General features: G+C 38.0%; 1 protein-coding gene, 1 long non-coding RNA gene and 1 pseudogene across 2 annotated transcripts; 1 reads left to right on the top strand and 2 right to left on the bottom strand.

Moving 5' to 3' along the window:
• Positions 1 to 51,361: 51,361 nt before the first annotated feature.
• Positions 51,362 to 116,061, bottom strand: LOC141553543 (uncharacterized). The gene is made up of 5 exons (XR_012485510.1): positions 115,992 to 116,061; positions 64,800 to 65,060; positions 57,343 to 57,572; positions 54,993 to 55,240; positions 51,362 to 52,274 (listed from the first exon to the last, which is right to left on the bottom strand). It is a non-coding gene; the product is annotated as an uncharacterized LOC141553543 (long non-coding RNA).
• Positions 116,062 to 116,968: 907 nt separating this feature from the next.
• On the bottom strand, positions 116,969 to 119,913 carry POU4F3 (POU class 4 homeobox 3). Its single transcript, XM_074291723.1, has 2 exons — positions 119,547 to 119,913; positions 116,969 to 119,255 (listed from the first exon to the last, which is right to left on the bottom strand). Exons 1-2 carry the CDS (start codon positions 119,664 to 119,666, stop codon positions 118,362 to 118,364), a joined length of 1,014 nt encoding a protein of 337 aa, XP_074147824.1. The 5' UTR covers positions 119,667 to 119,913; the 3' UTR covers positions 116,969 to 118,361.
• Positions 119,914 to 123,648: 3,735 nt separating this feature from the next.
• LOC141552869 (protein Abitram pseudogene) overlaps positions 123,649 to 125,000 on the top strand; it is a 30,322-nt pseudogene continuing 28,970 nt past the window's right edge.

Below are 125,000 nucleotides of genomic sequence, written 5' to 3'. Positions count from 1 at the left end.
TCTTAATAAAAAATACTTTATTGCTAACAATACAAACCATCATCTGAACCTTCAGAATTGAAATCTTTTTTATTGGGGGAAGGTCTTGTCTTGATGTTAATGGTACTATCAGGGTAGAAGTTGCTGACGGTTGGAGAGGTTGTGCAATTTCTTAAGACAATGATGAAATTTGCCTTATTAGTTGACTCTCCCTTTCACTTGAACGCTTAGAGGCCATTGTAGGATTATTAAATGGCCTAATTGCTTTATTTTATCTTTAATTTAGAGAATAAAACAAGTATTTCCATAACATCATACAATAAAAAAGATAATTATACATGAAACTTCAGATTATGTACAATTTGCTATTCCTTTTAAAAATACAACAAAATAATCGTGTAAATTCCTTTTTCTTCTTTTTTCCTACCCTCTCTTCCCCTCCCCCATCCCTAAAGATGGTTCCAATAATCACAGATAGGTATGCATGTCTGTGGGTATGTATGAAAAATTATTCTATCCCTACTTCTAGTTATCAGTTCTTTCTCTGCATGCAGATAACATTTTTCTTCACATGTCCTTTATAGTTATTTTCAGCATTTATAACAGACAAAATCACTTATTCACTCAATCTTTCTTAAAGCTTTTACTATATACAGTGTTTTCCCGGTTCTGCTCATATTGCTCTCCATTATTTCACATAAGTCTTTCCATGTTTTTCTAAGATCATTTCTCTTTTTTGGGGGGGAGGCAATTAGGGTTGCATGACTTGCCCAGGGTCACACAAGTGTTACGTGTTCCCCTGGGTCATCATTTCTATACTACAGTGGTACTCTACCATCATCATATACCACAGCTCCTGCAGCCATTAATTGGCCAAATTTCAAGATTGTTGAGTCTCAGAGAATAAGGAAGCCAGAAAAGAAGAGAAATGGTGAATGGCCTGTGTGTGTGGAGCAGTCAGTTAAGTTCCTCTTCTTATAGTTTGTGACATCCCAAAACAATTACAAGGGTAACATCAAAGATCACTGATCACATATCACTATGACCGGTACCAGAATAATGAAAAAGCGTAAAATATTGCAAAAACCACCAAAATGTTGGGAAAATGGCGCCAACAGACTTTTTGTGGCCACAAACCTTCAGTTTATTAAAAAAAAAAAAAAAAAAAAAAAAAAAAAAATACACTCTCTGTGCAGCACGATAAAGTAAAATGAAATAAAATAAAGTGTACCTACACTCTATGCAGCCCGCGGGGTACAGTGACCTCACAATTCCTGGAAGCTTTGCAGCACATTAGCTTCTATGGCTGCCACATTGTACTGAATGATCCATTAAACCCTGGTCTTTCTCAGACAGCCGACACTGCCTTACCATGCTTCTGCCATGGGGTGATTGTGAGGCTGGTTTTTTTCATCTCAATCAACAAGTTTGCATTTTTCTATATTAAAATTCATTACTAGGTTCAGCCCAGTGTTCTAGTTTGTTTAGATCTTTCTGGAGGTTCATTCCATCATCCAACACGGTTATTTTCCCCAACTCTGTGTCAGTCCCTTTCTTCTGGGCTTTTGTTTGTTCGTTTTTAAACATATAAGAAGCTGCCAGAGGTAGCAGGATATAATGGGATAGTTTAAAAGAAGGCTCACTTTACTCAGGAGGTAGTATTCTTTAATGCCTAAATTTAGAACTGGTGCCTATTTACTTTAAACTTTTGAGCCACGGTCATGAGTATCCCATTTTTGGAAAGGAAGGCTATCATTTGGACATATTAATTCTTCTATTTGATTAACATTTTAATTACATATATTATAATCAAGATTGATTTTCTATGATAATAGGGCACAGACAAAGCATAGAATAGTTTGTCTTCAGATATTTAAATTTTGATTTTTATACAAGATGTCCCAAAAGTCTTACTGAAATTCTAGGTGGTAGTTCTAAGTTTCTTAGAGCTTCACTAAGATTTTTGGGATACACTATATTTCTAGCATTAACTTTTTTTTTTTTTTTTTTTACTAACTAGCTAATTAGAAGTAAAGTTAATTTGAGTTTCCATCTTTCTTCAAAACCTAATTATAGACCATCAATCAATCCATCAACCATAAATACATATTATGCATTTACTATATGCTAAGTATGTGCTGGACACTGGTAATACATATACAAAGAATAAAACAATCTTTACACTCAAGGAGGTTCCTGGGTAAACAAAATGAGGGGATACAAATAAACATTAGGAATGGTAAATATGAAATAGATTGGGAGAGTATATGAAGGAGAAGTTCCTGAAAAGGACATAGCACCCCAAAAGAGTTAGCTAGCCTTGAGAAGTAAGGTTGGAAAGGATAATGGAGTTAGCTATCCTTCAATCTCCTTTTCCCAAAGCTCCACCTTCTGGAGTTCTGGGACATTTCTCGGGGTGCTAGGCTTACGGATTTACTGGTCCTTATCCATACCTGGATTCAAACTCAAGACATAATATTAAAGTTCCCTAAAATGTTAGCTCCAAGAGCCCAATCCCATATTAGAGGCTTTAGATCTAAAAAGAAAAAAAGCTTACAAATCATTGTGTCCAAAACGATCTCAGGGTTAATGTGGTGGAAGGCAGCAAATAATGAGACCATGATGCACTTAATAAATGTTAGATAATTTGCTGAATGAATTTTGAAATAACCATTTTCAGAGAATTTGCAGTTAACCAGAAATCTTTGCATTATTAAGCAGTGGGACCTTGATATAGTATCTCATCTAAGCGATCTTTTAGCATTATAGAAATGATTTTGTTTTTAAAACAACCAACACCAGACTTGAAAAATAAAAATTAATATTCACTTATCAACACAGTGTAAACAAAGGTTATTTCTTCCAGCAGGCAGGGGCCCAGGGAAGGGCTGAGCAGAGCAGGGTTTTTTTCCACCTCCCCCAATAATCAGAGAAGTGGGGAAAGGGCTTAAGCCAGGCTAGGCGCAGCCACACCCAGTGAGAGAAGGGTGGACTACACCCTCATTTATTATTACGCTGACTGATCTAAAATAAAACTATGATTCAGTTTTCAATCCTAAATTTCAAATTACACCTGTATTTTCTTTCTTGTATGGGAATTCCATACCAAGTTCATTTCCTAAGATTTATGACCTTGCTAGCTGCTAGAAAAAATGGGCTGAGATCCAAGAATAAAATCCATCTAGGTAAAGTCTTCACTGTATCAAATAAGTCAAAAAAATAATTTATTCCAGTACTACAATCTCAGAAAGAATTCCTTGAACCCAATTGACATCTAATGAGAAAATTCACCTAATGATTTTTTGGGTTTTGTTTTGTTTTGTTTTTTTGGCTAAAGAAAGAATACAATTCTAAAATTCAGAACATAAATGATAATTAAATAATTTTAAGTGAACACTTCACAAAACAAGGCACATGTCCATCAAAGCTGACAGAATTTTCCAACTAGGACATGCAAACACGTGACCCAGTTTTTGCTTAAAATCTAATCAAATAGGGGCAGCTAGGGGGTGCAGTGGATAGAGCACCAGCCCTGAATTCAGGAGGACCTGAGTTCAAATTTGGCCTCAGACACTTCCTAGCAAGTCACTTAGCCCCCAGCCTCAGGGGAAAAAAAAAAAAAATCTAATCAAATACAGATTTAAATTTGCACATGAGTTTCTAAGATCTTATACCAGAATAAACAAGTTCACAATTTTAGCATGGGCTAGTAAATAGTAATTATCTCATACAATTCCAGAATCAGAATTCCTATTCAAACACACACAGTCTCAAAACTCAAGGTGGCAAAAACTGCCCTTTCAAGTCCATCTATCCAATTCAACCCTTCTACAGATAGAGTTGAAGGGAAAGAAAGTGCAGGATGGCTGAGCCAATAAGCCATACCCTTTTACCCGAAAACAGACATAGACACATACAAACACACACATAGACAAGAGAGGGAACATGCAGAATTCCCATTTGGAGAGCAAGAGCTGTGAGGAATCTAGGACCATGGAGAAGAGGGTCAAAGAAATTTGGATCCAAGTGTCCGGCTGGGAGTTTGTGGCTTAGTGATTAGCCTACCTTCCATGCCAAAAATGTTGAGGAATTATATTAAAGATGTTGGGGTACCAGCATAAACTCCAGGAGAATCCAGGTTAGCCAGGACAGATTCCACAGACCTTGCTAGGGGAGAGACACATGGAAAATCCCACAAAGGGGTTTTTTTCTTTCCGCAGCTTTTCTACAAGCCTTTTAGGCTTTTTAGTGACAAAACAAATCTCCGTTCTATAACTCCAGAAATAATCATTACTTATATAAGTATATAACATATATTTATTACATTTAGTATTTACTAAGTTTCACAGCAAATGAATTTCCTTTGAATCGATTAAAAAGAAACTAGTCAATTAGTGCCAAACAACTTAAGGATTAATCTCAAAAACCTTAGAATTTGCTAAAATCTTTTAAGAGTTCTATAACTTTAATTATTTCTTTAGACCCAAAGTGGCCAGTTCTAAGTTCACAAAAATATTTTAGTTTTTTCTTTTTGATGTGACAATTAAAAACTTTCCCTCTCTTGGAACTAGTCCTTCTGGCCTAGGAGGCCTCCAGGGATGAGGGAAGGGCTCAAAAACTGAGAGTTCCCATCTCCCAGAAAAAGTCATCCATGGATCTTACTCTCTTTGGGCAGAAAGAGATAGCTAAAAGCTCTTTGCAAAAGTCCAGTTATAATTTCAGAGACTTCAGGTCCAAAAAAGGGACCTCCCAGGTCAGAGAGAGTCTCTTAACTTAACCTCTTAACTCTTCACCTTTCTCAGGCTCAATGAGGAGAATTCTCCTTAGGAGAAGTTGAAAGGGACACACCCTTCTATATAATACATACATATACCTTCTATATACACCTTTTTATATACTTCTATATAAAATCCTGAGAGGACTTCAGGACTCAGAAAGTTGGGGATTGTGTGGGATTGTATCATTCTCAAAAATAATCAGAAACTTCAGAATTAGAAAAAGCAAAAAAGGGGGTTATTATAATCTGGGGAGAAAGGGTATCTTTCATCTGACAAGGTGTTAGCAAAGTGCAAAGCTTTGCAAAAGTAAATGTTGGAAATTATCCATACATATGTTTTGAAAATAAAAAGCTTTTTTTTAAAAAAGAACTAGACATAAAATAAAATAATAATAATAATCATTGACTGACAGATTGTTAGAACAATAGTACTGAAAGGTCAAGGGACCTCAGAATCACTGATTCTAAAGTCAGAAGAACATTTCCCCCAGATCCCTGCTTTTGTCTCCTCCAAGGCTTAATGGGTAGAATAGTGGTATTATATACAGTGAAAAGAGTGCTCCAATGGCCTAGGGTGTAAGCCCCATGTTAAAAGGCATTACACATTGGGTAGAGAGCATGAGATCCAAAGTGGAGATAATAAGTAATCTTAAATGAGTTTTATCTTCTTTAGCCGAAGTCTCTCAGCCTTTTCAGTCTTAGGAGGTAAGGCTTTTACCCAACTGGTAAAGGTAACAACAAAAAACAAAAGCAGTTCGGAGCCCCTGAGAGGGGCATGTGTAAAATCTATCTGCCAGTTCTTCTCTGGGTCTGTATCCCTCCTCTGGATGGGCTTCAGGAGGTGGGGGAGGTTAAAAGCCCTTTCAGGATTTACTTGGGCACAAACTGGGCAGGCTTGACAGACCATTTAATTGTTTCTCCCAGCTTGTGATCAGAGAAAATAGGCTTCACATGGCATTTTTCCCAAAATGAGTAGCTTGGTGTGGGCCAAAAAAAAAGTTTCCACTGACTGGCTTTAGGATTAGAACTTGGTCACTTCCAGTTGATCAATGATGGACAGAAACCACTACACCCAGAGAAGGAACACTGGGAAGTGAATGTACATTGTTAGCACTACTGTCTATCTACCCAGGTTACTTATACCTTCGGAATCTAATATTTAATGTGCAACAAGAAAATGGTATTTACACACATATATTGTATCTAGGTTATACTGTAACACATGTAAAATGTATGGGATTGCCTGTCATCTAGGGGAGGGAGTAGAGGGAGGGAAGGGATAATTTGGAAAAATGAGTACAAGGGATAATGTTATAAAAAATTACTCATGCATATATACTGTCAAAAAAATGTATAATTAAAAAATTAAAAAAAAAAAAAGGATTAAAAGTTGGCCTGAAGGTGTTTGAAACCATACAGAAGGAGAAAGCGTGTACCCCCTTTCTTTATCAAGGGTTTGTTACGGGCAGCTATATGAGAAGCTAAGAGTTGGGGAATGGTCAGGAGCAAACAAGCAGCAGCACAGGCCCCTGAATCTGAAGCTTATTCCCTTGGCCTAAAGTGGGCTCATGGCTTCTACTGACCATTTGCTCTGTTTATAGAAATTTGCTATGAGGAAAAAGCAGGTCCTTTAGGCTTCAGCCTGAGAGCACACACATAACAAGATAAAGCATCTTTAGATCTATTTGACAGCTGATCATGCAATAATAATTCCACTTCATAGCCAGACTCAGGAATAATTGGGTGGGAAACAAAGAAACAGAACTGAGAAACTGAGTCAGAAGGATCTGACCACGAACAGAGACTAAGTTATCCTCCCAACTCTTGCCCAGATAAAATGTTTACCTGTAATGCCCTGTCGTCTCTCAAGTGTAATCCTTCTCTGGAAGGGTTTTTTTTCTGTAAATCCTTTTCTCTGTGAGCAGGTTTCTCGGGAGGATTCTGGAGCCTCCAGCCAGAGCAAAGGTAGAATCTTGAATCTTCTTCTTCCTGAATCCTGGCTCCTTTTATCCTCCAAGAGAAAGGGCTTGTCTGTATTCCAAAGGTGTAAACTCCTTTAAAGGTGTAAACTCCTTTCAGAAGACTCCTTTAAAGGTGTGAACTAAAGATTGAATTCTGAGCTAGAGAATTGTTAAGTACTATGCTAAATTAGACAACTGAGTTAGCACCTACTAATCCTAACATTTACCTATGACAGTTCAAGAAGGCATTCCTCTGAGAAACTTATGCCTTAATGATCAGGTAACCAGATTCAGAATTCAAAAGAATTATCAATCACAGTCCCAAATGATTTTATCTCTAATTGCAAATTCTACTAATCACAGCTTACGACTAGATATATTATTTTTAAAAGTTTACCAGGGCTTACACACATATTTTTTTTTTAATTTTGTTTAATACATTTTATATGTTTAAACTTATCCTGGTGCAAAGGATCAATCAATAAATTAGCTTATAGATTCTTAGTAAACACATTCCTTATTTAGGAACTATACATTCTAAACAGACTCATTTCTCAGGACTGATGACCTAATACCCTGATGGTTTAAAAAAACAACTGGAAAATGTACAAGCTGAGTAACAGAGACCCCAGGAAAGGGCTGAGTTTCTGTTGTCTACCCTAACTATTCTTAGTGTTTTTATGGGCTACGCTGTTTGATACCTTTCCCCACTCTGTAAAGGAGGAAAAAAATGTTGCATTCCTCATATTTGGAGGTGAACTAATAAAGCTTCCATGTCATCCTTTCACAGTAGTTACTAATTTTAAGTTTAACATGATGACAGTAACTCCAAATAACTTAGTTAACAGTTTTAGAATTTTCCTAATAGCCAAATAGTCTTAAATGTAATTTCCTCCTAATTTTCTAGTAAAGGTGAAAATACCTAATTACCTAGCACTATACAATTACCAAGCCCAATAAAACGGGATTGACAAAGCTAAATACACTTTCCACCTTCTTTTAGTTGCCAGGACCCTCGGAAATCTGACTCTTTGATAACTCAAAAGCAAACTGTTTGTTGCCAGGTTTTTCCAAGTAGCAGTGAACTGCTTAAATCTGTCCCCAAGACACTAATACATTGCTGGTGGAGTTGCGAAAGAATCCAGACATTCTGGAGAGCAATCTGGAATTATGCCCAAAAAGTTATCAAACTGTGCATACCCTTTGACCCAGCAGCGCTACTACTGGGCTTATATCCCAAAGAAATACTAAAGAGTGGAAAGGGACCTGTATGTGCCAAAATGTTTGTGGCAGCTCTTTTTGTTGTAGCTAGAAACTGGAAGATGAATGGATGTCCATCAGTTGGAGAATGGTTGGATAAATTATGGTATATGAAGGTTATGGAGTATTATTGCTCTGTAAGAAATGACCAGCAGGAGGAATACAGAGAGGCCTGGAGAGACTTAAATCAACTGTTGCTGAGTGAAATGAGCAGAACCAGAAGATCACTATACACTGCAACAACAATACTGTATGAGGATGTATTCTGATGGAAGTGGAAATCTTCAACATAAAGAAGATCCAACTCACTTCCAGTTGATCAATGATGGACAGAGGTAGCTACACCCAGAGAAGAAACACTGGGAGGGGAATGTAAATTGTTAGCACTAATATCTGTCTGCCCAGGTTGCATGTACCTTCGGAATCTAATGCTTATTGTGCAACAAGAAAATGGGATTCACACACATGTATTGTATCTAGGTTATATTGTAACACATGTAAAATGTATGGGATTGCCTGTCATCGGGGGGAGGGAATAGAGGGAAGGGGGGATAATTTGGAAAAATGAATACAAGGGATAATATTATAAAATATATATATATAATAAAAAATTATTAATTAAAAAAATTAATAATAAATAAATAAATCTGTCCCCAAGTAGTTGCAGCTTTAGAAGTGTTCAGGGAGGATGTCCATTCCCTTAAATAAATTTTCCTTTTGTTTTAGGGATAAACCAAGACAATTCTTAAAATTGAAATGCAACAGATTTTGAAACTGACAACTTTAGTTTATGAGATTCCCTAAATTCTAACTAAATGTTCTAAACAAACTGAATTGCCATTTGGTTATTTTCCAATTCACACAAACCATTTCACTTTTTGAGCCAGGAAAGGATTAAGGTGCCTTTTTTTTTTTTTTAATTGACTGGTCCCTCAGAAGTCTGACTTCTATATACCCAAAAGCAGACTCCTTATTGCCAGAGTTTTAAAAGTAATAACAAACTGCTTTTCTGTTTTCCTAAAGTTCCCAAACTTTTAAATTTTCTGTTAATAGTCAGTACACATAAATTATGACTTACCTATCTCCTTAATGGACTTTGATTAGAACTCCTTTAAAACTGATTTGAGAGAGAGAAAAGAGAGAGAGAGACAGAGAGAGAGAGAGAGAGACAGAGACAGAGACAGAGACAGAGACAGAGAAGAGAGAGACAGAGACAGAGAGACAGAGACAGAGAGAGGCAGAGAGAGAGAAGAGAGACAGAGACAGAGAGACAGAGACAGAGAGAGACAGAGAGACAGAGAGAGAGAGAGAGAGACAGAGAGAGAGACAGAGAGACAGAGAGAGAGAAGAGAAAGAGAGAGGCAGAAAGAGAGGGAGAGAGAGAGAGAGAGAGAGAGAGAGAGAGAGAGAGAGAGAGAGAGAGAGAGAGAGAGAGAGAGAGAGAGGGAGAGGGAGAGAGGGAGAGAGAGAGAGAAATAGAGAGAGACTCAACACTGACATTATATTTTGGTCACATCCAAAAACCAAGTTACCAAATATGAATCAATTATATCCAATAGAGCAGTTAATATTCATATAGCATGTTTTATGCTAAGCACTATTACAATCATGGGATCACATTAAAGAACTCTACCAGAATTAATAATAATTTCTTCATCCTAAAAAAATGTTAATTCAATTTCTAATGGAGGAATTCCTATTAAATATAAATAACAGGTACAATATCAATATTGTTAAAATTCCTCCAAGCACAAACATTCCCAATTGCCACCAAAACATTCCTAATTGCAAAGTCAATTTTAGAGGTTATCAATTATCCTTAACAATCCATTCTTGAGGTTAAGCCAAAGGTGTTCTTTAAACCTGGTGTTCTCAACTCTGGACTGGAGTCTCACTCATCTCTAATGTCTAGCAAGGTTCTTTCACTCTGCTTCTTCCAGGACTTGGTAAACACCCACTCTCCTACAAATTTCAAACTCCAAAAGTGTTGTCTGGATCAGCAATCCTTGCTTCCTAAGGGATGAGGCCGCGGCCAGTATACTTTTTCTTAAAAACGTATCCTTTATCTGAAAGGAGGGGACCTCTCCTTCCCCCTGGGTAAGGCATTCCATATAACATTTCAAAGGGTGATCCCATCTATCTCTAGACATATACCTTTCAGACACAATTTGCTCTGTAATTACACACATCCCCATACTCCAAACCTTCCTGCTTCTACCTTTTTGTTAAGGGGAGAAAGCAAGACAAACCTTTAAGATTAATATTCTAAATAGCTTTGAACATAATTTCACAAAATTTATACCACATATCCAACTTGATGGACAAAATGTTTAAGCATAGCTCATACAATTTTTACAAATTGTCCAATATACAATTTAACAAGCAATATAGTAAATATATTTCATCTAATTAGGAGATACAAACGTGACCTCTTTAGTTTCCAGAGAAGCAAAATTTTTAACAAGATCAAATCAAATACAGATTTAAATTTCTAGTAATAATATTTCAATATCAATGTACAAATTTCCAAAATCTTATATCAGAATAAACAAGTTCACAATTTTAGCATATACTAGTTAATAGTAATTATCTCATACAATTTCAGAATCAGCATTCCAATTAAACACACACAGCCCTGAATGAAGTAAACTGTGAAAGCTATCTTGAAAGAGGGAGACCGTGTTTTAAAGACTGAGTGAAGATCAGCTGTGACCCAGGGCCTGCCTGGATCTTTCTCTAGAGATTACATGGTTTACAAGGAGTGAGATCATATAGTCCTTTTCTTTGTGAGATGTAAGTTGGGACCACCTTGGCATTGAAACTCCCATATAAGGAAATTTAATAATCCTAAAGATGTGGTTGGGTTAGAAGATTTTCATCATTTATGACTTAGAATGTGAGTTCATTTGGCCTGGCTAATCAGGGCCAAGATCTAGCCTATAAGGGAGGGTTAGCCCAGGCCCCTATATAATTCTTGTCTGTTAACTGGGCCTTGACTCTCCTTGCCTGACTGCTTGTTGGAAGGGAGACCTCCTTTCTCACAACATCGTAATAAAGTTCCTTTCTGCTTTTACCTTAAGAAATCTTGATTTATTTGAGCCCATGGTCTTTGTCCCACATAGCCCCAAAATTAAAAACTCCAGAATCTGCTAAAATGTTTCTGTGAATTGGAAACTACATGGATGCCCATCAATTGGAGAATGGCTAAGTAAATTGTAGTATATGAATGTTATGGAATATCATTGTTCTGTAAGAAATGATCAGCAGAATGATTTCAGAGAGGCCTGGAGAGACTTACATCAACTGATGCTGAGTGAAATGAGCAGGATTCAACAACAATATTATATGATGATCAATTCTGATGGACGTAGCTCTCTTCAACAATGAGATGATCCAAATCAGTTCAATAATGAAAAGAGCCATCTACACCCAGAGAGAGAACCATGGGAACAGAGTGTGGAACACAACATAGCATTGTCACTCTCTCTGTTGTTTGCTTAACTTTTGTTTTCTTTTCCAGTTTTTTTTCTTCCTTCTTGATCCAATTTTTCTTGTGCAGCAGTATAACTGTATAAATATGTATACATATGTTGGATTTAACATATATTTTAACAAATTTTTTTAAAATAAATAAAATGTTTCTGTGGACCTAGAATAATTTTTGCAGATCCAAATTAACCAGTTCTAAGTCCACAGAAATGCCTTTTTTTTTTTTTTTCTTTTTGGTGTGGCAGTTAAAAACATTCCCCTTTTCAAAACTAGTCCTTCCTTTCTCTAGCTAAAAACTATTTGCACAAATCCACTTATGTACAAAGCAAGCACTTTTAAAGTCCCAAATAGCCAGATCTTTTCCTTTGTAATTCCACTGATTGAGAGAAACACAGAAAACAAACACAGGCTCACAACACACACACACACACACACACACACACACACACACACAACCCCACAAAAACACACAAACACAAACTGCTTTGCTAAATCAATTAACATCCTATTCTTGGCCCCACTTAGGAGTGGAACTCAGAAGCTGAAGTCTTAGGAACTGCCTGGTTTATAGGGAAGACTCTTTTGAATTTATACCCAATCCTTAGAGGATGGACTTTTTAATCCTTATACATTTTGGTACTTCATCCCAATTCTTCCTAAAGAGCTATCTTCCCTGGACACTATATAGGTTTAGAGCCAGTTACTTTCCTTTCCTAAGATTCACAGTATCTTGTCCTCTTTTGATGGAGGACTTACCCGATCTTACCAAAGGAAAAAGAGAGAATCCTTATGGACTAGAACCATCTAGGATTTTCTCCAATTATCCAGATGGCTCACCAATTATTTGGCAGAGGAGAATTAAAGTTTCTCCTCTTCACCAGTTCTTGCCATCCAAAGGGAAATGGGATCATTTCCTAAATTCTTCCAATCCCAATCCTAGTCATCCTGATAGTCCACCAGTTTTGGGGAAAGTCTCTCAGTTCTTGCCTTTATCTGGACTATGCTGCACAACTTTCCTGACTGATTTCAAACTTTTCTCAGCTGGTTTGTCTCCTGGGCTGAATTAGTCTTTTATCTATTTCTGTTTTTGCTTTTTTTCTGAATGTATCTCTTTGAAAATTTTACCAGATCAAAGGGGAGTTTCTAAGCCAAATCCAAAGACCAGCAGAGAACTCTCCAGAGGGCACCTGCCCAAGGATTCTGTTCAGGAGAGATCCCTCAAGAACAGGAAAATATCCCAGACAAGCCCCCAAACTGTGTGGGATAGTATAGTCCACAAAGGCAATCAGAGACTGTCAGAGGAAGAAAAAGCAAAAAGGGGCTTATTATGATCTCAGGAGAAAGGGCATCTTCCAACTGACAAGTTGTTTATCAGCAAAGAAGTGCAAAAATAAATACAAGATTAAATAGGTCCCTTGAATGCAAAAGCCCCTGAAGACACCATCCCCCAGCCTGACCTTTTCTCCTTTTGTTTGTCCAGGCTTACATTCTAACCATGGAAATATAACCCAGAAACAAAAGAATACAAGTCAATAACAATAAATTCCTCCAAAGAGATCCAAAGCCATCATCACCTTTAAAAGAAGTACTTTGGAGGAGCTGTGGGAAAACTGGGACACTGATGCATTGTTGGTGGAGTTGTGAAAGAATCCAACCATTCTGGAGAGCAATCTGGAAGTATGCCCAAAAAGTTATCAAAATGTGTGTACTCTTTGACCCAGCCATAGTACTACTGGGCTTATATCCCAAGGAAATACTAAAGAAGGGAAAGGGACCAGTATGTGCCAAAATGTTTGTGGCAGCCCTTTTTGTAGTGGCTAGAAACTGGAAGATGAATGGATGTCCATCAGTTGAAGAATGGTTGGGTAAATTATGGTATATGAATGTTATGGAATATTATTGCTCTGTAAGAAATGACCAACAGGAGGAATACAGAGGTTTGGAGAGACTTACATCAACTGATGCTGAGTGAAATGAGCAGAACTAGGAGATCATTATACACTTCAACAAGAATACTGTATGAGGATGTATTCTGATGGAAGTGGATTAGAAGAGCTAATCCAATTCCAATTGATCAATGATGGACAGAATCAGCTACATCCAGAAAAGGAACACTGGGAAATGAGTGTAAACTGTTAGAATTTTTTGTTTTTCTCCCCAGGTTATTTTTACCTTCCAAATCCAATTCTTCCTTTGCTGCAACAACAACAAAATTCGGTTCGTACATATATATTGTACCTAAGATATACTATCACATATTTAATATGTATGGGAATGCCTGCCATCTAGGAGAGGGGGTGGAGGGAATGTGTGGTACGGAAATGGTGAGGGGTCACCATTTAATAAAAAAGCTGGACAGAGCTCTAGAGAAAAGCAAAGTTTATTGTACATTCTTGGGAGAAGGGCGTCCCACCCTTTGAGCAGACAATCAAAGAGAGGAAGCGCCTCCTGTGGGCAGGACAGCCCCTTTAATCCCTAACGCAAAACACCCCCTCCCACCACTGACCCTCATCCTCATTGGCTGAGAGTCTTACATTCTAAACGTGAGATCTGCCCATGAAATTGAACTTGACCAGTAAGTACATAGTTGCCCATATTTGGCTGAAATAGGGAGGAGATATCATGAGGGGAACGCAATTATGCCCTTGACTCGATAGATGTTCACAGTCCTTCAGGCCTACTCAAACTCTGAAGTAGATGAAGCCTTACTCGATTTTCACAACTGTCTAGAAAGATCTCACCTCATCTCATTCAGTCCCACCTCTTATTTTGTACACTGAGATCTCTTCAAATTTTTGTAACAATTTCACATTCCCTATGAATTCCTCACTTCCTTCTGGTTTCTGTTGGCCTTGGGCCACCGGCTCCACCCTTGCCCTTTTAACAGCATCCATCTAACAGACCCTTCAGCTTTCTCTTCCAACCTGATCATTCCAGATAATGATTTTGGACAATTCTGGTTATTAATCTGATCAAACAAGGGATGCAGATAGGGAATAATATAACACCACTAAGGGCTATAAGGCCAAGCCAAAGGAGCTGCTTCCACCAGCTTCCCAAACCAGGACCATCTAGAAGTATTGAACAGTGAGGTCCAAGTCTGTACAGGAACATGAGCAAGTTTCCTAATGTTCTTAGGGATTTCTCTTAGTAGATCTCCATGTCATTTGGCCTTGGTCCAATATAACAAATCCCTGTCCAATTAAGAGGTAGGTGAGGATAGACAGTTAAACCACAGATCCAATAATGACCCTTTAGAGCAGGTTGTTCCCTTGAAAATATGTAAAAGGGTCTCTCATCCCTAAGGGGGCCTCCCCCCCACAAAGATGACATAATGACATTTCCATAAACCTTGCTCCTTCCTCCAACTACAATTGGCAACTGGCCCCTGATCTATTAGCTTAAAGGTACTCCAAAATGTGGGATACAGAGTCCCATGTTTCCGGGTGTCCCCAGAGTGACATTGTACCAACCCCATTGATAACTGTACCCAATGTATATGTTCCCTTTGGGATCGGTTACTAAGGACCCAGGCTGGGCTTAGGGGGACAGGTAACCATGGCCATTGTTTGATTGTTGGGATCCAACACAGATCCAACAATTTGATAAATTAAAAGTTCTCCCTATATTCTGCATGAGTAGGAGGAACTAGTTCTCATCTCTGGAAAGTAAAAGTCTGGATAATGTTATAAAAAAATTACCTATGCATATGTACTGTCAAAATGTTATAATTATAAAATTAATTAAAAAAATTTTTTAAATTAAAAATAAAAATAAAATTAGTACTTAAATGCTAATTAAGATGTGGTGGGAAATAGGAGGGAACAAACACCTGCAACCTTTTAGCTATAGCTCTTTGTTATTGTAAAGTCTGAAGTCACAATGAAGGCTATTTTCCCATGAGAGTATCTTCATTCAGCTAATTCCTGACAGGGACACAGGAAGTCTCTATCTAGAAAGAAACTGAGGTTGGCTCCAGGCTACCGAGAGAGTGTTTTGGGGAGCCTATCATATATCAGAGAGAATGTACATAACCACAAGCTGCAGGGGTCTTTTATCAAGGCAGCGATCTAATGAGGGCAGTTTTGGACCTCGAATTTCTCCTCCAGGGAAAGAAGCTTAACTTAGGAAAAATTCAGGTTAGTATGAATTGTGAAGACAAGACAAACCAGCAGAAAAGCAAGCACAGAGACAGGAAAAATACATAGAAAATTATGCTTTTTAAATCTTATATAGACAATTATTACACTAGTTGTCTCTGCAATAATGGAGACATAAACACTTCTAAAAACTCAAAATCCTGCCCTTAAGCTTAGAGAACTGGGGATATGCACTATTTTCAGGTTCATTACTTAATATCCAGTGAGCAAAGCGTTTCCCAGCTGTGTTACCCCCACTTTGAGGAGAAGGAAAAAATATTGGGGTTTGCATATCTTATCTTTTATCAAGAAGGCCAAGAGTTTTGAGCACCAAATTATGTGGCTCAAGGACTAAAATGATATGTGTGATGTAGACACCAGATGATGGTAGGCATCAAAAATTGGGGTTTGATCATGTGAAGAATTCATAATGGCCATTCTCTTTGTCAACAAGTAGATTTATTTAGGGAAGAGGTTACAGACACTAGTTATAGACACTAGGAATTGTAAATATGAAATAGGGTTGGAAAAACATATGAAAGACAAGTTTCTGAAAGCGACATAGTATCCCAAAAGAGTTAGAGAGATGAGAAAGAGAAGTAAGGTGGGAAGCATAATGGAGGTGGGAGAGATGTAGGACATGGCACAGGGGAAGGGGAAGGGAAAAGACATGAGGCAGAGTGCCTGCTGTGGCAGACTGACCCAAAGGAAAGCAGCTGCCATGACATGGCCCATAAGTGGATTTTATAGGGAAAATTTAACCTCAGGGTCATGACTGGGATTTCTGACAGAGCATGGCAAGGTGAGACTGCTCAAGACCTCAACAGAGGATGGGACCCAGGAGTTTGATATAACTTGGATTTTAGACTAGATGACCTCCCCAGAGAGTGGGATCATGAACTAAACTGATCTCTTGCCTAAGGGATCAATTCTCTAGTTTCTCTCTCTGTTTAAAACAACATTCAAGACCTTATCACAAGTACATCAATATGACAATTACTCTGGACTCCAGGGTATTAATAATGAAATATAGCTCCCGCCTCTTGATAAAGAAGTGCAGAATGAGACATAGACCATCAGTCCTGGTACATATATCAGTATCCTTTGTTTAACTCTACTTTGTGACAAGAGAAGGTTCTATTGGGGAGAAAGGATTGTTAAAAACTAACAATGATGTAAAAAAAAAAATACTTACAAAGCTTTTTTTTTACATTTATTATTTTTTTTTTTACAAAAATTTTATGCATGGGTAATTTTTCAGCATTGACAATTGCAAAACCTTTTGCCCCAACTTTTCCCCTCCTTCCCCCCACCCCTTTCACCTGATGGCAGGTTGACCAATACACGTTAAATATGTTAAAGTATAAGTTAAATATAATATATGTATACATGTTCAAACAATTATTTTGCTAAAAGAAAAGAATTGGACTTTGAAATAGTGTACAATTAACCTGTGAAGGAAATTTAAAATGTAGGCAGACAAAAATAAGAGGGATTGGGAATTCTATATAGTGGTTCATAGTCATTTCCCAGAGTTCTTTCGATGGATGTAGTTGGTTCAGTTCATTACTGCTCTATTGGAACTGATTTGGTTCATCTCATTGTTGAAGACGTCGATGTCCATCAGAATTGATCATCATATAGTATTTAATGATCTCCTGGTTCTCCTCATTTCACTCAGCATCAGTTCATGTAAGTCTCTTCAGGACTCTCTGAAATCATCCTCCTGATCATTTCTTACAGAATAATAATATTCCATAACATTCATATACCACAATTTATTCAGCCATTCTCCAGTTGATGGGCATCCACTCAATTTCCAGTTTCTGGCCACTACAAAGAGGGCTGCCACAAACATTCTTGCACATACAGGTCCCTTTCCCTTTAACATCTCTTTGGAAAATAAGCCCAATAGTAATGCTGCTGTATCAAAGGGTATGCACAGTTTCATAACTCTTTGAGCATAGTTCCAAATTGCTCTCCAGAATGGCTGGATGTATTCACAATTCCATGAATAAAATATCAGTGACCCAATTTTCCCACATCCCCTCCAACATTCTGCATTATCTTTCCCTGTCATTCTAGCCAATCTGACAGGTGTGTAGTGGTATCTCAGAGTTGTCTTAATTTGCATTTCTCTGATTAATAATGACTTGGAGCATCTTTTCATATGGCTAGAAATAGTTTCAACTTCATCATCTGAAAATTGTCTGTTCATATCCTTTGACTATTTATCAATTGGAGAATGGCTTGATTTCTTATAAATTAGAGTCAATTCTCTATATATTTTGGAAATGAGGCCTTTATCAGAACCTTTGACTGTAAAAATGTTTTCCCAGTTTATTGCTTCCCTTCTAATCTTGTCTGCATTAGTTTTGTTTGTACAAAAACTTTTCAATTTGATATAATCAATTTTTAAAATTTTGTGATCAATAATGACCTCTAGTTCTTCTTTGATCATAAATTCCTTCCTCTTCCACTGGTCTGAGAGGTAAATTATACTATGCTTTTCTAATTTATTTATAATCTCATTCTTTATGCCTAGCTCATGAACCCATTTTGACTTGACCTTGATCAGTTGTTAAGTGTGGGTCAATGCCTAGTTTCTGCCATACTAATTTCCAATTTTCCCAGCAATTTTTGTCAGTGAGTTCTTATCCCAAAAGCTGGGGTCACAAAGCATTATTTTTAAAGAAATGTAGATTACCTTGTGATTTTTTGGTAAATGCTTCCATAAAGTCACAACTAAAATCTTTTTTTTTTTTTTTTTTTTTCTAGAAGCCTTCTCTAATTCCTCTTAATTCTGGTCCTTGTCTTCTTATTTATCATATATATATATATATACATATATATATGTGTGTGTGTATATATATATATATGTGTATGTATGTATGTAGTTTACTTAGTATATATTAGTTTGTATATTGCCTCCTTCATAAGATTATAAACTCCTTGAGGGCAGGAACTATCTCTTTTTGTTTCCCTATCCCTTAGTGAAGTGCCAGCACAACTAAATGCTAGTTGATTGATTGATTAAAATAAGAAGTAGCATAATGGAAAGAAAGCTAGTTTTGTTTTGAAGGATTTTAATTCCATAGGGCCAATCCATCACTTTCTGTCTTGGAGCCTCAGAATTTAATCTTTTTTTTTTTTTTAAAGATGATTTCTAAAATCCCTTCCATTTTTAAGCCTAAGCTTCTTAAGTGTCCCCAAGCACATGGCTGCACAAGATCCATGATCATGGTTGAATAGCACAGAGTGATTTTCAGTCCTGTATATAAATACAGAATTTACCACCCTGGGAAGGCACAGAGATTGAGCAACAGAATTCATTGTCAGAGGTAGAACCAATCAGGGCTAGCCCAAGATTTTTTGACGCAGTAGAAAGCTTATTTTCTCCTATAAACTGAAGATCCCATGTCTCTCCGTTCCCAGGTTGTCATAGGATAACTGAGTAAAAGCTGGAAAAGATGTAATCTGTGATGTGGGGATAGGCACCAAGTTGGGGTTAGATCAAGTGAGGAATTCACAATGGCCAATCTCTTTGGCAAAAAAAAGATTATTTAGAAAGGAGATTACAGACAAATGAAGAAATACAATAGACTCCAAGAATGGTGATTAAGAAAGAGTTGGGAGAGCATAGAAATGGGTTTTCCTGAAAGGAACATAGCACCCCAAAAGAGTTAGCTAATTATAAGGAGGAGAAGTGGGGTTGGGAAGCATAGTGGAGTTAGGAGAGATACCTTGGGGGAAGAGAAAGAGGAAAGACATCAGACAAAGTGCCTGACCAGCTAGTCCAAAGGAAGGCAAGCAGGTTTTTTAGGGAAGTAGATTTTATAAGGAAAAGTTAACCTCAGGGACATGACTAAGATATCTGATAGGGCATGGCAAGGTAAGACTGCTGGAAACTTTTACATAGTGGGGGAGGGGGGCCCTTAGGAGTTTGATATAACTTAGATTTCAGACTGGATGACCTACCCAGAAGGTGGAGCTAAATTCATCTCTATTTGCCTCAAGGGATCAATTCTTTCGTTTGTTTTGGTCTAAAACACCATTCCAGATCTCATCAGAAAGGCCTTTAAACCTTTAATCATCCAGATTAAATAGTGGCCCAGAGAATGCAAGTAAGTAGCCCAAGATCGCACAGCCAGTAAATGTCTAAAGCAGGATTTGAACTCAAATCTTTTTGATTCCAAGGCAATATCCTCTCTACTGAATTCACTGGTTTGTTTGACTGTATCTCTTTGTTACCAGAAAAGGTTTGGAAAGTGGAGGAAGTAAGGAGAAAAAGAAACAGAGAGAGACAGATAGACAGACAGAGACAGGGAGATACAGAGGCAGAGAGACAAAGAAAGATAACGACAGGGACAGAGATATAGAGAGAAAGAGATAGAAACAGAGAGATACAAAAACAGAGAAAGAAATAGAGGGGGAGAAAGAGAGAGCGGGAGGAAAGAGAGGCAGTGAGATGAATATAAATATAGATTAAAAATAGCATTTGTAAAACATTGGGGAAAAAAAAGGAATAAAAATATTTTGGATCTAGTCTGAAATCTGCCACTAACTAATCTAGAGACCTAGAACTACTTATTAATATCACAGGTTCTCAAATTCTTCATCTTTAGAATAAGAGTGATGAAATTGCTTATCTCTAAAGACCTTCTAAGTATATAATGGAGGTTTGACTCTATTCTCTCTATTTTTACATTTTTTTTATTCTTTATTTATTTTATTATTATTTTTTATTTTATTTATTTTTATTATTTTATTTATTATTGTTTATTTATTAATATTTTGAGAACTCTATTCTCAAAGCAGGAATAATGTACTCTTGTCTGCTATCAGCCCACATAGAAGAAGTTGAAGAGCTTTCCTCCAGAAAACCATGATGATTTGCAGTGGAAGGATCCTGCTCCCAATTTGAAGCATGCACAGGTATTCTGTAACTAATAGTTACTAAGCTGCTAATAAAATGGTAAAAAGATGGACCATTGACTGGCTACTGAACTGGAACCAAAGTACATTGAAAAGGCCAAAGTAAGCCTCAAGTTTTCCTCTCTCCTTTTTTGACTGTGTTAAAATGAGGATTCACAGACTTCTTTAAGCCCTCAGAGGGGAAAGAAATTTGAAGCTTTTTTCTCACAACCAGCTCTACCATCATTTTAACCTCTTATTGAGGGAACTTTGGAGACAGCTAAGACCCTGTGAGCTTTGAAAGGCCAGAATGGTGAGTCACCAGAGGGCTAGGAGCTAGAGTCCATGCAAGATTTTTTGGCCAGCCCAGATGGTGAGGAGCAAAGTCCCAAAAAACCTGTTTGACCCAGAATAGATCAAAGTCAGACAAAAAGAAGCTACAGTGATTCATCTGTTGGCTATTATGAGTGCAGGAGTGAATTTAGAGAGCTGAATGCTGCACAGAAAGTGCTTTAAGTGTTAGTCAGCTCTCTCCAGAGATTGCATCACTTGAGATCTTCAAGCCCTGGTTAGATGATCATTTGTTAGATGAGGACATGGGGAGATGGGGGAGACTTTCATTCAAATCTGATTCATGATGAAGTTGACTTTTAAGGTTCTTTATAACTCTGAAATTCAATAATTGTTAAGAAAGAGATCAAATTAAAGGGTTCAAGAAAAATTTGAGGTAACTGGGAATATCAAAAGAAGATCATACCTGAATTCAGTGCCATGCAGAGGGACTTCATAAATCTTTGATGTATTGAGTTGAACTGAATTGTGCCAAACTTTAAAAAAAAAATGAAAAGAAAAGAAAAGAAACTTTTTTTTTTTTTTTTAAGTGAAGGAAGGAATACATTCTAGGCATGAGAAAAGGAAGGGGGTGTGCTGAGAGCAAGAAATAATTAGTAGTACAGCTGGGCTGAAATAAGCTCCCTGAGGACAGAGACCATTTTTGTTTTTGTTTTTATATTATCAATACTTTAGCACAACTAGTTTCATTAATAAATTCTTGCTAAATTGAAACAATTTATATTTTCAATCTATATTCCTTCCAGGAAAATGAATTATATAAGCTCTATGCAATTGTGAATGATAGAGTGAAGCTGGGAAGGGAAGTCTAATATAGTGGATAGAGAGCTGTCTTAGAGTCAGAAAGACTTACTTAGGTCTAAGACTGGACTCTGACTTATTCTGTTTGTGTGATGCTTAGGGTAAGTGGGACAACTCCTTTTCTGAATTCAGGGAATTGTATTTGTTCACTCTTCCCTTTTCTACTTGGAAAGTCCCTAATCTTTCTTTCAATTAAAAATCATATTACCTAAAGTTGTATTATTTTAATTAATTGGCCGTATATAATTAATTGATTTTAATGTATAAAAGTCTGTCTCCTATATTCATATTCAGACCAAATCTGAGAAGATCTGGTCATGGTTTGCTAGGCAATTGCCATGAATTGCTTAATAAATTGATATATTCAGAATATCATATCTTTGTTTCCTCAGTCATTTCATCTTGCACCTACCACAGATCCACACTCTCCACTTTTATGACTAACCATGTGTGATAACTATGCCTTTTCAGTTCCTTGGAAAATTTGGAGATAGAATACTGTGCAATTTGGGCAGTTTCCCCATTATATATATATTTATATTCCTTTGTTTTCTAAACATACATATTACGTTTTCCTTCAAAAAACAAAAAAAGCTTTTTTGCAGATCTTTATGCAATTAAGTGTTTTTCCCCATGTTTGGGGCAGTTTCCCCATTTGTTTGTCCCATTGTTGGGCAACAATCTTAAGATGTTTGATAATCCCGTTATTAATACCAGCCATCTTCCAGTACTATCATTGATGGGGAAAATAAGCCATCATAGTTGAAGCAGCAAATAAACCTTAGGGAGATATCCAAGGCAGCATAATCTGGTCAGATTAAAAACTATCTTGACCACCACCTTCTGATTCTGGAGAAGCAATTCTGAGTCCCATAATCCTAGGAATAGCAGGACCTCTCAGAAAAATGGCTCTGCACAGAACAAAATAGTCAATAACTACAGCAATCTAGTGTTTGGCAAATCCAAAGACCCAGATTTTGGGATAAGAACTTACTATTTGACAAAAATTACTGGAAACCTACTATGGCAGAAACTAGGCATTGACTCATACCTAATACTATACACCAAGATAAGGCCAAAATGGGTTCATGATTTAAACATAAAGAGTGATATTATAAACAAATTAGAACAACAGAGGATAGTTTATCTCTCAGATCAGTGAAGAAGGAAGGAATTTGTGACCAAAGAACTAGAATTCATAAATGAATAATTTTGATTATATTAAGATAAAAAGTTTTTGTACAAACAAAACTAATGCAAACAAGATTAGAAGGGAAACAATAGATTGGGAAAACGTTTTTAAATTTAAAGTTTATGATTAAGGCCTCATTTCTAAAATATATAGAGAATTGACTCAAATTTATAAGAATTCAAGGCATTCTCCAAATAATAAATAAATGGTCAAAAGATATGAAGAAACAATTTTCAGATGAATAAAATAAGACCATTTCTAGCCATACAAAAAGATGCTCTAATTCACTATTGATCAGGGAAATGAAAATTGAGATAACTCTGAGATACCACTCAGATTGGCTAACATGACAGGAAAAGATAATGAAGAATGTTGGAGGGGATGTGGGAAAACTGGGCACTAATACATTGTTAGTGGAATTGTGAATGGATTCAGCCATTCTGAAGAGCAAATTGGAACTATGCTCAAAAAATTATCAAAGTGTGCATACCCTTTGTTCCAGCAATGGAACTAGGCCTACTGAGCCAAAGAGATCTTAAAGGAAAGAAAGGAACCCACATGTGCAAAAATGTTTGTGGCAGATCTTTTCATAGTAACAACAAACTGGAAACTGAGTGGATGTCAGTTGGAGAATAGTTGAATAAGTTATGAGACATGAATGCTACGGAATATTATTGTTCTATAAGAAATGATCAGCAGGATGATTTTAGAGAGGCCTGGGGAGACTTACATAAACTAATGCTAAGTGAAATGAGCAGAACCAGGAGAGCATTGTACATGGCAACAACAATATTATACAACAATCAATTCTGATGGATGTGACTGTTCTCAACAATGAGATGATTAAGACCAGTTTGAATAATCTTGTGATGAAGAGAGCCATCTACACCCAGAGAGAGGATTATGGAAACTGAGTATGGATCACAACATAATATTTTCACTCTTTATGCTGTTGTTCACTTGCATTTTGATTTCTTATTCCTTTTCTTTTCTTTTTGATCTGTTTTTTTGTGCAAGATAATTGTATAAATATGTATGCATATATTGGATTTAACATATATTTTAACATGTATAAAATATATTGGATTACTTTCCATCTAGGGGAAGGGATGTGGGGAGGAGAAATTTTGAAACACAAGGCTATGCAAAGATCAATGTTGAAAAATTATCAGTGCATATGTTTTGAAAATAAAAAGCTTTAATAAAAAATATATTAGTAGAAGAATTTTTTTTTTTTTAATGGCTTTCCTTCTGCCTGTTTCTCACAGTCAAAACAGGGAGGGGAGTGGAGGGAAGGGAGGAAATTGAGCGTTGTGAAAAAGAGACCTGCTACCTCTCCCTTAAACAAATTAGCCACCCCCCATAACCAGGTAAGCACAGGAACCCAGCAGAACACTATGGATTAGCTATAAAGGCATAATGAAAGGGGGAAAAAAATTAACTTTTTGTGGAAATGGGACCTGTTGGTTGTCTTGGCAGATGCTACAGATGGTGAAGACTAAAAATTTTTCTCCCTGATGACTGAGACACCATCAAATGGTTCAATACTAGAAACTGATATGGTTTGACCAATGAAAATAAAAGTAAAGTTGTTTTTATCATTTTCTGTGTCATTATATCATTAAATCTTTCCATTGAATTTGCAGTTGAAACTTTCTAGTAGAATTTCTTCCTGTCATAATGTGAGTTCTTTGAAAGCAAGGACTATCTTGTTTTCTTAATTTGTATGCCCAGTGTTTAGTAGCACAGTGTTTTGCATACAGAAAGAAATAAATGCTTTATAAAATTTTTTTCATTCATTCATTCATTCCTGCGTGTTTGTATAGTGCCTGATATACAGTAGGAATTTAATAAATGCTTGTTGAGTAAATGAATGAATGATTTGAAACCAGTATATCAGTTTTTATATGCGGAAAAACCAAGAGCTTCTCTTTGTCATTCTTCTTCTTGTCACTAGAGGATCCCCTTGTTACACCAAATCCCTACTTAAGCTGCAAGATAGAGAAGCCCCAGCATTTCTTCTGGCCAAGCGCCTTAGAACTCAAAAGGTACTGTGGCTTTACTTAAAAGCCTGAACCTCACTTGGAATAAATTTCAAGGTTGGGCATTTCTGAAATAAAGCTCATGGTAGAAATCCTGCTTCAGCCAAATCTAAATTATCAGTGGTAATAAGGGTTTTGGGGAGGGAGGAGGGAGTGAGGTTTGGATCACAAGGATAATTGAAATCCACAAATAACTCAAACCTCATTATAGCCCACAATCTCTTCCCCAACCAAACCTTTTAACAAAGAGTCAAGAAGGCTGATTGTTTTTCCCAATTCCACCTCCATTCCCACCATCTTCCCCCTTCTCTGGAGCTATTAACAAGCAAGAAAATGATCAAATGGCAAAACAATCACAAGGAACAGGTGACACAAAAGTATGGACAATCTAAAAATTTACTTATAATCCCCAAAATAACTCAGTTATCAGATGCTTTTTTAAAAAAATTCTCATAAGCAGCAGCTACTGTTAAATAACAAATTACATATTGTAATGAGTACAATATGTAGAGAAAGTCAATCACAGCAAGGAATGTCATCCAGGGAATATAAGATTTTCAAATAAGATTATTTAGAAATAACTGATTACTTGAATCCTACAATCCCACTGCAAAATGTGAATGTATGAAGAAAGTCTCTAGCACTTTGGCTAGCTGTTCTATAACACATTGGAAAGAGATAAACCAGAATCACAAGAGAAGAGCCAACATGAACAGAATGGGATTCTTTCTGGTAGAGGGACTACCCAGATCACAGTATGATGAGAGTTTGGAGCTCCTGAAATACTGAAATGTGGTTGGCAAGTGAAACAATGGAGTGGAGTAGAGAGCTCTAAATTTAGGACACTGGAGAGTAGGAGATTAGGAGATTGTCCCTTCCTAGCTTTATAGATATAATCAAATAATTTCATTCAGTTTCCTAGTTTGCACTAGCTATATCAAAGAATTGCTATAAGGAAAATACACTCTAGAAACCTTAAAGTATGAGATGCTTATTAAGTAATTTGCTGAAAGTTACAGCTGGTTTTGGACCAAACTACACTTTGAACTCAGCTTTCCTTAGTGCTACTTTTGCTAAATTGCTACCTGCACTGGTAAAAGGATTGACAGAAGCAGAATCAAAGTATTTAAGTATTTAGTTAAAGAAACTCTCAAACCACAATTTGAAAGTTACTGTATTTCTTAAGAAGGGGAAAGGGACCTGTATGTGTTAGGATTACTAGGTGAGAACTCAGGTTGTCTGGACAGTGACAAGGTGAGAATTCAGGTTGTCTGGACAATTACAAGGTGAGAACTCAGGTTGACTTGACAGTTCTCTGGCTCAGACCTTTGGCTTGGGCCTTTAAAGGGAATTTACACCTTAGGAATTCTAAGAGGAGCAAGCTCATTGGTTAGAGTACTTCTTCCCAGAAGCCCTTGCATTATCCCACGCCCATTCTCTGGGAGGATAAAAGAGGACACCACTCCAGAGATAGGAGAAGTCTCTACACTATATCAGACTTGACGGGGCTCTCTGCAGGAAGGGAAGTCACTTCTCTGGACCAGAGTTAACAGCAACTGCCTGGAGACAATGGTTCTCTACAGGAAGAAGAATCTGTCTGAGAGATTTGAGTTGACACAGCAGATCTCCTTCCAGAGAGCGATCGGCAGCGTCTGGAGACAACAGCACATTACATGTAGGTGCCAAAATGTTTGTGGCAGCTCTTTTTGTTGTAGCTAGAAACTGGAAGATGAATGGATGTCCATCAATTGGAGAATGGTTGGGTAAATTATGGTATATGAAGGTTATGGAATATTATTGTTCTGTAAGAAATGACCAACAGGAGGAATACAGAGAGGCCTGGAGAGAGTTACATCAACTGATGCTGAGTGAAATGAGCAGAACCAGAAGATCACTGTACACTTCAACAATGATACTGCATGAGGATGTATTCTGATTGAAGTGGATATCTTCAACATAGAGAAGAGCTAATCCAATTCCAATTGATCAATGATGGACAGAATCAGCTACACCCAGAGAAGGAACACTGGGAAGTGAATGTAAACTGTTAGCACTACTGTCTATCTACCCAGGTTACTTATACCTTCGGAATCAAATACTTAATGTGCAACAAGAAAATGGGATTTACACACATATATTGTATCTAGGTTATATTGTAACACATGTAAAATGTATGGGATTACCTGCCATCTAGGGGAGGGAATAGAAGGAGGGAGGGGATAATTTGGAAAAATGAATACAAGGGATAATATTATTTAAAAAAATTACTCATGCATATATACTGTGAAAAAATTATAAATAAATTTTAAAAAAAGTTACTGTATTTCTAAGTATACAAAAATTGTACATATCAGAAACACACAACACAAATGGAAGATAATATCAGAGGGAAGACAGGGGTGAGGGCAGAGGAAAGGATGGGAAAGAACTCTTACAGAAGGTGGGATCTGGAAGGCAGGTAAGTCAAAAGGTAGAGATGAGAAAGGAGAAAATTCCAAGCATGGAGAATAACCAGAGAAAATGCCCAGAGTTGTTAGGTGGAGCGACAAATAGCAAGAAAGTCAGAGTAGCTAGATCGTGGAGTATATGGAGGAGAAAAAAATGATAAGGAAATTGAAGTTGAGCAAGTGGCAAGAACTTAGATGAGTTGTGCTTTAGATGTGTTGAGTTTGTTATGTGATTGATCATTCCGTCTGAGATGAACAAAAGAATAATGTATCTACTTGTAGGAAGTTTATATTCTAATGGAAGTGACAAGTACATATAAAAATGTAGAGAGCAAATACACATTTATACAAAGCACTAAATACAAATTAGTAGTTGGGAGATCAGAAAAGGCTTTATATGGTTACTTCCTCAGAGGCACATATTGAGATGTTTAATTTTTGGACATATCTAATGGGGGAATTTGGGTTTTTTGTTTGAACCTTATATTTGTTATAAGAGTTTTGTTTTCACTTTTTATTTTCCTATGAGTGTAGATGGGAAGGAAAGAAAAGTGATTTTGTTAAGTAAAAAAAAAAAAAAAGTTTAAGAAAAGAAGGTTTCATGATGAAGATGATGTTTGAGTTTTCTTAAAGGAAGAGAGGGACTACAAAACAAATTTAAGAAAAGAGCATGTTCCAATATGTTTAACCTATATCTAATTACTTGCTATCTGAGGGGAGGGAGGGGGGGAAAATTTAGAATACCAGGTTTTGCAAGGGTAAATATTGAAAACGATCTTTGTATATATTTTGAAAATAAAAAGCTATTATCAAATTTTTTTTTAAAAGAGCATATTCCAAGCATGTGAGATATGTAAAGATACAGAGACAGGACATGGAGTATTTTGTTTGAAAAACAGAGTTTGTGGGGCAGCTAGGTGGCGCAGTGGATAGAGCGCTAGCCTGAAGTCAGGAGGACCTGAGTTCAAATTTACTCTCAGACACTTAACTAAGTGACCATGGGCAAGTCACTTAATCCCAATTGCCTGAGCAAAAGAAAAAAAAGAAAAGAAAAACAGAGATTATGAGGGCGGATAAATGGTTCAGTGGATAGAACACAGCTCCTGGAGTTCAAATCCCACTTCAGACACTTTCTAGTTCTGGGACCCTGGACAAGTCACTTAATCCAAATCACCTTCAAAAGAGAAAAGGAAAACAAAAATATGGCTAATCTGCCTGGATCACAGAGTGTGAAAGAGGAGAATAAAGCCTAATGAGCCTAGAGAATAGATGGAAATCAGATTTCACTTTAAAAGCTGTTCAGAGGATTTTTCATTTTATCCTATAGGCAATAGGCTATCCACTTCACCACCTAGCTGCCCCCCTCTCATAGACTTTTTTCCCCTCTGAGGCAATTGCGGTTAAGTGACTAGCCCAGGGTCACACAGCCAGGAAGTGTTAAGTGTCTAAGGTCAAATTTGAACCCAGGTCCTCCGGACTTCAGGGCTGGTGCTCTATGCACTGCACCACTTCATCTCATAGTTTCTTTTTTTAAGTTTGTGTGTGTTTTAATAGCTTTTTATTTACAAGATATATGCATGGCTAATTTTTCAGGACTGACCCTTGCAAAAACTTCTGTTCCAACTTTTCCCCTCTTTCCCCCCCACCTCCTCCCCTAGATGACAGGCAGTCCCATACATGTTAAATATGCTAAAGCATATGTTAAATACAATATATGTGTATATATTTATATAGTTATCTTGCTGCACAAAAAAAAAAAAAAAAGAAAAAGAAAAAATCAGATTTAGAAAGAAGGTAAAAATAACCTGGGAAGAAAAACAAAAATGCAAGCAGACAATAACAGAAAGCATCTCATAGATTTTCGTGAAAACTTCACCTGGTCTCTCAAACACAACTCTTCCAGACTTCCAGGTCCGGCACGTACTGTTTCCTCCATGTCTGGAACAAAGTTGGAATGCTACAATTACCCAAACTTTACATATGCATCGCTAGTCTCTGTTATTAGCATGGAAAGCCCACAATGGGGATGCTGGTCCAATGAGACAAACTGAGTGAAGACTTCTCCTAAGAATATGACCTAGGCCCTAATTGTGACTTGAGACTTTGCAATAACAAGTAGAGAGAGCTATGGCTAAAAGCTGCTTGCAGCTGTTTGATTATTTTAGATGAACATTTCCCTCTGCTTCCTCCCCTCCCCCCCCCCCTTTCATTAGCATTTAATTACTTAATTTGGTAAAGTGTGTTCTGGGTCGATATTTAGTCCCTGGGTAAATTAGAACTTATCAGCCAATGAGAGAAAAGGTCAGGAAAGAGGTGGGGGCTTCTATTAGGGTCTACATAATCTTGTGTTTTGAAGTTTGCACTTTGCACGCCTCTACTAATACTTTGTCTGTTGGGAGTTGCCCTTTCTTAACAAATTGTAATAAGAGTCTCTGATTTTAATTTGGGTAAAAGTCCTTGTCACACACTGGCTACCATTACTTTTTAGATTTTACTTTTTTATAACTTTGTTTCAATTTATTTCTTATAATTCTTATAATATTTCTTATAATATTTATTAAATTCTATGCTTCCTTTGCTGCTTTCCTTTTAAAGAAAGAAAAATGAGATTTCTGAGTAACCTTTTTTATTTCTTAATCCCTAACTGCTGCTTCAAAAGACTACAGTGGCCCCAAAAATGCTATGGAACACCACGATGTCAGAAAAATAAAAATTATACATAACTCAAAAAGCAGTGAGAAAATACATGGTAGGTAAAAGAAGCATAGATTTTGAGTTGTAAAGATCCTTAAAAATAATCTAATCCAGTTTACTGGTATTATAAATGAGGAAACAGAGACCCAGTAAAAGTATCAGAATTGGTCCTACTAATGATTAAATTTTCAATATGAGGAAGGTCAGTTTTTAAACACTTACCAGCAAGTCCTTGGGTAAAGGACTTTGCTCAATGTCACACAGATAGCAAGCAGAATTGGGATTTGAACTCAGATTGTCTTTAGAGTCCTTTAGTTATATCATAGTACCTCTGGCTACAGTTTAAACCTTTTAAAACCCATTGTGAAGGACATCTGTTACCTAAAGGGAGGTGGTTTAATCCAGTAGAGGATGAGAAATAACAGATGGGTAGTTGAAGTGACACTGATATACCAAAACAAGGAAGAGTTCCAACAAGTTGGGTAAAACTTGTAAGGAGAATTTGTGGAAAAGTTTACATCACAGATTTCCCTAATTTACAGATCAATCATTTTTCCTATGTGGCCACTACCTCTCCTCATTTAGGCCCAACATTCCTTAATAGTTGATGAGAATGGGGGAGGGAGGAGATGGAATTCATCACCTGGTGGATGGGAGGAGAGCATGGAGAGGGAAATGTGTAAAAGAACTATGCAGGAGAGTGACTGGGTTAGTCAGATCTGCATTACAACGTACTTGGGTTCCCAGAAGTGACAAATTAAATTTGTGAATAGGGAATAATACCTTCTAAGCATTAATGTTCCAGTTTGGAAAATGCTTGAACTATTCTCTACTACTAGCAGCTCCTCTAATCCCCAAAGCCCTCAGGCAACAGGCTTTGGGAGGTGGGGCATGAAGATCTGGGTGTGGTTTTTAGGCAAGTCATTATCTGATTTTGAGTGTTTCACTGGCTTGGATAATTTTTTTTTTGTTCACTGTTTTTCTAGGTTGCTGAATTGAGAGTCAATAGATTTAATAACTAATCCCATTTTTGTTATTGAATGAGAAAAGAGGGAGAATATGATGAAGAGCGAAACCATTGAGTTTTAGAAATCTAACCTTATTGGACTAAAAGAGGAATATATATGGAAGATAATCATATGCTACTTTATGATGATGAATATGTAAAATACTGGACTTAGAATAAAAAGATCTATATTCAAATCCCATCCTCTGTATGTTCATACACAAATCAGATCTTCACCCTTTTTCACTTGTAAAATGAGATTAATAGTACTTCAACTCCCTACCTCTCAAAGTTGTTGAGGAAAAAACATTTTGTAAACATTAAAGCATCTAAACATTTATTTTTGTTCATCTTGTTTTCACCTTTTTTTTGATGGAATTCATGTAGAAACAAACCTGAGATACATTGCTTGTAGAATTTGAATTTATCAATAAATCTATGCTCCTTAAACATATTAATCTATAATTTCTTGTTGCTATGACTTAGGACTGAATTGTCATCACAAACACCTCCATTTCCATAAATACATCCTCATGACTTAACCATTTAAAATAAGCTTTTTTGTGGACATATTGTTAAGGGAATACACGTGGCTGTCACTGGTGACTCCACTGTTGGATCTTCAATATTTCATAAGTTCCAACTAGAAGTGAAACTCTGACTAATTCTGGAAAGCAATTCGGAACTATGCTCAAAAAGTTATCAAACTATGCATACACTTTGACCCAACAGTGTTAGTACTGGGCTTATATCCCAAAGAGATTTTTAAAGAAGGGAAAGGGACCTGTATGTGCAAGAATGTTTGTGACAGCCCTTTTTGTAGTGGCCAGAAACAGGAAAATGAACAGATGCCCATCAATTGGAGAATGGCTGAATAAATTGTGATATATGAATGTTATGGAATATTATTGTTCTGTAAGAAATGACCAACTGGATGATTTCAGAAAGGCCTGGAAAGACTTACATGAACTGATGCTGAGTGAAATGAGCAGAACCAGGAGATCATTGTACATGGCAAAACCAGGATTATACAATGATCAATTCTGATGGGCATCCATTCATTTTCCAGTTTCTGACCACTACAAAAAGGGCTGCCACAAACATTTTTGCACATACAGGTCCCTTTCCCTTCTTTAAAATCTCTTTGGGATAAAAGCCCAATAGTAGCACTGCTGGATCAAAGGGTATACACAGTTTGATGACGTTTTGAGCATAGCTCCAAATTGCTCTCCAGAATGGTTGGATTCATTCATAATTCCATCAACAATGTATCAGTGTCTCAATTCTCTCAAACATTCGTCATTATCTTTTCCTGTCATTTTAGCCAATCTGAGAGGTGACAATACAAAATTTTTACTCTCTTTGTTGTTTGATTGCATTTTGCTTTCTTTCTCATTTTTTTCCTTTTTGATCTGATTTTTCTTGTTCGTCAAGATAATTGTATAAATCATATACATATATTGGATTTAACATATATTTTATGTTTAACATATATTGGATTACTTTCCATCTAGGGGAGGGGGTCGGAAGAAAGAGAAAATTTGCAACACAATGTTTTGCAAGGGTCAATGTTGAAAAATTATCCATGTATGTTTTTGGGGGGGGGGGGAAAGGACTCTGTCCAAATGTAGCAGCTCCAGTGATATATATCTATTGTCCACCCTTTACTGTTGATTGATGAAGTGATGTCTTCTTGTTCCAAAAGTATTTCTATAACTTTTAATGTATTGTGTACACTGAAATTGTCAGTCCTCTTTTTCCTTTTTGACAAAGTATTAATAATTCCATGATTAATTTAAAGTAATAAGTCTTGTGATTTATTTATATGGTATGGGATTGTTAAAGGATACTATCCAAATCTTTCATGATCCATTTTTCAGCTCTGAAAACTATCATCCTGATATTGTATAGATCTTTTAAATGTGTCCCCACACTGAGCATTGTTAGTCTCTTATTCTTATTCTTATTCTCTTTGATAGCTTTATACTCAGGGTATCTTGCTTGGAGGATATAAGGTTATTTGTGATTATCATCTTCTTCTATTTGTTTATTTTAACTTTGGAGTTCAAGTTTTAAGCTTAAAAACTTATAAATGTTATGGAGCTTTAAAGTAGCTTGTTAGAAAAAAAATCACCAAATTTATACTGTTACTTTTTGCATCCCTAGGATTTTTTGGCACATCCTTCTTATTCCTCAATCAATACATTTGAGTTTTTTGCAAGTTATAGATTTTTTTTTTTCCTTTTTAAGTGACAGAAGCTATATCTATGAGAAGGAGTTATAATCACTCTACTGTTCCCTTTCTCAGGTAGATCATGAAGCTAATTTAGAGTTGGCCTTCTCTTGATCAAATCCAGGTTTTCATAGCAACAGCTCCCAGACAATACTATGCTATCTCCATTTATCTCATCTTTATCCTCTTTCCACCAGAAAACCGGCCTCTGTCCTTGAGTTTTGAATAAGACAGCCATAGCCTCATTTTCCTCAGAAGCAGGGAACTTCCCAGACATCTACAAGCTAGACCAGCCAGACCAGCCAGACCAATATAAGAACATCTTTTTTGTTTTCCTTTCCAGCTTCCTCTTATTTATTGTCTTTCCTTATAAGAATGTAAGAAAGCTCCTTGAAGGCAAGATCTATCTTTCTTGTTTGTGTATGTATCTTCAGCTCTTATGATAGTTCCTGGAAATAAATGCTCCATTAATCTATCTTATCTGTCAATCTGTCTGTCTGTTTATTAGCAGTTCTTAAATAGGAATGGGTAAATTTGGTTTTTTTTAAACATATTGATAACTTTATTTCGATATAATTGGTTTCCTTTGTAAACCTTTGTAATCCTTTTGCATTTTTTATGAATTTTATTTTGAGAATAAACATTATTTATATATTGATTTCACCTGCCAGACAAAGGAGTTTATGATATAAAGAAGGTTAAGAACATATGATCTAGAACCAGCCTGCAACTCCATGCCACATTAACTATTTTTGAGACTTGTAAAGACAATGGCAACATGCTAATGTTAATCTAAACAATTATATCATCAAAGCCCAATTAATCCACTCTACTGTTGTGGATTTCCAGAATTCTTTCCAGACTTTTGAAGTTACCATAGTCTTGGGACACATGAATGCCTAGTTGTACATGATAGATTATGTTTGGAATGATGGATCTTATTAATAACAATAGCCTCAATTATTTTGCTCTTTATACCACTAGTCCTTTTTGACATACCTTTTTGCTTCTCAGTGTTTTTAAGCATTTATAGATTATTCTAGTGATACAGACTGTAAATTCTTTGTATAAAATAATTAAACACAAATTTGACCCATATCTAGGAATCTGGCAGTAAATATTTAACAAACAGCTCTCCAGAAAAGAAAAAAAGTCCATAACATACTTTTAACTTTAATTTGTATCATTAACAATTTCTCCAAAACTTTCAATAAAATAATAAATCAATACTGATTTGCTAGTTTCCAAGGTATAAATGTTAACACTGAAAATTGAGCAATTGTTTTTGTGAACTAATTTAAGCTGATTCCAGCACACTCTTTCTTGTATCTGAAGGAGTCATTAGTATTATCGTATTTTGGCAATAGATTAGTGATACTTTTGGTTAAGAAAGCTATAATCCAGGCTTATATCTGAGAAGTTATTATTAATCATTATCATTATCATCATCATCATCATCCTCTTCCCCAATGGGAATGTAAATTTCTTGTAGGTAGGAATTGTGGTTTATACAAGTCTACATCTTTCATAGCATTAGTGGTACCACATATATCTTAGATGATCAATAGATGTTCATCGAATGGTTGAAATATTAAAATATAAAAATAGTTGTAAAATTATGCTTAAATTTCATGTTTAGAAAAGCATATCATTTCTTTTGCAATACTCAATTTCCCAAAAGACAAATTTTATTAAGTACATAGAAACCTGTCTACTCCGATGATTCATTTAATATCTAATAAAACTCATGGTCTTTATTTCATAATGAGCATATAATTAAGGAAATGTCTGAAATAGAGAAAAAATATTGAACTAGTAGGTAAATGAAAGATGTACTGCATTGTTTTTCATTGACTCATAGACGAATCTGGGAATTTCTGTGTGACACAAAGTCATACTAGGTAAAAGAATGAAGGAGCTATTATTAAGCATTTATGATGTGCCAAGCACCATGATAAACTCTGGAAGTACAAATACAAAAGTAAGACAAGCTCTGCCTTCAAGCTATTTTACTTTAATCAAGTAGATAACATATATGGTGGATAGGGAAAGGAGCTTTGGTCCCAAGGATAATGAATTGATCTATAGATCAGTCATCTAACTAATGACTTCACAAAATTAATGGTACTATCAATGAAATTACAAGACCCAGAGCAAAAGGGAGCCAGATAAGTTTGCATGTATTCAGTCCTTAGTGTAGGTTCAGTCTGAAGTCAAGAATTTCTAAAACTATATAAACTGAATAGATTGTCACAACTTCCCTGGGCCTTTGTTTCCTCAAACACAAAATGAAGAGGTGGGTCAAAGCCTTTAAGATTCCTTTTATAATTTATTATCATTTAACAGCCTATTACAGTTGTCTAAATGGGAAAGGGAGGAGCTATGTTGTGGAAAGGAGGGAATACATTTGAGAGAGATTGTGGAACTAGAATCAAAAGAATGGAATAACTGAATACATGTGGAAAATGAGAAAGAGAGAAAAAATTTAAATATTTTTCTGGAGTAATAAGTTCGGATAACTGGGTCAATAATAGTACCATAAAAATAGCCTGAGGAGTTTGAAGAAGGGACAATTTTTAGGAGATAATGAGGAGTTCCGCTTTCCTGGCCAATGTGTGACCAGGAGTAGAAGCACAACTATAGTAAGAATATGTGAGGGGAGTCTTTTTGCTTCTGATTACAAAGAGCTTTTTATATAGTGTGCTTCATTTGTTTCTCACAACAACTGTGATAGATAGATAGTATAAATATTATTATCCTCATTGTGCAGATGAGAAAACTGACTCTTAGGGGGCTTAAGGTACTTTGCCCAAAGTCACATAGAAATAAAGTGGCAAAGCCGTGATCCCAAGTCCATTGCTCTTTCTAGGATACCATTTGCTCCAGTGTATACATAATATGCTTGAAACAGCTGAACATATGGCTGTACCAGTGAATTGTTGGACAGATGGAGAATGGGATAAGGCTTGAGGCAAAGAAAAGTGGCTGTTTCCCCACCCCAACCCACCCCAGCCTTTCAGGTATGTAGATTAGTTCACAGGTGTGTCAGGGACTGAAAAGAATTGGGAAACTAGTATATTGTTTATAGTTCTGAACTGAAAGCTGCCTCAGGGAAGCTTCCATAAGTACTCTATTCTAGATACACTTTTTGGTGCTTAGTATATATATTAATCTATCTATCTAATTTCACAATAATAATGACCAATTCTATTTGGAAGATTTCAGGCAGACAATTTTGCCTTGAAGTTACCACTTCTAATCTGTTTTTAAAAAAATTTTATACTTATCTTTTTTGATGTTTTCTTGCCTTTTTCATCAAAGGCTTTCAACATAAATGGCCTTTGCTAGTTAGTTATTTTCTTTCATTGTTTCTTTGACTTGGGGTAGGGGTGAGGGGTGATTGTTGTTTTGGCCAGAGCTGAAATACAATTTGAAAAAGGTCAGTGAAGTTTACAGGTCTTGCAGTTTCCTCAAGTGACAAAGTACCTTTTCTCTGACTTCAGGGCTAAGTCACATCACCGAACATTGCCATCTGGCTTATTGACAATAATTTAGTTTATAACTCTCACAAAATATGTCAGGTTTTATTGACCCTATCTAGAAAATGCTAGTTGAAGTGATCATTTATTTCATTACCTTTGGAGAAAGCTTCAGGTGTAGGAATCTCTTCAGGTACAACCTGGGTTTGATTTAATTACTAAATTCTAGGGAGTTACTTAATCAATAAGTATGAAAAACAAGATTTGAGTTGGTTCTTCCTGATTCAAGTTTTGTTCTCTATCCATACTATACTTCCTGCTGTCTCTGGGTCCAAGTTCAATTATTGTGCAATTGTGTCCAACTCTTTGTGACCTTGAAGTGGCTTGTGGTCCCTTTAAGAAACTGTAGTTCTTATTGATCTGTGATCCCTTTCAGAATCTCAACCATTTCTGGGGAACGCATATCCTCCCCAGATAAGTTATCTTTCCAGGATGCAAGGGTCTTTGATTCAATTAGAAATCCTGGTCAAAAAGCACCCCTTTGAAGTGTTGTTAATTCCAATAGGAGATCTGGGCTGTTCCAAGCTCCCACTGGATCTGACTTACTTGGGCTGTTCCAAGCCCCCACTGGATCTGACTTACTTGGGCTGTCCCAGTCCCTTGGGTCTGACCTGTTCGGGCTGTCCCAGCCCCCACCAAGAAACCCAATATAATAGCTTCCATCAACTTTGCAGATGGACCTTGGTAGTTCCCTTTGCTGTCAGGACTTTCCATAGATCTGCCATTATAGAAGTCAGTCTCTGGGTAAATTGATTTCTATCTAACAATAAACTTTCATTTTTCAACTAATATTTCGGGAATGAGTGAATTCTTTCCCTCCTAAAACCTGCGGCCCATTTAAAGGGGATTCTTAACAACTCACTTTTTGCCACTAATTTAGACCACTCAAACAGCATCAACCTCATTAGGCATTTCCTTAGAAAACACTACAGTGGTTTGCCCTTTCCTTTCCCAGCTCATCTGACAGATGAGAAAACTAATAGAGTTAAGTGACTTGCCCAGGATCACATAGCCTTTAAATATCTAAGGCCAGAGCTAAACTCAGAAAGTTGAGTCTTCCTGACATCAAGCCTGGTGTTCTATCTGTTGGGGTGTGGGAGTTGAACCCAAAAAATATATTGGGGCTTCAGGGTGGTATTGTGAAGTATCTCAAAAGAATTTGCAGACTTAGACCCTCTCCAAATCAAGAGGCAAAGATTTTATTATAGTATTGGCAGCAGGCAAGTTCCAAAAGGAAGTTTTAGTGACTTACTAGTGGGGCTAAATTCCCTTGTAGAACTCAACATTGGCAAGGGGGAAGATGCCATAACAAAGAGAAAGGTGCTATGAGAGGATTCAAGTATTAGGTAGGAATTGGATGACTTTTAAAGGACCTTTCAATTCCAAGAAACTTATGACAGTCTATAAACACTAATCAGTTAAAAAAAAATTTAAACAATTGTATTCATTCAATGCCTGTTCTTAGTAAGAAGTTTCTTTTGTTTGTTTTAAAGGTATATATAGTCTTTGGGTTATACTTTAATCAAGAAGCATTTATTGAATGACTATTTTGCATGAGGCTCTGTGAAGTATACAAAGATGAACAAGACACAATCTCCCCTTTAAAAAGTATATCGGTAGTCAAGGGGAAACATGGACATGACAGGATAGCTATGAATACTTGTGTGGTTTGGAAAAACCTGTCTCAGATATTAGTAGCTATTGACCACGAGCAACATATGAACACATAATCTCTCAGTTTTCTCGTCAATAAAATGGGAATAAAAATGCTTACCTTGACTAACTCAGCAAGTTGTTTTAAGATAAATAGTTCATAAGTCTTAAAATATGATATACATGGGAACTATTACTTTTAAACCTTACAGGGCAATATAAATATGAATGGTTGTTATATTCCAAATGAGTGAATGGTAATGTTGTTTTTTTTCTATTATAGCTTTTTATTTACCAGATATATGCATGGGTAATTTTACAGCATTGACAATTGTTCCAATTTTTCCCCTCCTTCCCCCCACCCTGTCCCCCAGATGGCAGGTTGACCAATACATATTCAATAAGGTAAAGTAGAAATTAAATACAATATATGTATACATGACAAACAGTTGTTTTGCTGTACAAAAAGAATCGGACTTTGAAATAGTGTACAATTAGCCTGTGAAGGAAATCAAAAATGCAGGTGGACAAAAATAGGGGTATTGGGAATTCTATATAGTGGTTCATAGTCATCTCCCAGAGTTCTTTCTCTGGGTGTAGCTGTTTCAGTTCATTACTGCTCTATTGGAACTGATTGGGTTCATCTCATTGTTGAAGAGGGCCACGTCCATCAGAATTGTTGTTGAAGTGTCTAATAATCTCCTCGTTCTGCTCATTTCACTCAGCATCAGTTCATGTAAATCTCTCTAGGACTTTCTAAAATCATCCTGTTGGTCATTTCTTACAGAACAATAATATTCCATAACATTCATATACCACAATTTATCCAACCATTTTTCAATTGATGGGCATCCACTCAGTTTCCAGTTTCTGGCCACTACAAAGAGGGCTGCCACAAACAGTGAATGGTAATGTTGCTAAAGAACTTTCAAAGAGCTAGAGCCCAAAAGGCTTGGATCCCAGTTGATTGTTTTCATTCTAGTACCTGTTTCCATGCTAACTAGTAAAAGCTTGAGGGAATAGTACTTGTTATTTTCTCAAATTCAACATCTGGTCTCATTTTCTTTGCTCTGTGGCATTTTAAAAATATGATGCAAATATTTCAGAGAAGATAATGCTCCAAGAATTAGGAAGAGGTCGAAATTTGTTAAGTAGGCTGCTTTCTTACATAGCATCTCCTCAAAGGCTATTTTTCAAATCTCATTTATATAGACTGGGTTCTTAGAAGGTAGTTGAATACTATCCTCAATGTTCTTGGGATAATTCTGAAGGGTCACCACAGTCTCTAGCATTATGGGTCATGATTCCCCAGCAGGACCCTTCCCATCAATTATCAGTTAGACATACTTAGTTTTTAGAAAGGCCATTTGCTGAGCAGGTATAACAAAGATAGTTGTTATAGATACAACGTACCTGAGGCAGAGTGAGCTCCAATTTAGAGTAAAATATTAGAAAGGTACATATATTGGAAATCCATGTGCAAAAGGGGTAACTTAACAACTCCTTTTCTTCCTTCATGAAATATTCATTAAGTTACCTTTTAGTACTTCTTTTCTACAGAATTCTGAGGGCCAATGTCTTTATAGAGAACTAAAGACAACTTTAGTTAAAAAGATATCCTCTTCCATCAGAATACATCCTCATAACAGTATCATTGTTGAAGTGTATAACGATCCCCTAGTTCTGCTCATTTCACTCAGCATTAATTGATGTAAATCTCTCCAGGTCTCTCTGTATTCCTCCTGTTGGTCATTTCTTACAGGAAAATGCCTTTTCTTAAAAAAACTTTTGTTTGACCTTAGCATGTCTATTTATACCTTGAGTGAATGTGTTGACTCCTAACATAGCTGTTTCCTATTTAGTGAATCCAATGAAGTAGCTGCATGTTTTTGTTTTTGTTTTGTTTGAACTCAGGTCTTCCTGACTTCAGGGCTGGTGCTCTATCCACTTTGATACCTAGCTGCCCAGCTGCATGTATTCTAATTCATACTTTTTATAGTGTGAATTTATTATATTTATTATAATGTTAGAAACTATGATAAGTCATTCCAGCTCAATGGAAATATATGATGAAAATTTTAATAATGGAACCACTTTACAAGATTCATTATTCACACTAGTCTGGACCTACCTATAGTCAAGTTTCTCAGGTAGCATGAGCAATGGGGAGAGGGAAGAAGTAGAGAGAGACCTTCTATCATCCTCCAGAAGTAGTTTGTCTTTAGAAGCCTGGAAACCTTACCTCCCGAATTTGGAGTCACTCTCGGAGTGACTCTGAATTAGTCTGCTCTTTTTGTCTTTATCAAAGATTCAAAACCCCTTTGATCTTTTCAAATTGATTAAGGACTTATTCTCACCCATCTTACTTTTGATTGATTCAGTGGAGTTTTAGATAACTTCTGTAACTAATTGGAATTTCAGATTCTTAGCAATTAAAGTATAGCATTTTTAAGCAAGAAGAAAAAATATTGTTTAGTACTGTTGGTAAGCAACTAATCCAATCCAGTCTAATAAATATTAATAAAGCATCTCCTATGTGCCAGGCATTGTGCTAAATATTGAAAATACAATTAATAAAGACAGTCTCTGTCCTTAAGACACTTACAATCTAAAGGAAGAGATGGCACAAAAAATAAGTCAGGAAAAGGAGTAGGTGAGACATAGGGGGTCTCTTGTTTCATGGAGTTGAAACCAGATACAGAATAGAGTAAGTTGAATCCACTGAATGAACAAAGCCTTAATGGGTAGAGTATTTTGCTGTCTCCTAGTGGAAAGGAGTCACAATATTCCCTGATTCCTCAGAAAGAAGAAAGGTCACAGTGACAGAGTTTTTCATATTCATTTACATTTTACATATAAGGAAGGCCAAGAGAGGAGAAATGACTTAGAAAATAAAGAATCAAAGAATATTAAAGCTAGTTAGGAAAATTGAGATTATTCAAGTCAGTGCAGGCTCTTTGTCTTTTACCATTTTATTCTGTCATCATCATAAGCCTCTTCATTAATTTTCATCATTAAACTCCAATTCTTAGGAAATTACTATTTGATAAAACATTTCTTCTCATGACAACTTATCTCTGTGTGCCAACACTTTGTTCATTCAATCTCCTGAGGAGGTGGAATTAGAGTACCTCAAAGCTCCTCTCCAACTTTACATCTGTGATTGACTTTGCATTAACAATATGTAGTATAATGCTTAGGCACACTTGATACTTAGCAAATGCTCTTTGATTGATTTTCAGTACTGGATATTTGATGATAAAAATGAATTTAGACTACTATGATTATTCATTATAAATAATCACAATCTCTTCAAGAAGTTCATAGTCATTTTTCAATTGTTTCCAGCTCTTCATGATACCATCTGGTATTTTCTTAGCAAAAATATTGGAATGGTTTGCTACTTCCTTCTTCTACTTATTTTTCAGATGAGCAAATAGGATTAAGTGATTGGTCCAGCATCACACAGCCAGTAGAGATTTGAACTCGGGTCTTTTTTATTCTAGGCCTGGTGCTCTAGCTACTATATTAACTAGCTATCCAAGAGCGGAGATTCTTATTTTTTGTCTCTGAAACTTTGAGACAGGAAAACCTAGGAAAGAACTAAGAAAAGAACCACTGTGACTACACCCCCAGATTCTTCTCTTTAGTCATTGGCATAATCTGAGTGTAGACTTGGAGATTTGAGGACCAAAGTTCAAATCCCCATTCTGGAATTTATTCTCTGTGCGATCAGTTACCTCATCCATAAAACAAGGAGTAGTAACCTACTTGACAATTTGTTAAAAAGATTTGATGAACAATGAGATGATTCAAACCAGTTCCAATTGTTCAGTGATGAAGAGAATCAGCTACCCCCAGAGAGAGAACTATGGGAAATGAACTATGTGGATCACAACATAGCATTTTCACTCTTTTTGTTGTTTGCTTGCATTTTATTTTGCTTCTCTTTTTTTCTTGTGCAGCATGATAATTGTATAAATATGTATGCATATATTAGATTTAACATATATATATTTTAAACATATATTTCTTTTTTTAAAACATATATTAGACATATATATTTAAAACATATATTTATATTAAAACATATATAAAACATATAGATTTGCCATCTAGGGTAATGTACGTGTGGAGGGATTGGAACACAGGGTTTTGCATGCAAGAATTGTCCATGCATATGTTTTGAAAAATAAAAAGCTTTAATTAAAAAAAAAAAAAATTAGGTCTGGAAGTGACCTCAGAAATCATCTAGGCCAACCTTTTATTTTAGGAAATTGAGACCCAGAGAGTGTCTTGCCTAAAGACACACAATAGCAGAAGCACCTATGGTTCAAATTCAATAAACATTTATTAGGTGACTAAAAAAAAAAAGATTTTATGAAATTATGGATGTCAAGTACTTTTCTAGCTTTAAAGGACAACTTAAATACCTGTTATTCTTAGCATTGCACAGAGGAAGATTACTAAATGTTTCAGGAACTATATTAGAACAAAAAGGATAAAGTGAGGCAGAGAAAACCCAAAGAACATCTCCTGTTAGGATTACTAGGTGAGAACTCAGGTTGTCTGGACAGTGACAAGGGAGACAACTCAATTTCCAAAGATACAATTCATATATACAATGTAATCCAATTGGCTTTAAACAATGTTATTCTAAAGGAAGAGATGAAGGAGCAAAATGGGGAGGTGTCAACTAAACTAGGTGAAAAGGATGAATCAGATAACAATGAAGTTAAGTACAATTCTGAGCAACAGCAACAGGAGCACCTCCCATCTCCTCTCTCAATTAACCCTTCAGAGGTGGAGCAAGGAGAAGGGGAAGAGGCAGAAACACAAACAGAATTGTCTGTGAAGCAGTCTAAGCCTATGACAAGATTAGAAAAAGCATTGGTTAAAGCTAAGAGAGAAGGACAGGATATAAGTGATTTTATACATGCATATCCTATGATTGAAGATATTGACTCTGTAGGTCAAAAAAGGAGAAAATATGCACCTTTAGATTTGAATAAAATTAAAGATTTGAAAAAAGGTTGTACCCTTTATGGGGCTACATCAGCTTATGTTAAAATGTTACTAGATGGTTTGTCTTATGAAGTCCTAACCCCAAATGATTGGAAATCCATAGCAAGGACATGCCTGGAACCTGGAGAAAATTTGCTATGGCTTGCGGAATTTCATGAATTATGTAAAATTCAAGTCAGATGCAATTTGGAAATAGGAGTTAACACACAATTCACTTTTGAGCACTTAGCTGGTGAAGGTCAGTATGGAGAGAATTCGGAACAGATTAATTATACCATGACAATATATGAGAAAATTGCTAAGGCTGCAATAAAAGCTTGGGGTGTCCTCCCTGGACAGAAAGATCGCGGAGAGGCTTTCACTAAAATACAGCAAGGTCCCAATGAACCTTTTGCAGATTTTGTGGGACGTTTGCAAACTGCTGTCAAAAGAACTATTGGAGAAAATGCAGCTACAGAAATAATGACCAGACATCTGGCAAAGGAAAATGCCAATGAGATTTGCAAAAGAATTATATGGGGATTAGACAAAGATGCTCCTTTAGAGGAGATCATAAGACGCTGTGCTACAGTGGGAACAAATGCTTTTTACACCCGGACAATGATGAATGTGGAAAGACAGGGTCCCTCCTGGCAAGGGACTTCTAGAGAAACTCGGCGATGTTTTCAATGTGGAAAAATTGGGCATCTAAGAGCTCAGTGTATATATGGAGATACAGTGAAAAGACAGGGTGAGAGAAGACCTAAAACCCCATGTCCAAAATGCAACAGAGGACTCCATTGGGCATCAGAGTGTAGAATAATTCAGGGAAACGAGATGAGAGGCCCAGGTCCAGGGCCCCACGCAAAAAAGACGTGGGGCATGATGGCAGCTGATGTTACACCCAAAGAACCTTTAGAAGGCCAGGACTCTTATTTAATCAATCAGCAGAGAAGCAATCACATGGCAGAAAGGGATTACCTGATAAATCAGCCAAAAGGCAATCAGATTGCAAAAATGGATTACACTTGGGGAGAATACAGGCCTTTTAAACAAACAGGGCTGTGTCCAGTGCAAACAACTCCAATGTAATTCCCAGATGGTGAGAAGAGATTTAGAAAGTGGTAAATAGAAGAAAATTAGATAGGTTAACTGCCTGGGAGAGAGGGTTTGCTTGTATTTTAACAGACAGAAGAAAACAGATGAAGAAGGAAATAGATGGGTGGCAACAAGCACCTGGAGAGAGACAGAAAAAGAGAAAAACCTCAAAACAAAGGAGAAAATCTAAGAAACATCTCACACTGAAAGAGCATGACTAATAAAAAGACTGTTAAAGAACTTTAAAGCCAGCAGGAATCATTGGACTTCCTAACACAAGATGAGACTAATGGACAATGGACTTATGGACATTTATAAATTTTCAATTTATGATTATTTGATCATGTTATTTGTTATATACTTCTAGCATGTATTATGTTACTACCTTACTATGTGCTTATGTAATCTATGTAATTATGTGTAATGCCTCCCATATTGATGGATTTATGTTTCTTTTGATTTAGAAAGGGGGAGATGTTAGGATTACTAGGTGAGAACTCAGGTTGTCTGGACAGTGACAAGGTGAGAATTCAGGTTGTCTGGACAATTACAAGGTGAGAACTCAGGTTGACTTGACAGTTCTCTGGCTCAGACCTGTAAAGGGAGTTTACACCTTAGGAATCCTAGAAGGAGCAAGCTCATTGGTTGAAGTGGTTCTTCCCAGAAGCCCTTGCATTATCCCACGCCCATTCTCTGGGAGGATAAAAGAGGCAACATTGGGCCTGGAGAGCAGATTGGACTGGGGAAGGACAAGGGCTGGAGGACAGCACTCCAGGAAGAGGAGAAGTCTCTGCATTACATCAGGCTTGACGGGGCTCTCTGCAGGAAGGGAAGTCACTTCTCTGGACAAGAGTTAACGGCAACTGCCTGGAGACAACGGTTCGTTACAGGAAGAAGAATCTGTCTGAGAGATTTGAGTAGACACAGCAGATCTTTTCCCAGAGAGCGATCTGGCAGCTTCTGGAGACGACAGCGCGCTATAATCTCCAAGGCAATAAATCATATGAGAGTTTGGGCCTGAATTCTGAGATTCAGGGATCAAAATCACTACCCAAGCTCAGGACTCACAAAGTATTCATAGCTAATCAACAGAGAGATAAAGAGGAGGAGTTTTTGTTTTTTTTTTTTTCCTTCAAATTGCCACAGAGAAAAGAGCATGTGCTTAAGAGAAAGGGTTAAAACATGCCTCTCTGAGCATTCTTGGCAGTCATTGATAGATAACAGGTCTAAAAGTCAAATTCACAGATTGCTATCTGAAAAAACAAAAATCAAACTCCTTTGAAGTGCTTATGAATCAGATTTTTTTTGTTTGTTTTGTTTTTTGACTTACTCTATTTTTATGAGTAAGAGTTGCACTGTTGCTTCTGGGCAGAAGTAGAGCTGATGTGAGTGTGTTGACTGGCCACTGCATCAAATATTCATCAAGTCACAGATGGGAATCTACAGAGTTTGCAGAGTGGTCTAGTGTATCCCCTGTGTTATGTGGGAAACATTTTAGAGTAGAGTAGCAAGATGCAGGCACATCAAGGTATATCTCTGTGCCTATTGACTTCAATTGCTGACCCATTTAAAACAGGTTAAATGGGGGCCTATTTTAAACAAGCTGCCTGCTTTCACATGCGTGAAGTGAGCTGGTAGAAGATGTGGATTCTTTTGTTTCAATGAAGAGTAGGGGTTTTTGTTGTTGTAGTTTGCTTCTTTAGTTTGTTTTTTGGCAATTTAACATCCTTTCTAGTTGCAATTTCTCTCTATTGTTAACAGCCATTATTTTACGGAGGAAATCTTCTGTCTTTATTTGGTGACTGGAGAGAAAGAGGGATCTCTAGTGCTGACAACTGGTTACTAGCATTTATAACTGGTAAACAATTATAACAGTGTCATATCAGTATCTTTCCTCTAACAATAGGCAGAGCTTCTATTTCCTGCGGATATAGGATACCACATCAGCACAAACCTGGTGCTTTGTGCTTTACAAACAAAGCTTTGTGCTTTAACTGAACTAACTCCACAGAAAAGAAGGCTGAATAATGCACATGTGTGTGATTTTTTGGTTTCTTCATTCAATGTTCCAATATTCTGATGTTATTCTAAAGGAATCCCATTCCCTAGACCATTCTTAAACTGTGGTTCACAACTCCACATGGACTCTTGTAATTGAATGTCAGGGTTACAAAATTAGGATTTATTATCAGGAAATGTTTGATTTGTACCTATTTTATATACCTGTATATCTTAGCTCATATAAAAATTTCTCAGGCCAAAACAGGTGACAAGTATAAAAGTTTAAGAAGCCCTAGGCTAGAGTACTGGGTTTGAAGTCAAAAAGCCTGGTTCTACCACTTACAACTGGTTTAACATTAGTCAAATCACTATACTTCCCTGAGCTATTCAGTTCCCTTGTATATAAAATGAGGGGATTGGACCAGATGATCTTTAAAGTCTTCCTTCATCAAAAAAAGTAATTATATTGATGATAATCACTTAAAAGTACTAAAAGTATCATATCTCAAACCCCACAGGTAAACCTAACAGAATCATATTGGACAACCACTGAGAATGAGGGAACATCCCTTTCTCTTCCTTCACCCCACCCAGCTTTTGGCCTTATCTTTATCTGGCATCAAAACCACTCCCAGGCCCCGGACTCACTAGGCATTCACAGCTGATCAATAGAGAGACAAAGAGGAGGGAATTTTTTCCCCCTTCAAATTGCTTAAAAAGCTGTAAGCACAGAGAAAAGAGGATGAGTTTGAGAAAGCTCTAAGACTTCCTTTCTTTTAGATCTATGGAATACTAATTATTTTATATGAGGAGCATAGAACATTCTAGTCTAAGCCTTTCTTTTTTTACAGATGAAGAAACTGAGACTCAAAAATAAAAAATAACTTGTCCAGGATCCTTCCTACAACTAGTAAAAAAAAAAAAAAAAACCTCACTAAATTCAGAATTGCTGTCTCCAAGACTCTTTCCACTGTATCAGGCCACCTTTTATTTGTACCTGGACCTTCTTGCCATCCTCAGCTCAGGATTGAGAATTCTTTTAATGTCAACTTTTAATTCTCTTTTCCTTTCTCTACTTATGTGCATGACCACATTAACCATATTCTTAAAGTGGTGCTGTTGATTAATTCATAATTGTACCTCATTTTAAATGTAAACATACCAATGATAAATTAGGGAATAATCCTTTGCTTGACCAAATGAATCTTTCATATATCTGGAGGTCTTTAAGAAAAAGATGAATTGGGGGCATCTCAATCGGGAATGAATAGTCACTGCTTTGGACACTCAACACTTGCTAACTGTGTGACCCTGGACAAGTCACTTAAGTTTAATTGTCTCACCAATAAATAAATAAAAAAGATAGGCAACCATTTGTCAGGGATATTATAGAAGGGATTCCTGTTCAAATAAATTTTCTTTTTCTTTTTTTTCCCTGAGGCTGGGGTTAAGTGACTTGCCCAGGGTCACACAGCTAGGAAGTGTTAAGTGTCTGAGACCAGATTTGAACTCGGTTCCTCCTGAATTCGGGGCTGGTGCTCTATCCACTGCGCCACCTAGCTACCCCCAAATAAATTTTCTTTAGATGACTTCTGAAGAATCCTTAAGCTCTGAGATTCTAACACTTTGGTTGTAATGGTGAGAATCAGCTAGAATTGAAGTGAAGTGAGAACTGGAGTCAAATCCTTGCCCAACTGCTTATTGATTATGTGACTACAGACGTTTGTCATTTAATTCTCTAAACCTCAGTTTCCTCATCTGTAAAATGGGATAATAATACAGGGACCATCTGTCTACCCCACATGGTTGATATGAGGTAAAGTGCTTTGCATGTTTTAAAGGGCTCTGTAAGCATGAGTTATAATTATTACCAAGTGACTTGCTGAAGGAAGGTCACACAACTAGTAATTGGCACTATATAAATGTGTTATTATAATTACAAGAAGATTTGCCCCAGGGTTCTTTTAAATTTTAATGATATTCAATTTACAAAAAAATGTGATTTACAGACAACTTTTCAAGAATAAGTTTACTATTTTAACGGTGAGACCACCTGGATATGCCCTTACCCTCCTTCCTCATTTTTAACCTTGACCCCATGATTCCACCTGGTGCCCTTTCCCAGGAGGTACTAAAGTAGCATTAAGTGAAGGGGAAATTCCCTCTAGACTTAGCCATCAAGTCTGCCTGAAGTAGTCAAGGGCTCCCTCACTGACACAGGGTCAGTGAATTGTGCCCCATGATTAAAGCAAGGAGCTTGGGGCCTATGTGAATTGCACGAAGCAGGATGCAGGCACCGGAGGCCAACTGAGCCTCAGGCACACTGCACTGCCTTGGCAGCTTTCCTTTTTAAGTTTCATGTTGGCTTGTCAACCTCATCATTCTAAACCAGTTAAACAAACAATTTTTAAGACTGGCACTCTATCTGGATGCTGGTACTTTAGTCAGGGAACTACTGGATTTTCCTCTTAAATTATACTTTAATAAATTTTCCCAGAAGAAAGAGGACACATGTATCTTTATGTGATGTATGCATGGGTGACATGAGATATCACTCTCTTAGTCATGAAAAGTCAGGTATATTAATATCTTGGTCAGTGACTAACTCAACTTACTCTTTTTTTTTTTAATGGCTTTTAACTTATAAAACATATGCTTAGGTAATTTTTCAACACTGACCCTTGCAAAACCTTCTGTTCCAATTTTTCGCTTCCTTTCCCCCACCCCCTTCCCTAGGTGTCAGGTAGTCCAATACATGTTATGTTAAATACAATATATGCATACACATTTATACAGTTATCTTTATGAACAAGAGAAATCAGATCTGGAAAGAAGGTAAAAAAAAACCTGAGAAGGAAAATACAAATGCAAGCAAACAATAACAGAAAGAATGGAAATGCTATGTTGTGGTCCATACTCATTTCCCATAGTTCTCTCTGGGTGTAGCTGATTCTCTTCTTTACTGAACAAATGGAACTGGTTTGGATCCTCTCATTGTTGAAGAGAGCCACATCCATCAGAATACATCCTCATACAGTATCGTTGTTGCTGCGTATAATGATCTACTTCTGCTCATTTCACTCAGCATCTTCATGTAAGTCTCTCCAAGCCTCTCTGTATTCATCCTGCTGGTCATTTCTTACAGAGCAATAATATTCCATAACCTTCATATACCATAATTTACCCAACCATTCTCCAATTGATGGACATCCATTCATCTTCCAGTTTCTGGCCACTATGAAAAGAGCTGCCACAAACATTTTGGCACATACAGGTCCCTTTCCCTTCTTTAGTATTTCCTTGGGCTATAAGCCCAGTAGTAGCACTGCTGGGTCAAAGGGTATGCACAGTTTGATAACCTTTTGAGCATAGTTCAAAACTGCTCTCCAGAATGGCCGGATTCTTTCACAACTCCACCAACAATGCATCAGTGTCCCAGTTTTCCCACATCCTCTCCAACATTCATCATTATCTTTTCCTCTCATCTTAGCCAATCTGACAGGTGTGTAGTGGTATCTCAGCAACTCAACTTAATCTTATTAGGTATGTTAGAGAGGGAGCCTTCAATCAGGTAAGATCAGATTAGAATGGCCTTTGAGGTCAATTATTAAGCAGTTCAATTATAGGTTCAAAGCAGAAGAAACAAGTATTAAAAAGGCAAAATCTCTACTTTCCAGGGGACTTTTCAGTGATTCTATAAAAAGTGTACATTCCTACATTATTTTTATATCTCCAGAAAGAAACGTAGGCTTTTCCAGTTCTTTTGAAGATTAATCTACTTGACAATATAAATACAAAAACATCTAATAAATTCAAATCTCACATCTAGAATTGCCACTTGCAAAAGTTAGACAATGGCCCTGTTTATATCCATGAGTGATTTGGGAGCCAAATATTGAATGCTATTAATGATTTGTATGTATGTGTATATATATATATATATATATATGTATATATATGTATATATATATACACACACATATATATATGTATATATGTAATATATTATATACATATACATATTAGATTTTATAGCATGCTGACCTAAAATGGAGAGTCAATCAGATTAGTCCATTTCTGAGTTAAGGCAGTTGACCCTTGCTTCAGCAACCTCTTCTTACCATATTCATGACAAGTTTAATGTAGACATTATTGGTTTATCTAGAGATGTTGAACTCATGGTAGGAACTCACAGATCTCAGGAGTGCAGCCAGATTAAACATTTATTAAGTATTTATTAAATTAAATTAAGTATTTATTAAGTTTGCTAGGTTCTGTGGTAAGGACTGGGATTCAAAGAAAAGACAATTCCTATTCTCAAGGAGCTCACATTTTAATGCTAGAGATAACATGAAAAAATGGCATTCAAACTATATATGGGATAAATTAGATATAATCGACAAAGGGAAATTATGTTGAAAAGAATATAAAAATGAGGAAATCAGATTTTGACCTGGAAGGAAATATAGAGCTCATTGGGACTTCAGTTTGTAAGTGGAAGAATTATAAGACACCATCTGGTCTAACTTCTCTCTCTCACCGCCTCTCATTTTATGATGAAAACTGAGGCCCAGAAAAGTGAAATGACCTGCTTCAGCTCACACAAGCAATAAAAGGCAGAATTAGGATTTGAATTCAGATCCTCAGATTACAAATCAGAACTCTTCCTAATGTACCCACCCATCCTTCCCACTGTAAATTATCTTCTAACCCAACCCTCTCATTATGTAGAAGAGGAACCTGAAGGCCAGAGAAGAAAAATGAGACTTTCCCAATGTTGCCCAAGCATTGAACAGCAGGTGTGGAATTTAAATTCACATTTTATTTTACTCCAAATACAGAGCTTATTATGCTATAAATCTTTTCTATGGGAGTAGAGAGCATAGAGATCCCTTTAAACATCCATTAATAGCTTCTCAGACTTTGATTTCACTAAATCACTCACATCCTGTCCCTCAGCTTCTTTTAATTCTCCTTTTTTTGCCAACAAGACTGATAACATGGCCATGCAACAGCTCAACAGAGGTCCCACCAGGCCCATGAATCATCCTAACATTGTATCCTTTCCCCTGGGCTTCGAGCATCCCCTGCCATCTGGTACACATACACACACACACACTCTTTTCTAGTGGGTGGTAGGTGCTTCAGAAATGACCAGAAGTGGTCATATTTCTACTAATGTAAGCTGGGCCCAAAGTTCCATATTGTCTAAAGAAATGTTGGGAGAATTTTAAAATATAACTTTCAACCAGTTCAGCTAATAAAATAAGAATTAAAATGCCTTTCTGCTGAGTGGCAAAGGAAGAGGGAGATACAAAAAAGCATATCAGTCAGTCCTGTCTTTTCTTGGTCTTCAGTCAGAGCTGCCTCATCAGCTTCCAAAGCATTTTGCTTTTTCACGGCAGGAGATTAAAATGCTTTTTTTCCAGACATGATAGCTTAGGTCCTCCCCAAACAGTAGGGAGCTGTCTGTCTTCCACTGAAATCTTTCATCTTCGTTTACATGTCTTTCTTTCAAGCTTAATCAATTTATGGTGTTCAGAGGTGGTACATCATGGCATCTGTATGGATGAATGGGTGGGAGGGGTGGCAAAGGTTGGCAAGAAGAAAATGATGAAAGCAGGACTCCTCATGACATCTCACTTGTGTGCCAGAAAAATTGCCAAATTATCTGTCAAGAATAGACTTTTCCTCCTGCAATAAGTAGACATATTTAGAGTAGAGATACTGATTAACAAAGAACTTTTATAAACCCTTAGACTGAACTAGGAATCAGGAGAACTGGATTCTAGATCTGGCTCTGCCAACTTTGTAGTGCTGGATAAACTGACTCTCTTCCTGCCCTCAATTACCTCATCTGTAAAATAGGGGGAGGGATAGATTAAGATTGCTGATGAAAACTGGTTAAACAGGACCCTGACCCAGATGGAAGAAGAGCCCCAGGCAAATAGAAACAGCCAAATGAATGATAAATCCATAGCTTCTGACACCGACTAAATTCTGCCATGTTTGAGCCATCTCACTATGCCATTCAGTTAAATTCTGGTTCCCCATTCATGACCTTGGAGTCTGCCCCTGGGTCCAGGAACTCTGATAGCAATTTTTTTTTTTTTTTTTTATCTCATTGTTCTTAGAATCAGGTCAGAAAAGCTTTTCTTATCCATCTCCCTGCTTTCTGGGCTTTCTCCTCCACTCTCTTAGTTCCTTTATATGTATTCCTTCCCCCATTACAATGCAAGTTCTTTGAGGGCAGGAACTGTCTTTCTTATTGCTTATATTTGTATCTCCAGTACTTAGCACAATAATTGACCCATAGTATTTAATAAATGTTTATACTATCTGTCCATCTATTATCTATCTATATCTCTGTGTTTATTAATCTTTACCTAATCTACCTTTGAGCCTATAGTCTCCTCACTTTAGAATAGTATGTTTATTAAAGGCTTCAGCCTCCTTGTCTACTTCAAGATGAAACTACATAGGTAGAAATGGACTCCAACATGAAAAGGCCTTACCCCTGAGTGAGATGCCATGATTAACACTGACTTCTAGATCAAAAGTTCACAAGTTGGGCTCCCTGAAGTTCTTTAAAATATATATATGTGTGTGTGTGTGTGTGTGTGTGTGTGTGTGTGTGTGTGTGTGTGTGTGTATGTGTGTGTGTATGTGTGTGTGTGTGTATATATATATGTATGTGTGTGTGTGTGTGTATATAGATAGATAGATATAGATATAATGATAGATATAATGTGTGTGTGTGATAATGTATCTCAATATAATTGATTTCCTTTGTAATCCTTTGCATTTTATTATTTTATGTCTTTAAAAACATTATTCTGAGAACTTCCATTCTAGACAAAGAACCTGGAATGAAACTGTAAGATATAAAGTGCTGGATGATTAGCTATCACGTATTCCAAATCTTGAAGCCTCAAAAGAAAGCAAGGCCCTGTAAAAGGAATATACAGGATATATTTATTACAGGTGTTTACATATTGTTTCCCTCAGGAAATATAAACTTCTTGAGGACAGGGATTATTAATCTTTTTCTTTGTATCCTACCATAGTGAATTACACATAGTAAGTCCTTAATAATGCTTGATGATTGAATTTTATTGAAATAATCTGTAGTTAGATTAAAGTCATAGAATTTTAGAGTTAGAAGGGACCTTAGAGTTCATTTAGTTTGACCCATATCTGAAAAAAAATCCCTATTATGGCCTCCTTGGCAAGAGATCCCTTAGCCTCTGTTTAAAGACTTCTAATCAGAGGAGATACCTATCACCTGTTGAGGCAGGCAATTCTATTTTGGATTAATTCTAATTGTTAAAAAGATTTTTTTGACTTTAAGTCTAACTTTTCCCCATTGCAACTTCTACTCTTGTTGCTCCTGGTTCTTCCTGCTGGGGTTAAACACAACATGTTTCTATTCCTTGAAATCCAGAAATCCAGAATTATAAACACTTCTGGTACGGAGGATAATGGAGAATTAGCCAAACTAGGGACAGCCACATTTCTAAGAGATCTGTTTCCTCTTCTGGAAGCCTAGAGACTATCAAGTCCCAGATTTCAATATCCTCCCTGATTATATTCTTAATTGTCCTTTCACCGATCCCAGGTATTTTATAAAAGACCTCAAACCTTCCCTACTGCTTTGAACATAAGCTGAATAGCTTGTCTTTCTTTTTGTGAAAGCATCCCCAAGTCCAAAAACTACTGCCAGGAACTAGGACAGACTAGGACACAAGGTCAGATAGCACAAGAAATAAAGAATTTTTTTTCTTCCAGCATTCTTACTCTTAAACTTATCTTTAACATAAATTTAACTCTTAGAACATACAAGACACTTGTCTTTGCTCTCAATTGATAAAGAGATTTTCTTTAGAATATACATTTTCTACATCCAAAGTATTTTGTGAGTTCAGACAGTAATATCCAATATTTCAGCCAATATATATTCATTGAACATCTGTTAGGTGCCCACATCTGTAAGCATGCAGAGGGAGTTATAAAAGGGAAGTGCAATACTTGCTACCCTGCCCCTCCTACCAAAGTCAAGTTTATAATCACATCACCCAATCCCCCTGGGATTTCCAGTATCCTTAAATGAGATTTGGATGAAACTAGGCTCACAGCAAATGGTTCTAGTCCCTGATGATGGTGCTCAATCAGGTATAGATAGAGTCTTGACTTTTGTCTTGTCCCTAGACTTTAATGATTGGAAGAAAGCATGAGATTAACTTTGTGCAATTTTGTCTCCACTTAATTTCTCAGGATGTCATTGGTCCTTTTCAAAAAGAAGTACAAGCAATAGTGAGTGGAGTTCTCGGCACCCTAGCTCCATTTAACCACCAACGGTCAAATTAGCTTTTACAAAGAAATGTCTACTTAGACATATGCAAACATACTCACCAGTATTTGGAGCTTAATCCTCTCCTCCCTTCACCATCTCAGGTTTCAGAGAAGAGGATTAAGTTCATAATTTAGTTCAGTTTCTTAAATTACAATTCCAAAATCCAAGTTCCAGAGCTAAAGCCCCAGGCATCCTGGCACCTCTGGGTCTGGCCGGCTACTTGCAATAGTTCATCTGGAGTCTTGGCTCCAACATCACCATAGCTCAAAGTCCCAGTTTGAGTGAGTAGCACCAGTTGCACCTGAAACTGAGAAGAACAAATGAAATAGAATAGAGAATCTATACACATTTCTTGGAACTGGGATTAAATAAAAGAGAAAGGTGAAAAGGTATCTTTACCTTCCCATTCAATTTACCCACCAGTGGTCCTGTTGTAAATAAATTATAATCTTCACTTTCTGGATGAAGCAGGAAAAAGACCAGGAAAGAGAGTGGCTATCTTGATCTGGCCAGTTTTAATATAACCAAAAGAAGTTACTCCAATATACATGGTAGGAGGAAGTACGGTACTTCTGTCGGGTAATTTGGGCATGTGCAGGAAAAGTACCCTTGCAGAAGCATAAAACATGTCTTTGCTCTAAAAGATAATTTAATTATCAATAAACATATAATATAATGACTTACATGAAATCAAGAATATTCAACATATAATCATAAAGTGCTAAACTATTACAATGAAGTATGACTTGAAGGGCTATAGAAGACCAGAGATAGGATAACCACTTTAGGCTAGAGGAGGAAGAAATCTATATAGCACTCTGCACAATTCTGTGTGAAATGCATCAATAAATCAATATTTTTAGGGTGGCGATGAAGAAGAGGAAAAATATAGTATATTGGATAGAATGCTAGATTTGGAAGCAAGAAAACCTGAGTTTGAATCTATTCTTAGATACTGAAAGTTGTATGACCACAGGTAAGACATTCGACCTTTGTGAGTCTTTTCCCCTTCTATAAAGTAAGGATTATAATAATAATAATGGCCTCAGAGGACTGTAGCGAGGATTAAAAGAAATAATATAAATATAATTTCATTTGTAATCCCTATTCTGCCATATAAATATGGGAGGAGAAGGAAGAAGGAAAGAAGAAATAAAAAGGAGGAAGAGGAAGAAGAAATAAAAGAAGAGGAAAGGAAGAAGAAGAAAAAAGAAGAGGAGAAGTCAACAATGATGCTGGTAACAATGATAAAATTTACCAAGTTTTATACTGCCTTTCAAGAAGTTCTGTGCCACCTGGTTTCTCTTTTTACTTCACAGTGTAGCTCATTGAAATGTGTCCTACAGCTCAAGTTCAGAGCTGGGTTCTGTTCCACAGTGTGACTAGGGAGCAGTCATTTCATTGCTCATGGTCTTAGGTTTCCTGTCAGTAAAATGGAAATAAAACCTCTGTTCTCTCCTTACCTCTAGGGAGGTATTTGTGAGGAATAATAAGACAATGTCTATAAAGTGCCTTAAGTACTTCGGGGAAAGATACTGGCGAAATACCAAATGATAATAATAACACCATCATCACCATCCACATTATTCATGGACTGAGAGGGGGAAGCAGCTGCTGATGGTCTCCTTGCTCTGTGGGAAGAAGACTTCAGCTGTATTTCTCATTTCAAATCTATAACTAGTGTCAACTATGTTTTATATAATAGGTCAAAGCCAAAAAATATATTATATTGGAAGAGGGACATCCATCCATAAGTTTTTAATGAAGTCTGAATTTGAATGCCCAACAAGAAGAGGAAATGTGCAAAATTTTCCTGGTTTTCATTTTCATTGAGAAATGAATATATTTTTAATTATCCCATTACAAACAATGTTCAAAGTGAGAAGACTAGAGAATTAACAGTTCTTGAGCATGTTCTTTATGTGCCATGGGCTATTCTCCCCCTCCTTCTAAAGGAGTAAAAGCTGTTTCAAAATGCATTTCCAATCTTCTCCTCCTTTTCCCAGTCTTCAACATTACCCTAATTTTAACTTACTGGATAAGAAAGGCTTCAGAAACTCTCTGGTTCAACCTTCTGGTTTTAACTTGCCCAAAGTCACTGGTAGTAAATAGCAAAGTTGGGATGGGACCCAGAACTTCCAACTTTAACTCCAGTGTATATGTTACTATCCTATCTCTATCTACTTTTCAATCCATTAATCCTCAAACATTTAAATTGGCCGTCAAGTTAGTCATAGCAATGGTGATGGGGAAAGGAGACGAGAATAAAATATAGTCAAGGGTAGAGATGAGAAAGGAAGTGGAACCATCCTGGGTGACCTTCATTTCAAGCCTTAATCCTAATGCAAATATTAGTCTATTAAAAGCTTATAAAAGAATTGTGTGTTGAATCTAAAGGCCTTCACTCACCTGCAATGGAGATGGCAGGGAATAGATTGCAGTTCAGGACCTTGGAAAGTTATGGGATATAACTTTACAAGGTATGGGATATGCATCAGTATATCCATCAGTAGCCAGACGTAGTTAGGGAGGCAGAAGAAACTATTTTCATCAGTGTCCTCAATCAAAATTGGGCTGCTATTTATCTGATCCAATCTATAGAGTATTGGCAAGCCTCTGGTGCTATAGTAGAAAGAGAACTGGAATTGGAAGTAAAAAAAATAATAAAAACCTATTTCCCAGTCCTAGTATACTATATGATCCCTAGCAAATAAATAATTTTATCACTCTGTCACAATTGTCTCATCTCCCACGTAAAGAGTATAAACTAAATTATGTCAATCAATGGTCACTTCCAGTCCTGAATCTGATGATTTTCTAAGTGCTGCACAATACATTCTTCTTACTGAAAGGTTGTTCAGTGGGGAATGAGAATCAAAGAGGGAACAGATGTGAAAAATAGAGGATTGACTAAGCAGCCAAGATACCAGGGAATATATTTAGGCAACTGAGATTGATGTAACATCCTCTCAATGCACTTTCACTATCAATCTCCAGTCACTGATTGACTGTGAAAGCTGCCTTAAATTTATTGTTTCTGAAGCCAGATCTGTGGGGTTCTTCCTGAGTGAAAGTGGCCTTTTTGGCCCATTTTACTTCCCTAGCAGTCAAATTGATGGGACACAGCTTGTGGCCAGAGTAAAGCAGTCAGCCTTGGCTTCAGAAAAGAATCATAAACCCTTCTGTGGCTCCACAAATCTGAACTGGGCACATTTAAAAGCCCTACTTGCTAGCTTCAGAGACAGTGACATCTTGTCAATTGTTTTTTTTTTTGTTTTTTTTTTTTTAATTTCAAGTTGAAGTTTGATGTTGAATTAAAAATTTTGCCAGGGGCTGCCTGCAGGGCCCCTAGGCTTTAACAGTGGCAGCATCTGCCAAGGGAGACCCGCAGGTCCTTTCCTGGACTAGGGCAATGTACAACTACCATTTGAGCACAGCAGAGGAAAGGGAAAACATGTGTGTGAAGAGAAATTAAAGTATTACTATTTAAAAAAAGAAACAACTCAAAACTCTGTCCATTTTATTTGGCTTTTAAGATTGATGCACCAGGAGCTTCCTATGTTGGAGGGGGGCAGGGCAATAAGAGAGCAAAGGCTTGTGGGAAAAATGTCAAAACCCATTAAATCCTGTGTAGGTAGTTCAGTACCTAATGACAGGCAGAGTGGAAGGCTTAAGCATTGAGCCAGTGAACAGATTTTTGAAATTGTACTAATGCTAATTCCTTGCTCAGTACCAGGATTGGTCCTATGTGTGTAAATTGAATTTAAGAGAAGCAGAGTTGCATGAAGTTGACATCCTCACATTCTCTACTAAAGAGCATCAAAAGCAACTTGTGATGGCGCAGGATGAAGTGGATGACCTTGGTGTCCTCCATGTCCACCACACCTGTTTCACCTGCCTTCTGGGCCATTGGAACAAATTGTTCTCATCTGCCCGTCCCACTAGGGGAAGTCTTTACGTGCTGGGGAAAGACACTGCCCTAATTCACCATAGGGTTTGAGACCCTTTGGTTGCCCTCAGTCTGGTTTAGCCTGTTCGATGAAACAGTTTGCCAGGGTGTGGCCACTGTATATACTACAGCTTTTTAGAGCCACAGGTGAGTTAGGTAGATCAAGTGGACATTGTAAAGGGTTCACCAGCCAGTCTGCTCATCTTCCCTGGACACATCCTACACCCCTTTATATGTAAATGCAACTGCATCATCCTCAACTTCAGTTAATTTCTTCTATTAAGAAATTATACATGTGATAACAGAGATCAATTGCCATGCTTCAAATGCACGTGGGCTTGAGTATGTCAATCGCTCTGTGGGATTAAAGTATATTTTTGTGGTGAGTTAAGACTGCTAAGAGCAGTTGACAGAAGCAGATGATTCTAAAAAACTGTCCAACTCTTAATAATATGTGCTTTCCTATTATAGATGCGATTATGGTACAAAGCCAAAGTGGTTTTTCTGAAAGGGTTGATTCAAAGCCTCAGTTTCCTACAAGAAGTGTGGTTATTGGGTCAAGATCAAAAGGCCTAGGAAATCATCCATTCTTCTACCTTCATGTAGGAACATATCTATTATTGACTTGCTTTGATACTTGGATAGCTCTGTGATCTCCCAGTGATGCACATCAAAACCCATCCACACCTCAATCTGAGCTATTCTTGTCATCTTGTTTTTTAGTCTTCCAGAGTAGACTGCAAAATACCTGCAGCATAGTGTAGTGTTTCATAACCTATATCAGCAGGAAGTTTTTCTTATTGCTTATCCAAATATTTCATTGAACTGTGTAAATCTATTTGATTTTGTCCATTCTTGGCAGCCTTCCTTCCCTCCAGGGCAGTGCTGGAGCCAGCTTGAACCAGCTAATGAGAGCCAGTTGTTAAATTTTCAGTGTGAACATTTAAACCTTAGAAATCAGCAAATAGTAGAAATCAGAGCTGGAATTGTTGCTTTGTTTATTCCATTTCTTGGTTCTGAGAATTTTTATTGCAATGTTTTTCCTCTTTGTTTCCACCTTCTGGATTCCTTGAAGTCCCAACTAAAATTCTACCTTCTACAGGAAGCTTTTTCTAATCCCTCCTAATTCTAGTGCTTTCCCTAAGGTACTGATTATCTCTGTAAATAACTTGTTTCTACATAGTTGTGTGCATAGTTGTCTTCCCCTATATTGTGAGCTACTTACAGACAAGAACTGTCTTTTGCTTTTCTTTGTATCCCTACCACCTAGCAAAGTGCCTGGTGCATAGTAGGTATTTAATAAATGTCTAATATTAATAGGAGCCTAGTAAGGGGCCCTGTTTCTTAACTGACTACCAATACCTGGCTGTTTCAAACCTTCCCTTCCTTCCTCAAGCCATCTACACAGTCCCCATTGATGAGGGCTGTAGCCCCTTTTAGATTCCTTGTGTGATCTACAACTTCCTTTGGGGACTGATCTTTGATTACAAGATCTTGTCAAACCAGTTTGGGCTGTCTGAGCTGGCTTGGATTTTCTCAACCCCCAACTATCTGAAAAGCCCACCAAGAATCTGGCCTTCCAGGAATCAAGCTGCTCCACCCATATGCCCCTTCAAGCAGATAAAAACAGCAAAGGTAGAATCAAACTTTGTACTTGGTTCATACCAGTCTTGTGCCCAGGCAGTTTGGTCTTCTGTCTATCCCTTTACTATCAATAAAGACTTTGCTTCCATACAGCATTGAGTAGCGAATTCATTCGCTACCGAACCCGCCCGTGGGTTACTTTGGGGAAGGAGAGAGATCCTCAGACCCAGGAGGAAAGGAACTGACCCATCTAGGCTTAGAACCTCAGTTTACTCCTCATCACCCATCACCTTTAGCAAATTTTTTAGATTTGCAGTTTTGTTTACAGTCATCTTTTTCCCCCTCTTCTACTATATTATGAAAATGCTTGTTTTATTTTTTAAGTTCAGAATAAAGTAAATAAAATTTACAAAACTCTTTTACTGAAAAAATAGAAGTCATCCATTATGAGCTCTATCTCCTCTTCAATTCTATACCTCAAACCCTCTTTACACCATTCCCCATTCTCTGCTTTTTTTGATCCAGTCTTTGTACCAAAGTAAATTTGTATATTTGTGCTCTTAACCTCATCCATTCCTATTCCTTCTTATATAGTCACAATCCCACTCTAATCTTCAATTTTCTCTATCTTTCTTCCATTGGCAGGTTGGATAGGCTGTTGGACTTGGAGTCAGGGCTGAATTCAAATACTATTTCAAATACTTATTTAATTTCATGATCTTAGGCAAGACTTTTTTTATCCTTTCCCAGCCTTAATTTGTTACCTAAAAAAGTAGAAACCATAATAGCCTCTAAATTGTAGGGTAGTTGAAAAAACATATGAAAAGCACTTTGCACACAATATAGATATAAACTACCCCCTATTGCCTGGAAGCATACCAGTTCTCCCCCACCTCCATCCTTAATAAAGCTTTATAATGCCCTCAAGTCACTGTCCTGTAGTTCTCCTCTATCTCCAAGGAAGATTCCTAGAAAAAACTTTCTACACTTGTTTACATTTGTTCACCTCCCTATGATTGCCTTGTTATCTGACTTCTGGCACTGCCACTGGACTGAAACTATCCTCTCCTAGATCAGGGATGTTCAGTGACTACTTCTCACGGCCTTTTGGGAGGGGAGGGTCAGTTTTCATCCTTCTGAAGCATTTGATACTTCTTGGTCAGGCTGATTTCTGGTTTTTGTAGCATTGTTCTCTTCCTGGTTTTTTCCTCCACTGAGCATCTCCACCTAGAAGGCCTACAAGCAATTCAAATACATGTGCAAAATGGAACTAATTCTTTTCCCCAAGCCTACCCATGCTCTTCCTATCTTCATGCCTTCACCACCATCTTCCTATCAGCCAGATTTGTCATCTCAACGGTTATTCTCAATCACTTTCCCTCATTCTCCATGTCTAATAAGTTACCAAAGCTTATAAATAATACTCTTTCATCTGTTACTTCATTACCTTTTCTCTACTTACATCACCATCGTTCCAGTTAAGGCCTTTATCACCATTCATCTGAGCTGTGAGCTTTCTAATTGATCCACTCTGTTTTCTCCCTTCCCCCCTCCCTGAATCCATCTTTAAGATAACTGTCAAATTGATACCCTAAAATATAGGTCTGCAGCAGGAGGAATACAGAGAGGCTTGGAAAGACTTACATCAACTGATGCTGAGTGAAATGAACAGAACCAGAAGATCACTGTAAACTTCAACAATACTGTATGAGGATATATTCTGATGGAAGTGGAAATCTTCAACATAAAGAAGATCCAACTCACTTCCAGTTGATCAATGATGGACAGAGGTAGCTACACCCAGAGAAGGAACACTGGGAAGTGAATGTAAATTGTTAGCACTACTGTCTATCTACCCAGGTTACTTATACCTTCAGAATCTAATACTTAATGTGCAACAAAAAAAAAAAATGGTATTTACACACATATACTGTATCTAGATTATATTGTAACACATGTAAAATGTATGGGATTGCCTGTCATCGGGGGGAGGGAGTGGAGGGAAGGAGGGGATAATTTGGAAAAATGAACACAAGGGATAATGTTATAAAAAAATTACTCATGCATATATACTGTCAAAAAATTTATAATTAAAAAAAAATAAAATATAGGTCTGATCATGTCCCTCCACGGCTCATAAATCTTCAGCAGCTCCTTGATACACCAAGGATCAACTCCTCTGTCTAGCATTATCTCCTAATAGTCTGATAACATGCTATTCCCCTTCATTCTAGCTAAGCTGGCCCACTTGTTAACTGTACTGTAGTGTGTTCAGCCAGCACAGACTGACTTTCCCAAGCCAATTATTAAATTTTCAATATAAGCACTTACACTTTGGAAATTGGCAACTACTACAAATTAGAGCTTGATTTATCATCATTTTGTTGATTGCCTAGGCTTAAGAAAGCGATGGATGAAACTTTAAAGTATGCTATGACATTTTGGAGAGCCAGATACTTAACATTTGCCAGCGTGCATCTGTCTGTTCAAAACATCTCATCTTTCATTTCTGTGCTTTTGTCCAGGCCTGGAATGCTGTCCATCTGTACCCTTGGGAACCCCTCCCTCTCTTCAAGGTTCAGTTCAGGTGCCTTCTATTACACAGGCTCCCCTCCCCCCCTTAAAAACAAAACAAAACAATTCATAGTATTCTCTTAACTTCAAAATTATCAGACTTCAAGATATCTCAAAGGCTAACTAGTCTAACCATGCCTCCCAAAAAATCCTTCCTATAATATACGTAAGTTGTCTACAAGATTTTTATATTTGGTGTATGTTTTATATTTATTAATCTGTGTACATGTTGTATCTTTCTAGTAGAAAATAAAGTCTTTGAGGCAGATTGGATTTTGTCTTTATGTTCTTCAGGGCAACTAGGAAGCACAGTAGATAGTGTGCCAGTCCTGGAGTCATCTTCCTGAGTTCAAATCTGGTTTCAGACATTATTAGCTGTATGACCCTGAGCAAGTCACTTAATTCTGTTTGCCTCAGTTTCCCCCTCTAGAAAATGAGCTGGAAAAAGAAATGCCAAATCATTCCAGCATTTTTGCCAAGAAACACCCTAACAGGATCAGAAAGAGTTGGATACAACCAAAAAAAGTAATTATGTTCCTAGCACAGTAGCTGACACAAATTTTGTTGTTCAGTCATTTCATAATCCCATTTCGGGTTTGTTTTTTTGTTTGTTTTGACAAAGATTTTGAAATTATTTAGCATTTACTTCTCCAGCTCATTTTACAGATGAGGAAACAGGCAAACAGAGTTAAGTAACTTGTTGACATAGCTAGTAAGTATCTGAGGTCAGATTTGAACTCAGAAAGATTCCTGACTACAGCCTAACATTCTATCCATTGTGTTACCTAGCTACCCATTTAATTGTGCAATTAGATTGAATGATCTTAAAGGCTATTTGCATTGAAAATATGGTGCAATGATCTTAAAGGCTTTATTTGCAAAATGGAAAATTGAAGAACTTATACAGATAAAGCAAACATCAATCAAATATTTCAAAAAGGCTACAAAAATTTACTAGAATTCAGTTTTACAAACATTTAAGCTACCTTTCTAACATTACCGTAATCCCTAAAAAAAATCCCAATGCATATTACCATGTATGGATAAACTATATACTAGGGTACTAGAAGGTTTCTAACATTCTTTCCTTATGTAAACCTATCATTCTATGAATCTGTACACTACATTCCAGTAAAGAATTAAAAAAAAAAAGTCCTAATCAAAGCAATCTGAAGGACTCTATTGAAATTTTACACAGAAGTATTGCTACTAGTTTTGGTACCTGGAGTTAGTATCCCAGAAACTGGCCAAAGAAAAGCAACACAAAACACCTACAACTCAACTGTATAAAACCACTTTAGTTGAGGTGCGGAGGACAGGCATGAGAGGAAGACCTTAGCGTACAGGACATCTGGAGGTAGAGATACTCAGACACTGACCCACAGCAAGGGCTTGTCAGAGATGATGGTGCTTTGGTCCCAATGGTTAGAGGATCTCAAACACCAGAAAGCGGCTTCTGGGGAAGCAACTTCTCTTTTTAATTAGTTGTTCTTGATAATTAAGTGGTAAGTCCAGTTCATCTCCACAGTTACAGTAGAACAAATGCTATCTACAACCTCTGAATTTCAGTGCCCTAAGGCAAAGCCCAATTTTACTACTGTCGGGAGAATGGTACAATACTATGGATGACATATTGCTTTGCAATCAAAGGACCTAAATTTAAATCCTGGTTCCACCTATTGTCTCTCTGATGGTTTTTGAGGTACCTTCCAGCTCTGGATCTATGAACCCTAGTTAAGACTGTAAGGATGAGACTCACCTATGGCAGTCCCTGGTAAAACTGCCTCAACAGTCTGGCCGAACCAGGTGGAGAGTAGCCATTGAGCAATTGGAGGATGTCTATCCCAAGTATATGAAGACTTCTCCCAGCAGAATGGGCTGATGAGTATAATTTGTTGCAACATCTATGAAGATGAACGAAGCATGTATATGGAGTGCTTAGAGCTTGGTCAGACTCATCCACTGCATCCTGGACCATTACTAATGTTCTGACTTTTCTTCCCACACCGGACTTCAAATTCTGGAAGAGAGAGTAAGGCTGATGACTTTGTGCAATTTTGCCTTACTTAAATCCAATCCATTGGGGAGTCAAGACATCACCCTGTGATGTTATCGTTCTCTTTGAAAATGAAGGATGGGGAGGAGGGCAGCTAGGTGGTGCAGTGGATAGAGCACCGGCCCTGAAGTCAGGGTGACCTAAGTTCAAATCTGGCCTCATATACTTAACACTTCCTAGCTAAGTCACTTAACCCCAATCGCCTCAGCAATAAATAAATAAAGAAAATTTTAAAAAAAGAAAGAAAATGAAGGATGAACAAAAACAACTATAAGCTTGTAGAAAGAAGGTCACTTAAACTGAAGGCAGATAGGGAAGTTGGGGAAAGCATTATACCACAGAACCTTCTGTGGCACATCCCTTCCTTCTTACTCATGGAAAATCTTTCTTTCCCCCTGACTTTCCCTTTTTTCCCAATCCCAATTTCTCAAATCCCCTGGAAAAGTCAAGACCAAATTGAAAACATGAACATCAAGAGAACAAAAAATTCCAGTAAAAAGAAAAAATATTCCAGTAAAAGAAAAGGATAGTGATCCCAAAATAACTGTTCCTCCAATTCAGTGGGGGAAAATTAGCTTTTGGATTCATCAGTTGATAACTGGTCTGTCCAAAGGAATTTGGCTGATAAGATGGCAACAGGGGAAGAAATGGTATGCCAGTGAAAATGCTGGCTCTAGCTTTAGAAGAGAGGTTCTTAATTGGATCCATGTATTTGGATAGGGAAAAGGATCTTTATTTAAACTAACCCTTAACTGAAATTTACTACTTCCTTTAATTATTGAAAAGCATTATTCTGAGAAGGGATTCCAAAGAAGATCCTGCTTCTTAGCCCTTTTTGTAGTAACAAAAAACTGGAAATTGAATAGATGCCATCAGTTGGGAAATGGCTGAATAAGTTATTGTATATAAACATAATGGAATTTTATTATTCTATAAGAAATGATGAGCAGACCAATTGCAGAAAAACCTGGAAAGACTTAACATGAACTAATGCTAAGTGAAGTGAGCAGCGTTGTACACAGTAACAAGATTATGTGATCATCATCTGTGATAGACTTGGCTCTTTTTAACAATGCAGTGATTCAAGGCAATTCTAATAGTCTTGGAATGGAAAATGTCATCTGCATCCAGAGAGGGAACTATGGAGATTGAATGTGGATCACAGCATAGTATTTTCACCTTTTATTACTGTTGTTGTTTGCAGGCTTATATTTTTTTTCTTTCTCCTGTTTTTTTTTCTCTTTTGATTTGATTTTTCTTAAACAACATGACAAATATAGAAATTCACATAAAAGAAATGCACATTTAAAAATAATAATAACTTTTTTATTGACAGTACATATGCATAGGTAATTTTTTACAACATTATCCCTTGCATTCACTTCTGTTCTGATTTTTCCCTTCCCTCCTTCCACCCTCTCCTCTAGATGGCAAGCAGTCTTATTCATGTTAAACATATTATAGTATATCCTAGATACTATATATATGTGTAGAACCGAACAGTTCTCTTGTTGCACAGAAAGAATTGGATTCAGAAGGTAAAAATAACCAGGGAAAAAAACAAAAGAAAAATGCAACAGTTCACACTCATTTCCCAGTGTTCCTTCTCTGGGTGTAGCTGCTTCTGTCCATCATTGATCAATTGGAATTGAATTAGATCTTCTCTTTGTCAAAGATATCCAAGAAATGCTTGCTGTCTTGGGGAGGGGAGGCAAGAAAAGAAGAAAGAAAAATTTGGAACACAAAGTTTTACAAAAATGAATGTTGAAAATTATTTTTACATGTACTTGGAAGCATAAAATACTATTAGAAATAAAATAAAGGGAGAAGAAAGAAGAAGAAGAAGGAGAAGAAGAAGGAGAAGGAGAAGAAGGAGAAGAAGAAGAAAAAGAAGGAGAAGGAGGAGAAGGAGAAGGAGAAGGAGAAGGAGAAGGAGAAGAAGAAAGAGAAGGAGAAGAAGGAGGAGAAGGAGGAAGAGGAGGAGGAGGAAGAGGAGGAGGAGGAGGAGGAGGAGGAGGAGGAAGAGGAGGAGGAGGAAGAGGAGGAGGAAGAGGAGGTAATCTTCATAGGATCTGGATTTGATTTTTCTTCTGTCATTTAATTATCTTTATGACTTTGGATAAATTCTCATTTCTCTAGATCATTGTTTCTTCATTTTATAGCCTGGGTGAGGCAGGTGGGGAAGTGGGAGAGAGAAGGGGGTGCAGAGAGGAACACTACAAGGATTTCCTGGTTAGGGAAAGCTCGGACACATCATGGATCTGCTCTGATGGAAGTCAGAATACTTTGGGGGATGACCTTGAGGGAGTTCAAATTTCAATAACCCAGCTGAAAGAACTCTGGCCTGAGAGACAGAAGAACTGGGTTCCAGATCCTGCTCTGACTAATCTTGGACTTCTTTTGCTTCCTCTATAAAAAGAATCTCTAAGATTCCCTACAGATCTGGCAGCTACGTAGAACAGTACATCAGTGCTAGATTTAGAGTCAAGCAAATTTGACTTCAGACACTTACTGTTTGATCCAAGGCAAGTCACAGTCTGTTTGCCTCAGTTTCTCAACAATAAAATGGGGACAAAAATAATTCCTACCTCCCAGGGTTGTTGTAAGGAGGCATGCCTAGCACTGTACCTGGCAGATGCTTAATAAAATGTTTGTGTTCTTTTCCTGTGGATCTGATTGTCCGTAAATTTTTAATTTTATTTGATTCTACCTTATTCACTTAAGACCCGAATGAGCCTTCTGGTATGACTGTGAGCAACTGCTTCCTTCTCTGAGCCTCCTTTACAAAACATAGGAATTGGCACTTGATGACTCCTAATTGTCTTTCAGTTTTAGGATATCTGAGGATTAGAAGAGTTGACTTCAAGATTAGGGATTATAACAGCATTTAACTCCCAGGGTGGTTGTGTGGATAAAATGAGGTATTTATAAAGTACTTTGCAAACCATAATGCCTTATATTAATGTTAGCTATAATTATTCCTGTTGTTGGTGAAGAGTGAACCACCTCTTTAGCGGTGGCCTTGTGGTGTCCTGAGCAATCTGACATCTCAAATTTTGTGTTGCCACAGGATGCTCCACCCCCTACTGAGAGTGCCTTTCATGCTGCTTGGCATGGACATGACCTTGGTGCAAAAATTCCTAGTTTCATCCCTTAAAATCAAATCCTCTTCTTTTTTTGTAATTAAAGAAACAGGGAGAAAAATTCTCAAATGAAAACAAATATACTATTAATAAGAAAAATACATAATAAAAAACTTTGAGATTATACCACATACGCAAAATGGGGTCATGAGTTGGACATGACTAAACAACAAGCAGTACCACCATGTTAAATTTAAAATATACTTTAAAAAAAAATCAGGCTGTACATAATAAAAACTCAAAGTTTCATTCATCATCCTTATTTCTTGCCCTTTCTATGTAGAAATATTCATATTTTGATAATTGTTGAAATATGTATAGAAGAATTGCACATGTATGTTAAATGTTACTTACTGTCTAGGGGAGGGAGTGGGGGAGAAGGGAGGAAGAAAAATTTGGAACACAAGGTTTTGTGAGGGTGAATGTCAAAAACTATGCATATGTTTTGAAAATAAAAGCTTTAAAATAAAAAAAAATAGTTATTCTAAAGTCAACACCATATGAATAAAAATATTAATATATGTGTGTGGTCATGAAGATCATAATTTTTTCTTTGAGATTATTCAGCCTAGATTGTTTATTTTATTTTTAATAGTATTTTATTTTTCCAAATACCTGCAAAGGTAGTTTATGACAATCTCCTTTGAAAAATATTGTGTTCCAAATTTTTCTCCCTCTTTCTCCCTCTCCCTCTCCCCAAGACAGCAAGCAATCGGATATAGGTTAAATGTGTGCAATTCTTCTAAATATATTTCCATATTTGTCATGCTACGCAAGAAAAAAATCATAATTTTTACAAGGAAAAAAACATACAACTAGGGATGCAGGGCATTTGAACTGTGGGCCAAGAAAGCAAAAATGAAGACCCTTAATAGGGCACTTGCCCTTTTCCTACTCTGAGGCTACTTGATACAGACAGAATAAAGCTGCAGAGCCTTTGAATTCTTGTTCCAAGACTGGCCTTTGTGTAGTGGCTGGGGAGATGATTGTACTAACAGGTGGGAGAGCAAGAAGGCAAAGCATCTTTATAGAGAGGGGATGCTGCTCTAAGGTGTCAGATGTTGCCAAATGACTTTTCCTGTGTGCCTGTGTCCTCTTACATTGCATATGTCCCTGGGAAGATCTTGTGAACAAGCTTTTTTAGAAAGCTGTTTCTCTTCTTCTTCTTCTTCTTCTTCTTCTTCTTCTTCTTCTTCTTCTTCTTCTTCTTCTTCTTCTTCTTCTTCTTCTTCTTCTTCTTCTTCTTCTTCTTCTTTCTTTTCTTCTTCTTCTTCTTCTTCTTCTTTCTTTTCTTCTTCTTCTTCTTCTTCTTCTTCCTTCTTCTTCTTTCTTTTCTTCTTCTTCTTCTCCTTCTTCTTCCTTCTTCTTCTTTCTTTTCTTCTTTCTTCTTCTTCTTCTTCTTCTTCTTCTTCTTCTTCTTCTTCTACTTCTTCTTCCTTCTTCTTCTTTCTTTTCTTCTTCTTCTTCTTCTTCTTCTTTCTTCTTTCTTCTTCTTCTTCTTCTTCTTCTTCTTCTTCTTCTTCTTCTTCCTTCTTCTTCTTTCTTTTCTTCTTCTTGTTCTTGTTCTTCTTCTGGAAATTGGGGATAAATGACTTGCCCAAGATCACACAATTAGAAAATGTTAAATGTCTGAGGCTACATCTGAATCAGGATCCTCCTGATTTCAGGCTGGTTTTCCATCCACTTTATTATCGAGTTGCCCCCAAACTGCTCCTTAAGGTCAGTGACAGTGACTTCCTTGACAAGATCTTCTGAGCCCAGGTCCCATTCTCTGCATAAAAAAAATGTAAGATTGTGTCCCTCAGAGGTCACAAAACACTGTCACAATGGAAAGAATATTGAAATTGAAGTCCCAGGACCTGAGTCCAGCTCTGAGACCAGCTCTGCCATTTATTTCCTGTGTGATCCTGAGCAAGTCACTTTTAACTTCACTAGGCATATTCCTTCATTTATAAAATGAGGGGGTTAGGTTAGATGACACCTTAGTTTTTTTGTGGACAGCCATAGTACACAGATTGGCCTTGGAGTCAGGATGACTCATCTTCTTGAGTATAAATCTGGCCTCAGACACTTACTAGCTGTGTCTCTGGACAAGTCACTTAACCCTCAGTTTCCTCATCTGTAAAATGTGCTGAAGAAGAAAATGACAAACCACTCCAGTATCTTTGCCAAGAAAATCCCCAAAAGGAGTCTCCAAGAGTCAGTCAGACAAGATTGAAAAACAAGTAAACAAGTTCTCTTGTAGCTCTGACTTTCCTTGCCCTAAACCACAAACCCAAATCTAGTCAGTCCAAGAAATCTGAGTCCTTAAAGGCAGGAACTTTCATTCATAATTTCTTTCTTTTTTTTTTTTTCCTGAGGCAATTGGGATTACATGATTTGCTGTGATCATACAGCTAGGAAATTTTAAATGTCTAAGGTCAGATTTGAACTCAGGTCCTTCTGACTTCAGGACTGGTGCTCTATCCACTGTACCACCTAGCTGCTCCTATTCGTAATTTCTTTATATCTCCCATGTGTAGTATAGACTAGATGATAAGTAATTGCTAGTTGGTCAATTGATTGATTGACTAATTATTTAGAACACCAAATGCAGAGCTTTGTTCTAGTTTATTTGATCAAAATAAACTATAAGATTATAAATGAAAGCTGGATAGATCTTGGGAGTCACTAAGTCCCATCCTTCATTTTATAGATGTGACAAAGAAACAGAATGCTTAAGAGACTAGCCCAGGATCACAGAGCTAATGAGTATTTGAACCAAGAGTAAAGAAGAAATTAGAAAATTTAGATAATGTCTTACACTCCCAATATTTTTCTAATCCTTATAACAAAGATGTCAAAAGAAAGAGGAAAAAATTAGCCAATACATCCACTACGCCCAACAGCCACATTCCACATCCATAATACCCAATCTCTGCAGAGAAGGGAAGTTGGTGCAATTTCTCAACTCTATTCCAGAAATAAGCTTAGTCATAATTACACAGCATTAAGTTTCATTTGTGTATATGTATTCTATTTACATTCTAATAGACTTCATATGTATTGTTTTCCTGATTTGGCTCTGCAATAATTTATATGTAAGTCTTTTTATGAGTCTCTGACTTCTCATATTCCACAATTTGTTTAGTGATTCCCCAATCAGTTTCTGCTAACTTTTTGCTACCAGAAGAAAAATGCTTCTATAAAAATTTGGAGATATGTGGTAGAATGTCACAGTCAAAATCTAGGTAGGGCATTTTAGTTGATTTTTAAAAGTATAATTCAAATTGTCTTTCATAATTATTGTATCGGCATATATTGGATTTAACATGTATTTTAATATATTTAATATGTATTGGATTACCTGCCAGCTAGGGGAGGGAGTCGGGGGAAAGAGGGGAAAATTTGGAACAAAAGATTTTGTAAGGGTCAATGTTGGAAAAATTAACCCATGCATATGTTTTGTAAATAAAAAGCTTTAATAAAACAACAATAGTAAATAATTATTGAGTCAGTTTACAGCTTCTCAAACATATTATTGTAGCTGTCTTTTCATGATCCTTCCATAATTTCTAGCTTTTGTCATTTTTGCTGGATGTGAGGTAAAACTTCAGAATTATTTCGTATTTCTCTCATTATTTGATACATGAATATTCTTGAGCAAAAAAGTAAAGTATTGTAGATAGGGAATAAACTCTCCCCTATATGATCTCTTACTTTCTGCAAAAGACAGGCTTCCTAGAAAGTCACATGTATCTTTGGGGGAGGAAGGGCTAAATTAAATCTTATTTACTCTGAACTTCTTATTTTGGAGTAATCTTAAATTTATTTCTTATTTATATTTAATGGACATTGGCTCAAATACTTTAGCTTTATGTTTCCATATTCCTAATATCTCTTGTCAAGTAATTAATGATCTGTCCAACACCGTAATGCACTAAGGGAGTTGTTTAAAGATGTAACTCCTTAAAGGGAATTCTTCTGTAACATAAATTTTTAAAATTAAATCGCATTTTCTCAATATTTTTGTGAATTAGTATTTCTATGCTATAGGTTTATTAATATTCCACCCTCATTTTCCCTATCTGCAAAAAGAGAGGGTAGGACTAGATGTTTTCTAAGGTCTTTTCATTTTCTTTCAGTTCAAGCATCTACCTGTGTCTATCTGTGTTCTTGGTCTGGCCTTGTGCGTGTTATCTAGGAATGTTAGCAAGGAAATCTTAATGTTAAATGAGTGGAAAATTATCTAAGTTTGAATCTGTCACATCAATTGGCTTACAACCATGACAGAATCCTTCAAAAGACTGGACCAAATTCATTAATAGCACCCACTTGGGAAGAACCGTTACCGATAAGCAGCACGTTTCCCCGCCTCTGCATCTCCAGTGATTTGCGGATCCAATGAGAAGAGGAAATGTCTGGAGACACTGTGCTAGCTACTTGCTGGAAAGCCAGCTACAAATAAAAGAGGAAGGGGGGGGGGGAACAATGTGGGACTGGCAACAGGTGAAACAAGATCATTTTTACACATTTGGAGGGCTTAAAAACACCAACTTCTGGGCTGCTGGAAGAATTACATGGAAATGTATTTCAATAAGATAATAATAATGATTTGTATACATTCATTTTAAGGTTTTCAAAGGACTTCACATTACTCTGGTTCACTTGAGCCTGACAGCAGTCTTAGGGATGCCGTTATCCTCATCTTACGAGTGAGAAAACTAAGCCTCAGACTTTCATTCTCAGAAGCAAGACTTGAGTTCAACCTTTGCACAACCCTCCTCAAGCCACCGCACCACACAAACCACACAAACCACACAAACCACACAAACCACACAAACCACACAAACCACACCTTGTTGGTCCAAGGCATCGGTGAGGTGCTACTTTTTTTTTTTTTTTTTCAGTCATCAGGTTTTTAAGTCCCTACTATGCGCTAAGCTCGAGCAATCCTTAAAAACGTAAGGCATTGCCCCTTCTCCGAGGGGAGACCACGGCAACTATACAAATAAGTTCTATCCGGGATAAACTGGAAACCACAGAGGGGGCACGGGAGTAAGAGGCGGGGGCAAGCCGCGTAGGAGCGGGATTTTGGCCGAGACTCGAGGAAGCGGGGAAAGCCCGAGCGAGAGGGGCGGGTCCGGAGCAGGAGGGGGGACCGCCGCCCGCCTCCCCTCCCGGACTTTCACCCGAAACTTCCCGCTTCGCTCAGCCCAGCGACAGAGCCGCAGCGCCGAGGGTGCGAGCGCACGGCCCCCCGGCAGGCGGCAGGCGGGGAAGGCAGCATTTAGCTTTTGTGACGGAATTGCGGGGCTTTGGAAAACTTCCACCCGCTTGAAAAACGGTCGCCGTCTGACATTAATAGAAAAAGACCGTTAAAAAGCTTTATGAGATTCTGTTCTTCTAGTTGCGGTCCCCGTCTCCCTTTGTTGCTGCTGGCACTGCATGCATTATTGATGCGCCTAGGTGCGGCTGCTCTCCCGCTTCCTCTGTAGTGCCGGTTCTCGTGCCTGCATCGCATCCTTCCTCCGAGCCCAGGACCGCGCGGCGCAGAGCCCACATCGGGGTAATTAGCGCTCTTCACACAGCCGGGATGTCAGGACTGTTTCCCCTCACTGACACACTTCTGCCAGCCCTGTCACTCAGTCACAAAGTTAGCCGGGCAGCTGCAGGGCCGGCGGCGGCGCGGGGGCTCGGGAACGCGCGCGGGGGCCGCAGGTACAGATCCGGCTACCCTCCCTCGCCGGCGGGCTGCTCCAGGCTCAGGATCCTCCGCAGACCTCGCGGGAGGAGGTGGAGGGAGGCTTGCTGCCTGCCTGACTTCGAGAGGAGAGGAAGGGGTGAGTGGGGGGGGGGGGGGGAAGGAACCGCGAGGAAAGCAGGCTTCAGAGCTGGGAGGGATGTGCGCGTGGCGACCCCGCCGGCTCGGGGCACAGATGTAACTCTAAACGCCCGCCGCTTGTGCACACTTGGGCGGATCACAATTGTTGTGAGCCTCCATTTCTTCCTTTATAAAATGGGAAGAGGGTTGGGCTGGATGGTCTCCGTGGTCCCTCTGAATGTATGATTTCTAACTTACCCTCTCGCTAGGCCAGAAGTTCCTAACTTGCGGTCTGTGGTTCCTTGGAGGCTCTGTAAATTTCAAGTCTCCAGAAGCTCCAATGGGAAAAGTCACACCTTTATTTTCATTAATTTCTAAAATGTAATACTTCTTTCAATTATGAATGTGGACAATAAAACACTTCTGAAGGGAGAAGCTGTAGATGTCTCCGGGATGCCAGAAGCACACATAACCACAAATAGACATAAAATCCAGGGGTAGTTAGGTGGCACAGTACTCAGAGCACCACACCTGCAGTCAGGAGTGCCTGAGTGCAAATCTGACCCAGGCACTTACTCGCTGTGTGACCCCGGGCAAGTCTCTTAACCCCATTCTCACTCTCTCTTTTTTTCCTGAGGCTGGGGTTAAATGACTTGCCCAGGGTCACACAGCCAGGAAATGTTAAGTGTCTGAGATCACATTTGAACTCGGGTCCTCCTGAATTCAAGGCTGGTGCTCTCTCCACTGCGCCACCTAGCTGCCCCCCCCCCAATTATCTTAAAAAAAATAAAATAAAAACCTTCCATTTAGAAAACACACCAGAATTTATTAAGCACCCCCTCCATGGCGGTCATTGTGCTGACTTACCCAAACATGGCTTGTCAGTCCTAGAATCCTGGAGTCCAGGACTCTCTCTACAGTATTCCCCACACTCTTTGTCCTCTTACTCCGAGACCCTCGTTACTAACCTCGAACACATTACTTCACCACCACTTTGCATGTAGTCACAGAAGTCTAATGCTTTGGGCTTCAGGGTAGTCAAGGGAAAGGAGGGACATCGAAAAGGTAAACAGAAGAAACCAGAGTGCCCACATTTCCCTACCCCTTCCTTATCAAGCACAGATTTGTGAGACCCTGTTAGTCCACCAAGGCCGCAGAATTTCAGAATGAGAAGCACCCCTGAGGCCACTCAGTCTATTCTTCCAAGAAGGAATTCCCCCTACCATATGTCCAAGAAGTGGTCAGCCAATATTCAGAGAATTGCAGTGAGGGATAAATCCCCTCCCTCCTGAGGCAGCCCTCTTCACTTCTGAGCAGCCTCAGCTGGGAGAAATATCTGAAAGAGTTTCTAGGACACTATTTTCCCTCATCTTACAAAGTTAGCTAATACATTCACAAGATATACATGCCAGTTGATAATAAAGAGAGGTTAATGGCCCAAGGGCTAATGTCCCTGTCTTTTGTCAGTATAAGTCAGAGAAGGAACTCATTCTGGCTCCTTTAGACTCCTCAGAGTGCTCAATCTAAACTCTTTCCTGATGGTTATGAGATGCATATTCTTTACCTAAGAGACCCGTTAATGCTCCTGCCTCTGGGGTTAATATTTAATTAGGTAGTTTTTAAAAACGCATACTATTTGCTTGGGAGATTGCCACATGGCTCAGGTCCCTTTTTTTCTGGAATGTCTAGTTACAGGCAGAGCTCTAAGCCGGGCCATTCTTTCCTGCTTTTGTGTCTCTGTTCTGGCCAATTCAATCCAACTAATATATATCAAGCATCTACAATGGGCAAGACTTTATGCTAGGTACCAGGGATGCAAAGATATATCATCAATCAACAAGCATTTATTAAGCATCTATCTTGTGTGCTATACACACACTGGTGATTCAAAGACAAAAATGAACTCCCCATTCAAGGATGGCCTTGTCATTCAGCCCATTTATATACCAGGATTAGAGTGTAAGCTGGACAGGACACATTCCAGTGACTAGATAGTCCCTGAGCCAAGATTCTACTAATGAAGCAGGCTAATTTTATTTTGTGCTAAAATACCCTGTGCCAATGCCAGAGCTGTGCCTCCCTCAGTAGCCCTATACCAAGTGAAAGAGTACTGGCTTTGGCATCAGGGGATTGAACTTAGGTGCAAATCTCCTTCTAATGTTTACTATCTATGCAAATCTTGGACAAATCATTTAACCTCACAGAGCCTCAGTTTCTTTATTTGTAAAATAAGGACTCTAAGATCCCTTCTAGTTCTGAATTTAAGATCCTATTTCTGAACTGGACCTTCCTCTACCTTTATTTCCCATCCCAATATTCAGATAGATTATCCTAACATTCACCTCTTACACCAGCCTATAGGAACACTTTTTAAAATGTCTTCAACTGAATAACTGACATCTAAGCATTAATACTGGTACCCATTGAAAAACGACTCTACTTTGAAACACTTCATTTGCTGTTAGAAACAGTGAGTGTATTGGTTCATTGTGCTGAACTGCTATTAATAAAAAAAAAAAAAATGAACACCCAGCAAAAGAACTCTAGGAGATGATTAGGAACCACTACATAGAATTCCCAAACCCTCTGTTTTTGTCCACCTGCATTTTTTATTTCCTTCACAGGCTAATTGTACACTATTTCAAAGTCCGATTCTTTTTGTACAGCAAAACAACTGTTTGGACATGTATACATATATTGTATTTAATTTATACTCTAACATATTTAACATGTATTGGTCAACCTGCCATCTGGAGGGGGGGGGAAGGAGGGGAAAAATTAGAACAAAAGATTTGGTAATTGTCAATGTTGTAAAATTACCCATGCATATATCTGGTAAATAAAAACTATTAAATATTTTTTTTAAATGAAAAAGAGCAATAAATGCTGCTCCACTTTGACTAATCACATTTACTTTGCTACTATCTGTAGGAGAAGGGGAATCTCTAGAACCCATCCTAGCTCTGATCTCAAATCAACAAAAAAGGGCTGGAGGAAATCATGTGACTGACAAATAGATGGGGATATAACTAAAAATTCTGACCCCAGGATTAAATGACCTCTAAAGGTACTTTTTAGCTCTCAATCTGTGATGCTCTGTCGTTAGTGCTGGAAGTAGCATTAGAAATCACCTTAATCTAGCCCACTCATTTACCAGATTAATTTTTAAAATTATAAACTTAACAATGTTATTAAAAATTTACAGGACAAATCAACTGAAGAAACTGGGAATATTTACCACAGAAAAATAGACTTCACATGGACAGAAAAATTCTTTTCAAATATTAGGAGGATCAGCATGCAGAAGGATTAGAAAGATATGATCTAGGGGCAGCTAGGTGGCGCAGTGGGTAGAGCACCAGCCCTGAATTCAGGAGGACCCTAGTTCAAATGTGATCTCAGACAATTAACACTTCCTAGCCGTGTGGCCCTGGGCAAGTCACTTAACCCCAGCCTCAGGGGGGAAAAAAAAAAAAAAGAAAGATATGATCTATTCATCTCCAGAAGGTAGAACCAGGAGCAAGGAGAACAAGTTGCAAAGAAACAAATTAGGCTCATTGTAAGGAAAGAGCTTCTAATGATATGAACTGTCCATAAGTGGAATGGGTCATTGTGTAAAGTGCTGGGTTCACCTTTAGTGAAGGTGCTCAAGTAAAGGTTGAATGATCATATGGATATGTTGGAAAGAGGATTCTCATTTGAGTATAAGTTGAACTCTAAAAATGTGTAAAATAATCAAATAAATGTACAAAAGACACATCTACCATTGAGGCTTATTTCACTTGGGTTAATTTTTGCCTAGTGAAATGTAAATAGATAGTTGGGTTTGGATTTTTGTTTTGTTTTTGTGTTTTGTATTTTTTTTTGTTTTTATTTTTTAATAGATCTATGGTTTCATCCCTGTAAAGAGTTTATGGAGAAGAACTCTTCCTGCTTAGATGACTCTTCTTTCTCACCTTCAGTTTCTCCTTATTTTCTGTTGCCTACTAACATGCTTAGAGCAACTAGGTGGCACAGGGATGTTTTTGAGTGAGGAAGACTCATCTTCCTGAGTTTAAATCTGTCTTCAGACTTTTATTAGGTGTGTGATCTGGGCAAGTCAGGTAATCTGTTTGCCTCAATTTCCTCATTCATAAAATGAGTTGGAGAATAAAATGGTAAACCCCTCCAGTACCTTTGCCAGGAAAACCTTGTATGGGATCACAAAGAGTTAGACATGACTGAAATAACTGAAAAATAATATAATCATGCTCTGGTATCCCCCCAAAACTTTCAGTTGAAACTAACACTTACTTCAGCTGTCTTCCTATATCTTTCTTCCCTTTTAATCAATCAACATTTATTAAGCACTTGCTATATACTATATCAACCCTGGGAAATAAGTAGTGCTGGGATTATCATCCTAATTTGGACTTCAAGCAGCTAGATTGCACATTGAATAGAGCACTGGCCCTAAAGTCAGGAGGACCCGAGTTCAAATTCAGTCTCAGACAATTAACACTTACTGTGAGAGACTGGGCAAGTCACTTAAGAGAGAGAGAAGGAGAGAGAGAGAGAGAGAGACACACACACACACACACACACACACACACACACACACACACACAGAGAGAGAAATTTGAACTATGAAAGATTAAACAATTTCCTCTGGGAAAAAAATGTGAGAACCAAGTGTTAGTGCTAGTGTGAGAACCAAGAATTCAAATATACTTTTTCTGACTTGAAACAGAGACATTTTAAGTACTTGGGTATGTTTGGCCTAGAAAAGAAAAGATTTGCCGATTTTTCTTGTGCAATAAGAACTGTATAAATATGTACACATATATTGTTTTTAACATATACTTTAACATATTTAACATGTATGGGACTATCTGCCATCTAGGGGAGAGGGTGGGGGGAAGAAGGGGAAAAGTTGAAACAGAAGTGTTTGCAAGGGTCAATGTTGAAAAATTACCCATGCATATGTTTTGTCAATAAAAAGCTATAATAATAATAAAAAGATATATAGAAAAAGAATAGAAGAGATTTGGTAGACACCTTATAGCTATCTTTAATGATGTGAATGGATCTCCATTTAGAAAGAGAATTATCCCTCACTAAAGATCCTCAAGTGGAGACTAAATGTCTTTCTTCTTGACATGTAGAGGAGATTCGGGTCCAGGTATCGATTGGTCCACTTAGCTTTTGAGTTCTTTTCCACTTCTGTGATTTTGGAATGAGAGGTGAAGAAAAGAAAAAAAAATGGTGGGTAGGGAATAGAGAAGGATAAGAGTTATCAGAAGACTGAGAAAAAAATGGGTGAAAGTAAAGGATGGGGGACCCTTTCCTACTTAATAAATTCCAGGTTTTGCAATTGTCAAAATAAGCAAGTTGCTTGGCTGGGACTAGAGTAGCTTGTCATCTGGGATTAGAGTTCATCAAAATAGACTTTTTCTGGAATCGTTGAGGACACACAAGCCTGAGTTGAGTCTGAAGAACAGGGGTTCTTGGAGATCTTTGGTTGTTTTGTTTTTTTAGGCAGTCGGCATAAATCACTTGCCTAGGATGGAACAGCTTGTAAATGTGTGGCACACACACACACACACACACACACACACACACACACACACATACACATACACATCCTTTCCTATTCCAGCTGACTCTTTGCTTTAATTATAAGATTAGTGGTTGACTAGTGGTTCTTAAAGTGTCATTAATCACTCTTCAGTCCTTTACTTTGGACATACCAGTAGTTTTTTTCCTCTTATATTAGTTAGGAAATGGTTGATATGCTAATGCCCATAAGAGGTGGAGCAAAGTAATCATGATCTTGTTTCTTGTGAGCAAAATGATGGGAAATTTTCTGTTAAAGGGGAAATCTTTTCCAGAAGTAAAAATCTTTCATGATGTGCTATTCATAACATTTAGGGTTCCACAAGCTCTGTAATGTGCAGACTTCATTTAGCAGAATCACTTAATAAAATAAAATTTACTCATAGGTGAGCACATCTTTTCTCTTGGTTTTCTTTTCCTTTCATTATACTTTCTCATATCAGGCAAGTAAATACATTTTGGTGGGTAGAAGGAGTATTCAGGGAAGACTAGTACCTCTGATGTAAAGACTTGTTGAGGCTTTTTTAGGACAGCTCACCCATCTTTGCTGTCCATCTGTCACCCAACTTTCACCTGTGGCTCCAACAAGCTATATGTAGCAGGAGCAGTAGCCACACCACAATAAAAACACGCAGCAGATTGGCTAAACCCGTCTGCATTAGGGTGATGTCTATCCCAAGCATGGGAAGACTTCCCCCAGCAAAATAAAGAAATAAGAGTAATTTGTTCCAATGGCCATGAAGGTAGCTGAAGCAGGTGCTCTGGAGCACTTAGCTTAGATGTCAAGGTCATCCATTGCATCCTGTGCTATTACCAGTCACCTTGACTGTTGTCTTGTGATTGCAGTGATTCTGGAAGAGAAAGTGAGGCTGAGGAATTTGTACAATTATGCCTCACTTAAATCCAATTCATTCAGGAATCAAGACATCACTCTATGATATCATTGGTGCTATCAAAAATGTAAGACAAACAGCAACTTGTGCTGGGTACTATGCTAACGGCTGGAGATATTAAAGGAGGCAAAAGACAATCCCTGTAAGGAGTTTACAATCTAATGGAGGAGACAACATGCAAACAAATACTTACAAATCAAGTTAAACAGGAAATAAGGGAAGAGATTAGAATTAAGTAAAAGATGGGATCTTAGTAGAGATTTAAAAAATCCAGGGAGGTTAGTAGATGGAGTTGAGGAGAAAGCTTTCCAGGCATCGGGGTCAGCCAGACAAAATGCCAGAACCAAGATGTCTTATTAGTGGAAGAGCCAGTAGGCCAGCGTCACTGCTGTTGGGGAATACGTTGTAAGAGTGTTGAAAAAGTTCAAGGCCTAAGTTATAAAGGAACCACTTGAGTTTACTGAGTAAGGAGGTAAGATAGTATTACCAGTGCTTTAGAAAAATCACATTAGTGGTAGAATGCAGGATGGATTGAAGAGGGGAGAATCTTGAGCAAGACCCAGCAACTGACTATTGCAATAATACAGGCATGAGAGCCTGCTGCAGTGGTGGCGGTGTCATGGAGAGAAGAGGGAATATTTGGGAGATGGGAGATGTTATAAAAGAGAAATTGATAGACTTTGATACCACTGTGATATTTGAGGAGTGGGGCAAGAGACAGCGAGGAGTTGAGGTTGAAACCCAGATCGTGAGGCTGAGGGCCTGAGAGAAAAATGTTGTCCTGCACAGTAATAGGGAAAGTAAAAGGTGAAGAGGATTTGGGGGGAAGAGTTTTGTTTAAATATATGCAGTTTAGGATGCCTGCTAGTCATCCAGTTTGAGTTGTCTGAAAGGCAGTTGGACGTGTGAGATTAGAGGTAGGCAGACCTTTGGGTTCCAAATAGATAGAAGTAGGGATCATCAGCATAGAGATAAATCTTAAATCCATGGGAACTGATGAGGTCCAGTTGAAGTAGTTTAGACTAGAAAAAGAAAAGACCTCTGCAGAGGGGAGGGGCCTCAGGAGTTTGACATAACTTAGATTTCAGACTGAATGATCTCCCCAAGAGTCTATGGAACTAAACTGATCTGTATCACAACCTTCTGCCTGCTTGCCTCAGGGATCATTTCTTTAGTTTAGAAACATGATTCAGGACCTCGTCATATTTATCATATAATATCATTTATCTATCATCTATCTATCCATCTTTATCTCCATTTCTTTATCTCCTTTTCACTGTTTAACACCTTCCAATCTAGTTTCTAGGGCTATTCACCTGAAACTCACTAAAATTGCCAAGAACTTCTAAATTTGCTAAATCTGGTGGCTTTTCTTTGTTCACAACATTCTTGACCTCTCTGTGCTTCCGATTACTTCTGACCTATAGATTCTATATATAGTACTTCCTTCTATAGATTCTCTCTTCTCTTAGCTTTTGAGACACAAAATTCTCATATTTTCATAATTATCCCTTCTCAGTCTCCTTTTCTGGATCATCAACCATGTCTCACCTCTAATGTATTAGACTTTGTCCTGGGCTCCCTTTTCTTCTCTCTTCACACCTGCTCTTTGGATGATTTCATTAGTTCAGTCATCTCTATAAAGATGAGTTTTGGATCTAAGTAAAGAGACATGAGATTATTTTGACTTCCAAAATACAGCATCAAAGCCAGATTTGGGCTTTTGGGCTGGTCTTTAAATTTGGGGGGAGTTGCTGCTGATAAATATAAATAATAGGCTCAGGGATGTTTGGCTTTTGTTGTGGCTCAAACTTATTTGTATGCCAAGCTGACATTGTGGGAGAGAAATGTTCTTCATGTTCAGCTTCCATAAAGCCCCTGTGGGGCTCTTTTAGCAGAGTCCCCTGTAATGGAGAAAGTGAAAGATTGTCAGGATTGTTATTTCTCACCTAGCTGCACTATTCTGAGATTTTTCTGATTGATGTCTCCACCATGTCCAAATTCATTCTTGGGATAATTTCATCATCCTGGAAAATCTGATCAGTCTATTCTACCTCATCACCACTCTGGTCCCTCTGATTAGAGAGTGGGCCATGAACTCCCAATTTCCATTTAAAGAGAGAGCCCAATCCAGAAATCTCCCCATTTCACACCCAGCTGCACTACAATGGGACCTTTTTTGATTTCTCCATCATGACCTAGCATTCAGTACCTCCTCATCCCATCCCCTTTTCAGATTCCAGTAGAGTGTTGTCTTCTCTCATTAGATCCGTAAACTATTTGAGGACAATGACTTTCTTTTTTTAATTTTTTAAAATCCCCAATGCTTAGCACAGTGTTTAGCACTTAGTAGATGCCTAATAAATATTTCTTGATTGATTTATAAAGAATTAAGAGGGAGTTACAAGGAACTTCCAGTCCTAAAGTCTAGAAATTTACCTCATACTTTTAATCTTTAAAACTCTTATCTGAAAATGGCAATGAGCCTTAACATTCTTAGAATTGTATAATGGTGGAGGTAGAGAGAATCTTAGATCTTTAGTCAGTCAAAAAGCATTTATTAAGCACCTACTAGATGCCAGATATGCTGAGTTCTGGGATTACACAAACAGGCAATAGATATTCTCTGCCCTCAAGAAGCTCTCACAAATATGTACAAACAAGCAATATGTAGGATATATAGAATATGATTAAAAGAGGCAAAGCAATAGAATTAAGAGGGGTTGAGAAACTCCTCCAACTGCATTTCACAGATGAAAAGAAACAATCGCTGGTGTTTAATAAATGCTTTGTTGTTGAATTGCCCAAAGTCATACAGCTGGTTAGTGGGAAACAAAATGATTCCCAATCTACCGAAGTTTTTTCTGTGATTGTTTCCTCTTGGGACCTCCCATGCTTCAGGTTGTTTTCTCCAGGTGCTAGATAGAAGGTGCCTGGAGTATTTTGCTACCTATATGCTGGTAAGTACTAGTTGAGTTTGCCTGACAGCAAAGGGTCAATGCTTTCTGAAAAATCCCTCTGGGGTTATTTGTCTTCCTTCAGTCAAGCAAGATAGTTAATAAAACAAGATGAAAAGTTCAAGTTTTTTTATAACAGATGCAAGATTTCTAAATTTCTAAAATCAAAATACCTGTGGTCTCAAACTTTGGGATTAGTTATGCCAGAATAGTGAGGTGAAATATTTATATACCACAAAATGTCATAAATAAGAAGAAATGAGAGAAATGTGAAAAAGAAACACAGAATATGACAAATCATGAAGAAAACAGAGCCTTTAAGAAATCTAATAATAGCCCAATTCGAGATCAAATTAACTACTTTCAATTAGATATCATTATCAAGATATGACTATGTGGGTAGAGCTCTGGATCTACAATCTGGAAACCCTCAGTTCAAATCCTGCCTTAGGTACTCACCAACTGTGTGACCCTAAACAAATCATTCAACTTCTGCCTCAGTTTCCTTATCTGCAAAATGGGGATAATAATAAAACCTACCTCCTAGAATTGCTGTAAAGATAAAATGAGATAATATTTATGAAGCACTAGATGTGTGTGTGTGTATGTGTGTGTGTGTGTGTGTGTGTGTGTGTGTTTTAAGGTTCAGAAAGGACCCTGTAATGTCTGGGCTAGCTCCCTGGAGGGCCTCAGGATCAGTCAGAGTCAGGATCAATCAAAGTTCTTGGTTGTTAGGGGGAAAAGTGAAGGAAGCAGGCAAGCTGCCATGTGGCTTGCCAAAGATAGATCCTGGATTCTGGAGTCCGGAATCTCCAGCCTCTCTCCTCCTTGTCCTGCAGCCAAGTGACTCTGATTTCTCTCCCCCAGCCCTCCAATCCTTGCCTACGATTATCTCACCACCAAGCATTCAACAAGCACCAATGATGAGGAGAGCCATCACATCACAATCTCATCTAAATATGTAAATAGATCTCACATCTAATAGGTAATTAGCCTTAAGTGCTCTGCTATTTGAGGATTCAAGCACACCTTTTTAGAGTTTCAGCCCTCTATAGGACCCCAAAAGGTTGGGGATCTCAGACCAGTGTCACAAAGTGTCTCAAAAGAATTTGCAGGCCTGAACTCATCTCTAAGTTAAAGGGCAAAGTTTATTGAAACATCAATTGAAGCAGACTAAATGCCAAAAGAATTTTAGCAAAGAACCAAGAAAAAGAAAATAGATACAGGACAATTAGATCAGAGTTTACAAGTAGGTTTGAGGGGCGGTCTATTAACTATTGTCTCAGGAACTCTGTTATCCCTGACCAACAGATTATCTATCTGACAGTCAGCAATGTTTGTAGGACTATTCTGAGGCCAGAAGACTTTAGAAACATTGACAGATTGTTAAAACAATAGCACTCTAAAGTAAGAGGGCCTCAGAATGTCTATCTACTATATCTTCCCTAAAATCTAAGGGAAGAAATATTATTATATTCCTAGGCTAGAAGATTTTTACATTCACAGACGGATTATTAGAACAATAGCACTCTAAGATCAGGGGACCTTAAAATTATGGTTATATTTCCCCTAGAAGCTATACTCTGTCATAAGCACTGTATAAATACTAATTATTTTTATTAATATCAAGAAAATTTTTGTCAAATACACCAATAATAGTACCAAAATATCCATTTTTTTAGCTTTTACAAAGGAATACTTATTTTAAAAATACAGCAAGAACAAAGCATAGTCTTTTCCCCAGCTTCCCCTACTTCTTAGGAGTATGCTTATATATATATATATATATATATATATATATATATATATATATATATGCTTATATATATAGTGTATGCTTATGTATATAGTGTATGCTTATGTATATAGTGTATGCTTATGTATATAGTGTATGCTTATGTATGTGTATATGTATATAGTATATGCTTATAAAAGGGACCCCACCTCATTCGTTTCTGGAAATAGTCTCAAAACTCATCACAGTTTCTACCTAGCAGTGATCCCACCAAGTTCATGTTTAGTTGAGGCATGCTTGTCAAATGAGTCCTATCTCAGCTTCTATTAGCTTGAGTTCAGAAAGTTCCTCTCAAGTCATTCCTTGCTCCTCAAGGCATCAATGCATTGTCAGATGCAAAACAAGATTTAGGAAATTCTAGATTATTTGAAATTCCAAAATCCAGACTTTTTCTGAAAACCGAATATCAAAGTCTATTTCTCAAGCCACATAACCATAGGATGAAGAAGGTTCTGTTATAGGATATTCTCTCATAAAGTTATATGAGCCTTGGAGTCCAGTCATAGTATTTATTCAACGTGAAGAGGATGAGGCAAGGACACACACTATCCAAAACTGGGTAGTATACAATTCCTCCCTCTCTTTTTAATAACAGAAATTGAAAGCCGCATATACTATTATCAGTCATGATCATGCTATTTAGCCATATATTGTACACTAGATTGAACTCAAAGTCCATCTAATCCAAATTCCTCTTTTTCCAGATAAAGAAACTGAGTCTCCCAGAGACTGTCTTGTTCAAGACTGCACAGATATGCATTTACATAACACTAAAAGGGACCTTAGAAGTTATCTATCTAAATTCCTCATTATAAGATGAAGAAACTGAGATCCATATAGGTTAAATAAATTATGAAAGTTATATAGGTCCTAAATAGAAGAGCTAGAATTGGAATCCAGAGCCTCTGACTTCAGATTCAGAGTTCTTTATGCTTTTACATACTTTATGTGCTTTCAGAAGAAGAAAAAGCAATCTAAAATTTAAAACTAGAGTAGAACACAAATAGACCCTTTTAATATGTAAGTTTTTATCAGTGTGGGTTTTTTACTATCATATTTATTTCTGAATACGTCCCCCATTACAACCCATATAACAAAGGATTTAAAAAAAACTTTCAGCAAAATCAACAAATATATTTAATCTTATATATGAAATTATATACAATATTTCATGCCCATTATGTCCCATACTGCTAGAAGGGAAGCTGCTGAGCTTATCACAGCTAGAAGGGGAAATGGTAGTAATAAAGATCTAAATTACAAGTACCTTCATCAGATTCATCCCCATTCCTACCTTTGTTGCAGATTCTCTTGTCCCATTTACTAATGTTTAGTTGAAACACTTTGGGGAGGGAGAATATTGGTTAACTCTGTCCTTTCATTGTTTCACCAAAAAAATAATAATAATAAAATAAAAGAATGAGGAACCCAGGAAAGTAGCAGGGAAATGGTATACTGTGACAAGACATAAGACAGAAGAGAAGTCTCTTCCAATCAGAATCCGCCCATTTTTCAATATTCAGGAAAATCCCACAGGAATCTTTTCAGGTTAGCCAAAAATCTGCAATGATGGTAGGCAACTCCAGAAGAGACATTCATGGCTTGGAAGGTAGACTGATCACTGTTATTTTAGAGCTAGGGGGAAACTAGCTCCCAAAACAAGGGAGTTTTCTTCTCTGGCCCTGCTGTGGCCTAACATGCCCCATTTGAAGTCCTTTCTAATCTAATGATCTATAGTTCCAATGATCCATGGTTCTATACACTGGTAGGAGGGCTGGGGAGGAGGAGAGGAGGATTAAGGTTAGCATGCACTTGAGCTTCAGCAAATGTACCTAAAAATGTGTTTTTCCAAACTAGAATCAGCCACTGCAGACCTGTGTGAAGCAGATGAAGTTTATTTTCAATATCCTTCTCTACCTTCTTTTGGCATCCATCCCCTCCAATTCACAGTGTTGTCCATGGTCCCCTACTATTGTCCGATTGACTCTGACCTTTCTGGACTTATTCTTCTCACTGTACCTATCTCCCTCTTCATCAAAACTCAACTTTTGATTCGATAATTCCATCGTTAGTATATGTTCTGATAAAGCCATTGTGCTCTAGATGTTGTGCTCAAAGATTTTCATCATAATATATTTGGAATTGAAAAAAAAAGTTATGGTATAGCCCAACAGTATGGGAATAAATTGTATATAAATAAGAGCTGAGTTAAAGAAGGTTGGTGTCAGAGTGGGTAGTGTTCTAGAACTGTAACCAGGAAGACTTCAGACATTTCTGACTATGTGTCCCTGGGCATGTTATTCAGTCTCTAGCCTCATCTTCCTCCTCTGTAAGTTATATAGGTCCTCTGAGAGCAGGATCCTACTCTTTGTCTCAGACTTTGGGGGAAAGCTTGGCAAACTCCCTCAGAGAAGCTCTCCCCTGAGAGACCCGCCCCAGGGAAGCGAGATAAAGTGGTTTCCTTCTGTTATCTGGGTGGGACTGGGTGAGTCCAGGACCACTCTGACTCAGTCCAAACTAGAGATTTCTATCCAACTCTATTGAGTTGGAGATTAGTCCAGGGACATTTATTCAATACGAAGACTCTCTATTCTGATTCCAACTCAAACTGCCACCAGCCCCCATCAAGAGCTGCCCACATAACAAGCTTCCTTCAGCTCAATCCCTTGCAGAGGTCCAAAAGCAGGAATCATGCTAAGGAACCTCTCTCTCCCCCTGGCATAGCTGTGACCCTCTGACGCTGAAAAGACATTCTCTTTTCAGTGTTACTCCCTCTTTAGCTCTCTCACCTATTTCCCTAACAGGCCCCTATTTACCTTTCTGTCAGGATTTCTCTGCTAGATCTTCACTTCTCTGTCAGGACCCTGCCACTAAAGAAGTCAGCCTACAAAAGCTGACTTCTCAGTTCTAATAATAAACTTATTTTGCCAGTTTAACTTTTTGGGTTTGTAAATTCATTTTTGAAGGACCTGCGCCGACCAGAAGTTCCACAACGCCCTGCCCTGCACTGAACCTCACCATTTTTGTCTCCCTGACAGGGAATCAAGGGGAGCCGAACCTCATCACTACCATACAGGATTATCATGAAGGCACAATAAATATTAAAGATGAAAGTCTTTGCAAATATTAAAGCCACCTATAAATGTTAACTAGTATTATCATTATCACAGCTAGAGCTTTTACTAGGAATTATAGATCTAGATCTAGTAAAGTGCTTGTGGCCATCTAGTCCCAAGCCTTTCATAGTGAAAAAAATGAAGCCAGAATGGTTAAATGACGTGTCCTTGATCAAACAACTATTAGTAATGCAATAAAAGGCTATAGGGAAATTTAAGTGAGCAATTATGAAAAATTAAAAGAAATCTAGAAATATTATGAAATAATACAAGACTGGGGGGATGAACCCTCAAACAGAAGAATGGGGTATCTTCTAACTGATTTATGAGGAAAAGTGAATGTAAATTAATGCATTAAGGAGTACAAATATGGATCTGGAAAGGATCTGGGAGGCCATTCCTCCTGTACCTTTATTTCATTTCGTGGATAAGAAAATTGAGACCCAAGATAGTAAACACAGAAATTTACACAAAGATAGGAAACATCAAGGACATGACTTGAATCCACCTCTTCTAGCCCCAGAGGGACTAGTCTTTCACCACACTACTTCCATTGTTACAGAGCTGTAGAGGAAGGGAAGGACTCAGTACTTGTAATAGTGTTATATTAAACTTTGTGAGTGTTATAATACTTTATAAGTTGAATTAATTTAAATGCAAACAGTTACTAAATACATACAGTAAGTGAATATGTAAGAATAGAAAGATAGGACCTGTGATTTCAGTGAGATAGGGAGCTCCCACTAAAGGAAACTTCTATCAACATAGGTCAGCATCTTCTATTAAATTACAGTTACCTAGAATAGGTATCAAACTCAAATAGAAATGGGAGTCTCTAAACCAAATATAAGGATCTCTGTGGACATATATTGGCAAAAAAAAAAAAACCAACAAACCCACATATTAACAATATCTATGTTTTATTGCATTTTATTTATTGTGTTAATCTATTAATTATATATTACATAATAAATCTATTAGTAACTTATTTTGTTAAATATTTCCAATTTCATTTTAATTTCATTTGGGCTGTCTTCTGGAGTGTTGAGTTCTGCCCCAGGCCACTTGTTTGTCATCTCTCTACTAAACAAAGCATTACAATCGAAGAGAATTAAATTTGTTAAGTGATTTGCCTGCAATCCAACTCTAACCACTATTCACACAGTCATTCAGATTAAAGTATTTTTTATGAAATAATGCTAGCTAATAGATAACTAAGATAAGGTAAAATCATGATCTAATTGACAGAAACATGTTTGAAGTAATATAAAATTATGAGAAAGGTGATAGGTCAACAATGGATCTAAAAAATGGGCAGTTAGGGTAAGCATTTGTTAGTTTTAAAAATGTATCTGACAGATACAATGTGGCAGTTAAATGAATATATCCTTTTAGGTAAAATAATGTCTTAACTCAGATAAAATCATTTCACAAGACACAAAATTGGGGAAGCATCTTATTTCAAGTACTCTAAGGTTGTAGATAAATATTTCTCTCTTTTAACCAATGTATTGGGAGGCACTATGGCAAAATGGGAAGAATACCAGTTCTTGACACAGGACCTGTTTTTAAACCCTGCCTGTGGTGCCTACAACTACCATGATTTCATTGGATCTCTCTTCTGAAATGATTTAAGGAATTATGGGGATGGATAACTTCTCAGGTTCCTTCTAAATCTATAAATATTATTCATCTTTAACATGTTCAGAGAGAGTTGAGTCATAGACAAAAGAAGGAATTTTTGTGTTTAGGACAAGAACCACAAAATGAGAATCATTTAGTATAATCTCAGTTTGTAGTTGAGGGTGGAGAGAGAGAAAGACTCTGAAATACATAAGCACAAAACTGCCACTGGGAAAACCGTATCAGGTTTAGAGGGAAAGCAGGTTAGGGAGGAGTTCATCCCAGCCAACATCTGCTAGCTTCCTATTTTAACTAGTTATTCTTTTTTTAATTCCATGCTAAGCTCTGTTTTTTAGATGTTCAACATAGATTTGACACCCTCTAAATTTGCCCTGTGGCAAAACACCAGCTGCCCTTTTTCAACTATGGTGATAAACTGATCAGTCAGAATTATAACTACTTATAATTATTATATGGCTTTAAAAGAAATTTAAAATATTTTTTTCATTTATTGCTTCTAGCCATTTTACTGAAGAAATCAAATTTTCATATGATCATTCCATTTGAAAAGAATTAATTCAAGAAATATATACAAACAAATCCTTCCCTTCTTTTAGTTCATTATACTATCAATTAGTGGAATAGATTATTTTTCTCTTATATTTATTTTGCACAGATAAATGAAATAAGACTGAGATATAGATACATAGAGAAAGAAATTGAAAGTTTTCTAGAAAGTATCCATGCCTTATCAGACTTAGGTAAGTTTAAAATCAAAATAAATACAACTCCCTATTTAGACCCCTCTACTCCCTGACCATCTCCTCTAGCTGATTCCCATTTCTCCTAGAAATAGATCCTTACTAAGGCATCTTTTTAATATTCTGCACTACATGGAGTCAGGCTGAGATGGTGCTGTCGAAATTACAAAACACTATACTTTCAAATAGCTGCTGAATAATTTAGTGACTTTACACTGTCCAAATGCTGTGCTCTTTGGGTAGACAATGTCTTGGTTTCCCTCCTAGCTCTTTTGTTATGACATTCAGTAAATGGAGAGAGATTGCTCTTCTTAATAATTTATAAAATAATAATCCACATTAGGAATCAAGCTCAACCAATGGGTTCAGGGTTGCAAATCAGGTCACCACGGAGATGAAAAGCTCAAAACTCACTTCTAATTCTGGAAGTACAATTGAGTTAAGCAACTGGTCTTGGCATTTGCCAAGAGATAATGCTGATCACCCCTCCTCCCGGATATTCTTTCCTCCTCTGATTTTTATGACCCTGATATCTTTTAGTTCTCATCTGCCTAGTAATTCATTCTTAGTCTCTATTGTTTTAATATGCTACCCATTAAGTGAGGGTGTATGGGAAGATGCTGACCCAAGCCTACCTCCCCCCCTCCTTTCTCTCTCTCTCTTTCTTACTCTTACTCTTACTCTCTCTCTCTCTCTCTCTCTCTCTCTCTCTCTCTCTCTCTCTCTCTGTGTGTGTGTCTCTCTCTCTCTCTGTCTTTCTCTGTCTCTGTCTCTCTGTCTCTGTCTCTCTCTCTCTCTCTCTCTCTCTCTGTGTCTCTCTCTGTCTCTCTCTGTCTTTCTCTGTCTCTGTCTCTCTGTCTCTGTCTCTCTGTCTCTCTCTGTCTCTCTGTGTCTCTGTCTCTCTCTGTCTCTGTCTCTCTGTCTCTGTCTCTCTGTCTCTGTCTCTCTGTCTCTCTGTCTCTCTCTCTCTCTCTGTGTGTCTTTCTCTCTGTGTCTCTCTGTCTCTCTCTGTCTTTCTCTGTCTCTGTCTCTGTCTCTCTGTCTCTCTCTCTCTCTGTGTCTCTCTGTCTTTCTCTGTCTCTGTCTCTGTCTCTCTCTCTCTCTCTTTCTCCCCCCCCCCCTTGGTGATTAGATCTACTCCCCTGTATTCAATTATCACCCCTTACACAGATTGATCCTAATCTCTATAACCCTAACCTCTCCCCCACACTTCAGTCCAAATCACCAATTAGATGTTGGATGTCTCTATCTTGATATCTTTCAGGCAGCTTGGACTCAAAAAGTCCAAAATTTATTTCCCTGCTTAAACCTGATCGTTTTTTGTAACGTTTAATGATTATAAATGGCATACTACCATCCTTCAGTCACCTCATCTTGACTCTTTTGTCATTGCTAACTCCTCCTTCTCCTTAATCTCCACATGGAATCCTTTGCCAAATCCTATCCATTCTTCCCCCACATCTCTTTCATTTACTCTTTCTCTCCACTCCCAGTGTCATCATTCCACGGTTGAACAAGAATTTATCTTTTCCCCAAAACCCTTCCTTTTAAATGAACTCCCTTATTTTTATTGAGGGCACCACTGTTCTTCCAGTCTGTCAGATTCATAACTTTGACTCCTTCCTCTTCCTCACTTCATATACTAGATGATTTCTCAGATTTTACTTTTTTAACCTTCACAAATCTTTCACATCCAAACCCTTCTCTCTACTCATAGAGTTACAACCTTTCTTGAGGGCTGCACTCTCTTCCCACCTATACTATTGCTAATAAGTTTTCCTGCCAATCTATCTTTCATACAAAAATGTAGAATGCCTATGTGAATTTTTACAAAAGCGCAGGTAAGATTGTATCACCATTCCTTTCAATAAACTTTAGTAACTCCCTTTTGCGTCTAGGATCAAATATTATTGATCCATGTCTCATTGCATTATTTAAAAATTTATTTTGTGCAAGATCCCAAAGTTTTGTTTTGTTTTGTTTTGTGGAGCACCTTTCAGCATTTTTTTTCATACTGAAAAATTTCTAGGGGAATGGGAAAGGGAAGGTAGGTTTTCTTAAAGTCACCAGTGCAGCTGCTGTGATCAATGTTAGGCTATATCTTGCCCAAGGGTTCATGCCAGGCTTAGAATAAATAATGTTGAGAGCTTGCATAACAGTGGAAGTGGGGTAGATGATAGTTTGTAATAAGTGAAGGGTAGCTAGCTTGTATTGGAGGAAAACCACATAACTAGCTATAAAAGCAACAACCTGCTTTCCTGTCCTTCAATGGCTGATCATACAACTTCTGAGCCATAGTGCCCATTTTAGAAACTACTTTTTAGAGCAATGTCTAAATTTTTCCTTTGCCCATAAAACATCTTATTTTTTAAATTACATTTATCTGTGCATTGCAGACCCTTCCAAGTAGAATGTAAACTCCATGAAGGGTGGGAATCTTTTATCTTCAATGTTGCAACCCCAGTATCTAACACCATGTTTTTCACATTGCAGGCACCTAATACACATATGATTAATTAATTAATGATTCTTTTTGTTTTTCTTAAGGTTTCTTGAAATATAGACTAAAATTTTCACTTGTCTGAATCCAATCCTTTGCCTACTCAAACTATTGCTCCTTGAGTTAATAAGAATGATAGAGCAACATATTTTTATTACATGGGTGCAGTTTCGAAATTCCATACTTTGTCAAAGGCCACATTTTCTCTAAGGCCTAAAAAACTTTCCCAGACTCTCCAGCCCTTTCCTTTCTAAAACAAATAAAAGGCCATTGAAATTATTTCTATGCCAAAACTTTGTCTAACCTGTGAAGGCTTTCAGATATTTATTCATGCTTAATCAAATTTATATTTTGCATGCTTTCATGAGTATAATATCAATGTGATTGCCTTTTCAGTGGGTGTAGGAGGAATGGGAAAGAGGAAAAGTATTTAAAATCCCAAAGTTTAAAAAAAAATAAAAAGAATGTTTAAAATAAATAAGTAATCAAACTTAATCATGTTAAATTGAACAACCATAAAACTTAGTGTAATAAGGTAAATAGGGCAATAAACTTTTATGAAGAACTTATAAAAGGACTGGCTGCAATGTAGATGGAAATAGCTATTATAATTAATTTTCTGAGGCCTTGATCATAAAAGTTTATTTGTGTGTATATGATAATTTTTTAACTCCAGTTCATGATAAAGACTTGTTTTTTATGAGAATAATGCCAGTGATGGCTAGTCAAATTTGCATCCATTGTTATTAGTTAAATTGTCTTTTGATGTTATGGCCCTCACAATTTTGGCACAATAGAGTGATCAACCATGATTCCAGAAAACTGGTAATTCATGATGTCTACATCTTGTCAGAGTATAAGATATGTAGTTTTGAACAAGTTCAACATAGGAATTTGTTTTGCTTTACTGAACACATTCATTTGTTTTTTTTTTTTTTTTTCTAATTGTAAAGGTGGTGAAAGGATAGAAAATAATGAATAAGATAATAAAAAATTGAACAATGAAAAATAAATTAGAAAAATAAATGAAATAGAAAACAATAAAAACAATAGTAAATAATAAAATGTTAGTATAAAAAATGATATTTTTTTAAAGAGGGAAAAAAGAAAGTAGAATTGAGAAAATGAATAAATGAATATTGGCACCTAGAACAAAGCCTTGCTTGTCTAGTCCTAGTTGCAACTCTGATTTCTCTACATGTTAGGTTCTCACTGAAAAATTTTTGTTCTGAGGTGACAATCTCTCCTTTAGTTGAACTTTTGTTGGAAAACATCCAGGAAAGGGATGATGTGAATATTTAAACTTGGAAGTTTTTAACATTTTTCAGACAAGAAAAAATAACAAAACAAGGAAAATAGGACCCACCACATACATTATAAGTAAGTATGAAAAATTAGGCTGTAAGGACATTCTGATACTAACCTAAGGTTATCATCAAAGGAATTCAATATGAAATTTCAAAAGGGCTTCATAGTCTTTCTGTTTCCTTCTGTGTGTATCATATTCCTCCAGTTATTGACCTTCAGGGTATGAGGAACTAGAACTCCTTTATACTCACAACTCCAAGGGTCCCTTTAGGCAGGAGGGGTGGAATAGGGAGGGAACATCTGTTCCCTCAGTTTTAACAGCTACTACTGCTCCTGCCTTGGGCCAGGAGAAACTAGCATCTATGTTTTTTGCACAGTAGGTAGTCATAGTTTCGGAATTCCATAATTTCTTTGTCAAAAATCATCTTTTTTTCTGGTTCTAAAAAAATTACTTACATCCCTTAAATTTTGTCAATATTGTTCTTTTAAAAAAAAATACTGTTCTTTCTCACCTTTCTATATCATTTACAAAGGGAGAGCCAGGGATTTGACTAATTTAGAACATAGCATTCATTAAGTGCAAAACTATCTAAGCATTGCCTCTCCTCCTTCCAAATACTTGAATCTGCATTTCAATTCACATGTTTTTTAATCCTTCTCATAATATTGACTTGTATTGCATTACACTATTTTCCTCATCTACTCTGAACTATGGTTATCCATGTAAACTATGAATCCCATTGTAGATAGACTTCTATCTATTTTAATTCTGTCCTTCTATTATCTGATACCTTTCATCTCCTACATACAATCTCAGGGTCAGCTTTGTCCCCTCCCCTTCTGTCCTCCCTCACAGTTAAATCATTTCCAAACCTTGCTTTTTCTCCCATCATCTCTTTACAATGTATTTTCTTTTTCATCTCTAACTCCTTTAAAAAATAGTAAGCATGTCATGTTTGTCACATAATATGTCAAATACACTAATGTTATGTTGGTGGAGTTGTGAACTACTCCAGCCATTCTGGAGCTTCAAACTGTGCATACCCTTTGATCTAGAAATGTCACTACTGAATCTTTATCCCAATGGGATAATAAAAGAAGGAAAAGGACTCATATTTACAAAAATATAATAACATTAATAACTTTTTAGTGGTGGCAAGGAATTAGAAATTGAGGGGATGTCCAATCAATTGTGGAATGAAGGAATAAGTTATGGTATATGAAAGAAATGGAATGTTATTGTTCTGTAAGAAATGATGAATAGGATGATTTTAGAAAAGCTTGGGAAGATTTACATGAACTGATACTGAGTGAAGTGAACAGAACCAGGAGAATATTGTATATAGTAACAACAAGATTATGTGAGGATCAACTACAATAGATTTAGTTCTTTTCAGCAATAGATTGATTTAAGACAATTTCAAAAGATTCCCATCCAGAGAGGGAAAACTATGGAAACTGAATATGGATTGAAGCAATCCACCTTTTTTTGGTTATTGTTTACTTTTTCTTTCTCATAGTTTTACCCTTTTATTCTGATTTTTTTTTCACAACATGAGTAATATGGAAAAATATTTAAAAGAACTATACATGTATAACATATCAGATTGCTTATTGTTTTGGGGTGAGGGGAGGTAAAGAAAGAAAAGAGAAAAAGTGAAACAAAATCAAAAATGGATGTTGAAAATTATCATTACATATAATTAGAAAAAACAAATAAAATGTCAAATAATACTGATTTTCCCATTTTCTCAAAAGTCAAACCTCTCACTTGAATTCTGTGGTCACTTATCCACCACAACCTTCCTATAGGTCCTAAAATTTTTGATTCTGGCTATATCTTTGATTTTGGTTCTACTGTGTTCAGATTGAAAATGTCTCAAAGAGAATTTGCTTCTTGCTCGGATCCAGGAGGTACTGAGAATATAAAGTTCCCAGCAAATGAAACAAATCACTAAAATGAGTAAGATTTAAATATTTTTAAGCCTCACCCTATCTGCCTTTCTTTATTCAGGTTCAGAGGACGGATCTCTTCTTATTTGCTCAATTAATTCTTTTCCTCTGCAGGGCCAAAATCTTTACAAGTCAAATGAAATTGCTTAGCAAAATATTTATTATAAAGTTCTTGTCTATTAAAAAATTGAATCCGTTTTAAAAATTGAATTCTGGTTCCATTCATCTTTATTATCCATCTATGTTACAAATGGGGGAAATGATTTATTAACATTTTTACAACTGGAGAAAGTAAAGATCAACAATTAAGCTCTAAATATATAAAATTAACTAGAAAGTTGATAGCCATTTGGTGATTACTGAGGACTAATTCAAACTGTTCTTCTCTTGCCAATACAATTCTCAAATACAATTCTCAAATATTAAATATAATGTTTTTGTATTCCTCAGTGCGGAGCTCACTATCAGGTACTTGATTTAAGTTTGTTGGTTTACTTAAGCTTTTTCTCTTAATCATCTCCCTAAATCATTACTCAATTCTCTGCTATATTCTGGCTTTACAGACTTGTCCAAAAGAGATCAAGCACCTTGTCTAAAGATTGGTGATAGATTGGTGATAGAACTGAGGAGGGGGAAAGAAAGAGAATGACCATTTAGAAAATGACAATTGTGTGCCAGATACTGTGCTAAGTGCTTCCAAAATATATCTTATTTGATTCTCATAGCAACCATTGGAGTTTATTATTCCCACTTTATAGTTGAGGAAACTGAGGCATAGAGAAGTTAGATGACTTGGATCACACAGCTAGGAAGTGTCTGAATTTGAATTTGTAAGGCAGCACAGTACATAGAAACCAGTTCTGAACTTTTGGTTCTGAAACCAGAAGACCAGGATCCATATCTTTCCTCTGAAGCTTGTACTCGGGATGACTTTAGGAAATTTACCCTCCCCAAGTCTCAGTTTCTTCATCTGTAAAATGAGAGCTGAAGCTCTTCCTGCCCTGGATCTCACGGGATCATTGGGTCATTTGCTGGTTCACATAGTGTCTGTAGTCTTGGCTTGTGGAGCAAGATGTAGCACCAATGAGACTTTCTCCAGTAGTAAGTGCTGTAACCTGGCTCCCCAAGGTGCTATTTGGGTGAATTGGGCTCCATATTTTTTTCTCCCATCTCCCTATGGTACCAAGTGTGTGACTATTGATTTTCTTCCTAGCATTTGTTTTTGTTATCCATAATTTATGGGATCATTTTTCCATCCTTCATGAAGGCAAATTTTGTGTAAAAATCAATTGTGTGAGGCCTGCCCATGGGCTGGTTGGTTTTCTTTGCTTTCATCTCCCCGGCACTATCCTCAGGAGACAAGGAGCAGGATGTTAGGGAACAGGAGCAGGAGGGGGCTGGGAAATCAATTGTCAGTAGTTCAAAAATCCTATTAAAAAACATGTCCTGCCAAATTTCTTCTAGTACCTTGAATATTATCCACATTACATTGAGTTCTTGTTACAGACCAGATTGAAACTGACTTGTGATCAAATAGAGGGATTCCTTACTAAAAAACAAAACAAAACAAAACAAAAACAAACAAACAACAAATAAAAAAAACCCTCTATATTTGTTTTTTAAGGGATTAATTACTAACAACAGGAACTATGGAACTTCTATAGAGATGGGGGGGAAAAGGCACATGATCCAACTGAGACTCATAAAAAAGTGAAAAGATTAGTTTTATGGAATTTTTAAAGCTAGGAAGACTATGAAAATAATTTAGTCCAATCCCAACTTGACAGATGAGGAAACTGAGATACAGATGGGGGGGAAATGACTTGAACAAAGTCTCACAATAAGTTAATAAGTAGCAGAGTGGAGACTAAAACCAAGGACTCTTGACTTCTAAAACAAAATCCTTAATACAGCAGAGGCTCTGCATTTCTTTCTTCAGGCTATTACATAGAGCATGATGCTCATAGGACCATGAGCTGGAAAAAGCCACCTTTTTAAAGCTATATGGTCCTCACTTTATACATGAGGAAAATGAGATCCAAAGTGGTTAAGAAACATGTCCAAGAGAAACTTCCAGGGGAGGATTCTGGGAAGATAGCAGAGTAGGTTGGGAAATTTCAAATTCTTCAGGTTTCCTCTATAAATAGATCAAATTTGCATTTCAAGACAAACATAGACAGGTGAAAAATCAAGAAGACTTGGGGAAGAAAGGAGTCTTCCTGATACAACCTGAGAAAATCTGAAAAAAGGGGAGAATCAAACAGTGTGAAGTGCAAACACCTCCAGGCTAGCTCTGCAGAAGCATGAAGTAGGGAGCCCTGGGATGGCTGGGTGTGGCTGGAACCTCAGGACAGCTTAAGGAGTCGGGGTCTGAGTCCCTGAGGACTGAATGAACCTTGGCTGATTGGGAATGTCAGGCCCAGATGTATTGCAGGGATGTGGCCCCTGGGTGAGAAGGAACCAGCACAACAATGAGTGCTGCTGGCTATGGGCACTTACAGGAGGGAGGAACTCCGTGGTTTGGGGTTCCTGGTCAGAGGGAATAGCTGAGGTAAAGCCAGACACACCATCTCTCCCATCCCAGGATTGGAGGTGTTTACATTAATACCTCTTTTAAAAAAATGAGCTGGCAAAGAAACATACTATGGGAACAGGGAAGACCAGGGTTCATCTTCAGAAGAGGTCACTGAAATTTAAAAAAAAAAAAAAATTTCTATCCCAAAGACTATGAAATGGCTCTCTGCCCAGAGAGAATTCATAGAACTTAAAAACTAATTTAAAAATCAAATGAGAGACATTGAGGAAAAACTAAAACAAAACAAAACAAAATTAAAACTAAAACCACTCAAGAAAAACAAGATTATGAAAAGTTAATCGATAGTCTCAATGACAAAAATAACTCTTTAAAAATTAGAATTGGCAAGGGGAAGCCAGTAAATCTATGAGAGACCAATAAATAATAAAACGGATTATAAAGAATGAAAATATAGAACAGAATGTGAAATATCTTATGAGAAAAATGATAGATCTAAAGAATAGCTCAAGAAGAGAAAACATAAAAATAATTGCACTTCTTGAAAGTTGTGACCAAAGAACAGTAATGCAAAAAATAATCCAAGAAAATTGTTCTGGAGTGATAGAACATGAGGGGAAAGTAGAAATGGAAAAAATCCACCCATTATCACCTCAACTGAGATCCTTTGTGGAAAATACACAGGAATATTATTGTTATGTAACCCCCAGATCAAAGAGAAAAATTTGCAAGAAACAAGAAACAACTCAAATATGCTAGAGCTACCATTAGAATTTGCAAAAATGTTTGTGGCAGCTCTTTTTGTGGTGGCTAGAAACTGGAAATTGAATGGATACCCATCAATTGGAGAATGGTTGGGTAAATTATAGTATATTAATATTATGGAATATTATTGTTCTGTAAGAAATTACCCAGCAGACTACTGGGCTTATATCCCAAAGAAATACTAAAGAAGGGAAAGGGACCTGTATGTGCCAAAATGTTTGTGGCAGCTCTTTTCATAGTGGCTAGAAACTGGAAAATGAATGGATGCTCATCAATTGGAGAATGGTTGGGCAAATTATGGTATATGAAGGTTATGAAATATTATTGTTCTGTAAGAAATGACCAGCAAGATGAATACAGAGAGGCTTGGAGAGATTCATATCAACTGATGCTGAGTGAAATGAGCAGAACCAGAAGATCACTATACACTTCAACAACAATACTGTATGATGATCAATTCTGATGCAAGTGGATATCTTGGACAAAGAGAAGATCTAATTCAGTTCCAATTGATCAATGAAGGACAGAATCAGCTACATCCTGAGAAGGAACACTGGAAAATGAGTGTAAACTGTTTACATTTTTGTTTTTCTTCCCAGGTTATTTTTACCTTCTGAATCCAATTCTTCCTGTGCAACAAGAAATTCGGTTCTGCACACATATATTGTATCTAGGATAACATATTTAACATATATAAGACTGCCCACAATCTAGGGAAAGGGGTGGAGGGAAGAAAGGGAAAAATCGGAACAGAAGTGAGTGCAAGGGATAATGTTGTAAAATATTACCCATTCATACGTACTGTCAAAAAATTATAATTATAAAATAAAAAAATTAAAATTAAAAAAAAAAAAGAAATGACCAGCAGAATGAATACAGAGAGGCTTGGAGAGACTTACATGAACTGAAGCTAAGTGAAATGAGCAGAACCAGGAGATCATTGTATAACTTCAACAACAATACTATATGAGGATCAATTCTGATGGAAGTGGCTATCTTCAACAATAAGAGGATCCAAATCAGTTCCAATTGATCAGTAATGAACAGAACCAGCTATACTCAGAGAAAGAACACTGGGAAATGAGCTTGGACCACAACATAGCATTTCCACTCTTTCTGTTATTGCTTGCTTGCATTTTTGTTTTTCTTCTCAGATTATTTTTACCTTATTTCTAAATCTAATTTTTCTTGTGAAGCAAGATAACTGTATAAATATGTATACATATATTGTATTTAATATATACTTTAACATATTTAACATGTATGGGACTACCTGCCATCTAGGGGAGGGGTGAAGGGAAAGAGGGGAAAAGTTGGAACAGAAGATTTTGCAAAAGTCAATGTTGAAAAATTACCCATGCATATATTTTGTCAATAAAAAGCTATTTAAAAAAAAAAAAGAATTGTACAGGATTTAGCAGCAGCCACAATAAAAGACCACAGATCCTGGAATCAATCAAAAGACAATCAAAAAAACTAGGCCTCTAGCCAAAAATATCATATATGCAAGATTATAATATTAAAAGGGAAAAAAATGGACATTCAACAAATTTCCAGATTTTCATGACTTTCTATCAGCCAAACCTGAACTTAATAGAAAATTTAGCATATAAGAAACAATATCAAAGATCAATTTCAAGGAAATCAACATGGACAATTATTTGTTTATTTATTTATTTTTATGTGGGAACTGAATACCATATGTTTAAGATTGACATCAACAATAGGGCAGCTCAAAAGAAAGATTGGGACAAAGTTTTAAATAAAAAAGTAATTATGTCATACAGATGAGATACAGAGGCAATTAGAATGGGGAGGAGGGCTTGTAGTTCTGAAAATCCACTCACATGAGGAATAGGTTAAATAAACAACACTACATATATGTCATGAAGGGTATATCACCCTCCAAAATCTACAAAGAAATAATGTGGAAGGAATGGGAGGACTGGGAAGCAAAAAGTGAGGGAAGAAGATAAGAGAGAGATCCATAAGTAATAACAAGTAGAATTAAAGTAGAATTAAATAGTAGTAGAATTAAAACAGTCAACAGGGACAGGAAAAATATGTGTGTATGTGGGAATATGTGTGTGTGCATGTGAATGTATATATCTCCATATGTATATATAAATATATCCTTTTTTAACTACAGCCTGTTTGGGAGTGGGGGAGGGATGAAAGGGGAGGAAAAGAATCAAGTTTAAAAGGCACAAATCAGAGAACAAAGAACAATTTACAAGGAAGTAAAGGAAAGATGGACACTCATGAATATGCTTTCTTCTACTAATATATATATATACTTTCTTGATCTGATAATTTGTTGTTATATATATTTGAATCCTCCCTGTTGTTCTGCACATGACAATGTTCTCTTTTGTTTTGTTTCATTTTGTTTTGTATTCCTTTTTCTTTTTTTTTTTTTATTGTTTTTTTAAATAAAAGACATTTTAAAAGAACTGCATCCAAAGTTACAGGAGCAGATCCATATTTAGTGCTTTTTCCATTACATCACACTGCCTCCTTTATCAATTAGAGGGTCAAAAATGTTCAGCACAGACTATGCTGAACATCACTGGCATAGGTCTTGTGACAAGAAGACCTGAGTTCAAATTTTATCTTTTTTAGGTAGACCTAGTCCAAATTCTTTGTTAATAAGCTATGTGACTCAGTCTACCTTAGTTTCCCCCTACAAAATAGGGTTATAATAGTATATGCTTCCCAAAGTTGTTGTGAGAATTAAATGAAATAATATTTATAAAGTGCTTAGCATAGTGCCTGGCAAAGTTGGTGCTTAATAATATTTCCCCCCTTCCTTCCTGAATAATTGTTACAAGGCTTTTTTGTTTTTTCCTTCTCAGGGGAGGGGGAAGAGACCAAAAGGAAATTTGTGTTAATTTTTAAAAATTAATTTAATTTTTACAAAAGAAATGTTCAATGCTCAGAGGAAAGGAAGGTAAGCCATGCAAACTGCACCCCAAGGACAAAGCTGGCAGTAAGCCAAGTATCCAACTCAAGGCCTAGGGGCAACATGTGGACTGCAGTATTCCTGAGTCTGAAACTAGATAAAAATGTAATGGGGAAATATTTAACGAAATAGACAAAAATACAATATAACATAGATAATATAATATTTTAAGACTAAGTTGATAAATAGCCCACCAACATTCTAAAGTAGGAATTAGTAATGGCCTCTGGTTTCTGTTTGAATTCAATACCACTGGAGGGGGCCATGCTTGGAGGTTTTCTGGACAAAATTTTCTCACTCAAGGAGTAAATCCTGGTCTGAAGTGTTTAGTTCCCTGTCCTATGGCCAGTTTTTGGCTAAATTGTGATGCTGTAACCCTCCCTTTGTCATCCTCTCTCCAAATAGGGAAGGCCTCTCCTTACATTGCTATAAGAGGTAGGACCCCTAGAGGACTATATGGCACCAAGAAGTGGACTTCCGCTCAAATTCTAACTGTCTCTATCTAGTTGTGTGGTTCTGAGCACACAATTTAATTCCTCGGGTGACAATTTCCTCCTTTTTATAATGAAAATGGCTGACTTATTAAAAAAAAAAAAAAAAGATGACTGAGAATGTCTCTTAGAATAGTAGATCCATATCTCCAACAAAGAGAAGATCTAATCCAATTCCAAATGATGAATGATGGACAGAATCAGCTACACCCAGAGAAGAAACACTGGGAATTGAGTGTGAACTGTTTGCATTTTTGTTTTTCTTCCCAGGTTATTTTTACCTTCCAAATCCAATTCTCCTTGTGCAATAAGAGAACTGTACGGTTCTGCACACATATATTGTATCTAGAATAACATATTTAATATATATGGAAAAGCCTGCCATCTAGGGGAGGGGGTGAAGGGAGGGAAGGGAAAAGTCAGAATGGAAATGAGTGCAAGGGATAATGTTTTTTAAAAATTACCTATGCATATGTACTGTCAATAAAAAATAATAATAATAATAATACAAAAAGAATAGTAGATCCATGATTCCATCCCCCTCCTAGGATAAATAGTATAGAGAAAGGGTGACTCGGAAGGATAAAGTGAGATTGACCAGCTGTAATACACTGGACAAGTCATTGACTTTCCCTGTGCCTTCCCCTTCTCTGCACTGTGCTCTGGTAATCAAGGTTTTAAGTTGTTTTTATTATCTATTATTTGGGGGATCATTTCCCTCTGTTTCATGCATAATGGCAAATTTTGGGTCAAAATCAATTGAGTGAGTACTGTTAGGCAGGTAGGTGATGGAGTCTGGAGTCAGGAAATCCTAAATTCAAATCCAATCTTAAACATTTCCTGTGTCACTCTGGTAAGTCACTTAACCACTGTTTGCTTCAGTTTCTTCAACTGATCAATGGGGATCATGATAGAACCAGCCCCCCAGGGTTGTTCTGAACCTGAAATGACATACCATGTGTAAAGCACTTAGCACAATATGTGGCACATAGCAGGCATTTAATAATTGCTTCTTTCCTTCCTAAAATGTTTGCTTTGTTTTTATCTATTTATTAACATGTATACTAGTTTTGGCCATATAGGGTGTTGAGCTGAATGATCTCTGAAGTCCCTTCCACCTTAAAAGGCTGATATGATAATAGTAGACAGAAATTCCAAGAAACCTTAGGAAATCTCTGGTAGGGACTTCTTATGGAAGAAGATTTAAATCATCCCAGACCAAGGGACTAGCTTTTATCTATAATTATGTAGATAGCTGATATCATACAAAGATAATGTAGACCAGAATATTTGAACTATACTTGATGAGGGAGAGACATGATTTAGGATTTCAGTTAGTTCTGAGGGATTTTTGAGGGGTTAATATTGTTAGGAAATATTTTTAAAACTACTAAGAGGCTTTCAGGGTTATATTACCCTAGCAAATGAAAAAAGCATTTCTGGGCCTTCATACAACCTTGCCCCTCTCTATGATCCCTTTGAGGACTGCAGTTACCTCAGACTCATTCTGGTCCACCATTAAGGCAGTCTTTTATCCTTCCAGGATTAATCCAAGAAAAAGACTAGGGTTTTTCCATAATACATCCTTGGCAGTGGAAGGTCAGAGAGACCACTCTCATTTTGCTATTGCAGTAACAGACTACAAGCCAGATCAAAACTGATAATCAAGCTTGTGGATTAAGGGTAGCATGGGATACCACATAGTATGGACTTAAAATCAGGAAAGCTGGCTTTAAATGACACTCAACTGCTACTAGTTGTAGAACCAGGATATTTTCCTCATCAATAAAGTGGGGGAGAATATCCCTGTAGAACCTTCTTCTGGGTTATAGACACTCGATTCAGATTACTGCAAACTTAAAAGTGCTATTCAATGGTTGGGTAAATTGTGGTATATGAAGGTTATGGAATATTATTGCTCGGTAAGAAATGACCAGCAGGAGGAATATAGAGAGGCCTGGAGAGACTTAAATCAACTGATGCTGAGTGAAATGAGCAGAACCAGAAGATCACTGTACACTTCAACAACAATGCTGTATGAGGATGTATTCTGATGGAAGTGGAAATCTTCAACATAAAGAAGATCCAACTCACTTCCAGTTGATCAATGATGGACAGAGGTAGCTGCACCCAGAGAAGAAACACTGGGAGGGGAATGAAAATTGTTAGCACTAATATCTGTCTGCCCAGGTTGCATGTACCTTCGGATTCTAATGTTTATTGTGCAACAAGAAAGTGATATTCGCACACATGTATTGTACTTAGACTATATTGTAACACATGTAAAATGTATGGTATTGCCTGTCGTCGGGGGGAGGGAATAGAGGGAGGGGGGGTAAATTGGAAAAATGAATACAAGGGATAATATTATAAAATATATATATATATATAATAAAAAAAAAGTGCTATTCAAATGTCATTTACTAGTATTATTACTATGAAAAATCTTATTGCATGTGGATTGCTATTCTCATCCCCTTATTAGTTCATGATATTCCATAGCTTCTCTGAAACTTGAGTTCTTCATTTTGAAAATCAAAACAAAAAGTTGTCTAATAGAATTATAGAGAGAAAATTTTGGAATACTCTACAACAAAATGTCCTAGCAAGCCTCCTGCAGATCCCAAAGCCAAGAATGTTAATATATTCTCTGAGAGAATTTTGGGGATTGCTCCAAAAATGAGACACCATACAGCCTACTGGATATTAAGTTGATCTTAAAGTCAGAAACACCCGAGTTAAATTCCTAAATCTGGCACGTGCTGGCTGTATTGCCCACATGAAGTTAATCGCTCAGTGCCCTTGGTAACAATCTGGGACTCTGCATTTTGGAAAAGGTGCTGGTCTACATCATTAGAAGGAGTTTTCTCAAGTAAGAGTTCTCTATATCATTGAAATTACAGATCCAGCTCCTCTTCCTTTCCTATACATCAAGTTCAATAAATGTCATCCTTCCTTGGGGATTCTGTATTGAACTAATTCTTTTTTTAGGAGATGAGGCAATTATGATGTAGGATTCTATCCTTTATCTTAAATATAGATGGGAAGAATATTGAATGGTCCATCGGTATCCTCTCAGTATCAAGAGAAATCAAGAACGATGCCTCCCCTTACCCCAGCACACTGAGTGGCCCACTTTGTGATGAATTTATGGGAGGATACAGACAAGAGAGGAATAGGATGCATAGTCATGGATGGATTGTGCTCAACAGCATTGAAGGGAGCTTCTATCTCAGTGAGATCACAAGTCCATTAGAATTCTTGAGCATTTTTATTACATATGATTCTGGATAATCTCTCTCTTTGTGACATGGAAATAATCAGGTGATTATGATGTATATAATAGTGATTCTGAGGTAACTAAGAGATAAATTTCCTTTATAAAAGTGATCTCAATTGGTCAAGCTTGGGACAATTCCTAAGCTGGAACATCTTCAGCCAGTAAGCAGTTTCAAGATAGCACAAGATTTAGGGAAGGGTTAGTATTTTCCATATGTTTGAGACATATGTAGATAGATAAATAGATAGATGACAGACAAACAGACATAAATGTGGATATTTGAAACATACGGGAAATCCTAAAACATAAATCCTACATACTACATATATATTCAAATATAAGTCACATCATCTTAATCTAAGTAGTACTTGGTCTCTAATAATATAGTAGGGAATAAATTAAATGCGATCATTACCTGCTTACTCTTAGGATATATTTTAACTTTATCATAGAGCTGAGGTAAATATAGTAATGTGTCTGGAGAAGAACCGAGGACAATTCCCTCATAGCATCAAAGTCTCAGGGGAAGGGGGAGGAAAGAGGGAGGCAAATGGACGAATTCTCACTAAATAATAGGGAATTTTGTAAAGCTGAGTTTTGTCTTTCCACATAAAATAAATCATTAGAAGATAAACCATTTTAGAACAGCTATGCAACATTAGTTTATGTTTGATCATGATACTTCTTTCCACCTCCTATGTGGTACTGTGAATTGTGGACCTTTCAGAGTCACAGAAATTAGGTTTTGGAAATCAATTCTCATGTGGTTTTCTATGGACAAAAAGCAAAAGCAAAAAAGGAATTCAAAATGTAGTAAAAACAAACAAACAAACAAACAAACAAAAACCAACAAACTTGAATGAATTGATGCAAGATAAATATAATGGGGGCAGCTAGGTGGGGCAGTGGATAGAGAACCAGCCCTGAATTCAGGAGGACGGGAGTTCAAATCTGGTCTCAGACACTTAACACTTCCTAGCTCTGTGACCTTGGGCAAGTCACTTAACCCCAGCCTCAAAAAAGAAAAAAGAAAAAAAAAAGATAAATATAATGAACTAAGAGAACAATGACATAATGACTATAGTAGTGTGAATTAAAAGAACATTAAAAGGCAGTCAATATGCTAATTATGTGCAAAGATTAATCTTGAGATTTTTTTTAGTTTAATTTTATTTTCAGTTCCACCTTTCCTTCATCCATTAAGAACCAAACTTGTTTAGATTATGTGATGATCAACTCTGATGCATGTGGCTCTTTTCAACAATTCCAGTAAACTTGTAAATGGTGAGAGCCATCTTCATCCAGAAAAAGGAATTTGGAAATTGAATGTGGATCACAACATAATATTTTCACCTTTTTTTCTTTTTGTTTGCTTGGTTTTTTTTCCTTTTTGATCTAATTTTTCTTGGGCAGCATGATAAATGTGAAAATATGTTTAGAAGAATTGCACATGTTTACTTGCTGTCTAAGGAAAGGGGGAAAGAAGGGAGAAAAATTTGGAGCACAAAGTTTTGCAAGGATCAATTTTGAAAACTATCTGCACATATTTTGAAAATAAAAGGCTATTATTAATTTTTAATAGCCAATCTTGTTTGAGAGAACTGATATATTTTCCATCTCTTCCATGGAGAAATGTGGGTTTTCAGGAAGAGAATATATCATAGTCTACTATTTTGCTGTTTTTTGCTTAATTATTTTCCTTGGTTACAAAGTAAGGTTCTACTGGAAGGGGTAGTTTATTGAGAATACAAATTAACAACCTTTTTAAAATAAATGTTTTTAAAAATTTTAAACTTTAAAAAATTCTTTTATAAAATGCTTCAGGTATATATGCTCATTTTATCATTTCAACAACCCTATAAATAGGATACTCTCATCTTCAGCGCTCCCACATATGAGGGAAAAAAAAGAGGCTAGAAGAGGATTGTGTAGCTAAAATATATCTGAGATAAAATTTGAACCCAGATCTTTCTAACTCCAGATCATATATTTTTGCTACTTTACCACCTAGTTGCACTAAGGAGAGGGATTTGTGAACCCCAAATTAAGAACTCCTGCCCTAAAGATTCTGCCTTTCATAAGGCAAAAGGGAAACAAGCCCTTTAGCTTCTTTTTCTTTGGTCATTACCCTAATCCGTTTAAGGCACAGGAAAAAGATCTTACTATTCTTGAGTGGACAGAGCTTTAACTTTTTATGTCCTGAATCTTCTGACAGAACAAAATTCCTCCCTGAGTTTTCACTTAGTTTCCTCAAAGAAAGTGATTAGACCTTTGGTAAGGATGAAAAAAGATTTAGGGCACTGTTTGGTAACGGATTGTTAAAGATTGATAAAGGTTTCTCTTCTAGATGGGACTAAGAACTTTAGACTAAAACATTTTCCTTGGTGATATAGAACCTTTAGGAGGCAAGGTCAGAAGAGAGGAAATGAATATGAATATCACAAAAGTGATTGTAAACTTGGGAGAATGACACTTCACTTTAGGATGGACTATGTTGATGACTATGAGTTACAGAGAAGGAATCAATATACATTAGAAAAGGAGGTTCCTCACTGAAAGCTCCCTACATATGTGAAATCATTTATCCAATTAAAAAAATCTTCATACAAATTCTTGGTATGAAAATAATAATAACAATAATCATGATAAAACTAAAAGCAAAGCATTATTTTAGTTCTTGCTACTCTAAGAACTTTACATCTAAGATTTTGACAAACATTTTATTGTGCATCTTCTATGTGCAAAACACCATTTTAGGTGATTTATGGTTTTATTACTTTTTAATAACAAAGTCTTATGTCAGTTTCCCCAAGAAAATATAAAAATATACTCAACTATAAAATACAAGTCTAGTTGCTCACCTCTTTATAGGTTTAAATAACCATCTAGAAAAAGAGGCTAAATTAAGAGATATAGAGAGATGTTATTTATCTTCCCCAAATTGATTCAGCCTAATTCAAACATTATTAATTGAGCACCTACTGCACTGTGATAGGAAGTACCATAAAGCAATCAATCACAAAGCATTTATTAAATACCTATTAAATACAAAGCATTATGCTAGGTACTGGAGGCTTGAAGACAAAGAATGAAACGATCTCTTCTTCCAAGAAGCTTACATTCTAATGAAGACAAAACAAGTATATATCTAAGTTTACACTGAATAAATATATAAAAAATAAATACAAGCAAATAAAAGTAGTTAGGGAGAAAAGGCTCCAAGTGGAAGATAGTGCTTGAGCTGTGTCCTGAAGGGGGAAAGAGTTTTTATGAAGTGAAGGCAAGAAGAGAATACATCCTAGGCATGGAGAGAGTGCAAAAGCATGAAGATGAAGATCCAGGAACAGAGAAAAGGGCAGTTCAGCTGAAACATAGAGTATGAATAGGAAAATATGAGCCAGAAAAGAAAGCTGTGGCCAAGTTGTAAAGGTCTTTAAAGGCTAAACAGAGAAATTTTTATTTTATCCTACAAGCATAGGGAGTCACTAAAGTTGGTTGATTAGGGAAGTAACATAGTCAGATTTGCATTAAAGGAAAATAATTTTGGTAGCAGTAAGAAGAGACAAGGCAAGGAGATCTATTAGGAGGCTATTACAGTAATGTAGGGGAAAGGTGGAAAAGGTCAGAACTGACGCGGTTGTTACTTGAATAAAAGTGATCCAAGGCAAGAGATATGATGGAGGTAGAAACAGTAAAATTCGATAACTGGGATTCCAAATAAAATATGTGATGCCTTCCTTTTATTCAAAGATCTTAGGGTAGTTAGCTGACAAAGTAGATAGAGTACAAGTCCCGGAATCAGGAAAATCTGAGTTCAAATCCAGTCTCAGACACTTACTGTGTGACCCTGAGCAAGTCACTTAATCCTATTTGCCTTTAAAAAAAAAAAATCAAAGACCTTTAGGTTTTTTAGGGACACAAGATTAATCTGAATGAAGTTTATCTTTCCTATTCCCTCACCTTTCCTACGATAGCTACCAATAATGGAAAGAGGGTAAGATAGGGAGTGTTTATTGTGGGACTGGCATGGAGAATTAAGAAGCAGCATGGCTTCTTGATCTGAAATCAGAGTACTTGGTTTCAAATACTACCTCTGATACTACTTAAATGACTCTGGGCAAATTACTTAATCTCTTAGGGCCCTAGTTTTTGTTTTCTTTTTTTAATGTAAAATCCAAGGCTTAGAGAAGATTTGTATAGTCCTTTTTAGTTCTAATCCCTGTGAAAATCATTGTTCAGCTGCAAGGATATTCTCTCTTGTAGTTAGACAGAGTTGAGTGTTGTCTAAGGAAAAATGTGAATGACCGAATAAGAGACAAATTTATTATAACCAAGATGATCTCTAATGACAGTAAGAGCAACTATGTGGAGAAGTGGACATAGTACCAGATTTAGAGTCAAGAAGACATATTCCTGACTCCAAAAATGGTCTCAGATATTTACTTGCTGTATGACCCTCGGTAAGTTATTTAACCCTATTTGCTTCAGTTTCCTCATCTGAAAAAATGAGCTGAGGAAGGAAATGGTAAGACTAATCTAGTATATCTTTGCCAACACACACACACACACACACACACACACACACACACACACACACACACACACCCCACAACAACAAAACAAAATCCAAATGGGGTCACCTGAGTTGGACACGACTGAAAAATGACTAAACATCAACAACAGTAAGAATTTTTGTTGTTATTTCTTGTGCTTCCCTTCCTACCCACTTCACACCAAGAATTCATATATTCCTTATACCTACATTTTGGTTGTGTCTACATAGAGATAAATTGATTTGAATGGAATCAGATAAGTTCAAACAAGCAATTTGGTTGATTTCCCCCTCCCCACTGAATTGTCAATACTTCCTTTTTTACTCTACCCCACCTATCCACCCCAATTTTAAAAATCCCACAAATAAAACCAAACCATACATTTATTTTTTTCCACAGGACATTTTGGCCTTAGCTAGCATGTTGTCAGAAGTAGCAACATTTTAGATATGTATCCATGACAAGCAGTCTATCTGCTTTTCCTTCTCCCAGAGTAGTCACAAACCATGCCTCAGTGAGCTGAAAGGTGGATAGAATCAAATACAAACATTCAAACGTATGGGAATGTTCATTTTAATTTTTAAGAGAATTTTACCAAAATTGTTTTTAGAATTTGTTGAAATCCTTGACTTGCTTTCTGAATCACTTTTATTTTTGCTTTCAATAAAGTTGCTTCAAAATTAGCTCAGTTATTTAGAACATGATGCTAATTAGGTTATATGGATTGACCATAGTCATCATATTTTCTGTCCACAAAAACCTCTAGCTCCTTACCTCACTCAGGTGTGTATTTAGACACTCTTTGTCACATGAAAAACAGGGTGAGAAAGTGTTCATTACTAACCCCAACCAGTCCCTTAACTTTTAGCACATGCCCCATAACTAGTTTATTGACGCTATCCTTTCCAAATGATGAGGAGCTCACATTGTCATTTAATAGATCCAGGTACAGGAACTAACTACTCCTTCTCCCTTTCCTGTGGGAACTTTATTTTTGCATCTAAAAAAATGACTTTGTAATATATAGTGCCTGCAAGAAGAGAACCAATAATGATTCAGGGACATCATTGTTTCCCAGTTGAAGAGCTGTGCCCATAATCTATAGACACGGAGAGAAATTCTGTTGACTATGAGTAAGGGACTTGCTAGAATTTAGGCAAGAATTTTTAATAGAATTTTAAAAAGCATAGAGCAATGTGACAGATCATTTTCAGAGCATAAAAGTGTAATTTAACTTAACCTATTGAAGTAAAGAAAATAACTACTTTGCTTTTTGTCTAAGAAACTTTGATTAGTTTCAGCACCTGTCTAGATAGGAGGGTAGGGGGATGTGGAGGGAGAGGAGAACAAAAAATCCTGGAATTGCACAGCTTTCTCAAATCACATATAAATATTAATTTTAAACACAGAATGGCATTCTTTTCCCTTAGGATCCATAGGATAATTAGGACTGTGAAGGCCCTTAAATATAAATCATCCAGTCAGGCTCTAGACCTGAAGGTCATCTAGTCTAGCCCTTTTATTTTACAGGGGGAAAGACTTATCCAGGATCATCTAGTTCACAGAGCCAGAACTACAGCAATGGTCTCTTAGCTCCCATTCCATTGCTCTTTTCTCCCTCAGAAAGCTGTTAGTTGCTAAAAGGTCTTATTAGGTTAAAAAAAACAAAAACAAAAAACCTTTGGAATATTGGGAACATTTGAATAAAACTGGCTTTTCATCATTTTTATCCTTTGTGTTAATAATTGTACCTTTTTTTATTCATTCAATTACAAGCAAATTGACAGGAGACATTTATATTAGGCAGCTTAAACCCCAGCTAATGGAGTGCTTAATGACTAATTGATCAGATCCCAACCCAGAGTGCAGCAGAGACACAGTGGCCTAAAGGAATTTATGCAATTAGTTTAGGTTTGGTAGAAATTGAGTGCATATGAAGGTAAGCTTTTTTATGGCCTTGATTTATGACAGCTGGACATTAAATATATCTCCCAAAAGGGGAGCGGCCTAGCAAGGCCCCAGGCACCCAGCTACACAATAACTTGGTGTTTTATGGAGAGAGGTATAGGGAAGAGAAGAGTGTATGGGAAGACAAAACTGGGCGTAGTTAAGGTTTAGCTCGGACCTGGAGGAGGTAGAGGGGGAGTTGGAAAGGAGAGAAAGACATTTCATTTTAAATAAGAAATCCGCCCCCTAAGATGCAGTGACTTATTTCCAGGGAAGAAACTTTGACAGCTATTAACCATAACTGAAACCGGAAGAAGCCCCCCCCATTTCACCCCTCAGCCCTTCTCTGGCTTCCAGAGGCCTCCCAAAGGGGGATGACGTCTGCTGAGAGGGGAAGCCCGTTCTGGTGGGGCTGGGTGGAGCCTTGTGAACTCTGAACTCAGTCGGGAAATCCTTGTCTGAGGCCCGGAGCCTGGAGCCCGGGTCTCTAGGCTAGGGGAAGCGCAGACAGCGAAGCAAGGGAAACCCGAGCCAATCGGAAAAGAAGCGATCGAAGAGAAGACTAATTTCTCCACAGGGGTCACTCTCTGTCTCTGTCTGCCGGGCGTGAAGCCGCGGCCCCGGCTGGACTAGAGCTCTGTGTATGGGGGCGGGGGAGGGGAGGAAAGAAAAGATCTATTCTGGAGAAAAGAGTCCTAGAATAATGGGACGGGACTCTTGCCTCACCTGAATTAAGCAGAGTAATCTTTCTTTCGAAAAAACGGACATTAAACCTGTCTGATGTATGGCTAACTGAAGGGCGAGAGTAGACGTGTACTCTTCGGTCTCCCCACATTCTGCCGAGTTACAGTAAGAAAACTGGAGACTCGTTAGGAGGGAGTAAACGAACTTGTTCTGGGGCACCGGAGAGCCCCAGGGGGGGCTGCAGGAGCCCACAGCGGAGAACCTGATTCGAGAAAGTCCCACCAACCCTCTTTCTCTCACCCACTTCACTTAGTGTTCGTTATCTCCAGGTTCCCTATTTGTGGAGGGAAGGCCCTCCGCCTGAGAGATCCGAGGGTCTGCCCCACCCCCAATACACGGAAGCAAAAGTCTGTCTTTTGGGAAAGTTCCTTAGAGGTGGGAGAAATTGGAAATAGATCAGGATTTAAAAAAAAAAATAAATTGCAGCATCCTTTTTAATTTAAAAGGAGATCCGAGGGAGGGAAGTATCTGCAGAGAAAGGAACAAGTCCTTTGGTTTTGGCCAAATCCACGACATAGACTTTTATTATGTTTCCCTGTAGTAGGCTTAAGCTGCCAGAGCTGGGATTCTAGAGTCCTTTCAGTTTACAAATGGAAACAAACACGCTTTAGAGGCACAATGAACAGAGATCCCAGAGTTGGTGAGGGGCAGATCCAGGCGCAGAGCCTGGCGTTCTGACCACCATTCCGGGGAGTTGTTTGTTTCCCTCCCTTCTAGCTGGACCGCAGCTTGGGGCGGACAACCCTGGAGCTAGAATCAGGAAATCCAAGTTCGAATCTCAGCTTTGACACTTACCAAGTTGTGTGAGCCAGGCAAGTCATTTACCCGGTCTGAATCTCAGTTTCCTTATCTGCAAAATGGGAGTGATGGTCTTTGAACAACTCACCTCACTGAATTGTAATGAAAGCGCTTCGTCAACAAAACTATAGGAAGGTAAGTTAGAAACCTGGTTATACCTAAAAACTGTGTCGTGTGATATACGTCTACACTGGCAACACTAAATGACCCAGTCACTGACTGGCTTTGATCAAGAGACACACACGTGGAGCAACACTCACGTCCCCAGCCCAGAGCCACAGGGTCCTAGGCCGAGACAGAATTGTCGCCTTAGGTGACAGGCCTCTTGCAAAAGCAGTGCACTTTCTCACGACGGATTTAAAGCAGTTTAAATGTTCGCTAACGGAGGTCGGACTCGGACTCGCCCAGCTCTTTAACTCTTCCGGCCTGACTGGTCACAGACTCATACAGGCTTCTAATCCTCTTAAGCAGGGAGCCCGGGCGTGGCCGAAGTTTGGTCCAGCTCCCGTTTCGCCGGGGAAAGTAAGGGAGGATTTTCTTCCGTTCTACATCTCCTGCTCACTCCTGCCCATTCAGACAGCCTACCCTGGGGCTTTCTGTATGCCAGAGAAAGGGTTCGAATAACCCGCGGCTGCCTTTCTCCCCGCTGAGCCGGCTCCGGGGAAAGGAACTGCGCCCCAGAATAAGCCCATTCCCTTCTTCCTACAGGACCAAGGAGGCGGTCTCTAAATGTAGTGAGACTTTTTCTTTCTTCTGAATCTCGAAAGCGCCTCCTTGGTCCCTCAAGAGAATTCCACCGCTCGAAACCACCTTTAAGAAATGTATCAAAGGTTTTTCCGGCGTGCCTTTGCACGAGCTCCAGGCCTCTGTCCCAGGGCCGAAGAAGGCGTCTGTTGGAACTCAACTGAGCTGTGCTGACCTAGAGAGAAGAGATTGTCAGAAGTACCGGAAAATGCAGGGATAGAGACAAAGAATCAGGGAGAGATGTGTGGAGAGAATAGGGAGGAAAGGAGGAAGAAAGGAACATCCTCCTAAAATCTGCTCTGAATGGAAGTTGTAAACTTCAAGGGTGTTTCTGTAACTTTAAAAAAGAGATGGGGGGGGTGTATAGTCCTCCAAACCGACAACTTACATCGGATAAACCCGGCTGAGAATCGTCCCAGTCACGTCAGCGGAGCAATTCAGATTCAGAAAACCTATTTACCGTGGCACATCCCTTCTGAGTCCCTCCCTACTGACTTTCACAATAAACAAACAAAAGAAAACGCAACAAACGAGAGAGATCGCCTCCAAGACCCGCCGTACTCTTAAAAAGAAACAACAGCAGGATGGGTATAGTCAAGCGAATTTACTGGACTGAGAAGAAAACTCTTACCTGGAACGAGCTCCCAACTTCTCCTTGTCCAAGGCTTCTCTTTAAATCCGAGCGGACAGCGTCAGCTTCCTATGCCGCCGGAATTGGTTTCTGCCCTATTTTATACGACTATAGGCAATTAATATTGCATCAGGAGTATTTTAAAATTTCAAAACCCACCATATAATGTAATGGCATAAGGGCATTTATTATTAAAGGACACTTGCCTGAGAGGGTGGGGGGATCATGGGGCTGATTAAAACAGCTAAGGGGCTAAAGGGATTGGCTCCTTGAAGTGAGTTTCCCGATGCAGTGGGTGAATTCCTACTTTTCTGGTCCTAGTGGGGCCCCGGCTCTAACACCAATTTCTGGTCTGAGGTTTGATGTCTGACACTCATTTGAAGTGCTACCGTGAAATATTCAGAAGACACTACGATTTCGGTCATTAATTTTTAATCGTTTAGGTACTTCTGGGACTGGCAAATAGAAAGAGCTCTTTTTCTTTTAAAGAGCATCAGAAATGGACGGGTGATAGCCTGGTTTTCGGGATGAGCTCTTAAATGTGGTTCTGGAAGTGGGTTACTGGGCTCTGGAAAATGATCTCTCATCCTAGTCCCACGGCATATCTCCCTCTTCTCTCCCTCCTAACTCCCACCCCAGCTTCTGCTTACACTCCTTCCTTGGAAGCTTGCTTTCCCCTAGTTTAAACAGAGGGAACTAACGCTGCAATATTCACGAAGAAAATCGAAGAACATGTGGCCCCAGACTACAACTGATCAGAGTTTGCTCCTCAGACCTGAGAATACTAAAGAGTTAGAAACAGAGGTACCCAGTTTCCGTGCCTATTTACATATTGGCCCCATTGCTAGTAGGAGATGTTGGAGGGACACAAAAGGAAAAGGTACTTCTTGGGACTTTTTTTCCCTGACACTCGAGTTACTTCTGGGGCAACATGCCATTGATACTTCGGGAAAAGAAAGCAACTGCGATTCGGGTTGAAAAATAAAGCATTTATTATTTCAGAAGTTAATCCAAGGGTAGAGTGGGGGAAAGAACCTCATCACTTTATTTTAGCATCTACTAGGGGAAAACTAAGGATTACACAGCAACACACAAACTACATGACAAAACTAAGGTATGAGATGTGAGAGGAAAGGGAGGAGAGATGAATCATCCAGCCAAGCCATCTTAGGGAATCTCGAGTATCTTAAACATATTAGCCCAACAGATACCCAGTCTTGAAAGAAACGGAAAGGAGAGGTGAAGTTTTTAACAGAAGGAGTGTAAATATGTTTGAAAGGCTTGCATCCGATTCTGAGAAATTATTTCGGTTGTATTTCGTGGTTCAGTTGCGCTGGGAAGCCAGAGAGGGGCTCTGTGAAACCGGTGTCCAAACATGATTCCGGAGGGCGAGTTTAGAACAATTTATGGACTTTTACTCCAGCCCCATAGAGGAATCATCCACAGGAACTGATATTTGAAGCCAATATAGTCTTCCCTCAGCCACATCCACCCTCAGGCGAGGAACTAGGTTACATGGAGCAAACCTCTCCGAGATCAAAAGATTTCCACACCTTCTTGAGCGATGAATCAAGAAGGTGTCTCCAACCAAACTTTTCTGGGGGACAAGAAGAAATATGATAGATTTCCTTTTTTTGTTTGTTTTTGTTTTTTCGTTTTCCTTTAATTCAGTTCATGCTACTTTAGGAAAAATAATGCAAACCAAAAGACTGTCAAGTAGAATTTAAGTTTAAGGGAACACGAGGTTATCTTTCCGAAATATATACAAATATCTGCTATATCATATATATTATGTATATATAAATTTCCATACAGGTTAATTCCCTAATTTCTCCCAATTGGTTGACTTTTCTGTTTCCTTTCTATCTATTCTTCCCGCCCCGCCTCAACCCTTGCTTCTAATGTCTGTTTCTTATTGCAGTCAGCAATGTGGCGCCTTTACCCGGGATCCCAGCCCTCCCCCCGAAGTGAAGCATCCCTGGCTGCCCAGATCCCCCGGAAGGGAGTCGTAGTCCACAAAGCAAGCGTTCGGTTCTGCACGAAGGACAGCCTCCCCTTCCTGGCCTCTAATTTAAATTTTTTTTTTTTTTTCCGGTAAGAAAACTTTTTAAGAGTGGGACGAGGCTGAAGGGAAGGAAGAAGAGAAAAGAAGTGAAGGGAGAAGTGAAGAAAGAGGAAAGAAGGAAGAAAGACAAGAGGACAAGAGAAGAGACCAGACAGAGGGGAACAAAAGTCCGTGGCTTCGAGGGGGACGAGTCTAACTGCAGGGTCTGGGCGAGCTTCCTGCCCGGAGTGGTGTGTGTAGTCAAATACAAAAGTCCCGAGCGGTGGTCTCCCTCTCTCCAGGCCCGGGCCCCGCTCCGCCCGCAGTCAGTGGACGGCCGAGTATTTCATTCGTTTCTGTTTCTGTCTCTGGTTGCAGAACCAGACCCGCACCACGTTCTTTTTGAGGTCCAATTTCTCCGCTATGGCTGCGATCTTCTCGGAGGAGGGTCGAGGCTGGATCGCGAAATAAGCTTCTAGGGAGCGCTTCTCGGGCGCCGCGATGGACGTGCGCTTGCGCTTCCTCTCGCTGCCGTTGAAGAGCTCGGGCTTGGTGTTCTTCTCTCGGTAGGCAGCCTCCGCCTCCTCTAGCCAGGCCTGCAGGACCGGCTTGAGGGCTATCATGTTGTTGTGGGACAGGGTGAGGGACTCGAACCTGCATATGGTGCTCTGGCTCAGCGAGCCGACGCCGGGGATCTTGAGGTTGGCCAGCGCCGCGCCGACGTCCGCCTGGGTCACCCCCAGTTTGATGCGACGCTGCTTGAAGCGCTCGGCGAAGGCTTCCAGCTCGCGGGGATCGGACTCCACGTCGCTCAGGCAGGGCATGCCGTTGTGGGAGGAGACGGCGTGGGGATGGCCCATGCCCATGGCCTGGTGCAGGTGGCCCATGGCTCCCAAGTGGTGGGGGTGGATCTGCGCCGGCATCACGGAGTGCTCGGGCGCCCCGATGCCGCTCACTGTCAGCGTGGGCGAGATGTGCTCCAGGAGGTCCCCATCCAGGCCCTGGTGCACCGAGTGGTGGGGGTGCGAGGTGAGCGCCGCCGGGTGGGAGATGGGCACTGTGGACGAGGTAGAAGTGCAGGGCACACTGCTCATGGTATGGTAGGTCGCGTCGGGCTTGAAAGGATGGTTCTTGCCGTGGGAGACAATATCGACAGCCGCCAGAGCTTCGGCGCGGGCCAGCAGACTCTCATCAAAGCTTCCAAATATATTGCCCTGCAGCTGCAAGCAAGAATACGCAGAGCGGAGTCAGTGGGGAATACTGTCAACTCAGGATTAAAAAACATTTTCAAGCAACGAGATTCCTCCTCAAAGCTCAGGTCATAAAAATTAATATGAAGGCAGAAGCTTCGCAGGAATAGACGTGCGGATCAGAGACAAGGGAGAGAAGAGAGAGGGAGAGGGAGAGGGGTTCAGAGAGAGGCGATTGTTCTGGGCTCCATGAAATAAACATTAAGCGAGCGCCTGTCAAAAAATGTGCCTTAAAGCGGTAATTACGCTTCATCTACATACCTGCGGGGCGGGAAGGCAAACTCGGCGCATGGCCTCTGAACTGGAGTGCAGGCTGGAGAATTTAGGCTCCTGGAGGACGGGGTGCATGGTGAAAGGCTGCTTGGCGTTCATGGTCATCATCTTTGCACACCTTGCAGGTAGGCAGTCCCTGACATCGATTCAAGGCTGTCTCTCTCGCTGGCTCCTGTCAAAGTGAGCGGTTTTCAATGCCAGAGCTTCCCTCGCCCTCTCTCTGCCCCCACCTGCTTCTTCACTCATCTTACAAGCAGCATGCCAGGAATAGGACCGGGAACTGCGCGCAGGCGTGCTGCACCGAGGAATTAAAAGGAAAGTAGCCGGAGGAGGCAAAGCCAGTTAGCATCAAAGATGTCTACCCCGACCTGGCCAATTGTTTGCCTCTTAAGTCAATCGGCTTTTTAATTTATATCCCGGGCACCGCTTTGGCGTTTCTCAGCCCCGCCTGGCTCCAGGCGTCCCAGACCTTCCTGATTCATTTTTAAAAACCCCAAACCACTCCGTCCTGTCCCCTGCTCGCTATGCGGCTTTCTCTGGGATCCGGATCGAAAAGAAGTCCAAGTGAATTAGGGTGAGGGAGGGGGGGAGAGAAGGAAAGAAAGATGACCCTCCTTCAACCCCCTAGGACGCTGCCAGGAGCCCCCATTTAAAGTGCGCTCCTGGACCTGAGCCTAGGAGCTTCTGGCAGAGCCGGGTGTCCCCTCGGCTGTGGAGGCTCTTGCCTCACGGGGTCAGATGATCCCCTATTTGGGAAAGGTGAAATAGAATCCAGTCCCAGACTAGCCAGTAAGTCCATCTTCCTTGTCACTGACCAGGTCAGCCCAGCACCCTGCGCATCTGTCTTTGTGTGGCCCGGGAAGGGGTGGTGTCGGAGACTGCTTAAAGGGAGTTGTAATGGGGAAGTCCCTTTTCCTCGCCCACATCAGCAGGGTGCCTGTCCTCCTACTGCTTCGGGATTCCCTCCACGCTAGACCCTCTTAACTTTTCTTTCCAAGTATCGGAAACCAAGACTTCTGGGATCCAGCTAAATCTCGCCAGCCCCTCCAGGAGTGAGGCCAGATAAAGTCCCTTTCTCTAAACTCCTGGCTCGGGCACTTTGGGAACTAGTATTGCTTGCAAAGCCCCTTCTGCTCCCCTCTTCCTCCCCATTCCTCTCCCACCCCCCTTCTTGTAAACATCTTGAATAATAGATGGGGAATCCTGGTACAGCAGCAGCGCAGCTCGGCAAAGCTCAAGGCGAAACCACTAAGTAGATCAGCTGAGCCAGGCTAGCCTCAGCCACCTAGAGGAGCTGCAGGGGCTTCGGGTTTCATTGAAGCAAATTCTCCCGGCAGTTAGCTTCCCGAACCCGCCCCGGCTTCATGCAAATGAGGACTTTCGGTGTAAAAATACAGCCCACGTGGACTCGGCAGAAACCGAGCCGGGTCCCGGGCCTTGCCAAGTGCTTCGAAAAGCTCCCCCACAGGGCAGTGTCGGTTTCCTCAGTCCTCCCCCCTCCTTCCACCAAACTTTGCTCCGTAGGGTCAGCCGCACTTCTGAATGAGGAGGGACCCGAATTTCAACGGCCAAGTTAGGAATTTGGGTCCCCATCAGCTGCTCCTCACTTGGAAAGAGTGAGTCCCATAAACCAGAGACTGGACCTGTTTAGCTCCAAGCCTGGAAATTGCACGCACCAAAAACTTTAAAATTAGATGTTGTTGGATTTGAGGAAGAGGTGAATTAGAATGCTAACGCAGACACTAACCGGGTGACCTTGGTTCATTTAATCTTGATCACCCTTGATTTCTTCATCTGCAAAATGGGATAATAATAACACCTACACCACCACCGTCTCCATGGTGTGAGAGTCAAATGACAGAACATATAGAAAGCATTTGGCAAACTTAAAAGCAATATATAAATTCAAGCTATGTCACAAAAACGTCAAAGCAGATTGTCTAGTCACATACCTTTATCAAATAAGGAAAACAGAGGTCAGAGAGGAAAAATAATTGACCCAAGGTCATACAGCTAGGCAATGTCAGATACAGGATGAGAATTCAACTCTCCTACCCACAATAAGTAGCTGCTCCATAATGGAGCTGGGTTTGGGTTTGGAACTGTTAGTACTAGCATTAGGGATGGGTTGACTTGTCCTCACTTCAGCGCTGGGCCCTTTGTGACTATTTCTAGATGTAAATCCAGCATATGGCTGCAATCTGAGCAAAAAAAGAAAGAAAACTGGCAACATGAAAGGTTCAGGACCGAGATCTTAACTTTTTTAGTGAGGAAGCTCCTTTTCTCACTGACCATATAGGCCCAGCTATTGGATAATAAGAGACGGATACTCAACAGAGATAGTGGTTACCAGGGCTAATGGGTGGGAAGAAAATGCAATCTGATGAGACAAGGGCTAGCCATTTTAAAAGGCAGACACTGTATTCCAGAATATCTTTTCTGCTGACTGTCAAGGAGAGACCAATGAACCTCCAGTCTGACTACCCCAAAACCAATCTCTATTTCAAATCAGCACAGAATTCCTACCTGGAATTCTTGCTCCCTCTGCTGGTATTTCATCTTGACCTTTCCCTTCCCCAGAGTCCAGATGTGAGGGAACTTGGACTTGGCAATTTAACTATGTTGTTGCTTCAGGTCAAGGGAAGGCTGGTGGTGACCAAGAGAGGCACAAGAGTCTAGCAAGTTCTTAGCTTTCCTGGATAGTTGCCTGAAAAGTAAAAGACAATGGGGCTCCCCAGTAGGTAAGAACTTCAAGTTTAACTGTTTATTTTCAATTTTGGCAAATATTTAGCAAGTGTCAATTATATTGTGGGTACTGTGCTAGGCATGAATATGAAAACAGTTCCTGCACTCAGGAAGCTTATATTCAAGTTGTTAGAAAATTTAATGCCTACTTCTCAGCAGAAAATGGTATTATGGGCCCACCCATTACTAGTGGGGCAAATACTATTATCTACTTTTTCTAGTAGTAGGGATGGATTTTTTTTATGGTACATTAATACAGTGACCATGAGAGAGAATAAAGCTAACCAGCCCACATGGAGATGAGAAATAACTCAACAAAGCATTTAATAAACTCCTACTATGTACTTTAAAATTATGCAAGACACTTTGAGAGACTAAAAGTTTAGATAAATTATATACCTGTTATCATGGAGCTTACAAGAATACTTCAAGAATAGCATCCATGACATGGTCCTCAGAAATCTCTATTTCTGATAGGTCACGGATGTGAGAAAAGTAATCTCTTGGTCTTTGGTTATGGTTTTTCCTAGAATTTTTGAGCTGAAAGGATACTAAATGACCATCTAGTCTGTCCCAAAGTATAAACATTCCCTCCACATCCCTAAAAGATGGTCATCCTGCTTCTTCTTAAATCCTTCTAGTGCCAAGAAGTTCACTATCCAACAAGACTCTTTCACTTGTTTCTTAATCCTATCCCCAACACAATCAGTTTTACTTTTTCCAAAGTTGCATTTAGTTTAATATATCCTAAATCAGCTTAGGTCCATTTCTCAGCAGGTATTCTCAACTGGTTGTAACAAATACTTGAGGACACATCTCATTAGGCAAAAGCTTTTCTATTCATGGCTTGGAAATCTTTCAGTGGCACTGAAGAGCATCAACTGTATCAAAGGAATCACAGACTTAATAACTGAAAGATGTCTTAGAGCTCATTTTCCAGAAAGGAAACTAAGTCTCAAAGAGCTGTGACTTGCCTAAAGCCCTACCAGTTGTAAGAGAGGAAGATCTGATTCCAAATCTAGGGTTCCTATTACTGTTTCCTTTGAATAGAAAAGAATTTGTGGAATATAAAATAAAAATATATTCATAGAAAGGCAGCCTATAAGAGATTGCCTGCCTTAAAAGTGTGAAAAGACAGATACTGGTTCATAGCTTATATAATCAGTGTTCAAAAAAGCACTTGTGCATCCCAGGGAAAAAGCTGAGTAATCCTTATGTGCAAATAGATATAAACATAACTATCAAATCCACTTTTCTTGCCTAGGTACTGTGGCTTGGGTGTTCAACTCTTTGCTTTTGAACTCATGAAGATGAGGGACAAAGAGCTACTGACCCTCATGTAGCCATGACTTGCATCTGGTAAGTCATTTAACAAGATCTGTAGAAAGTGATTGACCAAGAGTTCAAAAATCTTCCAAACTGGGAATTCTTTTCTAAGGCATTCATCCTTTAGATATGGCCAGCAACCAAGAGAAAGCCTAATCCTGTTTGCTGACAATTATAGGTTTCTTCTTAAAGGAAAGAAAAGCCATAAAGAGCCACTTTCAGACTTTGCCTTAAATTATGATTGTTGAGACAAATTGTTGAGGCAAATGTGACTTAAGGCAAAAGAGACGCTCACTTCCTGACACACTGAGACTCCATCTACAACAGAAGCTTAGAACTGAGCTGACATTCGTGACCCTGTTTTCATCAGGTGAATTTAGACAGAGGTACCTTTCAGATAGTCCTGATAAGGTGGACTGAATTGGAGATGCCATTAGCAAAGAAGGCACCTGGCGGTTTTGGCTCACCAGGTGTTAGCAGCCGGCAGCCTCTCCTTCCTTTCCTTTTCTCTAGCCTCTTTTCACAAACTTCTCACATGTACACACCGCCTCTACAGCTGCTCCTCTACTCGCCTTTCGTCAGCTCATTTTGTATTGTCTTTTAGTCTTAGAGATGATCGGAGATGCCCAGAGGGACCAGGGAAGCTGAGGACAGAAGACCGCATCATCTTGCACCAGTGTCCTGGGGAAGTTTGAAAGGGGCTGGATCTTCTTCCCAGACTGAAAGAGACATCTTGATGTTATAGAGCACCAAGAGTTAAAAGTCCTGGGCTCTAGTCATAACTCTACCACTTAATTGCTTTATGGCTTTAGGCAAGTTACTTTCCTTCTCTGGGACTCAGTTTCCTCATCTGTAAAATGAAAGCATTGAATTCATAGTTCTCAAAAGACGGATAAATCCAAGGAGTCACACAATCCCATCATCAACTGTGTGTGAGAGATAGATTGAGAAGGAAAGAGGAAAGGGGACACTATTGAACTTGGAGAGATAGAGTCCTCTTTAGACAGATAGCACTGTTATTTCAAGCAAAGATCACCAGAAAAACACTGGACCATCATCCAGAAGCACTTTGGAAAGGGAGCAAAAATAAAACTGCCATATGACATATGACAGGATTGCTAAACAGAGAGCATCTCTTTAGATAGTATACTCCATCAAAGTCTCTGTCTTCAAGAAATATATATGTAATATAACAACAAAAGCCCAACTCTATATTCAATAAAAACAATAAAAATGAAGAATGGATGAAGAGGGAGACAGGGGTCCTTTGGGAAACTGTAAATTAGTTGTAGGTTTGGGATGTGAGAAGGTCTTAGAATAATATTCTCCAAATCACCAGTCTCAGTTCAAAGTAGTTAAGATAACCACTGG

The sequence above is a fragment of the Sminthopsis crassicaudata genome, chromosome 2, assembly GCF_048593235.1.
Source record: "Sminthopsis crassicaudata isolate SCR6 chromosome 2, ASM4859323v1, whole genome shotgun sequence".
Classification (NCBI taxonomy): domain Eukaryota; kingdom Metazoa; phylum Chordata; class Mammalia; order Dasyuromorphia; family Dasyuridae; genus Sminthopsis; species Sminthopsis crassicaudata.
Note: the sequence above shows the minus strand (reverse complement) of the source record. Positions and strands in the feature narration are given on the sequence as shown.

Excerpts from the sequence above, each read along its gene's own strand:
- POU4F3 (XM_074291723.1), bottom strand. The coding sequence starts at position 119,666 with ATGATGACCATGAACGCCAAGCAGCCTTTCACCATGCACCCCGTCCTC. Across the intron at positions 119,256-119,546 it reads TTTGCCTTCCCGCCCCGCAG|CTGCAGGGCAATATATTTGG; the intron begins GTATGTAGATGA and ends TCTTGCTTGCAG.